Source organism: Lepus europaeus, chromosome 2 (assembly GCF_033115175.1).
Source record: "Lepus europaeus isolate LE1 chromosome 2, mLepTim1.pri, whole genome shotgun sequence".
Lineage (NCBI taxonomy): Eukaryota > Metazoa > Chordata > Mammalia > Lagomorpha > Leporidae > Lepus > Lepus europaeus.
In genome coordinates, this window is record NC_084828.1 from 84,767,564 (window position 1) to 84,893,683 (window position 126,120).

Below are 126,120 nucleotides of genomic sequence, written 5' to 3' on the forward strand. Positions count from 1 at the left end.
AGGGCCACAGCTTGGCACCATCCCGCGGGAACATCGCCCCGCTGGACTGGCTCCGTCAGAATGGCTGGAGCCGGGCCACGGCGAGGCGCGCGCAGCGGGTCCCCGGCCCTCCTCCGCTCCAGCCTGCGCGAGGCTGATTTCTCCCACACAGGTTCATGTGGGTGCTTTGCCCCTGCTGCACCTTCCGCCCCGCCTCAGCCCTCCTGAAGACGAGTTATCCGCTGGAAACTGCCGATTGCTGATGGGCGTCGTCCCCATCTGCGTGGCATAAAACGCCAACGATTTGGCCATTCCCCCAACGATTTGGCCATTCCCCCACTCAAGCTTCATCATAAATCTGATGTTTTTTCTTGCTTTAATTTTGGCCGAATTCATGTTGGTTTAATAGGGGTTCTCTTCAAACTGATGTGTTCTCCTTCTTCTTCTTCTTTTTTTTTTTTTTTTTTTTTTTTTACAGGCAGAGTGGACAGTGAGAGAGAGAGACAGAGAGAAAGGTCTTCCTTTGCCATTGGTTCACCCTCCAATGGCCGCTGCGGCCGGCGCATCGTGCTGATCCGAAGCCAGGAGCCAGGTGCTTCTCCTGGTCTCCCATGGGGTGCAGGGCCCAAGCACTTGGGCCATCCTCCACTGCACTCCCTGGCCACAGCAGAGAGCTGGCCTGGAAGAGGGGCAACCGGGACAGAATCTGGCGCCCCGACCGGGACTAGAACCCGGTGTGCTGGCGCCGCAAGGCGGAGGATTAGCCTGTTGAGCCACGGCGCCAGCCCATGTTCTCCTTCTTAAGATCCTGCTGAAACTCGTTATAACAGGTTAGACTGTGACATGATGGTGGTGCAAGAAAATTCAGAAATCAGCACATAGCTTTCTCATAGTGCGTGCTTCCCATGACTTTTTTGGAGACCCCCTTACTCATGCACACTCACAAACACACGCTTGCACACATGCACAAACTCAAGTACACGTGAGCACGCACACCCGTGTACACACACATGCGCTCCTCCATTCTATTCCTCCTCGGTTGCTGTGCCTATCTGCTGCTCCCCACGTCAACTCTGACCCTGCGTCAAACCGAAGCCCGTGTTTATTCACAGATGTCAGAAACAGACATCCCGAATTTGCCTCCTAAACTTCCTGTTTTACATAAAGAACACATTGTCCTAGGAATGAGACCTAATATTTGTCCCAAGAGCCATCACGTGACATGATTATCACGGATGCAGAGAGCCTGGAAGCGACTTCGCAGGCCCCCCAAGGATGTGACACCGCGGCCACTCCACCCCAGGTGGACGCATCCCAGCTGAGCTCAGGGGCTTCTCACTGACAGAGGAGCACACGCCAGCCCCGAGGGGCCGCATCTGCCCGAAAGGTCACACTGAAGGTGCACTCCTTTGCTGATGAGCCACGTGAGTGCCCTGTGGATCCCTCCCTGGGGGATGGACAGGCAGAAGGCAGTGCGTGCACTTCCTGTGGTACACGCAGCGTCTGGAGGTCATTGTCTAAATGCACACTTGGCATGAATCTCAAAGCCACAGTGCCGATTAAAAAGCAGAATGAGATACACAAAACCCCAAAGCACTTGTGTACGTTAAAACAACACACATCCTAGGCAGTGAAACACCAGTAACCCTCATACACAACGTGTACAGGGGCCGGCACTGCAGCGCAGCAGGTAAAGCCAGCGTCTGTGATATCAGCATCTCCATATGGGCGCTCCACTTCCTATCCAGCTCCCTGCTAATGCGCCTGGAAAAGCAGCAGAAGATGGCCCAAGTGCTCGGGCCCCTGCACCCAAGTGAGAGACTGGGTTGAGGCTTCTGGCTTCAGCTTGGCCCAGCCGTGGCTGTTGTAGCCATTTGAGGAGTGAACCAGAGGATGGAAAATCTCCATCATTCGCTCTCTGTGATGCTGCCTTTCAAATAAACAACATAAAATTTTTTTTAAAAGTATATGGGCAGAAAAACAGAAGTCTGGTGTATTATATTAAAAATGTGTTGCCTATAGATGGAGAAATGAGAATAAACAAACAAAGCAAGAGAGGGGATTTGCAGGCTTAATAATTGTTATGAGCATAATAAATTCGATCTTCTCCACTGGAATTCAAAAGAGGAGCAGGATAAGGACCCAGAAATCGCTGCTGGGGCCCAGGTTTAGATTGCCAGCCTGAGCTTGCACTCCCCGGAGCCACGTGTTCCCAAGCAAGCCAAACAGGGCTCACTGCCCCCCCGCACAGTGCCCAGGCTGCTGTACCTCTGATCAGGCAACCCTACCACAGCCAGGCCAGCCCTCAGGAGGCTTCTCCCACCTCTCCGAGCAGCCCAGCACTTCTGTGCCCCACGCTGCAGCTGCGGATCCCAGTGCCCGGCAGCATGCCCTCGTTTGTAGCATGCAGGGTCCCCGTGGAGCCCGGGGTACGGGGCTGCCCTCATCCCGGGAGCCGCAGGGCAATGACACCCCAGCCTCTGGCCGTCTGTGCTCCTGGACTGCGAGTCGTGCCTGCAAAGATCTCTTCAAAGGACGAACCCAAAAAGGAAGCGCTTCGTCATCTTCTTTGAGACAGACAAAGCTTTCCCAGGAAAACTCATTCCGAAGAAGAGGCCACAGATGTTTCGTGAACGGCCAAGGAAATGACTTCCAGAGCCTCTCTCTGGCTAAGCCTCGGGCATCCTCTCTCCTCCCATCCTGCAAGCCCAGGACTCCGCCAGGTTACCTCTGGCTTTTAAAGCTGCTCTGTCCACTCGGCGCTCTGGATCACCTCTAAAACTGAGCCTGCCTGTGGAAGCCACGTCACTGGTATTCCCAACAACTGCTTCTTACCCCCTCCCCGAGTCCTGAGCTGGAAATAATCTGAGAAAATAGTGAAAGACAGCTTCCCTGGCTTCAGCGTGGAGACAGTCCACAAGGGTTTCAGAGCACCTGTTAAAAGCTAGGTGCCAGTTTGGGTCCCGGGACCCCACTGTTAGTAAAAGCAGCTTGCACATGCCCCTGTGGGGCTGCTTGACAATCCACAACTTCCCACGGCACCACTCCCACCCTCTCTAACTCGAGACTGTGCCCTTTGCCAAGTTCCATCGCCATTCTCTTGAGGCCTGTGCTGTGCTGGCAGCAGAGGGGAGCATCTGGCTGGGGCCCAGCTGCCTAGCAGGGCCCTGCCAGGGCTGGCGCAGAGGGCTGCTGCTTCTATTCCTAGGGCCTGGCTGCCAACCAGGATGGCATCTGCTCAGGGGTTGGAGCCCAGTACACTCTAATTGTCCTGTGGCCTCCTAGTGCATTCAGCCTATCAATTGAGTTTTCTTAAAAAGCGACTCCCAGGTTGATTGGTTTTCTGTCCTGGATGTAGGTCACTAGAGTTTTCCTTAAGTATGGGAAAGCTCGGAGAACCAGATCTGGGTGTCTCCCTCACGCCAGGATCCGACAGGGAGGGCCCAGTGACAAATTCAGGAAAAGCCGCCCTGACACCCACACCTACCCCACTACTTCTCTGAACTGCACTGGCATTTTCTGGGCCCTTAAACAAGGGAGCTGGGGGCCCTTACCCTTTGCTGCATGGCCATGGAAAAATCCTTTCCCTCCCTGGGCTGAAATCCTAAGTGTATCTTGAAGAGATAAAAATCATGGAAGCTGGGGGCCGGCGCCATGGTGCACTAGGTTAATCCCCTGCCTGCAGCGCCGGCATCCCATATGGGCACCGGTTCTAGTCCCGGTTGCTCCTCTTCCAGTCCAGCTCTCTGCTGTGGCCTGTGAGTGCAGTGGAGGATGGCCCAAGTGCTTGGGCCCTGCACCCCATGGGAGACCAGGAAGAAGCACCTGGCTCCTAGCTTCAGATCGGCGTAGCTCTGGCCGTTGTGGCCATTTGGGGGTGAACCAACGGAAAGAAGACCTTTCTCTCTGTCTCTCACTGTCTGTAACTCTACCTGTCAAATAAATTAAAAAAAAAAAAAGTCATGGAGGCAAAAGGACTTTTCACAGTCTAAAAATGCAAGGTCCTGGGGCCGGCACTGTGGCACAGTAAGTTAATCCCTGCCTGCAGGTATCTCATATGAGCACCAGTTCTAGTCCTAGTTGCTCCTCTTCCCATCTAGCTCTCTGCTATGGCCTGGGAAAGCAGTGGAATATGGCCCACCAAATCCTTGGACCCCTGCACTCGCATGGGAGACAGGGAAGAAACACCTGGCTCCTGGCTTCGGATCGGCGCAGCTCTGGCTGTTGCAGCCAATTGGGGAGTGAACCAGCAGATGGAAGACCTCTCTCTCTGTCTCTACCTCTCACCATCTGCCTCTCAAATAAATAAATAAATAAAATCATTTTTTTAAAAAATGAGAGGTCCTATTGGGACCCTGTGCTTTCTGCCCAATTTGCTGTGACCCTGTAGCTGCTCTACAAACTGAAGTCTGATAAAAAAAAAATCACAAAAAGCAAAACCCCATGGAGAGCCCTGGGAGAGGGGCCCTAGGTTCTTGTAGAAGCCTTGTTGCTTTCTGAGTAGCTGAGAAAAATGGAAACTTTTCTGAGGCTCAGTTGCCTTGTTCTACTCACTGTGGCTTTTGCGAAAATTGAATAAAGTCGTACGTTTGGATAAAATACTGAATTAATTATGGTGCATAATCCCTCTGTGAGGCTTTCTTGCTATAATCTGCCACTTACTAAAAGGCTGTACTAAAAAGGTCTTCCTTTGCCGTTGGTTCACCCTCCAATGGCCGCAGCGCGCCAGCCGCGCACTGCGCTGATCCGATGGCAGGAGCCAGGTGCTTCTCCTGGTCTCCCATGGGGTGCAGGGCCCAAGGACTTGGGCCATCCTCCACTGCACTCCCTGGCCACAGCAGAGAGCTGGCCTGGAAGAGGGGCAACCGGGACAGAATCCGGCACCCTGACCAGGACTAGAACCCAGTGTGCCAGCGCCGCAAGGCGGAGGATTAGCCTAGTGAGCCACGGCGCCGGCCAGATTTTGCAGCTCTTGAAGAGCATAGGGAAGCCCCAGAGAAAGCACAAACAACACATGCCTCATAGCTGCCTTAAGCTCAGCTGGGCAGGAGAAGGAGGAAGATAAAAATGAGGAGGAGACTAGGACAGAAGAGGAGGAAGAGGAAGAACAAAGAAAATAGGAGAAGCAGTAAAAGCCAGGAGAGAAGGGTGGAGGAGGAGGAGGGGGAGGAAGTAGGGGGTAGGAAAGGAAGGAAGAGGAGGAAGAGTGCTCTGGTTTGGATATCAGTTTCAGTGGCCCCCAAAGGTGACCCCAGAGTGGTGCTTTTGGGAGATGGAAATTTAACTCAATTACAGTGATTGGGCGGTAGGCCTAGTGGGAAGTCCTGGGATCACTGGGGCGTGCCCTTGGAAGGTAGTTCTCATCTAAGAGCTGGTTATAAAAGCCGAGCTGGGGCTCACTGCTCTCTCTGCTTCCTAGCTGACCATGCAAACTTTCCTCTGCACGTGCTCCACCAAACATGAACTTCCCAAACCACGAGCCAAAATAAACCCCTTTCTTTCATAAGTAGCTTGTGCTGGGTATTCAGTTATAGAAGCAAAATGCTGACAATAGAAGGAGGGAGGGAGAAAATCGAAGCAGCAAGGGAAGCAGAAACTGCAGAAGAGGAAGAGGAAGAGGAGGAAGAAGCAGAGCGAAGTCGAAGTTCCAGGAAGATCAGAAGCAGACGCAGATGCTCACAAAGCAAAAGGAGAAGCCAGAAGCAGAAACGGCAGAAGAAAGACAAGCAGGCAAAAGGTAGAGGAGGAGGAGAAGGAGGAGGAGAGGCAGGGGAGAGAGGGAGAGGAGGGTGGGTTGGGGGAGAAGTGGTGGAAGGAGGAGACGCATCCCTAACAGAGAGAAGCAACAGGAACAGGAAGATAAACAGGAGCAGAAGCAGGAGCAGAAGCATCCACAGAGAGCAGCTGCAGAGAAAACAAGAGCAGAGGCAGAAGCCAAAGCCTAAAGGGAAGAGGCCAAAGTAGATGGAGCTGTACAGAGGCAGGAGCACATCCCCGGGCAGAGGCCGGGACCCTGAGGGTAAGGAAAAGAGGACGCAGGGCTGGTGGCCTGCCTGGGCCCTGTCTGCTCTCCCAACCCCAGTTTCCTCCTACAAAGAGCCAGGTGAACCACTGAGGGGTTACTGCAATTCTACTAACTTGTGCCAAAAAAACAAAAACAAAATAAGCAAAACAAACAAAAAACCCTGAGTTTGGGGGCCAAGCAGGAAAGCTTCCCAAGACAAATGAGGATGAAGGAATGAATTTTGACCAAGCGCCTCTGTGGTCCAGGCACAAAGGAAACTCTGTCTCTGCTCTCCGTGAGCTCTCTGGGGGCAGGGTGGTGCTAGTGGTCAGAAGACAGATGGACTTGGTAAGGCCCAGGACTTGGGAAATGAGACATTGGAGAGACAAGTATATCCAAACTAACCCTAGCTTGCAAACTGTTGAAATCTTTACTTAATATATACTAAACTGATCTTCTGTATATAAGAGAAATGAAAATGAATCTTGATGTGAATGGAAGGGGAGAGGGAGCAGGAAAGGGGAGGGTTGCAGGTGAGAGGGAAGTTATGGGGGGGGGGGGGGAGGAAGCCATTGTAATCCATAAGCTGTACTTTGGAAATTTATATTCATTAAATAAAAGTTAAAAAAAATTAACCCTAGCTACAAGAATTTGTTAATGTACAACATAAAAAGATATTCATTGTGACATCAAAACCATAAAATGGAAGATAATAAAAAGGGCATTCCATATGTGATAAAAATTAAATTATTATCCATTAAAATAGACTAGTGTAACTATCAGGTGTTTTATCTAAGCCTCGTAGTAATCACAATGCCAAAACCTAGAGTAAATCATGAAAGATAAAGAGATCGCCCTAAACAAAAATCAACTCAAAATGGATCAAGGATTTAGATGGAAGACCTGAAACTGTGAAATTACTAGAAGAAAATCTAGGGAATCACTTCAAGGCATCAGCAGAGGCCAGGATTTTTTGGACTACAAAGGCACAGATAACAGAAGCAAAAATAAACAAACAGGATGATCTCAAGCTAAAGAGCTTCTGTACAGCAAAAGAGCGATCAACAGAGTGATGAGACAACTAACAGAATGGAGAAAACATTTGCAAAGTGTGCTTCTGACAAAGAATTAAATCCAGTTTATATAAGGGATACAAAAAAAAAAAAAAACCCTCAAAATTGTCAGTTAAGAAATGGGCAAAAGACCTGAATAGGCATTTCTCAGAAGAAAAAAACACAACTGTCCAGCAAATACATTAAAAATGTTCACAATCACTAGCCACCTGGTAAATGCAAATCAAAACCATAATGGGGGCCTGCATTGTGATACAATAGGTTAAGCTACTGCTTGCAACACCCAGCAACCCATATGGGCATCAGTTTGAGCCCTGGCTACTCTTCCTCCCATCCAGCTCTCTCCCTGCTAATGCTCCTGGGAAAGCAGCGAAAGATGGCTCAAGTCCCTGGGCCCTTACCACCCACATGGGAGACCTGAAAGAAACTCCTGGCTCCTGACTTTGTCCTCACCAAAACTCTGTCTTTTAAATAAATAAATAAATCTTTTTTTAAAAAAATCATCCATTAACCAAAAATGGATTAATGATTTAAGCATCAGACCTGAAACACAAAACTACTACAAGAAAACATAACAGAAAAGTCCTTCACATTGACTTCAGCAATGATTTTTCTGATATAACAACAAAAACACAGATAACAAAACAAGTTGGGATCACATCAAACCAAAAAGCTCCTTCACTGCAAAGGAACCAATCAACAAAGTGGAAAAGTAACTACATAATGGGAGGAAATATTTGCAAGCAATATATATAAAGAAGGATTAATATCTAAAATGTAGGCCGGCGCCGCAGCTCACTAGGCTAATCCTCCGCCTAGCGGCGCTAACACACCAGGTTCTAGTCCCGGTTGGGGCACCGGATTCTGTCCCAGTTGCCCCTCTTCCAGGCCAGCTCTCTGCTGTGGCCCGGGAGTGCAGTGGAGGATGGCCCAAGTGCTTGGGCCCTGCACCCCATGGGAGACCAGGAGAAGCACCTGGCTCCTGGCTTCGGATCAGCACAGTACGCTGGCCGTAGCAGCCATTTGGAGGATGAACCAATGGAAGGAAGACCTTTCTCTCTGTCTCTCTCTCTCACTGTCTAACTCTGCCTGTCAAAAAAATAATAATAAAATAATAGAAAAATCCAAAATGTATAAGGAGCTCAATACTAGTAATAATCATAATAATCCAATAAAAACTGAGCAAAGGACCTGAGTAGCCTTCCTCAGAAGTCATACGAATGGCCACCAGGTACATGAAAGGGCGCTCAGATTCACCAATCATCTGGAAAATGCAAATCAAAACCACAATGAGATTGTGGCTCACCTATCTGGATGGCTATTATCAAAAAGTGGAAAGATCAGTGTTGGCAAGGATGAGAAGAAACAGGGACTCCTTGTACACTGTTGACAGGAATGTGAATTGGCACAATCCTTATGGAAAACAATATGGAACTGATTCCTCAAAAAATGAACACTATAACTACTGTATGATCTGGCATTTCCCTTCTGGGCATATATTCAAAGGAAATGAAATCAGTATGTTGAAGAGACATTCACACACCCATGTCTGTTGCAGCTGTATCCTCACTAGCAAAGATACAGAAATAACACAAGTGTCAGCTGATGGAAAAGGGGCAAAGAAAGTGGGATATGGACAGATGGACAGACAGATAGATGGATACACAATGAAATACGAGTTAGCTTTAAAAAAGGAAATCCTGCCATTGGCAGCAATGTGGATAAAACTGGAAGACATGAAGCAAAGTGAAATAGGCCAGCCCAGAAAGACAAATTCTGCATGATCTCACTGATAGGTGGAATCAAAAAAAGTCAAACTCAAAGAAGAGGGGGTGGACAGGTTCTCACTGGAGGCTGCGATTGGAGGAAATGTGGAGATGTTAGTGAAAGGGTACAAAGTCTCAGTTATAAGATGGGTAAGTTCTGGGGCTCTGATGTAGCATGGTAACTCTACTCAATGCATCCTGTACCAGAAGTTTACGGAGAGCAGATCTTAAAGGTACTCATCACATGTTTAAAAAGGAAACTATGGGAGGTGGAAGATGTGTTCGTTGGTTGGACTGTGGTCATCACTTGACGAGAAGTGGCAGACCCGGAAGAAGCTCTTGGCTTCAGATTGGCATAGCTCCGGCCATTGCAGGCATCTGGGGAGTGAATCAGTGGATGGAAGACCTCTCTCTGTCCCTCTCTGCCTTTCAAATAAATAAATAAATCTTAAAATAAATAAATAAATAAATAAATGGCAAACGTCCTGCTGTGGTGAGGCCAGCGGCTCCCTCCCTGGCCTCCTGCCGTGCCCTGCACTCCAGCCACACCAGGCTTTCCTGCAAGTTCTTCAGTTCACTCGGCCCCTCCCAGGCTCAGGGCCTTTGCTCAGTCAGTGCCTCTCTCTGCAACATTTCCCCTGCACCACTGCCCCGGTCCCCCTCTCCAGCCGTGCTGTCCTCCTCTCCCCACCACAGATCACAATCCCCTCTGCGGCAAGGTCTCCCCCAGCCTCCCGGACTAGGTCGGGTCTCCTGGTTCCAAGGGCTCATGCCAGCCTCTGTCTCCCTCTCTGTCACTTGGCACAGCTGAAGCGTATACGTTGGCTGGTATGATTCTCCATTTAGTATCTCTCTTGCCCCACGGGGCTGAAACGTCAGCAAGATAGGGGCTGCACCCATTGAGTCCACCACTGCACACCCCTACACCTCCCGGCTCCCTGCCGCCACAGGGGACTTCTGGCAGAAGCTTGGCAATAAGTAGCTATTGAATAAGGGCATGCATCTCTTTTTCTAGGGACCCAGAGGGTAAGAAAGCCCTGAGGCCTCATGAAGAGAGCCCGGGGTGGGTGTCCAGCCCCGCTCCTCTCCATGAGTACTGGGACTTGAAGTCCCTTCCCCTCTTGGGACTGCGATCCTGAGCCGAGTACCAGAGAGGGAGACATGTAGTCTCTCAGGGTCCCCGGTTTTCTGTCGCTGAGTGTACTCTGTCTTCCAAACAGATACTAGAACTAGCCATGAGATGCAGAATCGGAGGAGAGGATAACCATACCCACAGAAGCAAAGCCTCTTGCAGTCTTTGTTGTTGGAACATTTGTCCCTGATTGTCAGAACCATGGCCGAATGTACACTTTGCCTTCTGCAATTGAATTCTTAGTTTCATTACTGAAACCAGTGAGCCAAGCTTTCCCTTGCCTCTCAGACAGCAGGAAGTGCACATAAGCCACCACCGGGTGTCCCAAAGACAAGTTTAGAGTGCACATTAACAGTTTAACATAGACGAGGCTTTTAAAATAAATCTACAATTGCTGATGTTGCGTTGACAAATAAAGACAGACATGGTGGGCGCATAAACTGTTAGGATCTCCTTTTTGCCCTAGGATGCATTTCTTCCCCATTTGATTTTCTCTCCTCATTTCCATTCTTAGAGCTCTGGAATTAGAATGTCTAGCCTTCTTTTGCTCAGAATACACAGTAATAATTATCCCACTTTGCTTCCACAGTAGCAGCCTGTGTGTCTCCTATTTGCACACTTTATTTCCAAACAGCACTTAAATGCAACAGAGAGAAAAGAAAGTAACGCAGCAGCATCCGAGAGAAATCAGATTCCAGTTACCCCCTGAACAAGACCTCGCTCGACAGTTCAGAGGCTCTGGAAACTCGCTCTTTCCCAAGCTTCGTGTTTTACATGCTGGAGGAAGTCTCCTTATGGAATGGTAATTGAATGTGTGTCCACTCTTGTTGAAACTGATCTTCAAGAAGCCTGGAAGGCTGCCAGCAGCCCCAGGCTCCTGGGGACGACACTCAAGGGCAGGACTTCTTGGGAACTCAGAATCTGCCAGGCTGACATTTGCAGTCTGACAATTTCCTCCTGGAAAATTCTCTGTGCTGTGAGCACTCCATGGAGGTCACCAAGGGGCAGAGCAAAGTGTATGTGGATGTTCAAGGTCATCTTCTTTGCTTTTAACATACATTAAATAGAGGGGTGGCCATTTGGCACAGCTGTTAAGATGCCATGTGGGGCAGCGGCATCCCCTGTCGGAGAGCCTGGGTTCACGCCCTGGCTGCACTCCCGGTTACAACTCTTGCCAACCCAGACCCCGGGAGGCAGCAGGTGACTGCAGAGGTAGCTGAGTCCCTGCCCTCCATGTGGGAGACCTGGAATGAATCCAAGGTTCCTGGCTCAGCCCCAGCTGTTGTGGGCATTCGGGGATTGAACCAGCAGTTGGAAGATCTCTTTGTCTCTGTCTCTCTTGCTCCTTCTCTCTCTCTCTCTTATTCTGCCTTTCAAATAAATCTTTTAGAAAATTTCTGCAGGATCACTATGTGGATGACAATGAATCTCTGATCTTTGCAACACACACCAAACTCTTAACTATATCCATCCCTCACGTCTGAAGAGTTCCTGGTCCCCTACAAATATCTTTAGCATGTGTGGGTGCTGAGAGGCCGGAGCGATCCAGCACCACCTCCCGCACCACACCGTTCCTCTCCGCAGGGCCAGCGCTGCTGCTCCTGCGTGCCAGCTCTTAGCGGCCGCTCCGTGTTAGGAGGTAGCCACGTCCCTCCTGGCGAAGTGAGATTCGCAAAGGGAAAAGAAACACAAAACAAGGTTCTCAAAACGCTCAAGTGTCTGTTGCCAAGCTTGCTCTCTTTAAACGTGGCATTGGCACTAGTTCTCTGTTTTCCATTGTCATGGCCTCTACCATAGCATCTCAGGTGTTGGCAAGAATCAGAGGGAGTTGCATCAGGCTAGACCTTCTCAGCTGTGTGGGATAGCCCACCCTGAGACAAAAGGCGTCAGGTTCTCCGTCTCCTCCCCCACCCCCACCTCAAATGTTCTTCCCCTCTTCCTTCCCTCTGTCTGCCTGCACACACTTCTAAACATCAAGCCCTCCGTCCCAGAAGCTGCTGGGGAAAGCTTGAGGGGCAAGTGTTCATGACTTCTGTATCTGTGGAACAAAAACTAGTATCACCACGAAAGTCTCTTCTTTTTTTTTTTTTTTTTTTTTTTTTTTTTGGACAGGCAGATTTAGACAGTGAGAGAGAGAGAGAGAGAGACAGAAACGTCTTCCTTCCGTTGGTTCACCCCCCAAATGGCCACTACGCCCAGCACACTGCGCCGATCCGAAGCCAGGAGCCAGGTACATCCTCCTGGTCTCCCATGCAGGAGCAACCGGGACAGAATACAGCGCCCAAACCAGGACTAGAACCGAGGGTGCCGGCGCCACAGGCAGAGGATTAGCCAAGTGAGCCGCGGTGCCGGCCTCACGAAGGTCTCTTCCTACGAAAAGCAAATAAGACCAAACCTCTGCCCTCATGGAGCGTAAGGGCAGAGAATCCTGCAGGGTGTGGAGTGCATGCCAGGGTGAACTCCCCTTCTTTTCTGACATGGAAAACTGGGTCCCCTGAGTTTGGAAGGAGCCCTAGGGCTGGGGAGAGGGGCAAATGCTTACATGGTGCCAAGTAGGTGACCGATGGCTTCATAAGAAAGAGTTCACCCCTCCATCCCCTGTAGCTGCGCACAGAGTTCGGGTCCAAGCTCCGCCACTTCCTATGGAAACCACAAAACCTAAGGAAGTGTATTTGCTCCCTCTGAGTTTGTTTTTACACCTGAAAAAAGACCTAAAGTTTCTTGTCTTGAAGGGCTGCTGTCGGGATCGGAGACCACAGGTAATGTAAACAGATGACACATGTGGCGCAGTATGCCTGGCCAGGCTCATTGCAAGTACCTAATAAACAACAGTGTGGGTGCTCAGTCCTGGGTCGGAGAGCAGAGTTTCCTCATGAGAACTTTGGGAGGTGGTTGAGCAACGTTCTTCTGATCCATACAACCCAGAAATGAGGAGACTTGGAGAAGTCCCGGCTCCGCACCCACTGGCCACGTGACTTTGTGCAGGTCCCTATCTCAGCCTGAGTCTCAGAATCTCATCTGCAAAGGAAGGAACTGGACGAACAGCGCAGAGGCTCTTATCTGGATGATTTGGTGCCTAGGATTTTGCTCCCGGGCTTGTTGATGTACAACAACAAGGTCAAAATATATACAGCTCTTGAATCCATGAGTACAACCCAGCAGTTCCTCTCTCAGCTACATCCCCAGCAGAGAAGTGTAGACCTGTTCTACAGTGTAGGCAAGGGGGTACACTACATGCTGTCTGTGGAAGCCAGAAGCCAGAAATGACCCACAACCTCTGACCTGCAACAGAAGAGTGGGGAAGTGGGTGTGGGAGAGCCACGTGATGGAACCCGGCACGACAGTAAAAACACAGATAACTGGACGGCGGTCTTAGTCACACAAAGGACTACAACAAGGCAATGAGAAGGAACAAATGATGCCATCCCCTGCAGAATGGCTGAGTCACCAAAACATACTTTTGATGGAAAGAAGTCAGGTAGCAAAGAGTACACACTATTTGCTTCCGCATGTGTTGGGTCCAAAAGTCAGGATAGAAGCCACCTTTGAGTGATGACTGAAGGGAAGGCAAGGGGAACTTCTAGGATGTTTATGGATGTGGGAGTCAGCTACGCTCATGGATTTGCAAATACATGAAGCTGGGCCCAGCGCCATGGCTCACTTGGTTAATCCTCCGCCTGCGACGCCGGCATCCCATATGGGCACCGGGTTCTAGTCCCGGTTGCTCCTCTTCCAGTCCAGCTCTCTGCTGTGGCCTGGGAAGGCAGTGGAGGATGGCCCAAGTGCTTGGGCCCCTGCACCTGCATGGGAGACCAGGAGGAAGCACCTGGCTCCTGGCTTCAGATTGGTGCAGCATCGGACGTAGCAGCCATCTGGGGGTGAACCAACAGAAAAGGAAGACCTTTCTCTCTGTCTCTCTCTCACTGTCTATCTGTCAAATAATAAAAAAAAATTTTTTATTTGAAAGGCAAAGTGACACACAGGAGAGGGAGAGACAGAGACGTGATCAAGGAGACATGACCGGGGTGTGGTGTTTCTCTTTTGTGTCCCTGCATCCCAAGCTCAAGTTAGTGGTACACCAGAGCACCACGGGGAGCCACTGAAGGATCATTGCATGGCGGAGGTCTTCCAGAAGCACCTGCAGTCACAGCAGCCTACACACTCCCCTCCGCCCGCCAGCACCGGCTCCCCCAGGCCTCCCGGGCGCCATCCCTCCCCAGCTCACCCACAGGTCCCTCTCCCGCAGCAGCCTTCTCTCTCTCCAGCACCTTGTCTCCAGCATACAGACACACAATAGTCTCTCCTTTCTTCAAAAGAGAGCTCTCCGCTTCATTACCCACCCCCCGCCACCACTTCCGGTCTCTCTGTTAACAACAAAGCTCCTCAAAACATTATCAGCTCCTGTTGCTTCCAGTCTCCACCCTCCTGCTCTCTGTTAAGCCCACGACTGGGTTCCCAGAAGTCCGCGAGAACAACGACCTCCACGCCCTCCACGCGGCGCGACCCAGCGGTCGGTCCCCAGTCTTCACCTTGCTTGGCTAGGGAGCAGCACTTGGCCTGCTCCGTGGCTCTTCTCCTCCAAACACTTCAACTTGGTGACCAGGGCTCTCTGTGGCTTCCCCTTGCCATCCACCTGCTCTTTCCCAGGCTGTGCCAATCGCTCTGTCCCCAGACCTCCTTGTCTTGGAGTTACCCCAGAGCTCCGTCTTTGGGCTTCTCCGATGGCTAAGCTTGTCACCTCGGTGATCTCAGCTCCATGTACAAGCTATTGACTCCCAAACTTCGATGTCTAGCCCATATTTCCCCCCACCGAGTTCCACACCCATGCTTGTATATCCAACTGCCCACTTGACATCTGCCTTTGGTACCTAGTTTTGACATGGCCAAAAGTGAACTCATGAGCCCTCCCTAACACCTGCTCCTCCTGCCATCCAGCAACTCTACCCTTCCAGATTCTTTAGGCCAAGTGGTCACCCTTACTCATCTCTCCTGCTTCATGCAATTGAGCAACAAATCCTGCGAGCCCACCATCCAGTCATCAAGAACCTGACCACATGTTGACACCTCCCGGGCCATCACCCTGGTCCAACCCCCATCATCTCCCACCTGGGTTCCTGAGTGGCCTCTGAGAGGCCTCCGGGTTCCCACCTTGCCCCCTACTCCTGAGGCTGCAGCTAGAGTGACCTCAGGAAGAGGTAAGTCGGGCCAGAGCCACGCCACTCTCACAACCGCCAATAGGGTGGCCAGCTCAGCCTGCATGGCCTGGCCCTCACTGCCTCTCTGACCTCAGCTTCTCCTCTTCCGTCTTCTGGCCACACTAACTCCATGCTCTTCCTTAAGCCAACCAGAAATGTGCTGGCCTCAGGGGTACACAGTTGGGATCAATATTCCTCCCCTGCTAAAGCAGTAGGGGTCGCTCCCTTAGCTCCCCAGAGACTTCAATGAACTCTCTTCCCGACCTCCCTGCTTAAAGTTGCAGCCCCTCCCCGGAGCTTCCTAACCATCGTCCTGGCCGTATTCCCCTCCATAGCACCTTCCACCCTACGGACCTGCTCTGTATTCTACTGGCCCACCTCTTTTACTGTCTGTCTTCCTCTACCCCACAGCACGCAAGATCCCTCAGGCTGCTACCCTCAGGCCAAAACCATGGCTGGCACCGGGCACCTGGGGAGTGGACAGAAGTGGTGCAATGAGAACCGTCACACGGAAAAGCCATTGTGTGGCTATGGAGCTGGTGAGTTTGTGTGGGGAAGATTGGCAGCGGCTAGAAGACTGTTTCAGTGGTGCAGGTGAGTATAAGGGGGCTTGAACAAGAAGAGTGAGGGTGAGAGATGAGATTTAAGAAGTAGTCAGAGCCGGCGCCGTGGCTCAACAGGCTAATCCTCCACCTCGCGGCGCCGGCACACCGGGTTCTAGTCCCGGTCGGGGCACCGATCCTGTCCCGGTTGCCCCTCTTCCAGGCCAGCTCTCTGCTGTGGCCAGGGAGTGCAGTGGAGGATGGCCCAAGTGCTTGGGCTCTGCACCCCATGGGAGACCAGGATAAGCACCTGGTTCCTGCAATCGGAACAGCACGGTGCGCCGGCCGCAGCGCGCTACCGCGGCGGCCATTGGAGGGTGAACCAATGGCAAAAGGAAGACCTTTCTCTCTGTCTCTCTCTCTCTCACTGTCCACTCTGCCTGTCAAAAATTAAAAAAAATAAAATAAAAAAAAAAAAAAAGAAGTAGTCAGGAAGCAAGTGTTTCGGTTCTGACTCCCAACAGATGAAGTGAGAGAGGGGAAATATCTAGTGTTATTCCTGTCTGCCTTGGAGGACCGGGGAGCTAGGGGGCGGTTAACTGGGATCAGGGAGAGAGAAGGGAAGGCAGGTTAGCCTAGAGGGGATGCATGTAGGCTAGTTCTTCTCCTATGCCATCCGAGTCACACAAGCATGCATGTGCACACACACACACACACCCATAATAACACACGTTTTAAAAACGAGCAGTCTCAGAACTCCACCCCTACCAGCCCAAGGCTCCAAATTGTCCAAGCCATTCCCCAGATGTCTGCCTGCAGAACAGCCTCCTTCGAAACCTGCCTGTGCCCAGCGCAGCTTCATTTCACAGCAACTTCCACACTCTCCAGATGGCCAGATTCTCTGTCACTTTTCAATTAAGACAACAGCTCATCCAAACCTGACTCATTCAGTTCCCTTTTGCCAGGCCTTTGCATTCTGCATCGATAAAGGTTTACAATCTTTCCTTCCAATCCTCTGAATCACTCACTAGCCTGTCCAGCTCAGCAAACATTTGCTTCTGTTTCCATATGGACTTTGGGCCCGAAGACCATACGGGGTTCAGCCATGTCCCTGACGTACAATGAAAAGTTCATCTATTCGCCCTAACGATCTGAAGTCGGGGACTTGCACTCCTGGGTATTAATGTATTAAGTGGGTTATGATAACGAATGCATGTGATCGTGTTGCTTTGTAGAGATCCTTGAGAAAGCTATTGTCATGTATCTGGGGAGGATGATCGCTGTCCCGGATTGAGCCAGATCTCTGTGCACGAGGCCAGCTGGCTGATGTGGTTGTGCTGGTTGTGACATGTGCGCTGGCCCATGCTGTGGAGTGATTGGCCAGTGCAAGCCAAGGCTTTGCTCCCCAAGCTGTGTGCCCATGGGGCTATCAGCTCCCTTGTGGTCCTTACCAAGTGTTTGCATGGCCAGACATACATATGCAAAAACAAAAATGATACAATAGCAGTGATATTATATCACAAAAACAAGCCTCAAAACCTGCTCACCTCCTTCCTGGTGGGAGTGTTCCTGCCCACACTCTTTGCTCCCTGGATCTATGTCTACATGGTAACGGATAGCTCATGTGAGAATGGGTAATTCCCCACTTTCTTACCAATACTATCCACTGATTGCAACGTGGATAGTATTTTCTTATACTAACAACAGGATAACTGGAGATTTTGTTCCTTATTAGAAGAAACTGGACAGCAGGGGCTGACGCTGTGGCGTAGAGGGTACAGCCACCACCTATAGTGCCAGCATCCCATATGGGCGCCAGTTTGAGTCCCATTTGCTGCACTTCCGATCCTGCCCTCTGCTATGGCCTGGGAAAGCAGTGGAAGATGGCCCAAGTCCTTGGGCCCCTGTACCCGCGTGGACACCTGGAAGAAGCTCCTGGCTCCTGGCTTTGGATCAGCACAGCTCTGGCAGTTGCGGTCAACTGGGGAGTGAACCAGCAGATGGAAGACCACTCTCTCTCTCTCTCTCTCTCTCCCTGCCTCTCCTTCTCTCTGTGTATAACTCTGACTTTCAAATAAATAAATAATCTTAAAAAAAAAAAACAACTAGGCAGCAAAGAAATCACAGACTATCAACAACATGTCATGCAAGCAAAGTTATCAACTACAGCCTCCAATGATTAATTAAAGTGTGACACTTTAAAGTCCCTAAAATGGCCCTTAAGATGCTCTGTATATGGAGTCCTCAATGTTTATAAAGTGCTCACGGGGTAAAGCCACCTGCAGTGCCAGCATCCCCTGTGGGCGCAGATTGGAGTCCTGGCTGCTCCGTTTCCAATCCAACTCCCTGCTAATGCACCTGGGAAAGCAACAAAAAATGGCCCAAGTGCTTAGGCCCCTGCATCCATGTGGGAGACCCAGATGAATCTCCTGGCCCCTGGCTTCAGCTTGGCCCACCACTGGCCATTTTGGCCTTTGGAGGGATAAATCAGCAGATGGAAGATCTCCCTGTCTGTGTCTCTTCCCCCTCTCTCTGTAACTCTGCCTTTCAAATTAAAAAAAAAAAAAATTACTCATGGGCCACACAAGAGCACCCAACACTACTGAATCATCAGTATAAACCAATGAAACTAAGTGGAAACAGATACTTCAGTAAATGGCAATCAACTATTTCATTTAAAAGAGTTGGGTTTGCCTTCTTAGGAATGAAGGAGGCTTTGGGGGCTAATTTGGATGACCCAGACTTCTCTGGAGAAGAAAAGAAACTGCCAAGAAATAATTGAACCACCACTTTCCTGTTTCCTTAGAGAGCAGCATTAGGCAATATTTCTTGAAGCTGCTCCATACTGAGCAATGTGCTTCAGGCTCCAACAAATGAAAGCATCCAAACTCGTGGCATTGACCTCAGACCTGCACTTGTTGGTACCGCTCTTTCCAAAACAGACTTTTGTGTTTATCTTTTCCTCTGTCTCCAGCACATATGCATCAGTGTTTTCGGTTATTTGCCTGAGTTCGCTTTGATCACTGAAGTTTCAGCCCCAAGGCCAGGACTCTGCAGGTGCATCTCTCAGGACTTCTGTTCTGGGTCCCGACTGCACACCAGAGGCACCTGCAGGCACTAAGCAGCCCCGGTGCAGGCAGTGCAACTCATTGGTTAAATCTGAATCTCCAGGGTGGTACCCAGCCTTCAATACTTTTTAGAATTTTTTAAAGGTGTATTTATTTATTTATTTATTTATTTATTTGAAAGACACACAGAGGCAGAGGCAGAGAGATTTATTTAAAAGATTTATTTAGTTATTTGAAAGTCAGAGTTACACACAGAGAGGGAGAGGCAGAGAGAGAGAGAGGTCTTCCATTCACTGGTTCACTCCCCAACTGGTCGCAATGGCTAGAGCTGGGCCAATCCGAAGCCAGGAGCCAGGAGCTTCTTCTGGGTCTCCCACACGGGTGCAGGGGCCCAAGGACTTGGGCCATCTTCTACTGCTTTCCCAGGCCATAGCAGAGAGCTGGATCAGAAGTGGAGCAGCCGGGACTCAAACCAGCACCCATATGGAATGCCACCATGTAAGTTGCGGCTTTACCCACTAGGCCACAGCGCCAGCCCCGACGCAAGCACATTCAACCCAGTGTGCCTTATAAACTATGTGAATATCCTTGTTCCTTATCCCTGAGATGCAGTCCATGGAGATGAGATATCTGTCCTAGCCGATCAGCAAATCTATTTAGATAGCGAATCCCGTAGAGTATTAGAAAGCAAGTCATTTGCCTATGCTCAAAAGAAAACAACGTGGCTAATTAGATTGGCCTTTGAAATGTTCTTAAGACAGCGAGATGAAAAAGACAGACATTGTGTTCGTGTTTTATTAGATTTTATTCCACATTTTTAGCCATTAAGTCGGTTCCATGCCTGTTTATAAATAGCAAACGTGGAATATTTAACGTGTAATTAAATCATTTGTTCTCCTAATGAAGCCTGTCACACACATACACTCACGCACTCATGAACTGAACTGCAAGCTCCTTCTTTGATTTTTCCAATTGAAACTCGTAACTAGTCATGGAGATGGCCCCAGGAAACACAAGAGGGGGTCCAGGCGGAGGGCCACGTTCTGGAGAAGCTCCTAGGAGAGGATCACGTAACATCAGTCACTTCTGCTTCATCTGCAGCTCTCTTGTACAAAATACGAGGCAGCTTTTAGGCACATCTATTGTTTGTATTGCTCTTCAGCCCCAGGGCCCAGGTGCACTGGCAAAATTACGCCATGTTAGGCTTTGAGGGATGAGGAGAGGCAGTTCTAAAACCCCCGGAGTCCCCAGGGCGCCTGAGCTGACCTGGAGACATGGGTTTGGGAATTCTCTACTCCCACTTCCATTTCCTCCTGTCATTTGGGCTGTCACCTTGGAGATGTCACAGCCTGAATGCGCTTCCTTCTGTGAAATGAGGCCCTAGATCATTGGCTCTGGCCCATCAGGGGAGCTGGGGAGCACCCGGAGATGTTAACTTACCCTCACCCGCAAACCACACTGGCTCTGCACGCAGAAGAGCAGCGTGAGCGTGGGGCCGGGGGGGGGGGTGGAGGGGTGGACAGAAAACAAGGATGAAGCAAGGAAGCCGGCTCTGGAGTTGGATTGCCTGGGTTCAGATCTCAGGTCCACTTTTATGGGCCAAGATATTTGGCCCCGCTAAGGCTGCACGCTCGCTCACTAGAGGATAATGACAGCACTTGCTTTGTGGAGCTTTGCAGGAGGAAGAAGAGAGCGGTTGTAGCAAGTGCCTGGCACAGAGTGAATGCTAGCACCTGTGGTGGTGGGCACAGTGCATTAAGCTGCAACTTGGGACACCCACATCCCCTATAGGAGTGCCTAGGATCAAGTCCTGGCTCCTCTGCCTCCAGTTCAGCTTCCTCCTGCTGCTCCAGGGAGGCAGCAGGTGATGACCCCAGTGCTGTGGTCTTGCCACCCACCTGGAAGACCAAGATGGACTTCCTGGCTCCCGAGTTGGGCTCTGCCCAACTCAGACTGTGCAGGCACTGGGGGAGTGAACTAGTAGATGGAAGAACTCTTTCTGGCTCTCTGTACTGTTCAAAGAAGCCAGCGAGCAAATAAATGTTTAATAAAACGCTGTCCCTCATTACACTGAGTATAAGTTCTGCTCAATGCGTGTGACTGCGGGATCACCATCTTGAGAGGTGCTGTTCAGGCTGAAAGGAAAGAAATGGCCCGATTGAGTAGTGATGCCTCCCGTGGGTGTGCAAAGAGAGGGGCTCCACTGCAGCCCCATGGACCACTTGTCGTTCTCGAAGAAAGCATGCCAGATTCATCACTTTCTTCCTAAGGTCTATTTCCAACACCCTCCACGTGTGTTGCTAACTAATTCCCTGGTTAGTTCTTCTTGCTATAGTGACGTAAGGCAGGAGATGAGGGAATGGGAACTAAAAGCAGGTTCAAAGCCTGAGACAGGCCAGCGCCGAGGCTCAATAGGCTAATCCTCCGCCTGCAGCGCCGGCACCCCGGGTTCTAATCCCGGTCGGGGTGCCAGATTCTGTCTCGGTTGCTCCTCTTCCAGTCCAGCTCTCTGCTGTGGCCTGGGAAAGCAGTGGAGGATGGCCCAAGTCCTTGGGCTCTGCACCCGCATGGGAGACCAGGAGGAAGCACCTGGCTCCTGGCTTCCAATCGAGGTGCGTCTGCCGTAACAGCCATTTGGGGGGTGAACCAATGGAAGGAAGACCTTTCTCTCTGTCTCTCTCTCTCTCTCTCTCACTGTCTAACTCTGCCTGTAAAAAAAAAAAAAAAAAAAAAAAAAAAAAAAAAAAAAAAAAAAAAAAAAAAGCCTGAGACAAACTTTGTCTCCCAACACGGTTTGCTATTTCCCTTTTGCGAATCAGGCCGTGTTATTGGTCAGCTCTCCATCACTGTAACAAAACAGCTGAGACAAGCTACTCAGGAAGGAAGGCTGACACCAGTTCTCAGTCCAAGAATGAGAGGTCCTGTTGGTTGGGCATCTGGTGACAGAGTCCCAAGACGGCGCAGAGCAACCCATGATAAGAGGGAGTGCTAAGTGTGGGGGCAAAAGGACCACACAGCACCCCAGGAAGCAGAGAGAGAAAGGCGGGCCCAACTTGGGCCCTTATAACCTATCTTCTTATGAGAACGACCTCCCCGGGTCACAACCCAGGTGAACTAAAGACCCGCCTCCTAGACACCATCAGTTTCTACCCACGTAGCACCACCAGCTTACGATTTTGGAATTTAACCATCTGCATGAGGTCAGGAGCCATTTCCTTTTCAAATCACACCAGGCACAGGGTCCCCTCAGCAGGTTAATCCTGGCTTTGAAACCAGCTGGGCTGCTGTGCGGTAGTGACGCAAAACTTGGAAGTCTAGTGGGCCGCGGCTGAACAATCAGAGGAAAAATGCTATAGAGCAAAAAGCCCTGGCTATCCCAGCTTCACCAGCCACCAAGCTCGTGACGCCCAGCAGACCCCAGTCCCTCTCTGACCCTCTGTTCCCTTACCCTTAGAACAGAAGCGATCATCTCAACTATGGGCGTTGTGACCACAAATGGCAGAAAACAAAGCAAGGTACTAAACACAGCTGTTTTGCAGGAGTAGGGAAGCAAAGACTGAAACTCCGCCTCACCATCAGGAGTCTAACAAAACACCAAGAAGCATTTTGTAACTCAGTTATACTCAATTTGTAGGCATTTCCCCCAATGTTTAGCCAGCCCTCCTGGGTGCTTCTCTGTCTCTCCATCTGCATCCTGCCGTGAGTATTCAAGTGTAAACTAATCTCCACTTCACCTTTTGCAACCTGTTCTTAGCCAAGCCCTGTGGAAATTTCTAGAATGCCAACCCCTCAAGTAACCAAAAGTTAGATTTTAGCCATGCTGCCCACTGGAAGCTAAATGCTGCGGAGACAAGTGTACAGTTGCAGACCCAAGCCTCTCTGGACAAGTGGGAACCAAAGCCCAGAATTCCAAGTGCTGCTCCACCAACCACGCCATTTTCAGTTGCTGCGGCCACAGTTGCGTGACCTTGGGCAAGTCCCTTCCTCTCTCTGGGCTTCAGATCCCGGACTAGCCTGGAGCCTGCACTAACCTGGAGAAAACAGAGCCTCAGAGCACACTGAACTAGCAGCAGCCACAGAGGGACGGATGTGGGCTAATGTGGAAGATTCCAGAAGGATCCTCAAGCCCACATTGCCTGCAAGGGCAAAAACCAGTACTCAAAGTTTCAGTCACATCCCAGCATCGATGGCTTAGGAGCTGGTGAGCCCCAGATAAGTGGGAAATCTCCCTTAAATACGGATTCTTCACAGTCTAAGATGACAGCTTTGTGCAGCTGGGCTCGATGTGGGCAGTGTATTTCAGATCTGTAGCAAAGGAAATGCAGGCCCCAACGGCCAGAAGGTTGCTGGGTCCTGGGCAAGCAGAACAAAGTGCAGAGCAGCCTTGGCAGGAAAACCCAACGCGCCCTCTGGACTCCTGGAGTTTTTCTGATCTCCTTCCGAGTTGCCCAAGGCAGGCAGACATGGGAGAGGGACTTTGCGAAGCACTTGTAAATTACTAAGTGTTCTCCGAGCCACAGCTGGAGAGACACACACACAAATCAAAGGGAGACAGTTTCTCCCCATTGTTAGAGTGGCAGAGGAGCTCCCAAAAGGGAGGAGCCCAGGAGGAAGGGGTGGTGTTCGTCTCGGGGTGGACCTGAGTCTCACCTGCCCAGTGCGAGTGGGGAGGTCAGCGCCCTGCCTGGCAGTTAAGACGTCTGTCCAAACAGCTGGAGTCCCTGGCTTCAGAACCGGGCTCCACTCCTGGTCCCAGCTCCCAGCTACAGTGCACACCCTGGGAGGCAGCAGGTGACGGCTCAAATAATTGAGTCCCTGCCACCCACATGGGAGACCTGAATTGAAACTCTGGTCCCTGCTCCAATCCCAGTCCAGGGTTGTTGTGAACATTTAGGGGGTTGGCCAGCAGAACGGAGCTCTCTGTCTGTTTCTCTGAGTCTCACATAAATAAATAAGTAAGTAAAGAAATACAAACGCTGTGCGTGGAGCACCCCTTTGGGACTGAATCACACGCTCTTTGGGCTGGAAGGAGCAGTGCTGGCGGTGTTCGGGTATTTGGTTTCTTTAAGCCGCCCAGGAGATTCTTAGGTTCTGCAAGAGTGAGAGCCACCCTTGGAAAGTCTTAACCAGGGCTGGAGGCAGAGGCTCAGGCTGTTCTGTAGGGACCCTGAGAATCCGGAGTAGCCTGGGGGGAAGATGGGAGTGGAGAAACAAAGACAGGAGGTAACACGGTGAGAAGGAAGAATCCGAATGTAAACGACCTGCTAACCGACCCTAGGGAAAGGTAAATGAACAATGAACGTGGCTCGAGCTGTGGGGCAGACTGGGGGCTTGGCCCTTTGACAAACGATGTATTTGTGACGTCACAGCAACCTGGGGGCGGGGTGCCCTGCTGCTTAGAGGAAGGGAGGGAGGGAGCATGCCTTGCCTGAACTCACTGGCTGGGGTTCCAGAGCAGGTCCCCCGCTCGACTCTGAGCCACACGCAGAGCACTGTTGAGGAAACCTGGTTTGCATCTCATTGCAGTGTTACCATTGAATGCGATTTGGGCACATTTTGCTGAAGGAGAGAGAGAGAGAGAATTAATAAGGACATAAAACAAGGACAGTGGTGGTTCCCATAAACTGAGCCCTCGGGAACGCCCCGGAGAAAGATCCAATAAAAGCAGGATCTCAGGCCCGTTTCCCCTCTCCCACGGCAGGAGGTGGGCGTGAACTGGAGCTGTTCTTTAGCAAAGCCAGGAGCGCAAAGGCTGGAGCCACCCACAGCGGTGGACCTGGGGCCGGCAGCGCACCCGCACCAGGGAAACCCCAGCTCGAGCCTGGCCGGTGAGAACTTCCGATGCCAGTGGGCAGCAGGCCCAGAGAACAGGAAGAACCAGAGGCACCGGTGGCCTGGGTTGGCAGGGCTGGGCGTGTGCCCCACACAGGCCGCCCTGGGTTACCGCATCCAGCCCGCCCCTGCGTCGCCTCCGCCTGGCCCAGCACCCGGCTTCCTGAGCCGCTGCGTTGCTTTCCATTTTGTGCTTTGCTTAGTTTTTCTTATGAGCTTTTCTCAAGACACAGGAGAGTCCAGAGAAGAGCGTAACACTCACCCAGCACAGGCGTTACCAGACAGTCACCGTCTTGGCCAGATTGCCTTTGCATGCGAACATACAATTTTAAACAAAAACCTCACAAGACTGTAGAAGCCCCCCACCCCCGTTCCTCTCCTCTTCCTTTTCCGTCCTCACCCAAGGAAACCGCTCTCCAGAACGTGGTACTGTCACTCCCATCCTCCAGAACGTGGTACTGTCACTCCCATCACACCACGCGCCTGAGTATCTATGAATAGTCAGGAGTATTTAGCATATTTTAAGTTAATGGAATTACACTGTAAACAAGATGAACTATTATGTGAATAAATTATAAGATGTTCTATAATACAAATAGACAATATATCCAACATGATCATAAATAAATACGCCATTAACATCAATTGGATTAAACTGCTCCGTGCTTTGGTTTTGTTTTGTCCACCACTTTTAGCGTGGGATTCATCCGTGTGAATGCAGTTTGCTTGTGTATTTTGATACCATGACATACATGACTGTATGAAAATACTGGAATTTATGTATCCATTCTCTCTTTGATGGGCAGGTGATTTTTCCAATTTTTTCCCAATTTCTTAATGTTATAGACAGTTCCAGAAAGACTCTCCACACCCACGTGGGGGTTTGTCCGGATCTGTGTACACAGGGGTGGGGCATGCGCAGCCTCAGCCCTATGCCCCTACCCCAGTCAGCCCCTTTGTCCGTTCCTGGCTAGCACTGGCGTCTCCCCAGGTAGGACGTGGGATGTGGTCAGAAAACACTCTCCAGGGAAACAAGAACTGACAGCCTCAGGACTTCTGGCCCACGGCTCCTCAAGGAGCTGGGAAAACCCTGACTGCTGGGCCAGCACTGTGGCACCACCTCCCATGGCCTCATCCCACCTAGTCCAGCTGCTCTGTTCCTTATCCAGCTCTCTGCTATGGCCTGGGAAAGCAGCAGAAGATGGCCCAGGTGCTTGGGCCCCTGCACCCGCGTGGGAGACCTGGAGGAAGCTCCTGGCTCCTGGCTCTAGAGGGGCTCAGCTCCAGCCATTGCAGCCATCTGGGGAGTGAACCTTCGGATGGAAGACCTCTCTCTCTCTCTCTCTCGCTCTCGCTCTCTCTCACCCTTGCTCTCTCTCCCCCTGTATGTGTGTCTCTACCTCTATTTGTAACTCTTTCAAATAAATTTTTAAAAATCTTTTTTTTATCTTTAAAAAAAAAAGAATTTTTTTTTTAAATAGAAAAGAAAACCAAACTGCTGAACTTAGCACTAAGCCTGCTGACCACACCAGTTGCATTTTGGGGCTCAATGTGAAACAAGCGGCTACGCCCTATTTATTGTTTCTTAAATATTTGCCTTCAGAGCCTCCAACTGTCAAAGCAGTATGTGCTCTCAGTATAAATTTTGATGACCTTTCAGATGACTTAAGAGAGGATCTTAAAAATATCATTCTCAGAGCAGCAGAGAACATTTTGAGAGCTTGTGGTCCACATCCCACACCGCGCCCTAGCAAGAGGACCACGCTACAGGCCCTAATGGAGCAGCCGCTCACCTGCTGGCACCTCTCCGCCAGGGCGCAGCTGTGTGTGTGGAAAAGGAGAAGCTGGCGTGCGCAGCCGCAGAGCGTCGGGTTTGCTGGGGAGGAGCGCTTGGCACTCTCCCAAACAGTGCGCGCTGAGCTGCTGCCTTCCATGGGAACTAACACGACAGCAAAGTGGATGAATCACACCGTGGGAAAGTCAGTCTGCACAGCCAGGCCTCTTACAGTACAGACAGTACAGACAGGCCACTGGGGCAGTAGAACACGTGTCATTGAAGCTTCCTTAGGTCGAAAGCAACAACAAGAAGGGCTAGCTTAAGCGAAACCAAAAGCAATTCAGTGGAGGGATACTGGCGCTGAAGGGCTGTGTCCTGTTGGGCAGGTTGTACACTGCACAAGTCAGGCAGCAGGAGAATCACTCACTCCTTCTTCTACGTGACAGGCCCCTCCTAGACCTGGGCAGTGTACTGCCCACACAATCCTATCCAGTATCCTGCTGGAGTATGTCGGAGAAGCATGTGTCTCAAACTATCTGTTCTGAAAGACCAGGCTTTCAGGATAATTGGTACAATTCACCTCTGTCATAGATCAATACTTGGTAGATGAAATATGAATTTCCAGAAAAAGAAAATGTCACTTGATGACTCAGCCAGCTATAAAAGGTATGAAATGCCTCACTTTTTTTTAAGATTTTATTTATTTATTTGATAGGTAGAGTTACAGACAGTAAAAGGGAGAGACAGAGAAAGGTCTTCTATCCACTGGTTCATTCCCCAATTGGCTGCAACAGCTGGAGCTGTGCTGATCTGAAGCCAGGAGCCAGGAGCTTCTTCTGGGTCTCCCACGCAGGTGCAGGGGCCCAAGCACTTGGGCCATCTTCTGTTCTCCCAGGCCACAGCAGAGAGCTGGATCGGAAGTGAAGCAGCCGGGACTCAAACCGGCGCCCATATGGGATGCTGGCACTGCAGGTGGAGGATTAACCTACTCTGCCACATAGCCGTCCCAAAATGCCCCACTTCTGAATTTAGCTCACGGTGGATTAGCAACTTGTAGGTAAGCAACTCTGGTTCATGGACCACGCTCTGCACAGCCCGGCCACGCATCATCCAAGCGACACAGAAGTGGAATGGAATCAGGAGTCCAGGGCAGTCAAATACACGCCCACTCTATTCTTAACCCCCCTCCCCTTGCTGCATGGTGGTCTCTCAGGAGTAGGAAACAGGATGGCTTTGATCTCATGGCCTCAGCCACCGGAGAGACACAGATTGGTGCCCAATCTGAAAGCTCCTAAGAGGGGCCCTAGAGGCCCTGCCCAGGTCTGCCGCTCCTGTGGGGCGGGTCACTTCCGGCCGGGGGCGGGGGATGGGGGGATGCCTGCTCCCTCCGGTCCCCGGACGCTGGGTGCCCTGCCAAGGCCTGTCTCAGCTCTGCAACCCAGTGTTTCTCAAGCTCACTGGAGCACCACAACCTTTCTCCATTTAATACCCCACGGGTTTAGTGTTCCAAAAACACTTGTTGGAAAAGTCACTCGGATTCATGGATGCTCTCCAGAAAGACCAGAGCCAAAGCCTTGCGAAAAGAAAACAAAACAAAGCTTTTTGTTTAACAAATTGGAGACCCCTGGTGTTTACAGAAATTGGCGAATTACTTGCAAAGAGTCACTTGATAGCATCAAAGCTACTAGCCTCCAGGCCCAAGTTGTAATGCTCGCATTTAGGTATCTTATGGGGTGGGGGTGGGGGTCAGATATAAAACCTAGCAGTTAGGAGGCTGCTTAAGATACCCAGGTCCCACATCAGAGGCTGTGGATGGCGAGACTCTCTCCCTCTCTCTCTCTCTCTCTCTCTCTGTCTCCCCCCACCCCCCATGTGGCACATCTCTGCAGCCCACAGCTCCCCTGCCTGAAGCGTTCCTTCCCCTGGGCACTCTCACAGGTTGCCCAGAACCCTTTGCACTGATGTCTGCTACTCCGCTCCTGTCCCTTGGGGTAAGGTGTATCTTTGTGGCATTATGTAGCTTAGCCTCGGCAGTTTGCAAGACCAACTTAATAGCACAGAGACATCTGTTCTTCCCCGTGTGCCCGGGGAACAAAGGGCCCCAGTGGGGTGAGCCATGCACTTGACAGCGGCGTGAACAACGCCTGTTTTCTGGGGAAGTCGGGGGCTGGGCTGCCATGAATAAGCATAATGAAGGCTTCTCTGCGCTAATGAGAGATCAGAATTATCCCAGGTCAAGCAGCTCGGTTACCCATACGACTGAAGGCACAGAGAATTGCACGGGCTTTTGGGAACAGAGGAGGAACATCGGTTGGGAAATGCAGGCGAATCCATAACAAATGGCTGATCGGTGTTGTGTTGTAATGCGTGATCTATGCTGTCTGTGTCTCCAGCCTCTGGAGCGAAAGCCAGTGTCCATATCAAGCAGACACGAGGCATCAGGAGGTGGGACCCTAAATGCTTCCCCAGGCTTGGTGATTTCCTTCCTGAACAACCCGGAGAGGTGGCTCCTGTCTTCGTTCCCGTGGTAACGGGTCACAAACCTGAAGCACAGAAGGACTCAGTATCCGAGGTCTGCGCTTGGTAAGCGGCGGGCTGGGCTTTGGCCGGCCCGAAGTCTGCACTTGGTAAGCGGCGGGCTGGGCTTTGGCCGGCCCCAGGTCTGCACTTGGTAAGCGGCGGGCTGGGCTTTGGCAGAGAGCCTCTCTCTGGAGCCCACCCTCCCACCCACCACGTGCTGCCTCTTCCCTGTGCTTTGCTGAACAGCAACTCATGAGCAGGGATTTCGGGGCTCCCTCTCTTGCTATTTTCTTAAACCACAGGTGGCACAGGAGTCACCATTGTCACCAGCTTGGTCCTCATCACGATCCATTACAACAAGCCATCCGGGGACTGTGGTTCCCTTTTTCAGTCTTTAACAGAGCCCTTCCCTACCAAGTGCGAGAACCCTGACTTCAAGACTGTCGTGAATTTAGCTCACTACCTGTGTTGGGTTCTGTTGTGGCCAACATCCAAGATGGTACCCGGTGATTCCCGTCTCTTGTGTTGTTTGCTTCCACGCTGAATAGGACTCAGCGGCTCCACCAGTGTAACTGCTGTGCTGTTGTGGGAACGAGGGTGCGTGACCTCTGAAGCCAGGCCATCAAAGATGTTCCGGCGTCCGCCTCGACCCTCCCCCGCCCCCTGCCCCATCCCTCACTCCAGACGAAGCCAGCTGCCGTGTTGTAAGGACACCCAGCCCCACAGAGAGGCCCTCCTGATGAGGAATTCAACCTCCCGCCCATACCCTGATTTGCCAGTGAGCATGAGCCCCCGGAAGCTGATCCTCCACCCCTACCCAGTTGACCCCTTGATGGCAGTTTCATAAGTAACCCCAGGCCAAACCCATCTGAGTAAGTCACTCCTGAATTCCCGATCCACAGAAATTGTGAGATAATAATATTGTATTATCATAAGCCAGCTAAAACAGTCCGTGACTTCGTGCAGCAGTTAAAGCCACTGCTTAGGAGGTTCGCATCTCAGATCCAGTGCCCGGGTCTGGGTCCCAGCTCTACTCCTGACACCAGCTTCCTGCTAATGCACCCCCTGGAAGGCAGCAGGGGAGGCCTCAAGTACTTAGATCCCCACCATCCACCTGCGGTTCCCAGATAGGATTCCTAGCTCCTGGTTTCAACCTGGTCTAGCCCTGGCTGTTGTAGGCACTTGGAGAGGGAACCAGAGGATGGACGGTCTCTCCCTGTCTGAATCTCTGTCCCTCAGCCTTTCAAATAGATAAATAAATTAAAATTTATTTTTTCAAGAAGTGTGTAGAAAATTTGGTATGCGTGTCTACATCACCAGTACGAGGTCCCACTCCAAAAATTCTGGGCCTGATGAAGACCACTAATTGGCTGTGAACTTGAGAAGGCCCCTGATGCTCTCTCTGGGACTCACTTCCTCTCCTCCTAAGAGATGACCTGGGCCAATTTCCGAGTGTTCTTAAGGTGACTGTTGTATCACACCCAGGTCCAGGAATTCTTTCATAAGGATGAACTCCTGGTACACGCGGGCTAGCTCACGGCAGGCCTGCGCCATTTTGCACCTGCAAACATCCATGTATGCACCCAGTCCATCAACTCACAAAGGCCACATGTGACAGTGGCCCGCAGGTGATCCCTGCGCAGCACCCTGTCCCCTGCTCTGTGTCAAGATGCCCCCAAAGGAGTGAGTGCCGTGGCTTGGATGTTGTTTGGTCCCCAAAGGCTTGTGTGGTGGGAACTTGGTGCCATGTGGGAGCTGACGGGCCTTATAGGGCATTGGGCTCTTAGGTCACTGGGACCTTGTCCCTGAATGAGAATACTGCTGTCCTGGAGTGAGCTCTCACAAAAGAAACTTGTAATAGATGCCCCAGTCGGACCTCTGAGTCTCGGTCCAGCTCCCTCTTTTGAAACCTGGCTTCTCCACCTCACACCACGCACTCTCACACATGCCATCCACCACGAGCTTCTCACCAGAGACTGAACACGTGGCCCCGGCAATCTCGGACCCGAAGCCTCCACAGCACAACCGTGAGCTAAAGAAACCTCTTTTCTGGGGCCGGCGCCGTGGCTCACTTGGTTAATCCTCTGCCTGCGGCACCGGCATCCCATATGGGCACCGGGTTCTAGTCCCGGTTGCTCCTCTTCCAGTCCAGCTCTCTGCTGTGGCCTGGGAAGGCAGTGGAGGATGGCCCAAGTGCTTAGGCCCCTGCACCCACGTGGGAGACCAGGAAAAAGCACCTGGCTCCTGGCTTCAGATGGGCACAGTGCCGGCCGTAGCGGCCATTTGGGGGGGTGAACCAACGGAAGGAAGACCTTTCTCTCTGTCTCTCTCTCTCACTGTCTAACTCTGCCTGTCAAAACAAACAAACAAAAAACATAAAAAACCCTTTGTTCTTTGCAAAGGTAGCCTGCCTCCAGCGTTTTGTTATAGGAATGGGAAGCAGACTAACACAGCGAACTTTCCTTACACAGTTTGATTCACAAAAACGCCTTCCACTGCCTGCCACCTGCCACTCTACCCTCGCCCAAGGCCCATCTCACATGCCTTTGAAGCTTTCCCAGGAAGTTCATCTGGCTAGGCACCCTGTCCAGAGCAATGGGAAGAGCCTCAGGTGTAGGCGGAAGTGTGCTGTGAATGCTTAAGCATCTGCTCTGGCATGGGGGGTGGGGGGCTTCCTTAATTCCTTTCTTTTTTTCTTTTTTTTGGGGGGGATTTTTTTTAAATTTTTTTTAAACTTTTATTTAATGAATATAAATTTCCAGTGTACAGCTTATGGATTACAGTGGCTTCCCCCTCCCATAACTTCCCTCCCACCCGCAACCCTCCCCTCTCCCGCTCCCTCTCCCCTTCCATTTGCATCAAGATTCATTTTCAATTCTCTTTATATACAGAAGATCAATTTAGTATAAAGGTTTCAACAGTTTGCACTCACATAGACACACAAAGTGAAACATACTGTTTGAGTACTAGTTATAGCATCAAATCAAAATGTACAGCACATTAAGGACAGAGATCCCACATGAGGAGCAAGTGCACAGTGGCTCCTGTTGTTGACCCAACAAATTGACACTCTAGTTTATGGCGCCAGTAACCACCCTAGGCTGTCGTCATGAGTTGCCAAGGCTGTGGAAGCCTTCCAAGTTTGCCGACTCTGATGATATTTAGACAAGGTCATAAAAGACAGGGTGAGGATAGTAACCAATGATCCTAAGAGTGGCATTAACCAGGTTTGAACAATTATACAGCATTAAGTGGGGAAGAGGACCATCAGTACACACAGGTTGGGAGTAGAGCCATTGGTGGTAGAGTAGAGGTTATGATTACAAAGGAATGAGGCCCAAGTGCACTAGACAGGGCCTAGAACAAAGGACAGAGTCATTATTAGAGGAGCTAAGAAAGGTGCTGTCTAAGCTACAATTAAGTTTTCTGATTGAGAGGCAAATAGAACCTGATAGAAGGGGCTTGATAATAATCTGGTGGGCTTTAGGCCTTGTAAGTTAAGAGGCCCAGACCTATCTATCTCTTCACATGGGGTATATCCTAAGGGAGGTGTGAACCTCCTAGGGGAAGGCACTCTGTTGACTTTCATTACTTGGCTGGCCTGGGAGGAGAGCTGGCCAGGTAAAGGCAGGGGGCATCTCTAACAAGAAATTTACAGTTCTGCTTGTAATGTTGCTGACCCTACTTGACCATCCCCTCATCTGCAGTGGTCACTTTGGAAGTTGGGCTGAGTGAAGGGCTTTTCAGCTTGGAGCCAATAAGATCTGTGGCTCTGACCTGGGCATCCTTCGACTCCAGGGCAGGTCCATTTCCAGTGATCCAACTCTTGGCAGAGCTGCCAGGGCTCTTCACAAGCTGACTTCTGCTGAAGCCCAGGCTTACCACATTGAAAGCCACTGCAGTGGACTGGCCTGTTGGGTCTCCTTGAGGGCAGATCAATGTACAGATCAGCCATTAATAGGCCTGCCACCCATTGCTTCTGATGCCTAGCTTTCTTTTCCTCCTGGTTTGTGTTAAAGCAGACCAGAGGATACAAGTCAAGGGAGTGCCCGTGTCCCATCTCTAATCTTCGGTGGCCTGAACTACAAGTCTATAGTCACAGGCATGTTCTGTAGTAGTTTTTCTAAGGTAGACAATGCCCATGAGGAAAATTATATTCTCACTTTAAAACTTTCTTTCCCTTTGGTCTGAAAGGGAGGTTTTTTCTACTTACTGTATACTTTGCTGATGGCAAAGTGAATCTAGCTATGAGATTATTATTGAAGTTCTTATTTTGGCTATGCTATTACAGAAAAATGTTAGCCATCTCTTTTATAAGGTCTAAAGATTAAATTGTGCATCCTACAGATTCCTTCATAATAGAATTAGTTTCCTACCTTGAAGAGAATAGAGAAATGAAAGAACAAGTTGGGCTTAGAATAGAGAAATGAGGGAGCAAGTCCTAGATCGCTTGCTGACAATAGCAATATCACATGAATACTTAGCAAACAGTTTCAACCATTAGATAACAACTTAAGAAAACATTTACCAGAAGGTCCAATGCCTTCTATAAATTTTAAGAATCATGTATTTGAAAACACCTCTTAAATATCTAACATGGTGTGGTTTGTTTAACCAGTAAACTTAAGCACAACCATATAAAATGTTTTTAGTTTCTTTCTACCAACAAGTTTAAAACATATGATACACAGATTCAGGTCACACAAATTAAAATGTATCTTTGATTGATTTTAGCAGCTTAAATTTATGGACAATCTTATCTATAAGCCATTTAAAATAAAACTCTTAATAAAATTTCCCCATGTGGACATACAATATGTACACACATATAACATAGCATAATAGACCAATATAGCATTTTTAATAGTAGCTTTTAAAATCTTTAACTCTTTTTGTAGATTGCCAATTGATTTGAATTGCTTTTTTAGTAACCTCAGTTAACCATACTTTCTCTCAGTTGGTACTGTTAATACATTATTGGCTTCATCTGTTTACAGAGCCATCCCAAAGTACTGAATACAATGGAAGTGGCTGGAAAAAGTCCATAGGAACCTATAGGAGGACAGCTACACACAGAACCAACAACGCTTTAGTTTTATGAGCAGCAAATAATATATAACTGTGGATGACAAAAGACTTTAAGTCGCCATGTTTAAAATTATAAACTCATAGACCAAATTTGATCTTGTTACAAGGTGATTATTCAAATCTTTGAAAATAAGCACATATTTACATAACCCATAGCTCTTAATAAAAATTCAGCTGTTTTTGAACAATTAGAATTTAACAGACATCAAGAGAACATAATAGATTACTTTAACACATTGCTTTAACAGAGCATCAGAGTTTAATTATATGTCAAAGAGAAATTGAGCTTCCTGTGATCTTTTGCTGTGAGGTTTCCTTCCCTTACCTTCTTTCATATTGGTGACCATGTTTCTGTGTTTCTGTGTGTAACACATCTTTAAGCATCTTTTGCAGGGCAGGATGAGTGGCAACAAATTCCTTCTAATCCTTTCTCCCTCTCCATGCCTTCAGGAACTCCTAGAACCCGAATGTTGGGTTTTTTAATAGTATCCTGTAGATTCCCGACAATATTTTTTAGATTTCTAATTTCTTCTTCTTTTCTTTGGTTTGCCTGTTTCCTTTCCTGTTCTCTGTCTTCTAAGTCCGATATTCTCTCTTCTGCTTCGCCCATTCTGTTTTTAAGGCTCTCTAATGTATTTGTCATTTGATCTATTGAATTCTTCATTTCATTATGATTTCTCATCACTATCTCAGTTTCTTGTTCCACTAGTTGTTTCATTTCATTTTGATTCCTCCTTAATATTTCATTTTCACGGGAGAGATTTTCTATCTTGTCCATTAAGGATTTCTGTAGTTCAAGAATTTGTTTTTGAGAACTTCTTAATGTTCTTATCAATTTTTTGAGATCCACTTCTTGCATTTCTTCTATCTCATCATCTTCATAATCTTGCATTGGGGTGTCTTTTTCATTTGGGGGCATCAGAGTGTCTTCCTTGTTCTTGTTACCTCGATTTTTGCATTTGTTGTTTGGCATGTTGGAGATATTTGGTTTCTTCACTGTGGTGTTTTTTCTTGTTACACTATGGCTCTATATTAAGTGGACTGTCTGCTTTCGGTGGAGCCTTAGAGGCTTGAGATGAGTGTGGACTGAGAGCTGTGTTTGGTTCCTCAGGGCTTAGGGTGTGTCAAAGATGACACTCCCAGGTTAGGCGTGGTAAATCTCTCTTTCTGGTTTTTTTTTTTTTTTTTTTTTTTTTTTTGATTCAAAAGGGAAGTAATTCCACACAGCTGAACGTAATTGGAGGTAGTTAGCAGGCAAATGATATACCCACAGGAGCCAGAGATCGAAAGCTCTTTCCCAAGGACCACACAGGGAATCTGTGCTGCCCTCAGTGTGGGCTCCAATTCTCCTGCAGTCTCCCACTGGGTTGCCAAGTTAGATGCTAATCTCCTGTTATTTCACCCCTCCCCCCAGAGTCAGGTTTTTCTGCTAGGCTCAGGGCCGGTGCAGACCTGAGGTCGCCCTGCTTATGACGTATGTCCAAAATGGCGCCTGCTCTTTGTCTTGCTCGCCTTTGAGAGGTGAGCGGAGAGAGAGAAACTCGTGTCCGTATCGGTCACTTTTTTTTTTTCCTCTCTCTCTTCTAGTTAGCCTGGTGAACTTTTCCCCACGGAGTTTCAAGCCTTGTTCCCTCTAGTCTCCTCTTTCCACTTGCCCGCTGGTGTCTCGGGCTATGGAGGTTCGGCTCACCTCGCGTTCCAGCGCTGGTGCGTTGAGTCTGCCGCTGGTGTCCCGAACTTGGGCTCCCACGCTCTCCACGCAGGTCCACTGTGAATCACTAGTTCCGGAAGAGTTTCCTCTGCTGTTTCTTCCCCTACTCTTCCTTGACCCTGCAGTATCTCCACTTATATTAACGTGTGTCTTGACGAACTATCAATGTGCTCCCTTCCTATTCCGCCATCTTGCCACTCTCTCTATCTGGGGGGGAATTTTTAAAAATACATATTTGTTGACTTGAAAGGCAGAGCAACAGAGAGAATCGGCAACAGACAAGAGAGAGATCTTCCATCCACTGGTTCACTCTTCAAATGGCTATGCCACCTGGGGCTGGGTCAGGCAGAAGCCAGGAGTCATAAGCTCCATTTGAACCCCCAACATGGGTAGCAGGGGCCCAGGCACCTGAGCCGTCTTCTGCTACCTCCCAGGATGCATTAGCAGGGAGCTGGATGGGAAGCAAAGCAGCCAGGACTGGACTGACACTCCGATATGGGATGTGGGTGTCCCAAGCGGTGGCACAGCCTGCTGCGATGCACCACCAGGCCTGCCCCTTTCTTAATTTCTGTGCTGTTACTGTTTCAACCATTGCCCATTGAAAGCCACCAACGTCACATTCCTGAACGCAGAACTGGGAAGAGACGTGCCCAGTCAGCCTCCCCAGCCGGTAGCAGCTGCTCCAGCCCACCTCTGCTTCTCTGACCCCGCCCCTTCCTGACTGTCCTATGCATTCGTGTTAAACGACTCTGGGACCTGCCCCCATGCTGGCACCTCTCCCCCAGCCCAGGCCGTCACCACTCTTGCCTGGGCTGCTGCCGGAGACACTTCCTTGTTCTCTCTTCCTGCACAGCCTCCTCACCCCCTCTTCTGCAAGTCTCCACAGGATGAGCGCTCCTGCACCATGCCATCCATGCCTAGAAATCCTTCAGACCCATGGCTTTCAGAGGAAGGGTCAGAGGTGATGGGTACACGCGCTGTTAATGACCTGACCCCTGTCTACATGTCATCTTCACATGCACACACTCACACACGTGTGCACACATCTCACACACTTACACCCATGCACCCACTCACACACACGCACACACACTTAACCCCAAGAGACTTCTCCAGGGAAGCGTAGTGCTATTTTTGACCTCCTGAGAGTCCTACAGCCTAAAACCCCTTCTCCCAGTCGCCAGTCTGGCTCACTGGGGACATCCCGGAGTGCCAGCACCCCCCAGCCTTGTGTCTCTGTACTCCCACAGCGTTTCACGCAGAGCTCGGTTTTACTGAGTGCTCATTTACCCCGGGGAGCCAGGGCTGCTTCCCTGCACCTCGCTAGCCTGCTCTTCCCTCCCAAGGACACAGGCTCCTGGCAGACAGGGTCCTGTGATGAGCCTCCCATCATCTGTGCGGGTACTATGCCAGGCCATGTGGAAGCCGCTTTGTGTTTGGAGAAGGGAGTGGGGGTGAGGCGGCAGGAACAGCATAGCACCAGGCACCCCTCCTGCCTCAGAAGCTCCCAGAAGGGAGGGCTTCAGTTTGCTGAGGTGGGGGCAGGTGTGAATGGAGGAGGGTAAGGAACAGGAGCTCTTCTGGAAACTTCTGCAGTGGCTGAGGCCCCCGGGGCCGTCACTACCCCTCCATCGATTGTCTCTATCCCTCTCCCAGGACTGAATGTCCCACTCTCAATAGTTAAACCCCAGTTTGTAGGTTCTGTGTCTTTGACATGGCTTTTTTTTTTTTTAAATTTATTTGACAGATAGTTAGACAGTGAGAGAGGAAGAGAGAGAGAAAGTTCTTCCCTCTGTTGGTTCACCCCCCAAATGGCCGCTACGGCCGGCGCACTGCGCCCATCCGAAGCCAGGAGCCAGGTGCTTCCTCCTGGTCTCCCATGCGGGTGCAGGGCCCAAGCACTTGGGCCACCCTCCACTGCCTTCCCGGGCCACAGCAGAGAGCTGGACTGGAAGAGGAGCAACCGGGACTAGAACCCGGTGCCCATATGGGATGCCAGCGCCGCAGGCGGAGGATTAGCCAAGTGAGCCACAGCGCCGGTCCCTGACATGGCTTTAAGTTGGATAATTATGGATTCAAAACAACCCCTGGATCAGATGGTACAGATTCTGGGTCAGGGCCTAACCAAGGGCAGAGGGCAGTTGATCCTTTACCCAAGGAACAGATAAACTTAACTCACTGATCAAATGACCAGTGTCCTGAATTGCAGGTAACTTCCGTAAAATAACTCAAGAAAATGCCCTTGGCCTTGGCATGTTAGCTCTGCCCCAATTACTAAGAGACCTGGGCAATATATATATATATATATATATTTTTTTTTAACTTGTCTCAAAGGGAGAGCAGGGGAGAGAGAGATCTTCCATCTGCTGGTTCACTCTCCAAATGCCCACAACAGCCAAAGCTGGGACTGGCCCACGTCGGAAGCCAGGAACTCGATGTGGATCTCCCCTGTGGGTGGCAGGGACCCAAGTCCTTGAGTCATTTCCTGCTGCCTCCCAGGTGTGCATTAGCAGGAAGCTGGAATTGGAAAGGGAGCCAGGACTCAAACCCAGTTCTCCGAGTGAGATGTAGGTGCCCCAAATCACATCTTAACCACTGTACCAAACAAATGCCCCTGGACAAATGTCTTCATTTCATCTGGTTTTTCCATCTGAAAAAGAGATGTTGCAACCAGCTAATCAATCCTATCTCTGATGCTGTGATTCTAAGCCGATCCCCCTCTGTGCGCCTTCGTTTCCTCATTTATAGGAATAACAATCTCTACCTATCTCAGAGGACTCTTTAAGGTCAAATGAGATAATGGATATAAAAGTACCTTCAAAAGTTAACTCAGGGCAGTCACTGTGGCATAGCTGGTGAAGCCACCACCCGCAGTGCCAGCATCCCATATGGGCGCCAGTTCAAGTCCTGGCTGCTCCACTTCCAATTCAGCTCTCTGCTATGGCCTGGGAAAGCAGTAGAAGATGGCCCAAGTCCTTGGGCCCCTGCACCCGTGTAGGAGACCTGGAGGGAGCTCCTGGCTCCTGGCCTCAGATCAGCTGCGGCCATCTGGGGAGCGAACGAGCAAATGCAAGACATCTCTCTCTCTCGCTCTCGCTCTCGCTCTCGCTCTCTCTCTCGCTCTCACTGTCACTCTCACTCTCCCTCTGCCTCTCTGTAGCTCTGCCTTTCAAATAAATCTTAAAGAAAAAAAAGTAAACTGGGTTATTATTTGTGAAATCTAATTGGCGTGTTAAAAAAAAAAGACTAAACATTCCTGACTGGAGTGGACTTCACCATGATTTTGGACATCACAGGGAAGGTTAATTTAGGAGAAAAGCAAGAATACATAAAAGGCAGATCCCAAGGGAGGACCCTCCCCATGGCTGAGCAAACTCAGAAATCAGACAATCTCTACGGGGACAGCTGGAGACAGACCCTGCCAACCTGGCCCGTATCAACAGCTCCAGGGTCGCTCCTTCTGTTCCCAAGATCTACACAAAGGACTGGCCATTTAAATCCAGGCCTGTCTGTTTATCCTAAGGCTTGTCCTAAATGTCCCGTCAGCCTTTTAACAAATGTGCTAGAGAGAATCAGGGTAACTCATGCCTGCTCGCCTTTCCCAGGTAGAGCATAACTAGGCCACTACAGTATTTCAAAGCCTCTTCTTTCCATCTTTTTTATTATTATTATTCAGCTCTTCAAAAACAAGGTCAAGATTCAGAAGCAGGCCTGCTCTCACTTTGATCTTCAAGATCATGGCCACACTCTGCCCAGCAGCCTTCGTCCCTGTGTCTCCACGCACAATAAAGTCTAATGAGGAAATCTCTGCAGCGGCCTTGAGAGGCAGTGTACCTGGCGTGGCTGAAGTCAGGGCCAGCACACGGAGTCCGAGCCGGCTCTCAGCGTTCACCTGGAAAGGAGTGCGGACACTGCCCTGAGCTGCCAGCCCAAGCATGGCGCCTCCCTGAGCTCAGCTTCTCACATAGGCAGCGACAGAGGGAGGCCAGTTAGCAGAGACGCTTTTGCTATGGTATTGGAACTGCAGTTTCTGTTCTGGTTGTTCGATTTGTGGCTTAGAATTAAAGGTTTCTTCCTAAGCAACTTGCTTCTTAGCTAATTTACAGTTACGTGATCTACACGAGCAGACAGAAGCAGACGGCCTGTGCACAGGTGACTGTACTGCAGCACGGTGGCCGCCCCTGCTGGTGGGAGACACTGAGGAAGACAGAGCCACCTGCTCTCCCCACCTGCCCAGATGCAGGAGTTAGCCGAGGCTCCCGGTCCACAGACGAGCAACACAGAGACAGCCTCTTTGCATCTGGAAGGCAGCCCGTCAGGAGCCGGGCACGGAACCAGGCGTGGGGTGCAGTGGTTAAGACACCTCCTGGGATGCCCACCTCCCACATCAGAGTGCCTGGTTCGAGTCCCATCCCCGCTTCCAATTCCAGCTTCCTGCTAATGTACACCCTGGGAGCAGCAGGTGATGGCTCAAGTCACCTGAGTCCCTGCCACTCACGTGGGAGACCTGGATGGAGTTCCCAGCTCATGGGCTCATCCTGTTGCAGGTATTTGGGGAATGAAGCAGCAGATGGCCAATCTCTCTCTCTCTCTCTCTCTCTCTCTCTCTCTCTCTCGTATGTAAACATTCTCTCTGTTTCAAATAAATAAAAATATCAATTTAAAAAAAGACATAGGCATGAAGCCACAGCTCTTAGGTGCTTTCATGAAGAAACTAAATAGCTTTAACAGTAGTATTAATAATAATACGCTATGATATTATCATTCCAAAATCCATGACATTTCTACATTGACTTCACAGGTGAAAAGCACTTTTCTCCTAATGATATTCTTCTAGTACAGCCACACTAATTGGCAAAGCATCAAATTACTTCCCAGTCTGTTGGTCAGCAGCCCCTGACCCAAGCCTTCCTCCAGCACCCAATCACCATCACATATCTCCTCTGGGACCCTCCCACCCACACACCTGTCCCAGATCCAGCAGTCAGAGCTAGTGCCTGGCCGCCTGGCTAAGCAGGGGCCCCAGACCTGTGCCTGCCCCCACGCTGTGGCCAGTGCTGCTCCTTAGGTATTTTGCCACATGCCCCTCTGCACTGAGCTGCTCCAGGTAGCTCAGCTTGCAGGGTTTGTGCACCCTGCACCCCACACTCTGCTGACTCTGTGCTGGCCCCCATGTGGGAACACAAGGCAGGCGGCTCTGGACAGCCGCAGGGTGAGCGTCCAGTGCCCGGCCAGGCCCTTCTTTTAAGAGCAAGGGAGGAGTGGGAAATGTCCCCAGTGAGTAGCACTTAAACGTGGCCTCCTGCCCCTCGGCTGTGCCCCGAAGCCCCAGGTTAGGTGGCTCTTAAACCCCAGGAATAATAACACACAATAGCCATATGGCGAGTCCGTGACCTGTCGTCGGCATCAATTTCCCTCTGTTCAATCCAATGGAGAGAGATAATGACCGATCTCAGGTTTAATTAACATCTGGGCCCTGCTGCTGGGAGATTCCCAAACCCACGTCTCCCTGTAATTGCAAACCTTTATTTATTTGGGCACTTTGATGACAGCCACATAATGGGAGCTGTGGCCCCAACCCCGCCCACTGCCTCATACTCACAGGCTGCCAACTCCCCTCCCGCTCCACCAGCCCTCCCTGTTCCACTCCTGCCCGTCTGCCTGCGAGCACCAGTGTCCCTTTCCCATAATGCCCCTGCCCGGTGCCAATCTGTGCTTATGGAACGCTCAGGCCTGGGAGACCTGGACTCCAGCCCCAGCTCTGACTTCTTCCACCACCCCAGTGAGGCCTCAGCACTCTGCTTGCATACAGCAGGTGCTAATCACTTCCCAAGGACCTTCCTTGGCATTCCATTCCACTCCTTAGCACCCCCAGGGCTGTCTCCTGAAAGCAGCTCTGCCGCTCTAAGGCTGGTGATGAGCACCAGGACAGAACGTGTGTGACAGGGGTTGAAAGGCACCCTGTCCATGGAGGGGCAACTTGCTCATGAGAGAGGCTCTGAGGGCCAGGACCACCAGCCAGACACGGCCACCCTGGCCCAGGGTTCGTACTGAGTCTTCAAGATGGCTCCGGGGAAGCAGCAGGCTCAGCTGTGGCTCAGCTGTGGCTCGGTTGGGACACGACCTGAGTCTCTCGCTGACACGCCCCAACCCAAGCCTGACCTCCAGCCGCCTCCAGGAGGACGGCAAGGAGATGCCTCACGTCAGCCCCATACCTTTCCATAAAGAGTGGCTGGAGTGCAGGCTTCCTTGGAACTGCGCAAGGCCACAGGCAGCATCACAGACCTCAGGGAACTGCAGGTCCTCGCACGATGTCACCTGGGAGCCTGTGGACGGCTGCAAGGCCAGGCGTCTGCTCGGAGCCCCGTGCCTCTGCCCCAGCTGGAGCTGCCGCCGCAAAGGGTACCATTGGCTTTCTGAGCTTTCTCCACTCTCCCCTGCGTGGTTTCTTCTCCTTCCTCTCCTCCTCCTTCGCCTTCCTCTTCTCCCTTTTCCTCCTCCTTTTCTTCCTCTTCACCTTCATCTTCCTCATGACACCTTTGTCTCAACTCTCTGCAGCCGTACCACTACAGTCATCAAAGGATAATAACAACAAAGGGATGCATTCTCTACACCAGTACATTTCCCAGAAACCCCGGTGAGGTGCCACCTGCCATTCTGAGCGGTCGGCGCTGCGGTATAGCAGGTGAAGCCATCACTTGCAGCACTAGTATCCCTTGTGGTCCCTGGTTCCAGACCCAGCTGTTCCACTTCCGATCGAGCTCCCTAGTAGTGTACCTGGGAAAACAGTAGAAGATGGTCCAAGTCCTTGGGCCCCTGCACCCATGTAGGAGACCTGAATAAAGTTCCTGACTCTTGACTTTGGCTTGGCCCAGCCCTATTGCAGCCATGTGGGGAGTGAACCAGCAAATGGAAGATCTCTCTCTCTCTCTCTCTCTCCTCTCTCTCTGCCTCTCCTTCTCTGTAACTCTGATTTTAAATTTAAAATTTAAATATAAATTTAAAAATAAATAAAATTATTTAAAATAAATTAATAAATCTTTTTTAAAAATACCATTTCAAATCAAAATATTTCTAAGCTGCATTACATAGTTCTTCATTTTTAATTAGATTACTTGTAAATGTAACATGCTAATTAACTAAATAAAAATCCAACTAGCACAGGGTAGTATGTGCTAAAAATCCACCCCCACTCCCAGTCCAGCCTGGAGATTTCTTACTGGGGACAGTGACACTTGGGTCAAGCGTCCCAGTTGGGCTGTGGCAAGGGTGGAGTTCTCTTGAGATCTTACACACACACACACACACACACACAAACACACCCGTCTATCCAGGTCCTCCTGGCATCTGGGAAGCAGAGCCTCCCTTCCGCCAGGGGCCTGGGCTCTGTCCTGGAAGGTAGCTCAGGTCTCAGGGAAAGGGGAGGCCGCAGCACCTCCCTCAGTGGCTGCAGCTGCCCAAGGACGTAGAGCAGTCAGCAAGGCTCCGTGTGCCCTGTGCTCCGCAGCCTCCCGCAGTGCAGGGGGACCCTGTGACAGGTCCCAGAACCACAAATCTCAGCACTCTAAGAACCAGAGCTGGGGCCTGTGCTGTGGTGTAGCAGGTTAAGCATCCACCTGCGGCTCCGGAATCCCATATGGGTGCTAGTTTGAGTTCCGGCTGCTCCTCTTCTGATCCGGGTCTCTGCTATGGCCTGAGAAAGCAGTGGGAAATGGTCCAAGTGCTTGGGCCCCTGCACCCGCATGGGAGACCTGGTTGAAACTCCTGGCTCCTGCCTTCAGCCTGACCCAGCCCTAGATGTTGCAGTCATTCTGGGAGTGAACCAGTAGATGGAAGATCTCTCTCTCTCTCTCTCTCTCTCTCTCTAGCTCTGCCTTTCAAAGAAATAAAATAAGTCTTCAAAAACAAATAACACACCAGCCCTTCGCCACCTCGGCTGCAGCCAGGAGCGTGCTCAGGCTCCGGGAGAGGCTAGCCTCCAGTGTCCTCTGCTGTGGCGAGAAGGTCATGGCCAGTGCCAATTCCCCTGAGATGGGCTGACCATCTGCAAGCCTGTGGCTGTCCATCCCGGGCTCATTGCAGGAAAATCAGCTCAGCACACGGGAAGTGCAGGCACGTGGGCACAGCCCGTGTGAAAATGCGAGAAGGCAACCTGGAGGAGGAGAGTACGGACTCTGCGCCAGCTGCTCCACAGACACTGTGACTCCAGGAAGACTCACTGCCACATGGGTCACATGCTCACGGAACACATCCACAAGCTGGAGGCTGACCAGGCTGGGCCCGCAGGTGGAAGAGCAAAGAGACACACATGCGCCGTAAGGAGCGCCTTCAGGCCAAGGAGGAGGAGACCAAGAAATAAAGCTCCTCCCTCTCTTGTCTGTACATGGTGGCTCCGATTACCGAGGATCCATCATTAAAACAAAACAAGTCTTTATCTGAAAAAAGCAAAAAACCACAGCTGGCACAACCCATCTGGCCCATGATTCTTGCCCTAGGAGGTGGTGGCGCCACAACACAGAAACAACCTGGGTCCCTCAATGACAACCTGGTAACCAGGACTATTAGTGCATACTGCATGGGTAATAAAGCTTTATCAGGCCAAGCCTGTAGGGGAATGGGATTGGTTAAGGCAGCTAGCATTCTTTACCTTATTTAATTATACCTGCCACCTTGCATTCCTTCTTCTTCTTCTTCTTCCTCCTCCTCCTTCTTTTCTCCTTCTTCTTCTCCTTCTTCTTCTTCTTTTTAAAATTTATTTGAAAGAGAGAGTTGCAGCCAGGGAGGGAGGGAGGAGGGTCTTCCATCCACTGGTTCACTCCCCAAATGGCAGCAACAGCCAGAGCTGAGCCAGTCTGAAGCCAGGAGCCAGGAGTTTCTTCCAGGTCTCCCACATGAGTGGCAGAGGCCCAAGCCACTTGGGCCATCTTCTACTGCTTTCCTAGGACATTAGCAGGGAGCTGGATTGGAAGTAGAATAGCTGGGAATCAAACCAGCGCCCATATGAGATGATGGTACTGCAGATGGTGGTGTAACCCGGTACACCACAATGCAGAGCCATCTCTTTCTCTCTCTCTCTCTTTTTTAGATGTATTTATTTATATGAAAGGCAGAGTTACAGAGAGAGAGAGAAAGAGAGAGAGAGAGATTTTCCATCCACTAGTTCACTCCCCAAGATGGCCACTACAGCCGGAGCTGGGCCAGATCAAAGCCCTAGGCCCGGAACTTCTTGCAGGTTTCCCACTTGGGCCATCTTCTGCTGCTCTCCCAGGTACATTCTCAGAGAGCTGGATTAGAAATAGAGCAGCTGGGACTAAAACTGGTGCCCATATGCATGTGGAAAGGACTGGCCCCCTTGCATTCCTTCTGATGACCAAATCCATAAATCAAAAAAATGGGTCACAGGGCTGGTGCTGTGGCGCAGCGGGTAAAGCCACTGCCTGTATTGCTGGCATCCCGTATGGACACCGGTTTGAGTCCTGGCTGCTCCACTTCCCATCCAGCTCTCTGCTGTGGCCTGGGAAAGCAGTAGAAGATGGCCCAAGACCTTGGGCCCTGCACCCATGTGGGAGACCCGAAGAAGCTCCTGGTTTCAGATCGGCACAGCTCCGGCCGTTTCAGCCAATTGGGGAGTGAACCAGCGGATGGAAGACCCCCCCCCCCCTGCCTCTCCTTCTCTCTCTATGTAACTCTGATTTTCAAATAAATAAATAATCTCTTTTTTTAAAAAACGGGTCACTGAGGAAGAAAACTGGAATGTTCTTTTAAAATGGTTTTTTAAAGTACAGGACTGGAGAGAAGTGGCAGATAGGTTATTTTTAAAAACAGCGTAACCCCTAAAAATCTTGAGGAGTTAGATGGCCTATTAGGCAGTTAGGTCCAGCACCTGTTGGCGTGGGAAAAGGGGGAATTCCCTTGAGAGTGGACAAAATGTTTGCTTCTCCCCAGAAGTTCCCTTTAGCAAGACAAAAGTGTCAATCTCACCCCCTCTGCGTTTCTAGGTTTGCATGAGAATAGCAAGAGCGGTAGCAGGGACCAACCCTACTTCTGATGGCTTTTCAGTGTTTCATCTAGAGCAGGCTAGACAGGATTCCAGTTCCGGCCCTTGATGGGTGTAGTCCCCGCCCTCTGATTGATTGTTAGCTGTCACTCTGTTCCTCTCCAAGCTGTGCTTACAGGACCCCACCTTGACAAGCTTCCCAGGTCTCCCTCCCTGGCAGCCCCTGTCCTGACGCCACCACAGGAGGTTTCTGACTTAAATAAACCTTGCTTTGCTCACTGCCCTGGCCGTGTGGAAATTCTTCTACGTGAGACAAGAAACGAGGTCGCCTTGGCACATGTAGGTGTGTTGTAAGTACACCTTCAGTGAAAGAAAGAACAGAATGGATGAAGACATGGCACAAAGTCAAAACCGCCTGGGTTACAGGTAGGACAGCCAAGTCATTAGCATCTGAACCAGGGCACTTGTGTGCACGAAGGGTGGCACCAGGATCAGGATGCGAGGCCAACGCCAGGACTGTGCTGAGCAGACTGGAGTCTCTGGGCCTCCTAGTCACAGGGCTCTTTGGATCATGGGCTCTGGCGACACAGACCATTCCCCACGGGAATTGGTGGTTTCCATTCGTTCAAAGGCCTTTTAAGATCAAAAACAAATGAAGAGAAAGAGCACAATGGAAAAGAGAGGGTTGTGCGCTTGGGAGTTTTGCTTGGCAGAAGTCTGGGAGGATCAGCAGAGCTCTCTCACCACTCTGTAACTTAGCTCTGATCATTCCACGCGGGCGCCAACCATAACAGCCGGGGTGCACAGCCCTCCTACCGCTGCCCCCAGCAGTGTCCCAGCCGTACCCACAGGGACACACACAGCACTGTTCTGTCAGGCCAAGAGGGGCCAAAGTGTTCCTGTGTGTATTCTGTCTACCTACAAGTCTCCAGGGAAATCCTCAGAAACCCCACGTTTCCAGAAAACAGTCAGTCTGAAGGATTATGTTCAGAGGGCCTGTGTCCTTCCAGGGACATTGATTTGAAATGTAAATGAAATCACAAGTGCCAATATTTGTGGAGAGTTTCAGATGGGGGTGTGTGTGTGTGTGTGTGCGTGCACACACGTATAGAACATGAACGCACAGGCAATGCTGATCTGGGCTGACAAACAGCTGATGACATAATGAATCCCATTACGTGCAGCAGATAAAAGCCCAGCCAGGGAGCAAAGGGCAGCGCCATGCTCTTCTGTCACAGCTGATGGAAGAGATTGGACTGGAGCTGGCCACAGAGCACATGTGGCTGTGGGGGCCTCGGACAGGAAGTGAGCCCGGAATCTTTCCACATAAAGCATGCCATTTGAATACCCGCTGGCTGTTTCCTGCTCTTAACAGATCACTTCCTTGTTTTTGCATATTTTCTCTCCTTGGACCCTGGGATATGTTTCAGGGAAAATGTCCCTGCCCACAGACACGTTCGCCCTGTGGGGGAGCCCCGTGCAGGCTCACTCAGCCCGAGCCTTGCAGTCTGAATATTCCAGTAGCAACCACTCCTTTCCTGTTCCACACTTTGCAAAGCTGTTACTCACCCAATATGTAGATTTTGGGTCTCAAAACAAGCGAGGGGTTCCATTAGGTACCAGTACCTCTATTTCACAGAAGGAACTGGTCTCCCAGAGGACACTCACCCAAGACCAAAGAGCTACCAGGTGGGGAAACCAGGGCTAGAACCAAGTCTCAAGTCCACTTCTTCCTTTTTTTTTAAAGATTTATTTATTTGAAAGGCAGAATTAGAGAGAGAGAGATCTTTCATTCACTGGTTCACTCCCAAATGGCCACATCAGCCAGAACTGGGACGATCTGAAGCCAAGAGCCAGGAGCTTCTTCTGGGTCTCTCCCATGGGTGCAAGGGCCCAAGGACCTGGGCCATCTTCCTCTGCTTTCCCAGGTGCATTAGCAGAGAGCTGGATCGGAAGTGGAGTAGCCGGGACTTGAACCGGCACCCATTATGGGATGCTGGCACCGTAGGCAGAGGCTTAACCCACTATGCCACAGCACCGGCCCCCATTTCTTCTGCTGCTGCGCCGTACGACCTTCCCCAGGTGTACTGCCCCTTGCTCCAGTTCCCAACCTCACTCAGGTTGGTTAGTTAACATTGGACACCTGCTAGGTCCTGACCAGAAGAACAGAGCGGCAGATTTATAACACATCGCAGCACCGCCTTATGAGGCGATCACTGTCAATACCTGCCAAAGGTATTGATCAGTCAGGGAGTCTGAAAGCTCCCTTCGCTGCAACGCCTGTGACCTGAGAGAGGATGGCCCCACACACCTGCTGTGTCTGCACACCTCTTTCAGACCTGATTGCAAGTTGCTCTTTTAAACAGGTCCGGTGGTGAGCACCAGCGAACGATTCACCCTGGATGTCAGGGCCGCTGGTGTAGCCTGGCAGAGGAAGGCCAGGACAGGTCTCCCTGCAGGGGAGGCTTGGCGGGGGTGGGGGTAGCGGTGGAGGGTCCGGCAGCAGGGTAGGAGAGGAACTTCTGCAGACTTTGTGGGTCTGGGCAGGGTGGGGAGGAGGGAGTGGGAATCACTCCCAAGCCCCGATCCGGAGCACAGAACTGACAACGTGATGGGGCGGAAGCCCCAGCCCCACCCATGCTCTCTCTTGGAGCTCCTGTGGCCTGGGCACAGCTGTCAGAGTGGAACCCTCAGGAACGTGCCTGATGGTGCTAGGGCAGCATCCATGACATTTTGAGAAGTCTTTCCCACCCAGAAACATTCCTCCCTGCCTACTCCAGCCTCCTGCCTCCCTGGGCCGGAGACATCCTTCTTATCTGGCCCTTTGCGTTGCACAAGGCTTTCAATATCCATCAGTCCTCTATTAAAATGTCAATTCCCTGGAAAGGTCACTTAGGTAAGAGTCTGAGATATCTGCTGTTGGCGGGGAACAAACCGCAGAGGAGGCAAAAATGGGACTTGACCTGCTGCACACACTTTCCAGGGTCCTTCAGAAAGGCCATGGGATGGAAACTTATTTTCTTGCAAAAATTTTTTGAAACCCATGCATTGTTTTTTCACAATGCATGTTTTCCATGAGCACCAAAATAAACTTTTAATTCCATTTTCCACAAACTTTCAAAGTATCCTCATAAATTAGTCTATATTCCCAAGGCAGTGAGACTTGCTGGGAGTTTCTTATTTTTTTAAAAGATTTATTTTATTTTATTTGAAAGAGAGAGAGAGAGAGAGAAATATCTTCCATCTGCTGGTTCATTCTCTAAATGATTGCAATGGCCAGGGCCAGGCCAAAGGCAGGAACCCAGAACCCCATCCAGGTCTCCCACATGGGTGGCAGGGGTGCAAGTACTTGGGCCATCTTCTGTTTTCCCAGTCACATTAGCAGGGAGCTGGATCAGAAGCGAAGCAGCCAGGACTCCAACCGGCATTCCGACGTGGGATACCAGCTATACAAGCAGCAATTTAACCCCAGCCGCGGGTTACTCCATTGCGCCATGGGGCCAGCCCCTGCTGGGGGTTTCCGACAGAGGGCAGTGGGGCACCCTGAAGAGACTGGGGGAAATTCACATCTGAGTTCTAAGGCTGGCTCTGCCATAAGCTCCGGACCCACGTACAAGGACAAGGGCAAGGGTGGGGGCGCCTCACTTGCTCCATCTGCAAATGGAAGGAAGAGGACCGGAGCAGCACTACTGTTCTGGCTCTTGGATGCGAAGGGTCCAAGACCCTGGAGCGAGCAGTGACCCCTGACCCATGACGGCTAAGCTGGGAACAGAGGCGAGGGAGCAGCTAAGAACCAGTTCTCTTAGAGGAAGAGCCAGGATTTGAAGTGGGGGTGGGGGTCCTGGAGCTGCCAGTGCAGGGGGAGTGGGGAGACACTTCTCAGTTATAAGCTGCCTCTCATTCTCAGACCTGCTGCAGGTGGCCAAGGTTCCTTGCAGAGTATCTGGGTTGCCTCCAAACGAACGCATCCCTGGTCTGAAGGATGCTGAAGGGAAGAGAGCGCGCACTTGGGGCCAGGAGACTGGAGCTCTGAGTGGCCTCAGGCAAGTCATTTCACTTCTCCGGACCCTGAAGTGGCCCTCAGATCCAGTGACCGTCCCCATGCCAGGAGCCACCGTGGCCTCCGAGTTTTTGAGGTGCTGACAGCTCACTTAACAGGGGTATCCCCTGCTCTGGATTGGCCAAGGGGATGTCACCTCCAAACCAGACCTTGGTGAGGGTTCAGGCACAACAGAGCCTCAAGATGAGCTCTGTCTCCGAAGCTCTCATCAGTTTCTAGCCCCGGGCCATGGGGCTCTTCTGTTCTGACCCCCTGAAGGAGGAAGGCAGGCTCACAAGTGGCCTTCACCTTGACTTGTTTGAAGATCTTGCTATTATCTACACCGGCCCACACATTTTATCTCTGAGGATCTGAAGCCAGAGAGAGGAAGTGGCTTGACTGAGCCAGGTCACTCCAGGGCCTGGACCCACATCTCTCCTTTGCAGGCCTCCTACCACACTGCATTGTTTGGGTCTTCATTTGGTACAAATCCAAGGAGTTGGGAGTAACAAGCAGGATTCCAATTCTGTTCAAGCCAATTCCAAATGAACCAAGCTTCTCCAGACCAGAACCCCCCTTCCCAAGAAAGTCAGGCAAGCTCCAAGGAAAATCTTGGAAATGGAGTCTCCTTTGCGGCGAGTTGGGGAGATGAATGTCTCCCAAGCTCCCCTCCTCAGCAAACACAAGTACAGCTTCTACCCTTAGCTCCTCCACCTGGGCAGCGGCCTCAGGCTTTATCAGACCTGTTCTCCTGGCCTGGAATGGAATCACACCTCTCCTGCCTCTTTGGCATTGCTTGAGTGCCTGCTACGTGTGGTGAATCAGAGATGCTGAAAACATGGAAGCTAATCAAGAAGATGATTAATAATATGCAAGGGGAAGAGCTCTCCCACCCTTAGTCTACACCTGCTCTCCCAGAGCCGGGTCTCAGCAGACCAGCTCTCAAGGGTGGGTGCAAAAGGAAGACCATGTTTCTCAGAGGGCTCACCCTGCCCACCAGCAGTGTTGTCCCCAGGGAGACAGACTCTGCCCTCTCTCCCTCTTCCATTACACATTCACACTGGGTGGGGGATCGGGTCTTGGTGAAGAACATCACAAATATTTATCACTAAGCATCTACCGTGTGTGAAATCTATGGGCATAAATGGGAAAGCAAACAAAAATGCAAGTGCCAGTTCCTGCCAAAGCAAACCTAAAAACCAGGTTATAAGCCATAAAAGCCAGGGCATTGATTTAAGAGTTTGTACTCCTGGGTCTTTGTTCTTGTTGAACTTGGCAGGGCATCACCGCCCTGTGCCTCAATTTGCTCATTTCTAAGTAGGAGGCGGGGCCAGAGCATGGTTTAGGGTTGCAGGATTGGTGCTAGTTGATAGCTACATGTTTGATTTATCTTTTTTTTTAAGGATTTATTTATTTATTTGAAAGGCAGAGTTATACAGAGAGATCTTTCATCTGCTGGTTCACTCCCCAAATGGCCACAATGGCTGGGGCTGGGCCAGGCTGAAGCCAGGAGCTTCATCTGGGTCTCCCATGCGGATGCAGGGGCCCAAGCACTTGGGCCATCTTCCACCACCCTCCCAGGAACATTAGTGGAGAGCTGGATAGAGGTGGAGCAGCCAGGACTTGAACTGGTGCCCATATGAGATTCCGGTCTGTAGGCAACAACTTGACTCACAGTGCCACAGCTCTAGCCCCTATCTTTCTCTTAAAATATGGGCTTTCTTTGCTTTTAGATTTCAGGACCAACCTACATTTGTGGAGAGAAAAAGACATAAAGCCAAGGCCAGGTGCAGAGCTGGGCAATAGAAGGCAGAGGGGAGAACTTGTTACGGGGAAGGAGTAGGGTGGGAGAGGGGTCGGGGGCGGGCAGGAAAGGAGGCTGTCAGGACATTGTCCGTGGAGGGCTAGAAATCGGGACCTTGGCGGTGCCAGTGGACACGGAGAGAGAGGGAGCAGGACAGGAATGGTGCGGTGTTCCAGTGCCCACTAAATACTCAAACCAACAAAATGATGCTTGATCAAGGTGAGTGACTTCCCAGGCGGCAGCGGGAGTTGGGTCCAGGAACACTTGAGTGTTAAGACCAGGGTGAATCCACAAGAACAGAAAAAGCCCCGGCTAACAGGGAGCCAGGTCCACATGTGGCCACATGCAGGAGGCCGGGTGCAGAGCGAGACTGGCCTGGAGCCCAGGACTCCAAGTGTGGGGCGGGGCTCCGGCCCGCAGGCCACGCCCATTTCTGGCTTTGTCGGGCATCACTTAGGGGCAGACGCCAGGGCTGGGCTACGGGTGCCCACCGCACGGAGGAAAGGGGTCTGCTTGCTCGATGAGCGGATCCCATTAGAAAAGCGGGCAGCCAGCTTCTAAAGGAATTTTTCTGTTTCTCATGATCCTTGGTGACCGCCAGGAGATCCCCAGCGCGGGGCCGGGGGTTGAGTCCAGCAGCCAGTTCTCTCCTTGGCCCGGCAGAACTCGCAGAGGCAGCTCTGTCCCCTGGGAGGAAACTGTGCCGCTTTCTCTGTGTGACCCACTCTTGCCGGGGGGCCTGCCGGGCCGGGAGGGGGAGCTTCTCCGCAGGGGCCAGGTGTGTGTGCAGGGGGTGCGGTTGAGAGGGTCTGTAACCCCACTGTTGTTTCGCCATCCTGCTCCTCTCCCGGCCCCCTCAACCTACACGACCGGCTGTGGGCTGGAACGTGGGATGTCTGTGCAGAGGGCGGCGAACCCCGGCTCGGTGCTCTCCTGCCGCCGGAAGCGGCTCCGCCTGCCTGCAGCGAAGCCTGCACGGTCAGACGGCGGCGGCGGCGGCGGCGGCGGCGGATTGCTCAGGCAGGAATGTGGCAGGTGTCTCGCTGCATTTCAAGTCCGGTGACGAAAAGGAGAAACACGAGCCTCGCCTGGCAGAAGGCGAAGTTCCGTGGGACTTCTCGCGCGGAAGCTTTCTCAACGTGTGCTTCAGCTAATTAGTGAGCTGGCTTTTCTCACACCCCTCTGGTCCCTCTGCGAGCTAGGAGCAAATTGATTTTGAGGGAACTCTTGTTTCCATTCACAACATCTCTTCTTACGCGGGTGATATCACCCCTGGAAGACTGGGCTGTGAGAAGAGGTGAGTCACGGATCACCTTTGCATCTCCTAGAGTTACATCAGTCAGAGCCTCAGGTGCTGTGGGGACGGAAGCCAGAAAGAGGGGGGAGGGCCCGCTGGGAGGGAAGAAGGAAGGGAGCCTGGTTGCTCTCTAGTCTGCCTATTTTCTTCTTCCTCCTCCTCCTCAACCCCCAAGCCTCTCCTATTTATAAACTGGATGAGAGACAAGTGCCACGTATTTATTGGTGGCGTCAGTTTAAATGCCATTTGTCTGCACTCTCTGACTAACCGCCATCCCTCCTGGGCCACAGATGAAGACCAACCTTGGCGTTCTCACCAGCCACATAAACTGGGTAAGATACTGAAGACACGCAGAGCCTGCTCCGCCCCCGCATCTTAGCTCTATTATCTTCCTTCGGTTTTATGTCCTCATCAGTTGTGGACAACAGAAGCCCTTGGCATTGTGTGGGAACCCCTGGAAACGTGAGACCGAGTCACCCAGGAGAGCACCTGCCTGCCAATGGGTGTGGAAGGTGGCCCCAGGCAGCAGGCTGGGATCAGTCCCTGACCTCTCTCCACCTGGGAGCCTTCAAATCTCACTCCATCATGTGCATCTGAAGGATGTGGAGAGGGATGGGGCCTCTTATTCCAACAAGAACATAATAGGTCCAAAGCTTGGACATGGGCCCTTGGAACAGACTGAATGTTTTTAAACTATTTCCCACCTACCCCCTCGGCCTTACGCCTGTCCGCGCCACTCCCATTAATTAGAAGGACAACCTCTCCCCCTCCCATCTCCTCTGGTCCCAGTGAATTCCAGACTCTGCAGGATCTCTGGGCCTGGCTGCTGCAGGTTGTTTATGAAGAAAACAAAGCGGCCTCAGAACACCAGCAAAGGCCAAAGGCCGCGAGGGAGATCCATTTCAGCAACACAGGAAAAGAGGCCCGAGGGGGCAAAAGGAAAAAAGGCTTTGCAGAAGGCACAGTTCTGGTAGCCTCTCATTACAACTTGCAGCTGATCGGGTGTAGCCCAACCAGAGACATCTGTTTGGAGTTTACAACAGAAACAAACACGAAGAATGCAGGAAAACTCCAAAATACACACACCCAGCCCAAGCTCCACCAGCTCCCTCCGTCCTGACCTCCACACCGTTCCCCAGCAGCCCAGCCTGGGCTGCGGAGGGGACCCGCTCTGCAACCTGCCCAGCTGCCTGCCCACCCCACCGGCACCTGCCTCATGTACAGGCACCTGCCTCATGTACACTAAGGCTTTGCATTCTGGGGGGCTTTCTTTAGGTCTCTAGTTCATCCTTAAAGCTCCTTGGGCTGTTTGGAAAGGAAACGACTGTGTCTTCGCATCCTCGGATTTGATCAGTGGGACCCACAGAAGGAGGTGGGAAAACCTCAGTGACTTCAAAAGTCACTCCTGCATAAACAACCTCACAGGCCAAGATGGAAAATGGTATTCACCCCAGCCCCTCCAAAGGTTAACTCAGAACAACAACAGAAGTCCACACTCATGTAGCCCTGGAGAAGACTGGCCCCCATACACAGGCCCCAGGCCCAGTCTGACCCCAGAAAGAAGGGTCCCTTCTCAAATCCTCTCCCAACACACACACACACACACACACACAGCCCCTCCCACGCCCACACCAGGCACCTGCAGCAGCACTTCGGACGCTTACCTGTTCTGTCCAATTTTCCTCTTTATTCTCTCCCCACTGGCAGGCAAACAGAACCAGAACAGTGCCACTCTTAAAAAATAACAAATTGCTTTATCCACATTTCTGTATATACAACCGCACAACATGTTATATGTTTCTTTTGCACAGCAAAAGGTATAAAACATCCAGCTCTGAGAACACGGTTACGTACAAAAAAAAGTCAAAAATACTTCACAACAGTGCAAAAATATTTTACACAGCGGCACGGAGTGAGATCTTCTGAACAGGAGGAAGGTGCGTGTGTTTCTAAAGGAGAGCTCCTTTTTTTTAGATATTAGATGTCTTTAACTGTAAACAACTTGCAGCTTGCTTTCACTCCCCCCCCCCCCAAATAAAACAGTTATTTGAGGAATTTGGCAGGTTTTCAAGGGTCTCAGTCTGAGGTAAACAGCACAAGCTCTGGAACCAAACAGAACGGGAGGTGCGGAGGCCTCCCGAAAGGCTCGAACGTTTTTAATGACACGGCAATGACAGCGCAAGGCCCTCCCCTCAGGGGGGTCGGGGAGGAAGTTAACCCCTCCTCGTCCGGCCCAGCTGTCCGCAAACAGGAAGCCGGGGCCAGGCACCTCGCGCCCCTGCAGCCCCGGGGGCCCCCTCACCCCCATCTCTCCGTTGTGGGATTTCCCGGGGTCACACAGCACCCCCCACTAACCCTTGCGCAACCCGAGCCGCCTCCAACAGAGCCAAGTACTGGGGCGTCGCGGACGGGTGGAGGGTGGCGGCCGGAGAGAACTCAGGAGTGCCCCATTTCCCTGTCCCGGGACGAGGGGCCAGGGACGGGGACCAGGTCGGAACCGCGGTTAGGGAGCCCCCGTGGGCGCGGCTCTCAGCCCGAGCGCGGCTCCTCGGGGCTGGCGCTGCCGGTGTTGCCGGACGGGTCCCCGGCGGGGACGGAGGCGGCGTCCGGGCCCCCGCCCTCGATGGAGCTCTCGCTGCCGGTGCTCTCGCCCGACAGCAGGCGCGTCACCCGCAAGTCGGCCTGCAGGGTGCGCACGTCGTTGCCGAAGCTGAGCTCGCCCAGGTCGCTAATAAGCTGCGACAGCTCGGCCTTCATGTCCGAGGCGCTGCCCAACAGCAGGGGCGGCGGCCCGGCGCCGGGGCCCACCGAGACCCCGCCGCCCCCCGGAGCCTCCTCGCGGTCGTTCTCCAGCGTGTCCAGCAAGTCCCCGCATTCCAAGTGCATGGCCACCACCAGCGCCCCTTGCGTCTCGGCCTCCCCCGCCTCCTCCTCCTCTTCCAAGCAGGCCTCGGGCTGCTCCTCCTCCCCCTCCTCCTGCAGCTCCTGCTCCTGCTGCTCGCCGAGCAGGTCCTCGGTGATGGAGCCGAGCTTGGGCGCGCTGCGGCTGCGCTCCACCGGCGGCTTGTAGCAGCAGGGCCCGTGCAGGAGCAGCTTGCGCAGCGGCACTAGCGGGATGGTGTGCGCGCCCACCAGCTCCTGCTGCTGGTGGCGCGCGTCGTCCCGCCGTTTGAGGCGTTTAAATTCCGCCAGAGCGTTGGCCGACGTCTGGTAGAGCAGCAGGGCCATGGCTTGCGCCTTCTCGGGCTTGGACACCAGCACGGCGTGGCAGCGCAACATGACTGCCTTGTGCTTCAGCTCGTGCCGGTACACCCAGGCGAAGACCTTGGGGAGTCGCGCGTCCGCCACGCAGTAGGTGACGCGGTGCAGCAGGTAGAGGTGGCCCGGGCGGCGCAGCGCGCGCTCTTCGGCGTGCACCATGCGGATCCCCTGCGCACTCACGGTCAGCTTCATCTTGGTGCCCTGACGGCCCGCCTCGCTTTTGCTCCAGATCTTGCCCACAGCTAAGTCGGTGCAGCCGTCGCCGCGCGCCTGGATGGTGGTGGCATTGCCCAGGTAGAGCACGGTGTAGGTGGGGTCCTCGCTGGTGATGTGCAGCTTCTTGCGCTTGGAGCGGAACATGCTGCCCACCCGGCTGAGCGCGCCTTCGGGGCACGCCCGCGCGAGCGAGCTGAGCGCCGAGTAGTGCAGGCTCACGGCGTAGCCCTTGGGCTTGGACGCCTGCCGCGGCGGCGCCTCGGCCAGCAGCTCGAACTTGTGCTTCTTCCACGGCAGCATCTCCGGAGGGCGCCCCGGCGCTGCTGGGCGGCGGCGGCGGAGCGCCGGGTGCGGGCCCCGCTGAGCCACCAGCTCCGGCCGGGCTCGGCCCGGGCAAGACCGAAAAATAAAACTCTGCGAGTAGGGAGTTGGAGGGGGGAGGGGACGAGAGGACAAATAGTGCTAGGGAACCCCGCGGGGGGCAGGGGAGGGAATATTGTTTCGAGTGTGGAAAAATAAAGGGGGAACGGGGGCGCGCGCGCACCGAATTAGCCCAGCCTGGGCAAAGGAGGACCGCGGAGTCTCAGGCAGGCAACAAAAAGAGAAAGAGGATAGGAGCGGAGCGGAAAATGTCTGAGAAACAAGCTAGATGCGCGCGAGCAAATACAACGGAGGGTGCCCCCGGCCAAAGCGCCCGGGATGGTGCGAGGCTGTCCGCGCACTCCTCCGCAAACGTAAAAAGGCACCCCCTGCCCCCAGCCCCGGGGACTGGGGCCAGAAGCCGCCGAAACTCTCCCGTGAGAGTGCCAGGGGCCAGTGCTCCCCACCCCCACGGGGCGCCCCCGGCGGGGCTGGTCCCAGGTCCGCGGCGTGCCCGGAGAGCGGTCGGGCGGTGGGTCCGGTGGCGGCGGGGGCCCAGCGCAGCAGTCCTGCTGGGGCTCACCGCATCCTCGCTCCGGCCGCTCACTGTCCGGGCTGGCCCGGCCGGGGCAGCGCTGGGCTCCGAGGGCGGGGCGCGCGCATGGCCGGCTCCGGGGCCCGCCGCTACCTCATTCCTTCCCTCCCCGGCTGTCCTCGGTCGGCTGCTCGCCTCTGCAGCTCGCCCTCTCCGGTGCCGCGAGCCGTAGCTGGCTCGCCCGCCTCACATCCTTGCCGTCCGGGAGGAAGATCTCGGGTAAATATAGGCCGGCGCGAACCATTCGCCGCGCGGGGACAGGGGAGGAGCAGGCCAGAGGAGAGGATCCGTTTCGGACTCCGACGCCCGACGGATTCCTGGTCTCTTAAAGGGACCCGGTTGCGCCATTGGCCAAGGGAGGGGGGAGACCGGTCCAATCCCGCGATTACATTCCAAATTAACCAGCCTCTCTTTTAAGTATGGAAAGCACCGAGACCTGGCTGGACCCAACTGCAAAGGGAACTGGAACTCTAGCACTCCACCCCCAGGCTGAATTGCAACTCACGGAATAAATGTAGGACTAGATCGAAACTTCTGGGGGAGGTAGTGGAGGATGAGGTTGTACGGTCTAATTTCCGGTGCGAAAAGGTTGGGGAAATAGTGTCTTTTCCTCCTTGTATGACAGCTCTCTGAGAATCGCTGGGTACTGTTTAGTATTACTGTTTTCAGAATTTCATTCTATTACAAGGGAAAGGGACAAAGACACTCACTTCCCACTATCTTGAAGCTTGGAATCCATAGGGAGACAGCAAAAAGCCACGGTGAATGCCAAGGTGTCTGCAGTGAACTGGATGGGGATAACATACACTCAATAGATGCTTCCAGCTCCTGACCCCAGCCTGTTGACAGGCCTCAGTGGAGAGCAGTTTTCTGAGAGGCACACAACATCTTAGTAATACTTGTGTGTGGTTGGAGTCCAGTTTACTTGGGCAGGCCAGTCATTCAGTTTTATTATGTCATTGACACATTTTGGATGCGAATTCCTAATAAAACTTCAAATGACAGTGTTTTATTTGGGTGTCATATACTGCCTGACCCCCTCCGCGGGGAGTCACAATGGCGTTAATCATGCTTTTTTTGTTTTGTTTTTTCCTGTGCCAAGTGGACAATGTTTTAATCATCTGGCTTGACCCTTGGCCAGGAACTCACTGCTGAGCCCTTGAAATCACCTGCTTGCCTCTCCAGTCTGTGCGGCGAGAGCAGAAAGACTGGGAGCTGGACTATGTGAGCCACGGTGGGACCACGCCGCAGCAGATCCCCGGGCTGGTCCTTCCCACCGGCCCCGTCCACTGAGGGTTTTGAATGTATTGTGCTTCCATTCCAGATCCTCATTTCGGAGCCATGGCGGCTACTCCTGGCCACTTTTAACCTTCCTTTGAACTCTAAAGCAATTTTTCTTGGGGTCATAGGTGCTGAGTTTCAATTTAACTAATTTTTCTGAGTACCTTTTGGCGCTAGTAACAGACCCCACCCCTGGCTCCAAGAAGCTCCCAGTCCAGTGAAGGATGTAAACTCCACCCGACTCTGGGCTTCGTCGGGAATGTTGGATTCCGGGTCCCCAGTGTGGGGTACAAATAAGCACCCAACAAATGCTGAATTGACGAATGAGAGATGTGTGTGAAAAGAAGACAGGGTGAGCTAAGTGCTGTGAGAAAGACACAAATACCAGAAGCTGGAAGAAGAAAAGGTTCATTGAAAATCAGAACAGCCTTCATGGAGGTGGCGATGTTGTAGGGGAAAACAAGATTTTTCCAAACAGGAAAGGACTGAAGGCTTTCCAGGTAGAGAGGACAGCAAAATGACAGAAGCATGAGAATGCATTCCCACGTACAGATTACGATGGAACTGAATGATTGTAACAATGAGAGGAGAAAGTTTCCTGATCTTGCTTTTAGGGCCTCTGCAGCTCCATTTTCAGTTGCTATAACAAAATATCTGAGGTCAGGTAACGTATAAAAATGGAGTTTGTCTTCAGCCTGTATTTGGGGGAGGCTGGAAATCCAAGATCGGGTGGCTCCACCTTTTCAGGGTCTGGTGCAGGCTTCTTGGGGGATGGCATCACAGTGCTGGGACTGTGTGTGGCAAGGATGACTCGGGGAGACAGGAAACCAAGGGATCCAGGGGTCAGACTCACCTTTTATAGCCACCCATTCTTGTGGGAGGAACTACATCAATCCCTGTGGGGGCAGAGTGCCCATGACCTAATTACCTTGCACTAGGCCCCGCCTCTTCAAGGTTCTGCCCCACTGTGAACCTTTGGGCAGCTCTCAGATCATAGCCAGACCACAGCAGGGCCCTCCTGGTCTGCCTTTTCACCACAGACCGGTCCTCTGGGTCCTTCAAGTAGAGCCCTAACGCCCTCCTCTCCTGCTTCATGGAAGGGTGTCAGACACCCTATGACAAGAGCTGGTTAGGACTTCAATAAGCCTTGGAAGCCAGCGTGAATTCTCTTCTGCTCACATTTCTGAAACAGCTTGCAGTGGCAATGAAGTAGACCCAATGTGCTCCAAAGGCTGAAAATGCTGATGAAAACTACCGAATTCACCTGTGCTAACTGGCTTTTACCGGTCCATGATCTCAAAGTCTAAACCCTACAGAAGAAAACATCGTGCTCAAGGAGTTAACCGTTTCTGAGTGGCTCAGAGGTGCAAGGGTCAAAAGGCTTGGAAAGGAGGAAGAGGGAGCGATGGTGGGAACAGAGTGAGGCCTGCTCTCAGCCTCTGCAGGAGGCACCACCTCGCACCTCACACATGGCGGAGCAACCAGGGCACCAGGGTGGTGGGAAGGAGTCCACTGGCCACCCCGTCTCTGACGCACATGTCCTCAGAGCTGCTCATGCTACCTGGTCCCTGTCATGTCTTGACTGCCTTCTTAGCAAGCTTGTTTTCAACTTCAGGACAGCAGAGATTCTGGGCAAATTGGACCCTCTGGTGTGCGAGTCCTGCTCGGCAACCCAGGAGGAAAACCCGCAGTCTCCCAGCGGCCTGCACCAGCCTCTGGGCCCACTTCACCTTGTGGGGAGAAATCGGCCACCCCCGCTGAGAGCACACACGTCACAACTGAAACTGCCTGGTCCAGCTGGGAAAGCTGGCCTCGCCCTTCATGAGCCCACAGCACAGGCCCGGGACCCAGGACAGAACATCCGCGGAGTGGGGCTCAGAAATGTCTGTACTTTTAAGGACACTGCCCCATCTACTGGTAGCCAGCAGAAGTGCCACTTGGTGGGATGGTTCCCACCAAGCTAAGCCTGTGGTTAAATCAATATGCTGCCAATCACATCTGGAAGAAAATGCTGTGGCCAAGGGTTCTGGCCCCCGGCATGATGTCTCAGAATCAGCTTTTCTTCCTCACTCAAGGTCCTTGGGCTCACTTTCTCCCTCTTTATGTCTTGTATAATTCCCTCCCCACCCCCTCCTCCAACAACCCATTGAGTGGACATTGACTTCAGAGATGACAAATGATGAATCTGGAATCTTCTAAGCCATTCAACAAATATTTGTTGAGCGTCTATGTGATGTGGTTGCTGGGGGTAGAGCATAAAGAAGACAGATAGGTGTTTGCCTTCATGGGATTTAGAGCTAATGGGGAGGCAGATAATTACAAGTAATTAATACAATATCAGGCAGTGGGGCCGGCAACGTGGCTCACTTGGCTAATCCTCCGCCTTCGGCGCCAGCACCCCGGTTTCTAGTCCTGGTCAGGGCTCCAGGTTCTAGTCCCGGTTGCTCCTCTTCCAGTCCAGCTCTCTGCTGTGGCCCGGGAAGGCAGTGGAGGATGGCCCAAGTGCTTGGGCACCTGCACCCGCGTGGGAGACCAGGAGGAAGCACCTGGCTCCTGGCTTTGGATCAGCACAGCACCGGCCGTAGTGGCCATTTGGGGGGTGAACCAATGGAAGGAAGACCTTTCTCTCTGTCTCTCCCTCTCACTGTCTACCTGTCAAATAAATAATAAAAAATCTTTAAAAACAAACAAACAAAGAAAACAATATCAGGCAGTGATAAGTCTCTGAAGAAAAGGAAGCAGTGTTAGTAGTAGAGGATGCTGGCTGGTTTAGACAGCACGGTCAAGAAATGTGTTGCCCTGGGCCGAGGCCTGAATGAGATGGAGGCAGCCGTGCAAAGATAAGGGGAGCAGTCTAGCCCGTGCTGGCCAGTATGGCAGTCCCTGGCCACATGTGGGTACTGAGCATCTGAAATACAGCTGACCGGATGGAGACGTGCTACAATGTGAAAAACACTCTGGATTCTGAAAACAAAGAAAGAATATATGATGTTTCAATAATTTTACATGAACTGGAAAATGATAATATTTTAACTATGCTGAATTCAATAAAATATAGTATTAAAAGTAGGGGCCAGGGCTGGCGCTGTGGCAAAGCAGGTAAAGCTGCTGGCTGCAGTGCTGGCATGCTGTATGGGTGCCAGTTCAAGTCCCAGCTGCTCTATTTCCCATCCAGCTCTCTGCTATGGCCTGGGAAAGCAGTAGAAGATGGCTCAAGTCCTTGGGGCCCTGCACCCACATGGGAGACCAGGAGAAAGCTCCTAGCTCCTGGCTTCAGATTGGCCTAGCTCTGGCCATTGCAGCCATTTGGAGAGTGAACGAGTAGATGGAAGACTTCTCTCTCTCTCTCTCTCTTTCTCTGCCTCTGCCTCTCTGTAACTATGCCTTTCAAATAAATAAATATTTAAAGGAGAAAAAAAAAAGTAGGGGCCAGCATTCGGCCTAGCAGCTAAGATGCCTGTGTCCTATACCAGGACATCTAGATCTGACCCCTGGCCTTGGCTCCTGATTCCAGCTTCCTGCTAATGCAGACCCTGGGAGGCAGCAGTGGTGGCTCAAGTGATCGAGCTCCTGCCACCCACATGGAGACCTGCATTGAGTTCTGGGCTCCTGGCTCCAGCTCCAGCCAAGGTACGTTGTAGGCAGTTGGGGAGTGAACCTGTAGAAGGGGGTGCTTTCTTGGTCTCTGTCTCTGTGCCTGTCAAATAAATAAATCAATACTTTAAAAGAATAAAATTAATTTTGCCTGCTTCTTTCATGTGGCTACTAGAAATTTTTTAAATCACATATATGAACAACATTGTCCTAGGCAAAGGGCACAGCTGAAGAGGAGAGCTCAAAAGGTTCAAGAGAATGAGTTCAAAAGGTTCAAGGACTCTCAAGGTTCAAAATCCCGCTCCATGATCCCAGCCGTTGTCATTCCTGACCCCATCACACCAGCTTCTTAACCTGGGTAAGCCCTCTGGGAGCCGCACGGCACTGCTCGCGGAGTGGACTCACTTGCATCACAATTCCCTGGACTGATGCCTGATCCCCCTCTATATCCACATCTCTGGAGCGGGGCCCGGGAGTGTGCATGCCCAGGCTCCCCTGGGGTCACACACTAATGTTCGCAGAGCTCCAGCCTAGCCTCTTCTGGTTCTTCCACTACCAGCTCCTTGAGCTGTTTTCATTCCTCCTCCCACCCGAAACATACATGAGCCACTCCCCATAGCCTGTGTGCTCTGCCTGGAGCTGGCCTGATGGGTGGAATCCCTCAGTCAGTGACGCATTGCACACTGTGACCTCGTCTATAAAGGCAGAATGATGTGCCCCTCCCCCCAAAACATGTCAAGCTCCCAATCCCTGAAACCTGGGAATCTGTTCCAGGGCCCAGGGGAACTGAGACTGCAGATGGAATTGAGGCTGCCAACCAGCTGCACTTAAAATAGGGAGATTAGCCCGGATTATCCAGTCGGGGCCAGTGTCATCACACAGGTCCCTAAACATGGAAGAGGGAGCCTGAAAAGTGGTATGTGCAGTCAAAGAAGCCAGACACAAAGGCTCACAGATTGCAGGGCTCCATTTGTATGAAATATCCAGGATAGGTGACTCCACAGATCGCAGGCTGATGGCTGCCAGCCGTGGGAGGAGGAGGACGCGGGGAGCAAGTGCGCAGTATATACAGGTTTCTTACTGGGCTGATGAAAATGTTTGGAACTAGACAGAGGTGGTGATTGTACAACATTGGGAGTGTACTAAATGCCATGTATTTATTTATGTAAGGCAGACAGAGAGAGAACGAGAGCTTCCATCTACTGGTTTCACTCACCAAATGCCCACAACAGCCACAGCTGAAATTGCAAACCAGGAATTCCATCTGGGTCTCCCACGTGAACCCAATTACTTGAGTCATCACTGCTGCTTCCCAGGGCGTGCAATAGCAGAAAGCACCAATCAGGAGCCAGAGCCAGGACTTGAACCCAGGTACTCCAATGTGGCATATAGATATGCTAACACATTGCTTAACTGCTAGGCCAAACTTGTGCCCCTCAAATGCCATTTTATTTTTCACCTTAAAATGGTTAATTTTGCAGCTGGCAGTGTGGTGTAATAGGTAAAGCAGCTGCCTGCCACACTTCTATCCCATATGCGCGTCAGTTCAAGTCCAGGCTGCTCCACTTCCAATCTAGCTCCCTGCTAATGGCCTGAGAAAAGCAGCGGAATATGGCGCAGGTGTTTGGGCCCTTGTCACCCAAAGTGGGAGACTGGATGAAGCTCCTGGCTCCTGGCTTCAGCCTGGCCCAGCCCTGGCCATTGGGACTATCTAGAGAATGACTCAGCAGATAGAAGATATTTCTCTCTCCCTTTCAAATAAATAAATCTTTTTTAAAAAAAAAATGGTTAATTTGGGGGCCAGCACTGTGGCGTAGCGGGTACATTCGCCACCTGCAGTGCTGGTATTCCATATGGGTGCCAGTTTGAGTCCTGGCTGCTCCACTTCCAATTCAGCTCTCTGCCATGGCTTGGAAAAGCAGTAGAAGATGGCCCAAGTCCTTGGGGCCCTGAACCCGTGTGGGTGACCCTAAAGAAGCTTCTGGCTCCTGGCTTTAGATCGGCTCAGCTCTGGCCATTGCAGCCAATTAGGGAGTGAACCAGTGGTTGGAAGACCTCTCTCTCTCTCTCTCTCTCTCTCTTTTCTCTCTCTGTAACTCTGACTTTCAAATAAATAAATATTTTTAAAATGGTTAATGTTATAAGAATCTCAATCTTTAAAAAAGATTTATTTATTTATTTGAAAGTCAGAGTTGGGGCTGGAGCTGTGGTGTAGTAGGATAAGCCTCTGCCTTATACAGTACCAGTATCCCACATGGGTGCCAGTTCATGTCCCAGGTGCTCATCTTCCAATCCAGCTCTCTGCTGTGGCCTGGGAAAGCAGTGGAGGATGTACTTGGGCCACTGCACCAACATGGGAGACCTGGAAGAAGCTCCTGGCTCCCAGCTTCAGATGAGCTCAGCTCCGGCCCTTGAAGCAGATGGAAAATCTTTGTCTCTCCTTCTCTACATCTGAAACTCTACTTCTCAAACAAATTTTTGAAAATATTTTTTAAAAAGTGAAAAGAAAAGAAAGAGTTATATATATATATATATAGAGAGAGAGAGAGAGAGAGAGATCTTCCATCTACTGGTTCACTTCTCAAATGACTGCAATGAAGCCGGGAGCCTGCAGCTTCATTCCAGTAGCCTACATGAGTAGCAGGGGCCCATATACTTGGGCCACCTTCTGCTTCTTTTCCCAGGCCATTAGCTAGGAGCTGGATCAGAAGTGGAGCAGCCAGGACACAAACCTGTGTCCATACAAGATGCCAGCATCACAGGTGGTGGCTTTACCTGCTATGCCACAATGCCAACCCTTTAGCTCATTTTTTAAAAGATTTTATTTATTTTAAAGGCAGAATGACACACAGAGAGAAGGAGAAACAGAAATCTTCCATCTGCTGGTTCACTCCCCAAATGGTCACAATTGCCAGGCTAAAGCCAGCAGCCTGGAACGCTATCAGGATCTCCCAAGTGGATGGTGGCATCTTTTGCTGCTTTCCCAGGCATGTTATCCAGGAGCTGGATTGGAAACAGAGCAGCCAGGACTTGAACTGGTGCTATGACCATGGTGCTGCAGGGAGTGATTTAACCTGCTATGCCACAATGCTGGCCCCTCATCTCAAGTTTTTTAAAAAAAAAATAGGAGCCACAGGGGAAGGTCAGAATGAAGCAATATGAGAACTCAACCCACCCTTGCTGGCTTTGAAGACAGAGTAGGAGCTGAGGTTAAAGGATGCAGGCATCCTGTAGGAGCTAGCAAAGATAAGGCCTGAATCTTCCCCCCGGAGCTTCCAGAAAGGAACACAGCCCTCCTCACACCTTGATATTGGCCCAGTAAGATGCACCCCAAATTCTAACCTGCAAAATGTAAGTATGTGTTGATTTCAGCCAAGTCTGGAGCTATCTGTGACACATCTCCATCCATTCGTCTTGTCCCTGACTCCCCCCTCTCTCCCATCGAGTACTCTTGTCATTGAATACTCAACTCCCCTCCAGTTTCCTGAGGGTGCTGCTTCCCTCAGAGCTAGGCAGAGCTGACCTGGTGCTGCCCCAGCAAAAGCGAGACAGCTAGAGGAATCGTCACTTGTGGCCTGGTTCCCCCTGAGCTGCTCACACAGCACATGGCCCTCTCCTCCAGGCCCAGAGTCTCTCTCCTGAGCCTGTTTCCTCAAAGCCATCCTCCACGCTGTTGCCAAACACAAAGCTGACATTGTACCTCTTTCATCCGACCCACGATGGCTTCCCACCAACCACAGGGTACAAACCCAGTTCCTCACTATAGCACACAAGAATTCTCAGGTAGCCACCTGCCTACCTCTCACCTCTCATTCTTCCCCTAAACTGGCCTCGAAATTTATGCTCAACAACAGCAGATAGCCAAGCCTTCTTATGCTCATGAACTGGGTTTTACTCTTCCTGCCATGGGTCCTGTGGTTTAGCTAACTGGAATGACCTCCTACTACCACTTCCCCTCCACGACTCCTGAGCTTTTCTTTTTTTAGATTATTTATTTATTTATTTATTTGAAAGTCAGAGTTACAGAGAGAGAAAGGGAGAGAGAGAGATTTTTCTATCCACTGGTTCATCCCCAGATGGCTGCAATGGCCAGGACTGGGCCAGGCCAAAGCCAGGAGCTAGGGGCTTCATCTGGGTCTCTCAGGTAGGCGGCAGGAGCCCAAGCACTTGGGCCATCTTCCACTGCTTTTCCCAGGCCATTAGCAGAGAGCTGCATCACTGATGGAGCAGCCGGGATAGGAACCACTTCCCATATGGGATGTCGGTGCTGCAGATGGCAGCTTTACCTGCTACGCCACAGTGGCAGTCCCTCCGGCTGACTTTTAAGAGCTCTCCGAGGTAGAGTCTTCTCCAGGAAAATGTCCTGGGCCTATCCAGCTCCTTCCCTCTGCTCCCTTGTGTGGGACTCTGCACTTGCCTTGTTAATAACAGTATCATTTTCAACTCTTTGCCTCCCCCACCAGCTTATGAGCTCCCTGAGGGTGGGACTGTACGTTATTCATTGTCTGTGCTCCCCACTCCCAGTGCAATGCCTGTGGCCAAGTCACTGCATGGTGAATGTGGAATGAACGAACACTGACCGTCTACTCATTTTCACAATAGTGGGGCTGTCCTAAGCACAGACTGGTAGCATTGGAAGCACCCTTCAAATACCCTGGCAAACCCCTCACCCCTGTTTTACAGATGAGGAGCTGTGGCCCTGCAAGGGCACATGCATGGTCACGTGGTGATTTAGTGCCCACACCAAGGTTGGACTCAGGTAGCCTGAATCTCAATTCAGGGCTCTTTCCTTCTGCTAAACAGAAGCCAAAGACCTGGGATCACATCAGCACACAGAATCCGCATCCTGCACCTGCTCTCCCACCAAGAGGGCAGGGTTTCGGGGACTTAGGGACTCATTTGGGGGAACTTAGCAGGAGCAGCCCTCATCAAACAATTTTCTCCCTGTGCTCTGACTGAGCACCCACTGGGCCCCCAAATGAAAACTCTACTTGTTGACGGCTTGCACCGCTCCCAAAGAGGTTGGAGTCACGCGTGACTGTCATGGCAGCCACCAGTGAGACTTTGGTCTCCGTAGAGGTCAAGATCATGTTCAGGTTCATTGTGTTCCTCTGCTCTGCCTGGTAACCTTTTCGCTTGCCCAAGACCCCCAACTGTAAGCTTGCAGAACAGGCAGTTTGTCCAGTGCCCATCATTGTGAGGTTTGTGCTAGTTTCTTCATTTGCCAGAGGGGAAGGACTGAGGCCTGGTGATATTAAGAAACTTGCCCAAGATCCCCGAAGTCAGCATTATTTGTGTTTGAGTCAGGCTGGGGGCCTTGGATGGCAGGTGGAGGCATCGTCCAAGCTGTGGTGAATCACCAGGGGCACCAGAGCAGAGATGTGCCATCAGATACCCAGAGGAGGAAGGGAAGCAGCCCAGACACCCGGCCCTGGCCTGACACTGAGGGTCCCAGAGCGAGCTGCTGCCCCTCTCTGGGCCTCTGCCTCCCAGGTGATGAGTCGAGCACGCTCCCGTCCAGTTCTGAGACTGCAGGGAGCCATGTTCGTGTCCTGGGGCTGCCATAACAAATGCCTGCAAACAGCAGGACTCTATTCTCTCACAGCTCTGCATGCCAGAAGGATGCCTCATCCTTGCTTCTTCCTAGCTTCTGGTGGTCGCCTGCAATTCTTGGCTCCTGGGTTAGAGACACATTGCTTCCATCCCCAACACTGATGTCACATGGCCTTGTCCCTCTGTCTCCTGTGTAGGTGTCCAAACGGGTCTCTGCTTTTTCTTTTTTCTAAAGATTTATTTATTTTGAAAATCAGAGTTACAGAGAGGGAGAGAGAGAGACAGAGAATGGGACCCTCCATCCATTGGTTCACTCCCCAGCTGGGCCAGGCTGATGCCAGGATCCAGGAGCCTGGAGCTTCATCTGGATCTCTCACATGGGCGGCAGGGGTCCAAACACTTGGGCATCTTCTGCTGCTTTTCCCAGATCATTAGCAGGGAGCTGGATGGGAAGTGGAGCAGCCAGGACTCGAACTGGCGCCGATATAGGATGCAGGCACAGTAGGCGGCCACCACAACACCAGCCGCTAAATGTGTCTGTTCTTATAAGGACTGCAGTCATTGCATGAGGGCCCACCCAAATCCAGCATAATCTTCACTTTCCAAATAAGGTCATGTTCATGTTCACAGGTGCTGCGGGTTCCTTTTGAGGAACCTCAGTCAATTCAAAATAGAGGCCATGGAAGGAGATCGAGGAGCGAGAGAGGAACCGTTGACAAAACCAGAAGGCTACAAACTTGGGAGGTTACCTTGTGGCCCAAGCTCCTGAAATGTCCTCACTGGACCCCTTGCCACAGAGCCTCTCCCGCCGTGGGCTGTTTGCGTGGAATGTTGGCCACGTGGACGAGGCCCCCTGCAGAAAAGCAAATGCGTGGGAAGGGAGCCAAGAGAAGGGAAACCATTCACCTTTCAAGTGAGCCTTCTCATCAGTGCCACCAACCGCAGGGGCCATGCTGCAGCCAGGACCCAAATCTAGTCCCAGAAAAGAAACATCTGAGGGGAAGTGGGGTGTTGGAGGTAGGGACAGGACCCATGAGGAAGGGTCAGGCGGGCTTGTCCCCTGTGATGTGAAGGGAGAAGTCCGACCCCTGCGTGGCTAGCTTTAGAACAGAAACCCTGAATCAGAAAGAAAGAGTAGAAAACCAGAAGCAAAGGGAAGTGGTTATTTTTAGCATCTCCATCTGTAACAATACTCATAACTGATGGCTGAATTTGCTAGATGCTCCCTCACTTCCATCATCTCAGCCATCTCCTGACACAGACGGCAAGGTGTGACACTCTCCTCAAGTTCACAGCCCCCTCCCCACCCCAGACACCCTTGCTGCAACCATCCTTGCTCCCCTTTCTTTCAGGTCCTGGGGTGACCCAGGTGGCACTCTGTGGTCAGGCATGTGCTGAGCACCTTAGTGGTCACCCGTTCCAACACCCACTGTGAGGCACAAACCCGATTTAGGACATCTGGATTCTTGGTTATGTAGCCTTTGCTTAAACACCCCCAGTGGCTGGTAGCTCACTACCTTACAAAGCTATGCTTTCCATCTTTGAACCACTGCAGCTGTGAGCAGGTTCAGACACATTAAACCTAAAGCTGCAACTCTGTGGTTTCTGCTCTTGTGCTCTGGTTCTGCTTCCCTTGTCTACTCAGAACAACTTTCTCCCCTTCCCCGAGACAGCGCTACATGTATACTCCTAGTGTCCCTCCTCCTCCGGCCGGCGACACTTCCTTCACCTTGGCCTCTTCCAACATCACTCCAGCCTCCTTCGCCACCCAGGGTTACATGCTAACACACACTAGTGTGTTTAGTACTGACTTAAGGAAAAGGGTCACATGTAGAGGCAAAACATTAAGATCCCAGGATTCAGACAACCCTCCCAATGGAGTAGGACCTACCAGGCGGTGAAGTCCATGGCTCCACTTCTGACTTGAGCCACGTGACCCAGAGGAGTCCCCATCAGGCTGACCACTGCCAAAATTGTAATCTCTCCTAGGCAAGGAGTTTGTCCAGTGCTGGCTCCTCAGAGCCTAGTAACAAATGAATGGGATCAGCCCTGCACTGCCTACCTGTGCACTGTAGAGTTGCTGAGCGTGAATTCCACTTCTGGCCCCCTCTACTTGGTTTTACTTTGCTTGACTTTATTGAATCTCTATTTATTTTTTTAATATTTCTTTTTTTCTTTTATTTATTTATTTATTTTTTTGACAGGCAGAATGGGCAGTAAGAGAGAGAGAGAGAGAGACAGAGAGAAAGGTCTTCCTTTACCGTTGGTTCACTCTCCAATGGCCGCTGTGGCCAACACGCTGCGCTGATCTGAAGCCAGGAGCCAGGTGCTTCTCCTGGTCTCCCATGGGGTGCAGGGCCCAAGGACTTGGGCCATCCTCCACTGCACTCCCTGGCCACAGCAGAGAGCTGGCCTGGAAGAGGGGCAGCCGGGACAGAATCTGGCACCCCAACCGGGACTAGAACCCGGTGTGCTGGCGCCGCAGGCAGAGGATTAGCCTATTGAGCTGCGGCGCCGGCCTTGAATCTCTATTTCTACAATTAAAAGTAGAGAAAGAACAATACCCTCCCACTTCATTATCGAGTAGGAAAAGATTGAAATGTCACCCATGAATAAAAGACTTAAGATATTCCATACATGTGTACCTACAAGAACTGTGAATAAACTCACGGGTCAGATATGGTGTATACATAGTCTGTCACCAAGCAAGAGGTCTGTTACACACTTTCCCACAAGCCCAATAACGTGCACAAGCAGGTGATCAAGGTTTTGTTGCAGTGGCCCCAATTAGTCATCTCTAACAATCACCAGTAAGTGTCTTGAACTATTGCAACTCACTCATGTGTGAGAATCCACCCACTTTGAACAGGGATAAACCGAGACCAGCATATAATCAAGGGGAGTTTCCCTACTAAATCAATGATGCCCTGCGGAGACCGCCAGACTTCCATTTTCGCCACTGTCAACCTTACGCAAACTACTGCGATGTCCTTGTAGAAGGGGTTGGTGCAGAAAACAGAAGAGGAGAGACGGGGCTGCAAGCTTGCCGTGGGACAATTCTTCAGCCTCTGACACATTTCTGGCCAAGAGGTGGAGGGAAAAACGAAACAGAAACCCGTCCACAGTCTGTCTCAGACAGGTGTGGAGCCGGATGGCTGAAAGCTACGGCCTGGCCTGTGTGTCTCAGAACCTGTAACCACATTTGTGCAGACTCAGGAAAGCGAGCATTAGGCAATGCCCTAAAGGAAGAACATGCCCTGTGTCGCTGTTTGGAAGCTGGATACTAGGGTTCCAATCCCCAAACCAACCTCCTCCCCGGTCCGACTGTTCAGAGAATCTTGGCTTCAACACGAGGGCTCAGCCTTGTGGGGAATGAGGATCTGAGCACTCTCCTGCACACAGCCTGGCGGGTGAGCATTTCCTCTGGCCTGACAAAGTGAGGAGGGATTTGGCCGGATTGGTGCTGTTCCCTGAGGTGTGTGGGCAGGACAGCTCCCGCAGCCCAGGGCAGGGACCTGGGCTGATTCATCTTCGCAACCCCCTCACTCGGGCTGCAGCCAGCGGCTTACTCAGTTCTCCACCCCGGGAGCCTCACTCTCCCCTCAATCTTGCTTCATGCCTCTGAATCTTGGTGTCACAGTCCTGTCTTTTAAACACCTTCAATTCCCTTCCTCCTTGTCCTCTTCTCTGGACAACTAGCCAGCCAGGCTTTTACTTGCAAGGCTCAGCTGTTGGGAAAATAAATGCGTCCATCTGAGCCAAAGTGGTATCCCCCGTCCCCAAACTCCTATGCAATGTTCCTGCAGTTCTATCTTGTCTGCTCCATTCACCAAACAGCAGTTAGTATTATTTATTATTAAGCCAATTAGCCAAGTAAGACAACCAGGACACAAACAGAGAATCTGTCATTGGTAAATCTGAGTAACATCTTGGGGGAAATGTTGGAATCATCTATGCTATGTACGCTGGGACTAGTTGCTGCTAATTAACCCCACCAAGTCAACGTCCTTTGGACACCCTGCCCCAGCCCTGATTAAGTGATCACTTCAGTTTGTCAAGATTTCTTGGAGCCCTTCAAAAAATGGCAATAGAAACATTAAGTGGTTGCTTTCTCAAAATCCCTGGAGGAGGGTGACAAAATTTGGAAAAGGGAACCAGAGTGACACTCCGGGTTCCTGGTTGGATTTCTATGAATGACACGGTGGGTTTCTTTATACCATCTCCTACTACTATTATTAAAATATAAAATCCATGTCCTTGGGGCTGGCGCTGTGGCACAGTGGATTAAAGCCACAGCCTGCAATGCTGGCGGGTTCATGTCCTGGCTGCTCCACTTCCGATCCAGCTCTCTGCTGTGGCCTGGGAAAGCAGCGGAAGATGGCCCAAGTCCTTGGGCCCCTGCATCCACATGGGAGACCCAGAGGAAGCTCTTGATTCCTGGCTTTGGCCTGGCCCAGCTCCCGCTATTGTGGCCATTTGGGGAGTGAACCAATGGGTGGGAGACCTCTGTCTCCCATTCTCTAACTCTGCCTTTCAAAATAAATAAATAAATCTTAAAAAGGAAAGGACAACACCAAGATTATAATACCAAGAGGTTAATTTATAAAATAATAAAGTCCATGTACTCTTTACTTTCATGAATTGGCTTTCTCTTTAACCACTCAACTGCAGAGCAGTAGCCAGGACCTGTGCTGACTTTGTCCCACGGGTCTTCTCCTTGTCCTGCTTCTGCAGATTCTGTCTGGGGACCTTAGAGACACACTGTTCTGACGTTGGGAAATGGGACAAATCACACCCTGGTCCATTCCTCGGCTGGTCTGTGCGCACCACCTTCCAAAACCTTTGTCAACTCCTATGCTTGGGTGAGTCCCAAAGTTCACTCCCCTTGCGTGCAGAGGGCATGGGAGGGAACCCAGAAACGGGTGAGTGGTGTGGTCCCAGCTTTGCTCGCCCCTAACTTGGTGTGAACGACCCTCAGCCACTTCAGTGCCTTCATCGCTAGCCAAGGGGACTCGTGCTACTCACAGTGTGGCCCACACGCCAGTAGCACAGGGATCTCCCGGAGGCGTGTTAGACCCGGAGACCCAGGCCTCACCCCTGCCCTTGAACCAGTCTTCCTGTTGACAAGAAGCCCAGGGACACCAGATGCACATTCGGGTGAGACTGGACCAGATCGCGTTTGGGTCCTGTGACTTGGCTTTTTAAAAAATCTTATTTTTTTTTTTTTAAACGACAAGGCTGCTTATACGTATGATGCGTAGCATCATGTTTTCACACATTACACGCTCGATGTAGCTGGCACAGGCACCACCCGGACCCTGAGCTTTCCTCGAGACACGCAGAGCGCCGCACGGCACCTCTCCCCGGGACGGCCGGGCGCAGGACGCGGGGACACGCACGTCCGGCGCCCGGCGCCGCACCACCTCCGGTTGCCTCCGTGCTTCTCAGCCTCAGAGCGGCCGACGGCTTCGCCCACCTCACGGGGTGTCCTGACCACTACGCGAGGAACAAACGCCCCGGCCGCCGGGTGCAGTCGGCTCTCTGTTTTCACCGGGATGCCATTTCGTCTAGAACTTTTATTAAACATCGTTTGTTAGAAATTAGGCAGAGTCAGACTCTCGCCTTTCCGGACAAGCTTGCCAAGCTCTGGAAATACGATTCGAGCTCCCGTTCCAACTCCCATCCAGGCCAAGCCTTTCCTCCCCGAGCGGCGGCTAAGGAGGGCTAGGTAAACAAAACAAAAAAACACTTAGTCACGGGGCCGGACCGTGGCGACGCCACACCTTGGGACGCCGGCTGGAAACCAGCGCCAGGAAACTGTCCCCGTCGCGCCACAGAAACACCCTGCTGCCGCCGAATCTCCGCCTGCTCCTGACGCCAGCCGCGGAGGCGGGGTCAGTCGCATGAATATGAACGGGCATATTTTCCAATTGTCCTAGTTTCTCGCCGGACCCTAAAGACAGACGCACACATAGGGAATGTACCATTCCTTTAACTCAATCATTCTGTCCCAGTTTGGGACATTCGTGGAAACAACTAAGGAAAAATTCATAGAACAGCCATATTATAGGGCGCCGGATAGGCCAAGGTAAACAAAAAGCATTCATTCTATTCTCCCCTCTCCATTTTGGGTCTGCACAACTTGGGCTCGCTCATACGTCACTTCCGGGGGTCGAGCTCGGCATGGCGGAAGCCGCACGCGAAGGCCCGAGAAGCTCGGTGTGGAAGCTGTGTTGTGATGGGTCGGAGGAGAGCGCCGGGCAGTGGGTCGCTGGGCCGGACCCTCGTCCGCCATCAGACTCAGCGGAGCCGTAGCCACCGTCACGCTGACTCCTGGGTGAGACAGACGACGCCATCTGTTCCTTTCTGTTTAGGTTCGAGAGTATGCTTTGGAAGGGTGAGAGGAAGTTTGAGAAGCAGATTCTCGGGACAAGGCCCAGGGTCCAGAGGAAGAGGTTTGAAAGGAGGGCTAGTGTAGCGACGAGGCTGCTCAGTCTGCAGCTTCTTGGCTGCCAGCATGTCTTAAAGGCGTCAGACCTTGGCTCCGGCGGCCCTTGGACGTTTCTGAGCAGGAAAGAGCAGAATTTGTTTTTGATTGATCTCGTGCTTGAGTGTCCCCGGGATAGAAGATAACTCAGATCCCTGTTTCATCCTTGTTGTCGTCCCTGGTGGCTCCGCTGTGGAAGAGGAACCGTTCTTTTCCAAGCCGCTCTAGTAATTCCGTGGCCCAGGGGAGATCAGAGTAGAATCCTTTTAGAAAAGTGAGTGAAGTGGTGTGATTGTGTCCATCGTTCTGGCCATCAGCTCTCAAATCCTGTGCGTGGGGTGAGCTCTAATGCTCCCTGGGCCACTGTCGCACCCCCTGACCGCATCATGTGAAGTGTGCAGAGTGAAAGACTTACCTTATTCGTCAGAACTCACCAGGTCACAAGTGCTCTGGACAGTAGGCACTGGTAATTTGAACTGCTTTTGAAGAAACTTGTCAACGTGGCCTTTAGTTAACGGAGGAGTTGAATATGCAGCTAAAGATGTCTCCTCTTTATTCTAATTTTTGCAGATTCTGTGGTCCAGGGCAAACTGTATAAACTCTAACTTTTTTCCATTTCTTTTACCTCTACAGAGCATATAGCTTAGGATGATGTTTAGAAAATTTTGGGGCTGGCGCCGCAGCTCACTAGGCTAATCCTCTGCCTGCGGTGCTGGCACCCTGGGTTCTAGTCCCGGTCGGGGCACCGGTTCTGTCCCGGTTGCTCCTCTTCCAGTCCAGCTCTCTGCTGTGGCCCGGGAAGGCAGTGGAGGATGGCCCAAGTCCTTGGGCCCTGCACCTGCATGGGAGACCAGGAGGAGGGACCTGGCTCCTGGCGTCTGATCGGTGCAGCGCGCCGGCTGTAGTGGCCATTAGGGGAGTGAACCAACGGAAGGAGGACCTTCCTCTCTGTCTCTCTCACTGTCCAACTCTGCCTGTCAAAAAAAAAAAAATAATAATAATAATAAAATTTTGGGTTATGTCTGGAAATCAATTTAGCTGTTTGCACTAGCATTTTATTAAACCTCAGTAAGGGATGGGTGTTGTGGCTTAGCAGGTGAGGCTGCCACCTGTGGTGCTGGCATCCCATATGGGCACTAGTTTGAGTTCCAGCTCTTCCACTTTCGATCCAGCTCCCTACTTATTTGCCTGGGAAAGCAGTGGAGGATGGCCCAGGTCCTTGAGCCCCTGCAGCACATGGAAGACCCGGATGAAGTTCCTGGCTGCGGCTTGGCCAAGCACCAGCCGTGTGGCCATCTGGGAAGTGAACCAACAGATGGACGATATCTCTCTTTCTCTGTGTCTCTCCCCTCTCTCTGTAACTCTGCCTTTCAGATAAATAAAATCTTTTTTTTAAAAAAAAGTTATTAAAATGTTAGTATGGGTTCTGAAGAGGGTACAGTCATACAATAAGTGTACATGGCACAGCAGTCAAGTCACATCTTGGGATCCTTGCATACCATGCGGGGTTCTGGTTTGAGTCCTGGCTGCTGTTCACCTTCTGCTAATGCACAACCTGGTAGGCAGCAGATAAGACCTCAAGTACTTGGGTCCATGTCACCCATGTGGGAGACCTGGATTGGGCTCTGGGCTCCAGACAGCCCTGGCTAATGCAAACATTTGACTTTCAAATAAAACAAAAAGAAAAATAAAAACCTAAAAAACGTAGAATAGTTGCAAGGAAGTTTAGAACGTTTGGTTGTCAGTAGCAGGAGAGAGCAGATGTATTTATTACCTTGTATTTTATTCGTAGTTGCACACAAGTGAACTCAATGATGGCTATGATTGGGGTCGTCTTAATCTTCAGTCGGTGACAGAACAGAGCTCCCTTGATGACTTCCTGGCAACTGCAGAACTTGCAGGAACAGAGTTCATAGCTGGTAGGTCATCGCTGGGTGCCCTTGACACTGTTCCCTTCCGTCATGCTGACCAGATGCCAATGAGCCTCCTTGGAAGTGTGTGACACTCTTGCTAAACTCACAAATGGGGCTGTCTAACTCAAAGGCACATATCCCAGAAGCAGTCTGGGGAGGTCCAGTTGAACCCAAGCTGTGAGACACAGAGTGGGTTGCATTCCTTTCAAATTCAGCTCTCCACAACACTTGGGATTCAACTTCATTGTGTCTAGTTCAGGAAACTCAGCCTTGTCAACATTGTGATGGGCAGTGCTGGCATCTTCCAGAAAATTTTTTCTGATATTATTAGAAGACAAACTCAGGCCTTGTGCTGTTGGGCAGTTTCATGTGTGTTGTAAAGCACCACTCTTCACATTATGGGGAGTTTTGTGTGCACAGGCTTTGTTTTAGTCTTCTCTCTTGTCTTTTTGTGTGTGTTCTGAGCACTTGAAAAAGTGCCTGGCATATTGCAAAATTGTAGTATAAACTAATATTTCTGCTCATTAATATTACAGATACTCGTTAATCACATTGTTTAGCAGTTGTTCACGCTGGCGTTGCGCTGGCTACTCAGGGTACAGGGTTGAATAGGATAAATTGTATTTCTGTAACACTTTGTTATGGAAGAAGTCTGTAGGAGACAGTGGGCTTCTAAGAGCGGTGGCTCATATCCGAAGGAAGGCTAAAGCCAGTCAGGGCAAGCTTGATCCCAGAGCGGAAACTTGAACACTGAGAGATGTGACAGTGAAATGATGCAGGGCCCTGTGTGGTGGCATGCAGTGTGCGCATGCCCAAATATGAAGCCGCAGCCTCCTTTGTTCAAAACTGGTTAGAGGTTTGGCTGTGATGGTGCGGGGGCATAGGAGGTGATGTGCAGAGACACCAAGGAGGCGGGCAGGGGCCAGATTCCAGAGAGCATAAAGCGTGGAGGGAGCCTTTACAGGGATTTAACAGGTGTACCGTGTGATTTCAAATTTCATCTTCTGTTTGTCTTCCTGGCTTTAATGAGGTCTAATTGATAATTTAAGACTGTATGTAGTTATGGTATACAACTTTATGGTTTGCTTTATGTATGCATTGTGAAATGATTACCACTGACCAGCTGACGTATCCATCACCTCAATTATGTATGTATGTGGTCGGAGCTGCGGTTGGGGGTGAGAAACACGTAAGATTTATTTTTGTACCAAATTTTAGGCATACTGTACACTATTAATTGTATTCCATACCATGCATTGAATCTCCAGAACATACTTTATCTTGCCTAAGGGAAATCCTGTGCCCTTTGACCTACAGTGTCCCGCCAGCCCCTGGTGACCACTCTTCTCTGCTTCTGTGAGCTCAGCTCTTTCAGATTTCATGCAGAATGTGCATGGAGCATGGTATCGTTGGCATTACAAAATTCCATGTGCATATATGAACAGTAAAAAAAAGACTTGAAAGACTACACATTTAATTGATAACCTGAAGGGAGTGAACTAGAATTGCAGGGAAATTGCAGAGAAAGAGGTTAGAGGTTGGACAAAAGAGAATGTTTACCTTCATATATTATCAGGAAGGGTTGATGTGGTATGTAATTATATAATTAAAAACTAATTTTTTGAAGCTAGTATGTGGCATAGATAGTTAAGCCCTTGCCTGCAATGCCTGCACCCATATGATTCCCAGTTTGAGTCCCAGTAGCACCACTTCCAGTCCAGCTCCCTGCCAATATGCCTGGGAAGGCAGTGGAAGATAACTTGAGTATTTGGGTCCCCTGCCATCCGTGTGGGAGACCTGGATGTAGTTCCACGCTTCTGGCTTTGGCCCTGCCATTCTGGCCATTTGGAGAGTGAGCCAGTGGATGGAAGATCTCTCTTGGTCTCTCTGTGTCTCTGTAACTCTGCCTTACAAACAAATAAGTAAATCCTTAAAAAAAAAATTTTTTTTTAAAGGAAGGTGAACAGACTTGGTTTAAAAAAAGTTAATTTTTCAGGCCCAGCACTGTGTAATAGTGGGTAAAGCGCCACCTGCAGTGCCGGCATCCCATGTGGCCACCAGTTCAAGTCCTGGCTGCTCCACTTCTGATCCAGCTCTTTGCTATGGCCTGGGGAAACAGTAGAAAATGGCCCAAGTGGTTGGGCCCCTGCACACATATGGGAGACCCAAAGGAAGCTCTTGGATTTGGATTGGTGGCGTTGCGGCCAATTGGGGTGTGAACCAGCGTATGGAAGACCTCTCTCTCTCTGCCTCTCCTTTTCTCTCTCTGTAACTCTGACTTTCAAATCCATCAATAAACCTTTTTTAAAAAGTTAATTTTTCAGAGCATAAAACAAAAATGGAGATTAATGAAGAGATGGAACAAAGTTTGTGTCTATAAGGAGATGGGAATAGAATAGGATTGAAAGCAGAGTTGGGAAGATGAACTTGTGCAAGAGGAGGACCTCAGCTTCCTCAGAGGCCAGAAGAGGGATGACTGCAAACCTAAGAGCTCTGGTTTCTCTCTTCACAAGCTCGGTGAGAGTAGGGGTGGGCAGAGGATGAGTAAGGGGGCTTAAAGAAGGTGGCTACCATTTAGGGAATAGGAGAAATAAATCAAGACCATAAAAGCATTTCGTCCTTCCGGGAACTCTTCAGGGCGTAGCTGATGTTGGAGCCTGTATGTGTGCAGTGACGGGTTGCCTTCATTATTGTGTGGATTCCTGCACCAGTGAACTAAGAAAGAGAGTAGGTAGTTGGATATTTGGAGGGTGAGTTCAGTGGGGTAAGGAATTTGAGCACTTGATTGAAGGGAAGTACCATGTAGTTTCAACTAACTATAGAAGTCAAGTTACACGGTAGATGACTGGGAGAAAAGGCGAGAATCCAGGGGCTCACCAATTTGCAGAAGTTGGACAAGGCAAAGTGGCAGTGATGAGTGGGAGATCACTGGAAGGAATCAGTGTGAAATGTCAGCTGTTGGGCAGGAGGAGAGTGTGTTTTGACTGTTGGTTGAGGATGACATGGATGAGAATCGTGGTGGGGTTGAGTTTATTATGCCAGATTATTGGATTATGCAGACCAATGTCCCTGTGATGTGGTGGTTGTCTGATGAGAGTAGCAGACTGCAGTCTTTGCTTATAGTTGAGAAGTTGCTGACGATGTCTCCATGTCTTTGAAACAGAACCTTTCCTTGGCATTGCTGTGGGAAGGCTTTGCTGGCTTCTCAAGTGATCTCCAGTGGAGTCCCCACTGCCTGGAGAGTTTGTGGAGGTTGTGTGCAGTGAATAGGGGAGGCCCAGAGCTGCCTGAGGGGTGGAGGCCGGGTCAGCGGTCTGGTGCGTAGGCTTGGCTTTGTAAACATTTTTTGACATAGCACTCATAGTGGGTATTCCTCCTAAACACCCTACACAAAGGTCACCGGTTCTTAGTGGAGCTGTTTCTTCACTAAGTCTGCATTTCACCAACTTGCATTGACTTAAAATTATTCTCCATCTAACAAGAGCACATTGATAGTCTGGATCTGGACAGTTTCTTCCCCACTTTGCGTTTCTGCTTCCAGCAATGTGTTCAGCCTGTGAGTTCTATAAAACCTGTACTTAAAAAACAGTTGACCTTTTGAAAGCTTTAAGAGATCTTCTTTGATAGAAATTGTTATTTGGGAATTATAGTTTATTCCAGGCTAGAAGATTAAGAAAGTTCAAAATCTGTTTTAGACTTTCATGTTTGTGGTTTCTCAAGTTTATCAAAATGACCAACCCTTGGTGTCAGTGTTGCCTCTATAATAACAGTACTTTTCTTTCCCATGAACAGAGAAGCTTAATATCAAGTTTGTGCCCCCTGAGGCTAGAACTGGACTCCTGTCATTTGAAGAGAGCCAGAGAATTAAGAAACTCCACGAGGAAAACAGACAGTTCTTGTGTATACCAAGAAGGTGAGTTGAATAAGAACTTAGAACATCGCCAGGCCACTGAGTGTGAACTTTTTAAGCTGGTGTTCACATTTTTCCTGTTTCCCTTTCCCAGCTGCCATTATTAGATCCAAATTCCCTGCTGTATTTTGACAAACTGTGTTTGGAATTTTTTCCCCTTTCTGATTGTTTCAGACCAAACTGGGACAAAGACACTAGCCCAGAAGAACTCAAACAGGCAGAGAAAGACAACTTCCTAAAATGGAGGCGTCAGCTTGTCCGGTGAGTGTCTGCCTCAAAACCTTGAGCTTCCACATTGCACTGTGCTCGCCGGGCCAAATGCCTCGGAAGTCTCGAGTCCTCGCAAGTGCGTCCTGCACAGGATGAGCGCTGGCTCTGATCGGCTCCTGGCCTTGCTCCTTCCAGCCTCTTCTTCAGCCACTGAGCACCGCAGCTGGCCACCGCCCAGCAGCGCATTCTGTCAGGAAGCACTGTGAGAGACCTGACTCTGTGTGACACAGGAAGCTTCCAGGGCTCCACTGACTTCAGGGGTAAAACTGGAATTTGGTGGAGTGTGATGCCCATAAATTTTGCTTTTGGATTGTCTCAGTTTTTAAGGGGTATATAAAATTTGAAGTTTTTGTGTACTGATTTTTTTATTGTAATGAGTTGGGGCACTTATGCTCCTTGAAAGTATTACCTGGCAAAGATATAAACTTCTCATTCTAAAGCCAGGCTAGAAGAGGAACAAAAGCTGATACTCACTCCATTTGAGCGAAATTTGGACTTTTGGCGCCAGCTCTGGAGGGTCATTGAGAGAAGGTGAGTGACTGTTTTCTTCTGTGTAATGAAGACGTTGTAGTACAGTTAGATTCGATTTGTGCTCACGGGCTTAGCATCTGGTTGGGGTTGGGGAGGTCAGGCTATGCAAAGGGTTATTGGGAATTAGAAACACTGAAAGTCTAGTGCTATATTTTAAAATGGACTGTGTCTTGTTATTAGATGAGGGCATTGATAAGTGTGTAAAGATGAATTCTAAAGCACCTGTAGTTACCCCACAAATGTATATTGAGTTCCTGCTGGTAATATGAAAAATATGGGCGTGAGAAAGGATAGATTCTTGCTGACAAAGAACATACATGCTATGGGGGAAGCAAATGTGAAAGTTCATCTCAGACTTTTATGGAGTTCAGCTGGGCCAGGCACCAGGGGCACAGGCAGATGAAATGCAACAGAACGCTGGTGTTTCTGATCCAGCTACCTGCTAATGTCCCTGGGAAGACAGTGTATGATGGCCCAAATACTTGGAAGACCTAGATGGAGTTAGTTCCTGGCTCTTGGCTTCTGCCTGACCCAGCCCTGGCCATTGCAGCCATTTGGGGACCAGTGGGTGGAAGATCTTCTGTCATTCTGCCTTTCAAATAATTTAAAAAAAAAAAAATGCAGTCCGAGAACTCAGAGAACTCAGTATCTAGTGAAATACAAGGAGAATGTGCTTCTGTGTATTATAGGTAGAAAGGCAGTAAGGCCTATCATTAACATATTCATAAGAACTGGAGGAAATTGAGGCGTGAATTTTGTTTTTAAGATTTATTTGAAAGGCAGAAAGAGAGTGAGAGCAAGTGAACAGAGGAGGGGTAACACACACAGAGAGAGAAATGTTTCATCCACTGGTTCACTCCCTAAATGACCACAATAGCTGGAACTGGGCCAGCCAGGAACCAGGAATTTAATCTGGGTCTCCCAAGTGGGTGGCAGGGACAAAGTAAGTACTTGGGCCATCTTCTGCTTTCCCAGGCACATTAGCAGGGAGCTGGATCAGAAGTGGAGCAGCCAAGACTTGAACTGGCATCCATATGGGATGCCAGCACTGCAGTTTGTGGATTTTACCCTCTATGCCATATCACCGGGCCCTAAATAATTTTTTTTAAAGAAGGAGTCAAACTGAATTTCTTTTTTAAAATCTATAAAATGTACCTTGTAAGAACACTAACTAGAAACCCTGGATGCTGTAATTGAAATTCTTGGGAAAGAGTATTACCACATTTAACATTGTTACTAAGAAAACAGGATTTGAATTAAACTTGTAAAAATCACATTTCTTTTAAGGGTGATAAAAATGTTCTGGAATGGGATAGTGGTGATAGTGGCACAACTTTGTGAATATACTAAAAACTACTGAACTGTACAATCTAAAAAGGGTAAATTTTAATATGTGAGTTGTATGTCAGTTGTTTTCCAGAGTCACTTAGCCTGCTCTCCAGGGGCAGAGAGGGCTGTTGGCTGGTGCAGGCAGATCAGAGTAGCTCTGACCCAGCCTGATCTCAGGCTCCCTCTTATTGTGCTGGGCTTGAGGGAAGCTGGGGGAGACCCAGTGTCGTTGTCCTGGGGAACTTGTGTGGAGCAGATGGCCTCTTCTCCCTCAGTACCTCCGCAGCAGTGCCGGGACTGTGCTGCTGGGAGAGCCTGTGGTCTTACTTCCAGAGAGAAATGGTAACAAGCTCTGAAACACTGCCACACTGACCTGGAGCCGGGCCCCCGCGCCATGTACTGACAGTTTTTTGTTAGATATTCTTTGTTCTGTGTTCTTTTGTATATTTATTCTGGTTTCTGACTCAAGTGAGAGACCTTCCTCAGCTGTCTAGTGATGTTTGTCTTCTATTCATTTTTAAGAAAGCTTTACAAAGTGGATTGACACGCCTACCTATTTAGGTGGAGTTTGCCAACTGGTGAGCCTCTCCGCTAGGTGCCTGGGCTGGGAGCAGTTTTCCTTGGAATGCCCCAAGATGTTAATATCAGTAGGTCTTTGTTTTAGGGCCAGTTTCTTCAGAATTATTTTGCTGGAAATAGGGTTAAACGGGGATATGACGAGCAAGGAGGCTGGGCATCTTCCCAGTTCAGGATGTAGGCTTGGGTTTAATCTTGCTTTTCTCAGTACCCCACCTCCTCCTGTGCCGGAGATGCAGGTTCTGGAGCATCTCGAGTTCCTTTTCTGTTGTTGCTGTGGGTAGGGGGGCTGAGAGGTGCCTTGCAGTTAGGCAGCTGAATGGGATGAGGCCACCCTAAGAGCCCTGGGCCTCTCCCTTGCCTTGAGAAGGAGAGAAGATACTTCTAACCCTAAGCCTTCTTGGGGCTCTGTGGCTGCAGAAACAGGCTGGTTTCTTACTGGTTTCACATTCTCAGTTGCTACTGTTCTTTTTTGTTGTTGTTGTTCTAATGGATGGCAGCTTTTACATTGGTTTTTGTAGTTTTAAGAGGGAACCATAAGTATTTAGGCTTCCGTGTTGAACAGGAAGGTTCGTTACACACTTTTTTATGCCCCTAAATTAACAGCTGCTTCCCCCAGAGAGAGCTTCACTTGGATTACAATATTATGTATTGTTTCTTGTTATTTTTTTAGAGTGAGAATATGTTTCTCACTCAAGGACATAGTTTGTATTACATGAAAATAGATCTGAGTTACACAGAAATATTATTAATAAAGCGACTACTACCACATCTTTGAGCGGAAATATTTATTGATGTCTTGCCTACAGCAGATGTCTCCTGTTTGGTAACAGGCTGGCTAAGCCATCTGCCTCTTTGATTTCAGTGGGAGTTATCAGAAGAGGTTTGCTGTCTAACATATCATTGAAACACAGCAAACTGCTGAGGCCGTGTGGGCAGGAAATGCCTGTTCTTTTTGGTGTGTCTGAGGTGTCTGTTTCAGTTTATTAGGTCTTGTCCAAGTTTTACAGTCATTCAGCTTGATTCAGTCTGAAAGAGAGATTACAAGGAAATGTTAGGACCAGCTTAACTAGAGAACTTAAAATGATTTATCAAAAATTAGCAAGTTTTTGTGTTCCTTTGAATCACAAAATTATGCTGAGATTTTAACTATTCTGAAAGAAAATGCACTTTTAATTGTCAAAACTGCTGCCCTAAATGGTAACCTTGATTCCTTCTTATTCAGGATGGTTGCAGGTGAGCTTAGAAAAGGCTGGCTGACCAGACAAGGGTTTGCTGCCCGGTGGCTTAGCCGCCTCCCATGGCAGTCCCAGCTGGCCATTCCATGTGTCCCTACTCCCGGAGGAAGGAGAAAGCTGTGGGCTGCTGGGCTGGGCTGGGCTGCTGTAGTCCCCGGCACATTTGTGAGGGATCTGAGGGGCTTGCTCTCTGCTGTAGAAGGTCTTCTTCCACATGAGAGAAGAAGCTGGACTCCACATTCCTGCTTCAGAGTGACAGCTCAAGTTGATATTTTGCTGTTTTGGATTTTTGCCATTTAAACACATTCTTAGAATCAGTGGATGATGGTTTGCTAGGTATAAGCTTTCTTCTTTGTCGTTTTCAATTTAAATAAAATACTGGCTTCTAGTGACAGCTGTCAGCAAATGATTCATTAGTTTTTTTGTTTTGTTTTGTTTTTTTGTTTTTTTTTTTAAGCCTTAGCATGAATGCAGATTAGGAAGTACATATTTGGTAGACTTCACTTTGGCCTGAAGTTTTTGGAAAACTCTGATCTGACCAGGGGAGCTTAATAGAGTTAGAGTGGCAGTTTCAGCAGTGACACGTCATCTGAGCCCCTCCAGGCGAAATCAGAGCTGGCTTGACCTGCTGCCTGGCTCCCTGTTCCTGTTCCATTACTGACTAGCTCGTGACCTTGCTTAACTGATCTAAGCCTCAGTTTTCCTATGTATAAGCTAGAGATCATTGTGCCTTGAAACATGAATGTCTGTCAAGTGCTTCATGTATGGAAAGTGCTTGCTGCTGCTGTTATTACATGGTCAGTGATCCCTTTTACTTCCCAGCAATTGGAATATCTGACATTTGTGTTTCAGTGATATCGTGGTGCAGATAGTAGATGCCCGAAACCCCCTCCTGTTTCGATGTGAGGATCTGGTGAGTAACGTTTGACAGCATTCAGGCTCTGGTACCCTGCACAGGACAGCACAACATCAGTCAGAACAGGGACTGTCGGCAGGCTGTCTGTACTCGCCAGCTTTGTTAAATTAGGCCTCCTTTTCCTCCCAGGGTCAGGAGCTTGCATAATGCCACTGTTTAGACAGATGTTTTAGCACACAATAGCTTCCTTCTGCAGGAAGATGCAAACAGTTCCATGGGCTTTCTAGCTTTTAGTTCAAAAGCCTCTTTGTGACTAGATATTTGCCATTTTTGCTTTTTTCAAAAGCATCTGTTGATTTTAGCGTTTTCCTGGTCACTCCACTTTTTAATCCACACCATTAAGTTCTCTCACGCCGTAGTTACTGCTTCCTGTGGTATCTTATAAGCAAACAAAGTTTATACAGCACCACTGGAGGGTAGTAAGTAGGGTGTGAGGATCGCATGAAACAATGCATGCAGCCTTGGATTAATACAGCACTGGGCTCATGTGAGGTATGCCTGTTCCTCCGTGAGGACCCTAGTAGGAAGAGAACAGATTATTCTTAAATCCACTGGTGAATAACAAAAATCTTACTTGTCAAACTTTTCGTAACTTGCTGAGGAGATTAGTAGGATGTGCTGTAATTAAAGAGTCTTCAAATTCAGGAATGATTTGGAACTGGAGGCAGAAAACGCGTATTGTATCTTCGGGGCGATTAGCCTCGTTTTGTGTTTGTTTGAAGAGGCCGTTCTAACATCCTTGTCTTGCTTAGGAGTGCTACGTGAAAGAAGTAGATGCCAGTAAGGAGAACGTCATCCTCATAAACAAGGCAGACCTGTTGACTGCTGAGCAGCGCAGTGCCTGGGCCTCATACTTTGAAAAGGAAGATGTGCAGGTTATCTTCTGGTCGGCTTTGGCTGAAACCACTCAGCTGAACGGTGACTCTAAGGTGACCTGGGGCATATTCTGGGGATGAGTTTTGGGGAGGAGAATTTTGATTTCTGAGTTGTGCTTTATTGTGCTTCAGTTTTTCTTATTGGGGATTTTGTGGGAATTAGTTTTGTTCTGTTTTCCCCTAGATGCTATGATGGAAAGATGACCTATAGAAAACCTGAATCACAGGTTGTTTTCTCCATGGTTGTCAAATAGTCTGGCATATCATCGGTGTTCATCTTTTTTTTTTTTTTTTTTTTTTAAGATTTATTCCATTTATTTGAAAGAGCTACAGAGAGAGGTAGAGACAGAGAGAGAGGTCTTCCATCCCCTGGTTCACTCCCCAGATGGCTACAACGGCGGAGCTGCGCCAATCCAAAGCCAGGAACCAGGAGCTTCTTCTGGCTCTCCCACGTGGGTGCAGGGGCCCAAGGACTTGGGCCATCTTCCATTGCTTTCCCAGGCCATAGTAGAGAGCTGGATCGGAGAAGGAGCAGCCAGGACCAGAATTGGCGCCCACATGGGATGCCGGCCCCTCAGGCCAGGGCTTTAACCCACTGTGCTGCAGCGCCAGCCCCCTCTTTTCTTTTTTTTTTTTAACTTTAGGAAGGAAGATGTGTCGGAAGTTTCATAATGACCTTGTAATTACCTTAGGAGAAGTCAGAACGAAAGGGTACAACTGAAGGATAGAGGAACATCTCAGGACTAGATCAGAATCTGTTTTGACTTTGTTTTGAAAACGAAGAAACGAGTAACCCTAAATTAAGATACTGTGTCATTTCTTTTATCTTTTAATCTAGACTTTACAAAAACAGTTTTAGCTTTATTTTATTCTCTATTTAAATAATATCTAAGTATGAAAAGAAATTAGTAATAGAATCTTAGACCTGGAAGAGATTTAGATAAAGGACCTTTTTCCCTTTTTCCTTTTCTCTTATCTCTATCAAAAATCTGTTGACTGTTTAGTGTGTGTTGAGCTAGGTTTCTTGAGTATAACACCCTTTGCCTAGTGATCTCTAACCTCTAACTCTGGAATTCCTTCCTCTAATTCCCTGTCAGGCAGTCGACCCTTGGTCACTACTTTAAATGGCAGGGCTCTGGAGAGCAGGTAACTTATTTTGTGTCACTAGTACAGCTAAAACTGGCAGCACCTAATGGAATCTGTTGTTCCAGGTGTTGGTTGCCTGGGACATACTGAAGGGAACTCATATTTCTTGTGATCAGGATACTCCTGTTAATTTAGAGTTTTTGTTAACATGTCCCCTTTTTAGGAGTTGTGTTATATTGTCCAGTCGTTGATCCTCTGAACAACAAAATCCTTCAAAAATATTTTTTAAAGACTTATTAGCAGACCTCATTCCATTTTAATATATATTATTTGAAAGACAAAATGCCAGAGAGATCTTCCATCTGCTGGTTCACTCCCCAAATCCCCACAAGAGCTAGGGCTGGGCCAGGCCAAAGCCAGGAGCCAGCAACTCCATCCAGGTCTCCCACATGGGTGGCAAGAACCCAAGAACATGGGCCATCATCTCCTGCCTTCACAGGTGCATGAACAGGGAGCTGGATGGGAAGCAAAGTAGCTGAGACAGTAACTGGCACTCTGGTATGCGATGCATTTGTCTCAAGAGGTAGTTTAATCCGCTGCACCACTGTACCCACCTCACTGTTGCTGTTAACTATTATGTTAATGGCGTACAACCAAGGTAGAATTCATGTTTTTAAAATATTTTTATTCAATGATTGATTTGAAAGGCACAGAGACAGACATATGGCTCTTCCATCAGCTGGTTCAGTTCCCAAATGCATACAACTCTCAGGACTGGGCTATACTGAAGCCATGAACCAGAAACTCAATCCAGGTCTCCCAGTTGAGTAACTGGGGCCCAACTACTTGAGCCATCACCTGTTGCTTCTCAGGGTATTGCATTATTAGGATGCTGGAATCAGAGTGGAACTGGGACTTGAACCCAGGCACTCCAGGAGGCTGAGTAGGCATCCCAACTGGTGTCAACCACGCAGTGAACACCTGCCCCTAAAGTTCACTTCTGAGTTTTCAGTTTGCTTTTCTCTCCCTGTAGCTTTGAATTAACTACAGATTTTGTGTTTGCCCTTCTACACATTCTTTCCAGTTTTTATAGTATGGTTGAACTAGGTGGGACCAAAGATAGCACTCTGTCACCTTTTGTGGGCTTACTAAGTACTATATACCAAGAATATTAATGTAGTGAATATCAATAGTCACAAGAATATAGCAATACTGTTCATAAAAATTAACACAAAATTAATTAGTTAAGGGGCTGACTTTGTGGTACAACAGGTTAAGCTGCCACCTGTAATGCCAGTATCCCATATTGGAGTACAGGTTCGAGTCCCGGCAGCCCTGCCTGGAAAGGCAACAAAAGAAGGCCTGAGTACTTGGGCCTCTGCTTTCCCCATGGGAGGCCTGGATAGAGTTTCTGGCTGCTGGTTTCAGCCTGACCCAGCTCCAGCCATTGCAGCCATGGAACCAGCAGATGGAAGATATCTGTACTATTCTGCCTTTCAATTAAGTAAAACAAATTTTTAAAGGATTAATTAGTTAATTTATTTTCTGTCAGCACCACTATTCTGAACACCTTACATATTTTATTCCTTTAATCTCCCCAGCAGATAATTGGTCTTCATAGTTTGCTGTCTTAACTGTTATTGCTGTTTGAAACATGAGAAATCTATCCTAAGTCAGTGTCTTACTGAAGTGTTTACAAAAAAAGATTTATTTATTTATTAGAAAGTCAGAGGCGCACAGAGAAAGAAGGAGAGGCAGAGGCAGAGAGAGAGAGAGAGAGAAGTCTTCCATCCACTTGTTCACTCCCCAAATGGCCACAACGCCTAGAGCTGGGCTGATCCAGAGCCAGGAGCCAGGAGCTTCTTCCGGGTCTTCCACGTGGGTGCAGGGGCTCGAGGACTTGAGCCATCTTCTACTACTTTCCCAGGCCATAGCAGAGAGCTGGATCTGAAGAGGAGCAGCCAGGACTTGAACCAGTGCCCATATGGAATGCCAGCCCTGCAGGTGGTGGCTTTACCCACTGCGCCACAGCCCCAGCCCTGAGAGCTGGATCAGAAGTGGAGCAGCTCAGACTTGAACCAGCACCCATATGGGATGCCTGCACTGCAGGCAACGGCTTTACCTGCTACACCATAATGCTGGCCCCTGAAGTGTTTAAATAGATATTTATCACTATGTGGTTCTGTACCAAACCAGTAACCCTGTCATAAATGGAATAAGGATTGTTTTCTGCACTTTGGAATTCCAAAGGGAAATAGAATTGTGCACATGGATCCCTGGTTGCTTCCTGTTGATGACTGCCTTATTTTTAGGTCTCACCTGCTAATTTGCAGAGTTGTTTCCTGATCTCGTTGGGTTAATAGTGCTTGGCTTATTCTTTATTCCTTCCTGAAAGTTGGACACCTTTTGGAATCTCTGCCGTTCACCATGTTTTCTCAGATTATGATTTCCTATCTATAAAATTATTCAGAAAAGCTCACAGTGGCAACACACCAACTTCTTTACATTTATTGCTTATCTATCAGAATTGCTTACACTTTTATGGTTCTTCTGTAATCTGGATATCTTTCTGAATTGCTAGATATGGTATTCTTTTTCTTGACATTTTGTTTTTATTGTTCCTTTCCTAAAATATCAGATGCATGTCTGAGTACATTATGTCCTCTTGCTGTGACTTTGAATCATTCTAACACTAAATTATTTGGAGGTGATACAAAGTTTGTATCACTTTGAAATCCCAGGTAATTCATCCTTGTTGACAAGAATTAGTAATACTATGAATTGCCTTATTTCTGCTCAGTTGTCTATAGGGATTCAGAAGAACTAATACATTAGTGAGCAGTAAATGATTTTACCTTTTTAAGTCCAAAAGAAACCTCTCTTTGGTAAATGATTTCCACATAGGGAGTTGAGTTCATTCACAAGAGTTGTGCTCTGGGGCCGGCACTGTGGCATAGCAGATAAAGCTGCCACCTGCAGTGCTGGCATCCCACATGGGCACAGGTTCGAGTCCTGGCTACTCCACTTCCGATCTAGCTTTCTGCTAAAGCCTGGGAAAGCAGTAGAAGATGGCCCAAGTCCTTGGGCCCCTGCACCCACGTGGGAGACCCGGATGAAGCTCCTGGCTTCAGATTGACGCAGCTCCGGCCATAGCGGCCAATTGGAAAGTGAACCAGTGGATGGAAGACCTTTTTCTCTCTGTCTCTTCTTCTTTCTCTGTGTAACTCTGACTTTCAAATAAATAAATAAATCTTTTTTTTTTTTTAAATTATGCTCTGACTTGTTAAAGGCAATTAGAAGGAATAGCAGTTTCCTAAAATAGGAAAACCACACTCTTTAAAAATGTAAAATAAAATTACAAAGGATTTCTTTGTGTAAAGAGAATGCTAAATAGTTTATTACTAATGAGAAATGCTATGTTTTATTCTACAGCCCATTGAAAAATAATGTACTGCCAAAGAGTTCTGTTTAACAGATTTCCCCTTACTTTCCTTGAAGATTTATGTTAAATTACAAAAATAGCATAGGTTACTTGCTCAGGTCTCAAGTACTAGAGGAATGTATAAGCAGTGCAGCTCCTCCCCGCTTCCCCTCCCCAGAGGGCACCGCTGTTGGTGGTTTGGCTGTGTCCTTGCTTTGAAAGGTTCACCTCATCTCTGCAGTTGCACTTCCCAGTGTCTGCCCTACCTTTTCCTGTCCTCTGTTCATCTCACATAACCTGCTCATTGGCTGTTTTCACGAGAGTGCAAGATGCAGCTGTTAGACACTTTTCAGCTTGTGTGACTTGTGTTATTTCATCAGGAACAAGTACACAGAGATCCTGGAGAGCCCAACACAACCGAGTCTGAAAACTCTAGTTCGGATGAGACTGAGCATCTCCAGGTCAGGGGTCCTCACCCTCCCGGTGGAGAGTCCAGCAGTGATGAAGATGACAGTGAGTATGAGGACTGCCAGGAGGAGGAGGAGGAGGATTGGCGGACGTGTTCAGAAGAAGACAGCGGCCCTGAGGAGGAGGTCTGTGAGCGGGCCCAGAAGGAGAGCTGCGCTGTGGGTCCTGAGGCTCAGGACGGGAAAGCCCTGGGGAAGAGGCAGATACACAACCTCAGCCACCTGGTGTCAAAGCAGGAATTACTGGACCTCTTCAAGCAGCTGCACACTGGAAGGAAGGTGAAGGATGGACAGCTCACTGTTGGATTGGTAAGATGAACTATGTCCTGCAGTTACTACACCGGAGGGTCCTGACACAGGCTCAGGAGACCAGGGAGGCTTCTGGCATTGCCCTCGTGTTGCTACTGGTGTCGGGTTGAGGCAGTGTGACAGCCAGAGCCAGCTGAAAGGAATGCACACTCTCAAGGCTCGTGTTGATTACACACCTGTTAGGTAAGATGTTCGAGATTAGCCTATGTGTGTGAGGGGGACCTAAGGAAAACAAAGCACCTGTGGGAAAGAAAGTATCCTCCAGCAGCCTCAAAGCACTCCTTGGCAAGCAGCCCAGTATTTGACGTGACACAGTCCTGCCCAAACCCAGCGTCCCCCAAGGAAGGTGCCCCAGGGCAGTCCTCTCTGCCTGGGGCCAAGTGAGCTACCCAGTCTGAAAACATTGGGCAGTAAAACCTTGGGAGGAATTTTACCCATTTCACACCCAGCAAACCCTGTGTCCAAGAGGAGAGGTGGCAAGAAGGAGAAATGGAGGGAAGAATTGGACCTCATTCCCTTATAAGCCCCAGTCTGTGTACAGACTGCACGCTCAGCTCCTTCCTGGTCCATCAGGTATATTTCAGCTTTCAGCTCTCAGCCTCTCCTGAGACACCCACCTGATCTCTCGGGTGTATTTCTCTCAGCTCAGCTCAGCTCACCTCTCTCAGTTCTTTGCCAAGATATCTGCCTGACTGCCTGACTTGGCAGGTATGTTTGTTTTTGGTTTTTTTGTTTTGTTTTGTTTTAAGATTTATTTATTTATTTGAAAGGTAGAGATACAAAGAGAAGAGATCTTCCATCTGCTGGTTCACTCCTCAAATGGCCACCACATCCAGGGCTGAGCCAGGCCAAAGCCAGGAGACCAGAGCTTCTTCCGGGTCTCCTATGTGGATGCGGGGGCCAAAGGATTTGGGCCATCTTATGCTGCTTTCCCCGGCTCATTATCTGGGAGCTAGATTGGAAGTAGAGCAGCCAGGACTTGAACTGGCACCATATGGGATTCTGGCACCACAGACGGCCGCTTTACCCGCTATGCCACAGCCCTGGCCACCCCCCACCCCGACCTCCCACCCCCCCCCCCCCCCCCCAGTTTAGTCTCTTGATAAGCCTATGTAACCTTGCTTTCCCCTGCCTGGATGGCTGGACACTCTCAGATTTGGTTTGAAGAGGTACCCATCCATTCTGATGGTTGCCCTACCCCATTAAACCTTGCTACCTTGCTTACCACTACTCTCTGTCTCATGTCTGAATTCTTTCTTCTTTTCTTTAAAGATTTATTTATGTATTTGAAAGGCAGAGTTACAGAGAGGCACAGAGAGAGAGAGGTCTTCCATCTGCTGGTTCTTCCTCAGATGGCTGCAATGCCAGAACTGGGCATGTCCAAAGCCAAGAGCCAGGAGCTTCTTCCAGGTCTTCCATATGGGTGCTGGGGCCCATGACTTGTGCCGTCTTCTGCTTTCCCAGGCCACAGCAGAGATCGGAAGTGGAGCAGCTGGGACTCAAACCAGTGCCCATATGAGATGCTGGCACTGCAGGTGGCAGCTTTACCCACTATGCCACAGCACTACCCCCCTGAATTCTTTCTTAAGAATCTCTATTCCACTCAGCTCCACCAACACACCTATTTATGTTAAATAAGGGTACATCAAATGTTCATGGGGGGGACCTGTGTTGTGGCACAAAAAGTTAAGCTACTGCCTGTGATGCTGGCTTCCCATATGGGCACTGGCTGCTCAACTTCCAGTCAAGCTCCCTGCTAATGTGCCTGGGAAAGCAGCTGATGATGTTCCAAGTGCTCTGGGCCTGCTATCCACGTGGGATACACAAGTAGAGTTCTAGACTCCCAGCTTCAGCATGACCCAGCCCTGGCTGTGCAGCCTTTTGGGGAGTGAACCAGTGGTTAGAAGATTTCTCTGTGTCTCTCCCTCACTGTGTGTAACTCTGCCTCGCAAATAAATCTTTTTTAAAGGTTCATGGAAAAATGGATTCAAGGGTAGGTTTATTTTAATGAAAAAAATTTGAGATCCATGATAGTGTTTTTATAATTTACATTTTCATGAACTTTTTGAATACCCCTTGTACGCATGATTTCAGAACTTTTTGTACCAATATAACATCTTTAAATCTGTTTCCCACAAACTTACAAACTTTTGGAAGTACTTTCATATACTCTCCCATTTCCTTTGAGTTCAGCTCCTCCTATCAGGTGAATTACTGAGAGAGAATGGAATTAGAGACTTTTCTTTTTCCTTAAGTTTTTAAGCGTTTTATTCAGTGAGAGAAATATACAGGAAAATGAAGAAGTCTAGAAACTAAGTTGGGTCCATACCAGGCAGAGAGCATGTCGGGAGCCACATGGAGCATGCATGCAGGCAGGAAGGCAGAGGCAGGGTGGAAGCCATAAGGCCTCGAACCCCCGGAGTCACTGGGCAACAAGGGGAGGGCCCACAGTGCTCCAGGCCTTTTACTTACTCCCAAAGGGGAGTGGTTATGTAGTCCGATTGGCTTGTGGGCGTACAGGTGTGGTCAGGTAGGGGCATGAGATCACACAGAGGGCGTGGTCTTCCAGCTCACAGTCTAATCGATTTTATCCCATCTGCTTGCCTATATCATTCCCCCCCCTCAGAGAGATTCCAAACTTTAATCTTTTTTTAAGCTAACTTTTTTATTTTAGATTTATTTTATTTATTTATTTGAAAGAGTTACAGAGAAAGGTAGAGAGAGAGGTCTTCCATCCACTGATTCACTCCCCAGATGGCTGCAATGGCCAGAGCTGCACCGATCCAGAGCCAGGGGCTTCTTCCAGATCTCCAGCATGGGTGCAGGGGTCCAAGGACTTATACTGCTATCCCAGGCCATAGCAGAGAGCTGGATCAGAAGAGGAGCGGCCAGGACTCAAACTGGCGCCCATATGGGATGCTGGTGCTTCAGGCCAGGGCTTTAACCCGCTGAGCCACAATGCCGGCCCCAACAGACCTTAATCTTAAGGGATGTTGAAGGGCATAGAATCATCATATCTTGTATAACTTATTAGGGGGTAGGCCCTGCCTGTCCTGGGTCTGTAAGTCTCCACCTATCTCATCTAATGAATTTGTTTTATGAGCTGTGGTCACCAATGGCTGTGTCCCCTGCATGGTCAGTTATTCTGGAAGTCACTGAGTCCTGAAAGATACAAGTTTATCAGTCAGCATAAGCAAAACTGGAACAAAACCAATTGCAAGTGGTGTGCCCCTTAAGATGGAAAGAATGTATCTTACAGACTCCCAGGTAGTGGGGTGGTGATAGGTTACCCTTATGTAGATTATAAAACCATTTAGCCTAAACAGAGAATTATAATAGAAGAACCCTTTAAGAAGTTTTCTTGTCAATAACTGCTCACGGAGAGAATCAAAAGAGGCAGGTACAGCATGTGTGCCTTAAGGTGCGGCAGTTGTGATGTGACAAAGGCAAAAGCTTTACTTACCTTTTTGCTTTTTGAAGACGTACTTAAGGTCTCTGATTGGCTTGCAGGAATAATCAGGCATGGGTTTTGGGTGCACCTGTGAAGAGTTAAGAGGTAGAAGTTTAACCCTAATTTTGTTGAGGTAGTTATGCCCAGTAGCACCTGGTAAGGTATCTTCCATTTAAGCTGTAACTGTTCTGAAGAGGATCCTTCTATGAATGGCCTTCTCATGAATTCCTAATTTTGGAGCTTTTGGTAAAGGCTCTTTAATTCCTTGGAACACCTTTTGTAGCTACCCTGTCCAGCACAGTGTTTCTGTGTCAGAGACTTTTCTTTTTTTTTTTTTCAATAGAGAATTTCTTAATGTTGTCTTCAGGCTTCCAGTCCAGTTTTCTGTTGGCATCTTGTGGCCTTTCCAACTTACTCTGTAAATGTTCCAGGTACATGTTAGGGAGAATCTCAACATCTTGGCCAGCACACAAGCTGCACAGGCCCCACTTAGCAAACAGGGGAAAGGAAAATACATCCCCAACATAAATATACACCCTAATTAAAGAAGTGGCTATGGAAGTATCCAAACCCCTGGGGCATACAGCCTGGCTCTGGGTGACCTCATTCTTAGCCATGGAAATGTAAGATGCTAGAGAAGGCATCTAGAAGGTATTCCATCTAGAATTCTATCTAGAATAAACCAGAGTGAAGGAAAGGTTTACTGTAGCGTCTGCAGTTAACAGAAAAATCTATAGAAGTTAAATTTGTGTTACGTATTCATTTATTTATTTGAGAGATCGAGAGAGACAGAGCTTCCATCTGCTGCTTCACTCCCCAGATGGCCACAATGGCTGGGACTGTGCCTGGCTGAAGCAGGAACAGGGAACACAATAAAAGTCTTTTGGTTGGGTGGCAGGAACTCAGTCACTTAGGACATCACTGCTGTCTCCCAGGGTCCACATTATAGAAAGCTGGAGTCGGCCGGCGCCGTGGCTTAACAGGCTAATCCTCCGCCTTGCGGCGCCGGCACACCAGGTTCTAGTCCCGGTTGGGGCACCGGATTCTATCCCGGTTGCCCCTATTCCAGGCCAGCTCTCTGCTATGGCCTGGGAAGGCAGTGGAGGATGGCCCAAGTGCTTGGGCCCTGCACCCGCATGGGAGCCAGGAGAGGCGCCTGGCTCCTGGCTTCGGATCAGCATGATGCACCGGCAGCAGCGGCCATTGGAGGGTGAACCAAAGGCAAAAGGAAGACCTTTCTCTCTGTCTCTCTCTCTCACTATCCACTCTGCCTGTCAAAAAAAAAAAAAAAAAAAAAAGAAAGCTGGAGTCAGCAGTTGAAGCTGGGTATCAAACCTGAGCAATTCCACTATGGGATGTGGGAATCTTAAATGGCATCTTAACTGCAAAAAGATAAATATAAAAAAAAATGCAGTGTACAATGCTTGACCATTTGTCACTGAAGACATAGCTAAATAAAAATACCCACACCATAAGAGAAAAAAGTGTCAACAAATACAGAATATCTGTTTCGAATCATCTTCTCAAGTAAGTAGACGCTTTTAGTGGTGTTGCCAACATCTACGTAATACCTTTGGGTATTTGATGGATGTAATGTTTGGTAAACTTCTGAGTCTCTTACAGGTGGGCTACCCGAATGTTGGTAAAAGTTCAACCATTAACACCATTATGGGCAACAAGAAAGTGTCCGTGTCTGCCACCCCTGGCCACACCAAGCATTTTCAGGTATTTCCACAGTTCTTTGTCACTCGTGCTATTCTTTCCCTTCATCTGCTGTACGCTCAACATCAACTTCTTGTCTTTCAGACTCTCTATGTGGAGCCCGGCCTCTGCTTATGTGACTGCCCAGGCCTGGTGATGCCGTCCTTTGTGTCTACGAAGGCGGAGATGACTTGCAGTGGAATCCTCCCAATTGACCAGATGAGAGACCATGTCCCACCGATATCACTGATATCCTTCCTGCTCTGAACCACTGTGGCTGTGAGCTGGAATTAGGGCTTCCTGTGTGCTTTGGAGGTTACCTTCCAACAGTATTTGAAGGAGTCAGGTCTGATGTCTTAAGAATGGACAGTCCACAGTACTTACTTGTGACCTGCAGTTTGTACAGTGAGATAGCATCAGGACTTCAGCATTAGAACCCCATGGCCTGGTTCCGTCAGTGTGAACTGGTGTGAATGGAAGCAAACCTGCTAAAAAGTGCCATTGGCTGTCTGAGTGACGTTGGAGAACTTGCTTAACCTTACAAATACCTTTTTCTATTCCATAAAATGGGGATGTATCCCCAAGCATTTATAACATAGCTGATTGTATTTAATCTTAATAACTCATGTTATTTGAATGCTTGCTATGTGCTTTTCTAAACCAAGTAATAACTTACTTGATCTTCCAAAAACAAGCTGTTAGGCTGTTATTACTGTTATTACTGTTTCCTCATATGTGCGAGTGCAGAAACTGAGGCACAGAGAAGTGAAGTGACTTGGCTGAGCTCTCTTGGCAGCTAAGTTCAAAATGAGGAACTCAGCTGCTGCCCAGCAGCCTGAGGCAGCTTCTTGGAAGCGTGTAAGGAGTGCCTGGCTGTCCTGTTTGGAAGAAGCACTCAAAGGTAGATCTGGTAAGAACTGTACAGCGGTGAGGTGCTGCCCTACTTACAAGTTAATAGGCAAGTCTATTCCTGCTTTGTGGCTGGTGGTAGAAGACAGGAGACTGCATGAAGCTGGCATTCTAATCTGTGAGCTTGTAAGCAGGGTAGAATTCTAGACGCTGCACAGTTCTGACAAGATTCCTAATGACTTCTGAGGCCACAGCCTTTCTTTCTATAAGAAATAGTGCATTAAAATTAAGTTATCCAGGATAAATTAAAAAATGGTATACAAGGGGACTTCAAAGAGTTCTCGGAAAAATAGAATATAAAGTATGAGTTTAACTGTACATAGTAAAATTGCATTTACAGAACAACAGATCATCCATTCAGCCTTTGATCCTTATTTTTCATTTATATTATTTGAAGAGAAAGAGATTGTTGTAATTTATGTACTTGTATGTTGCTTTTTTAAGTTCAATATATTTATAGTACTTTTTTTCTTTTTTTTTTTTTTAATATTTCTTTATTTGAAAGAGGGAGAGACAGAAAAGAGAGAGATCTTCCATCCACTGGTTCACTCCCCAAAAGGCCACAATGGCCAGGGCTGGACCAGGCTGAAGCCAGGAGCCAGGAGCTTCATCTGTGTCTCCCTGGTCACACCAACCAGGGCTGGGCCAGGCCAAAGCCAGAAGCTTCATCCAGATCTCCCATGTGGGCGCAGGGACCTACCCTCTGCTTCCGTTGCAGGCACATTAGCAGGGAGCTGGGTCGGAAGTAGAGCAGCCAGGACTTAAAGCAGTTCCCATAAAGGATGCCAATCCAGCTCTCTGCTATGGCCTGGGGAAGCAGTAGAAGATGGTCCAGATTCTTGGGCCCCTGCACTCATGTGGGAAACCCAGAAGAAGCTCCTGGCTTGGAATCAATACAGCTTTGGCTGTTGCAGCATCTGGGGAAGTGAACCAGCAGATGGAAGACCTCTCTCTGTCTCTCTCACTCTCTGCCTCTGCTTCTCTGTAATTCTGCCTTCAAATAAATAAATAAATCTTAAAAAAAAAAAATAGAAAATCTGTAAAGCACTAATTGTCTGCTACTCATGAAATATATTGTGAAAATTTTATTAGGTTAGCATAAAAAGAAATTGTTCAAGTCCCATAATAGAATAAAGCAGTTCTATATGTTCCATTGGTCTAAAAATTTATTTGTAAACCATTTTCATGGGTTTTAACTCTAAAATGATGTTTCTAGATTTTAAATTGTTTTTAAGGAGTTTTTTGTGTGTGTGTGAAAGAGATCATGTTTTCAGTGAAATTGTAAAGAGTGGCCACTTTGTTCATTTTATTAAGGGTATATGCAGTTTATAATATGGGATGGATCCACTGTACTAAAGGGTTAAAATGGAGGCATTAATGATTTTAAACATTTCTTTTTGTTTGTTTGCTTTATTTTTTTTTTATTATTTCATAGTGTACAGAAATTCAGTTGATATTTATGTATTAGTGTTAACCAGCAGCCTTTTCAAAATCATTCATTTACTCCAGAAGTTCTTGTGTAGATAGCTTAGGGTTTTCTATACAAAAAATCTTGTTATGTTGTTATCTGCAGATAGAGATGCTCTTATTACTTTCCGATTTTAAACATTTCCTTACCATTTGTTATAATTATTTTTTAAGTCAACACGAAAAGATATAAGTATATACCCATGGTTGAATAGTCCACAAGAGAATAAACAAAATTGGAGCAGGTGATGTGGTTGTTGCATTTCCAAAGATGGCCGCAACACTGTGTCCCAGCTCACTATGCTCCTCTGCAGTGTGACATTATCACTAGGTTGTCAGAAGCCAGAGTCTTCATTTTCCTCATTTTGGGTGAGTCCTTTGTTTGACCAGGGGAATGTGGTAGAAGTGATGTGCCAGTTCTGGGTGTTGCTCTTTGCTAGCTGGACAGATTCGGCTTCCTGCCTCTTAGAAGCAAAGCATTATGTAAGAAATGCCATTATACTGAATTGTTGTGAGAAACCCAGTGTTATGTGAGAAAGCCCTAGAAGATGAGCTGTAAAGTGAGAGACCAAGGAAGCAGACTTGTAAGTGAAGAAGCCATTTTGAAAATGTATTCTCCAGCCCAGAGTACCCTCATTGTTGCTAAGTACATAAGATTAACCCTCTAGTGGAGCCCTTCAAAATTTCTGACCCATAAAATCCTGAGCAGAATACTATGGCTTACTGAAAAAAAAAATACATTTTGGTGCACAAAGGATTTTGAGAGCAGAGGCATTTTAGCCTAGCGATTAAGATACCCACTCTTCACATCCATTTCCAGCTCTAGCTCCTGACTCCAGCTTCCTGGGAAGCACAGTGGTGGCTTAAATAATTGGGTTCCTGCCACCCTCATGGGAGACCTGGCTCCTGGTTTCAGCCCGGCCCAGCCTTGGCCCTTGTGGGCTACTGGGAAGTAAGCCAGCAGATGGGTACTCTGTCTCCCTGCCTCTCAAATTTAGAAACTAAATAAATAAAAGCAAAATGAACTTTGAAATCCATGCATTGTGTTTTCATTACATACATTTTCTGTGGCTTAAAAAAATGTTTTTTGCATCAAAATAAGCTCACATTTTTAAATCCAATTTTCCATACTTTTTTTAATACCCTTGTGTCATTAAAATGGAATATATACAACTGTTAAAAAGAATGCACTAAATGTATGTTTAAATAACCTGGGAAAATCTCAAAATATTCCATGATTATATGGTTTGACATCATTTTTGTAGAAATTTGCATCTCAGAATACATAGTGTGTTGTAAGTCATAAAGTGTATGTATGTATAAATATAAAAACTAGCCAGACACCTGATACACCACAGCCATTGCTTGCTTCTGGAAGAAGCTGATACAATGTTTTAAAAGATTAAATTTATAATAGCAATTTTTTAAAGGATTTATTCATTTATTTTAAAGGCAGAGAGAGAGAGATCTTCCATCCTCTCGTTTACACTCCCCAAGTGGCCACTGCATCATGGTCTCCCACAAGGGTGGCAAGACCCCAAACACTCGGACCATCTTCTACTGCTCTCCTAGGCGCATTAGTAGGGAGCTGAATCAGAAGCAGAGCAGCTGAGAATCGAACAGCAGCATGGTGTGTGATGCTGATATTGTAGGCAGTGGCTTAACCTGCTGCACCACAACACCAGTCCCTCTAATAGCGTTAAGATTTTTTTTTTTTTAAAGATGTATTTATTTATTTCAAAGGCAGAGTTACAGTCAGGCAGAGAGAGAGAGAGAAAGAGAGAGAAAGGTCTTCCACCTGCTGGTTCACTCCCCAAGTGGCTGTGTTGGCCCCAGCTGGACCAGGCCAAAGCCCCGATTCAGGAGCTTCATCCAGGTCTGCCATGTGAGTGATAGGGGCCCAAGTACTTCAGCCATCTTCCACTGCCTTCCCAGGAGTGTTAGGGAATAGCTGGATTAGAAGTGGAGCAGCCAGGACCTGAACCAGCACCCACATGGAATGCCAGCCTTGCAGGTAGCTGCTTAACTCACTGAGCTATGATGCTGACCCCACTAGTAGCATTTTTAAGTATTATTCCTAGTAGTAGGGAATCCAGGTATTTGCTTTTCTGTATTTTTTAAGTTTCTCTATCAATCATCAGACTTATTGAGCAATTACTGCAGGTCACATTCAGTTAGATACTGTGGAAGATCCAGGCATAAAGCAGAGGTGGATCCTGCCCTTTAGGGAGCACTGGCTTATGGGAGTAGGAGGCAAGTACATCAGTGGTACAGAGAAAACACTCTAACTGACTGAAGGAAAGTGCAGGTACACTGGGAGATGAGGCTTCTGAGCAAAAGTAACCTTGCATAGTTGTAGGCAGTGGAAATCCAGGGCCCCTGCACTCTATCTCTGAGTTGTGGTCAGCCCACAGATACAATTTATGTGGAATCTTGGCTTTTTAAGGTAAAATGTCATCTTTAAGGTCTGTTTTAGAAATAACATTTTAATATAACAAGCATAAGTTAGGTTTAACATAACATAAGCAGTCTTTTTAAATTAACATGTAACTGTACTCTTTGGGGAAGAGAAAGGGTGTTTGTCACATGGGTGAGAATGGATTCCTTGACAAGTTGACGTCTGCCAGAATATCCCCAGGCACGTTTTGGAAGCTACCTATGGCATTACTATCATAAAGCCGAGAGAGGATGAGGATCCCCATCGACCTCCAACGTCAGAAGAGCTGTTGACGGCTTATGGACGTGAGTGCGGTCAATCTTAAAACACGAACAAAATGTATAACTGTTAGAAGCAGAAGTGGTTAACAGAAAGGAATGTAATCCTGCAGAGATGCAAACTCAGAATCTTTCTTGAGCACTTTTCAAGTCATCTACCAGGGTTCATGTTCTTGATGTCTTTGCTGGTCTTAGCTACAGTTTAACCTAACGGAAAAGCCCTTAGCATGTTTGCTGCTTTGACACTGCCTAAGCGCAGACACAGGTGTTGTGATCTAAGGCTGTGTCTGCGTTATCTGGGATCCTCTCCCAGAAGGAAGAAAAAGGATGTTTGGGAAACAATTACACGTAGCAGAGCAGAACAGATTGATAAGGGGCCCATCAGAAGGGGAAGCCCTGAGTTCGGGGTAGAGCAGAGCTTGCCTTGGATAGAGACATAAGACTTACCTGTGCCCCTCCTACCAGTCCCTTATAAAGTTATTTTGACATTAAAATGAGTCCACAGCTCTCCCACCTCCATGTTTCTCCCCAGTTCCAAATGGGAGCCTGTCATTTCTCCATCTGAACGTGACTTACGTAATGTGGACGGTAAGGTGGTCTGAAAGAACCTGAGTATACCTAAAGAAGCAGCATTAGAAACATTTGTGTGGCTTGATCCTTTAAAGGGACGGTCCCTGACTGGGAAGGAGTTCAGGTTATTCATTTCGTGGGAAGGAAAGGTAATTTGATATGAGCCAGGCAGACTTTGAACTTGTACCTTAGAGAGGAAAGGACAAGTGCTAATTAGGAAAGACCTTCAAGATGACCTTACCTCCTACCCTGCCTTCTTAAGGCCGTTAATCTGTAGTCAGAGCGTGGGATAACTTGCCCAGGGTGATGGGCCTGGTGAGTTGAGCAACCTGAAAGACCTGGCCCCAGTGTGCTACTCTGAAAGCTGAGGAGAGCGGGGCCGCCACGTAAAACTGAAAATAATGTGCGTCTTTTTAAGATCTTTGATCTAATGCAACCTGATAGAGTAAAGGCAAAACCAATTTATAAAAACAGATGACTACACTCATACACTTTCAAAGATCATTGTCTGCAGGCCCATGCAGAATTAAGTTACCAGTGGTAAACTTTGAAATGCATTGCCAATTACTGTAGTTTTACTTTGTTTTTTAAATACTAATGAAATTCCCATGTTTGCTGGCTACATTTCTTCTGGAAGTTACCTTCTTTGGTGTGTTGTTTGTTAGGGATCACTTATTTACTTGAGAGGGAGAGACAGAAAGAGATCTTCCTTTTGGTGGTTGCTTCCCAAATGGCCACAGTGGCCAGGGCTGGGCCAGGCCAGAGCCAGGAGCCTGAAACTCCATCCGAGTCTTCCACATGGGTGGCAGAGGCCCATGCACCTGGGCCATCCTCTCCTGTCTTCTCAGGTGTATTAGCAAGAAGTGGGTTTGGAAGCAGAACATCTGGAACTTAAACCAGCAATCCAGTATAGGATGCCAGTGTCACAAGTGGTGGCTTAACCCACTGTGCCACAACACTGGTCCCTTGTTTGTTTTTGTCGTAATGATTTGTAGTTCTTTGTTATGCGCTGCACGTTTTTCCCAATGTTTATGGTTTCTTCAGTCCTGTAGATATTGGCACTTTGAAAAGACTACCTTTTTCCTTTTTGGCTTCATTGGGTTTGGTGTTTTACAGGGAAGGCCATTCCTACCCCAAAAGGATAAAGTTGTCTTCCTGTAATATTTATCTTTTCTTAACATCTACATTTTGTGCCTGCCTAAATTTATTTTGGGGTGTGGTGTGAATTGAGATTCTAAATATTGTCTTCAGAACTGAAAAACCAGCACATAGCTAGTACATGAGGGAGCTGAGTTTTGAACTTAACATGTGACGTTATTAGCTACTATATTCTCCTACTCTATGCTAATGGAATAAATATTAAGGAATTCATTATGATTTTTGGAGGAAAATTTAGGTATATCATTAAACAAGAAAGCTTGGCTAATTACATATAATTTTGCTAATAATATTGATGATGTAGCATTATTTTACAGGTAGCCTTCATGAGTGTTTTAAGTCAAGGGATAGAAGACATAGCCAGAATAGAGAGAAATTGAAAGTCTTATGTATCTTGTTAGAATATCAGCAGATTGAACCGCAGTCTGTTGATAAACGTTAGTTTTTCAAAAGATAGGAAGGAGTCAGAATGCCTAGTGCAGTAATGGAAAGGACTGACTGCACGTCATCTCAGCTGTCTTTGTTGTGATGTTTTGTCTTCTAACTGAGGTTCTGCAAAATTCATTTCACCTCACAGACATGCGAGGCTTCATGACAGCACACGGGCAGCCGGACCAGCCTCGATCCGCACGCTATATCCTGAAGGACTACGTCAGTGTAAGCAATCCTGCTTTTTAAATAAGCCAGGCTTCTTTTTCCACATGTGTTGGCAGCCTGTTAAGTTATAAGATGTTTTTCCACTGAGATTGTTTATAATTAAGGTTGTGTTTTCTTTTTATATAAAGATTTATTTATTTATTTATTTAAAAGTCAGGGTTATAGAGAGGCAGAGAGAGAGGTCTCTGTCTGCTGGTTCACTCCTCAAATGGCCACAGTGGCGAAGCTGGGCTGATCTGAAGCCAGGAGCCTCTTCCGGGTCTCCCACGTGGGTGCAGGGGCCCAAGGACTTGGGCCATCTTCTACTGCTTTCCTAGGCCATAGCAGAGAGCTGGATCAGAAGTGGAGCAGCCAGACCTGAACCACTGCCCATATGGGATGCCGGCACTTCAGGCAGTGGCTTTACCCGCTATGCCACAGCTGAGCTAGGGTAGTTAGCATTATATAAATATAGATGTGACTGAAAACATAAAATATGATCTCCTTCTTTTTAAAAGATTTATTTGAGAGAGGGAGAGACAAAAAAACAGATGTTCTTGGGCTGTGCTCCCCGCGCCGTGCCCCGCCCCGCCCCGCCCTCCGCCGCAGCTGCCGGGGTGGGGGCCACCGCGCGCCAAAAAAAAAAACAGATGTTCCATCCACTGAATCATTTCGCAAATTGCCACTATAATCAGGGCTGGCCCAGGCCAAATCTAGGAACCAAAACTCTATCTTGGTCTCCCACATGAGTGGCAGGGGCCCAAGTATTTGGGCCATCATCCATTGTCTTCCCAGGCACACCAGCAAGAAGCTGGAATGGAAGTGGAACAGCTGGGATTGAACCAGCACTCCAGTGTGGGATGCCAGAGTTGCAAGTGGTGGCTCTCAGTTGATGCATCTGGGTTTTCTAACTCCTAAAGCCCTCTGCTTGTTTCCATTGCAGTTGTTAGCCTCATCTTTCCTGATTTAGCTGTTTACATTTCTGTCTTCCTATACTACTAGTCACAGAAATGATAATAGCTAATATTTATATTCAAAGCTAACTCTCTGGGCCAGCTTTGTGGCAGTGGCATCCCATATGGATGCCAATTTTGAGTCTTGGCTGCTCCACTTTCAGTACAGCTCCCTGCTGATTCACCTGGGAAAGCAGCAGAAGATGGCCCAGCACCTACATTGGAGATCTGGATGGAGTTCCAGCCCCAGCCGTTGCAGCCATTTGGGGAGTGAACCAACAGGTTGAGGATCTCTGTCTTACCCTCTCTTTATAACTCTGTCTTTCAAGTAAATAAATCTTTAAAATAAAATTTTAAAAAGCTAACCCTCTTAGGATTAGTTCTGTTTTATCTCACTAAAAATACATAACAAGTCTGTGATACTCTTGCTGCTTAAAAATGAGGACATGCTATTCTCTTCTTCAGTAAAATGGAGACTAACAGTACCTTATCTCATGAGATTATTTGGGAAATAAATGAGAATATGCACTCACAAGGGTACTTCATATATTTAGTGGGGAATGGAATTAAGAGGTTAAATTTATTTTGGTGCAAAGAAGTTGAAATACAGGCATAATAGGAGTTTTCAGAATATAGAAATGCATATTACAGGCCGACGCCATGGCTCAGTTGGTTAATCCTCCGCCTGTGGCGCCAGCATCCCATATGGGCGCCAGGTTCTAGTCCCAGTTACCCCTCTTCCAGTCCAGCTCTCTGCTGTGGCCCGGGAGGGCAGTGGAGGATGGCCCAAGTGCGTGGGCCCCTGCACCCGCATGGGAGACCAGGAGAAGCACCTGGCTCCCAGCTTCGGATCGGCACAGCTCTGGCTGTAGTGGCCATTTGGGAGGTGAGCCAATGGAAGGAAGACCTTTCTCTCTGTCTCTCTCTCTCTCTCTCTCTGTCTATAACTCTACCTGTCAAATAACTTAAAAAAAAAAAAAAGAAATGCATATTATGAAAAAATATGCATGGATTTTAGAAATTCTTGTACCAAAATAAACCTTAAATTCTTTTTTCCTTTTTTTTTTTTTTTTTTTTTAGATTTATTTATCTGAAGTGCTGCAGAGTGAGGGAGGGAGAAGAGATCTTCTATCCATTGGTTCACTCCTGAGATGGTCTCAGTTGCTGGGGTGGGCCAGGCTGAAGCTAGGAGCAGCTTCCAGGTCTTCTACATGGGTACCAGAGCTCCAAGCACTTGGGTCATCTTCCACTGCCTTTCCTAGGCCATTAGCAAGGAGCTGGATCGGATGTGGAGCAGCTGGGACATGAACAACATCCATATGGGATGCTGGCATTTCAGATGGTGGCTTTATCTACTACACCAACTCCAGCCCCTCCGTGAACTTTTGAAGTTCCTTATGTATCACTAAGTACAGTGCCTTGCACAAAATAAAGCCACAAGAATTGTTCTGTATTAAGCTGCATTCTTCCCAGGGCATCACAGGGCCCTTGTGATAATTAGTTGTGAGGAACTGGGATTATTCCCTCTTCTCAAGAACATATCTGTGCTCTTAGAGCATAGAAATAATGGATAGCCATGATGTGTTGACTTCAATTAGAAAAGAAGTAGTTAATACTGTTTGTGTGGAAACTTACTCATTTACCATTTATTTATTTAACTTAACTGTGGAGGGAACAAAGATGAATTTAAAACAGTCAAAGCATTTATAGTGGAATGAAGCAAATTTGCACTCAGCAACCACGACTAACTCCACATAAAAGAATAATCTGAGAACTATGTGGATTTTGGGAAATACTCACTATAACGTAAAGAACACTTTAGTAGAGACACAACCAGGATAAAAAGCACAGAGAAGAAAGATACTGTTCTGACCTGGGAGGCCATGGGAAGAGCTAGGTCTAAGGAAGCCTGTATGGGTCCTTATTTGTATTTTAGAGGCAGGACTCTCCTGATGAAGTAGACCACAGCTCATTGCAGCCAGCTTAATCAAACACAGAATGCTCTGTCAGGACTGGCTAGTTGGAGATGTCTCCTCCAGGACTGGTTCTTTCTTCTGGGGTAACACAGAGGGCTTTAACGACGTGCTGATGTCTTTGTAGGGGAAGCTGCTGTACTGTCATCCTCCCCCGGGAAGAGACCCTGTGATGTTTCAGCATCAACATAAGCGGCTCCTGGAGGACAGAACAAATGGCGATGAAGTTAAAATGCAGCCAGGTGGAAATAAGAAGGCAAAACAGATTGAGAATGTAGTTGACAAAACGTTTTTCCATCAAGTAAGTCTTTCCTTTTTAAGTTTTCCTTTTTAAGGTGTACAGTTCAGTGGTTGATGGTGTATTCAGAGTTGTGCGTCCATTACTTTTAGAATAGTTTTATAGCCAACCCCTCAAACCCATACTCTGAGCAGTCACTCCCCATTCCCCTACTGGTACCCTTGCATTCTCGGCACTTACATAAATGGACTTAGACGTGGGTCTTTGTGATGGCTCCTTTCACTTAACATAAGGTCTTCAGGATCCATCCATGTTGGAGCCTGTGTTGGTACTTCATTCTGTTTGTTGCCAAGAAGTTCACTGTATAAATACATCTTTTTGTTGTTGTTGTGCATCTATCTTTTTTTTTTTTTTTTTTTTTTTTTTTTTGACAGGCAGAGTGGATAGTGAAAGAGAGAGACAGAGAGAAAGGTCTTCCTTTGCCGTTGGTTCACCCTCCAATGGCCGCTGCGGACGGCGCATCTCGCTGATCTGAAGCCAGGAGCCAGGTGCTTCTCCTGGTCTCCCATGCGGGTGCAGGGCCCAAGGACTTGGGCCATCCTCCTCTGCCTTCCCAGGCCATAGCAGAGAGCTGGCCTGGAAGAGGGGCAACCGGGATAGAATCCGGCGCCCCAACCGGGACTAGAACCCAGTGTGACGGCGCCACAAGGCGGAGGATTAGCCTGTTAAGCCACGGCGCCGGCCTGCATCTATCTATTTTCCAGTTAATGGAAATTTAGGGTTGTTTCCACTTTTTGGTTATTTATGAATAATGTTGCTGTGAACATTTGTTTACAAATTTCTGCATGTATGTTCAGTTCTTTTGGGTATACTGAGGAGTGATATTGCTGGGTTATATGGTAACTCCATGTTTGACATTTGAGGTAAGTTAGACTTCCCAAAAGTGACTGTACTATTTTACATTCCTACCAGCAATGTATAAGGCTTCTCACTTCTCTACATACCCATGAGTGGGATTGCTAGATCACAGGATTATTTATTTTTAACTTTTAAAAAAAATGTTCATTTTTTTAAAACATTTATTTATTTGAAAGAGTTACAGAGAAGGAGTTAAAGATGGAGAGAGAGAGAGAGAGAGAGACCTTCCATCTGCTGGTTTACTCTCCAAATGGCCACAACAGGCAGGGCTGGGCCGACCTGAAGCCAGGAGCCAGGAGCTTCTTCTGGGTCTCCCATACGGGTGCAGGGGCCCAAGCACTTAGACCATCTTCTGCTACTTTCCCAGGCACATTAGCAGAAAGCTGGACTGGAAGTAGAGCAGCTGGGACTTGAACCAGCACCCATATGGGATACAGGCACTGTAGGCGGTGGCTTTAGCTGCTACACCACAGCACCGGCCCCTGTTATTATTTATTTATTGAGTTCTTTTTTGTTGTAATTTTATTTATTCACTATATTAATTGAAAGGCAGGCAGCTAGAGGTCCCCCATCCATTGGGTCACTCCCTGAATGCCTACAATAGCCAAGACTGGGCTAGGCCGAAGCCAGAGACTAGAACTCAATCTTCATCCTCCACATGGGTGGCAGGACCCGTGCACTCAAGCCATCACCTGCTGCCCTACATAGTTCTCTTTAGAAGGAAATTGGGATGGAGAGTGGAGCCAGGATTCAAATCCAGTGCCTCCAACACAGGATGCGGGTGTCTTAACCACCGCACCAAGTGCCTGACCCTCATTTACTGAGTATAGCACCAAGATTTCTGATTGGCTCTATTTTATGATCTCTCTCTGAATTTCTTGCTCATCTTATGAATTATCTGAATCCTCTTACATCTCATTAGGTTTCCTGAAAATCATTATTTTGAATTCTTTATCAGATAATTTGTTGACTTCCATTTTTTTAAAGTCCGTTCTAGAGTTACTGTATTCCTTTGAAAGCATCATCCTACCTTGTTTTTGGTTTTTATTGTTTGTTTACCTAGCAGGTCTTCAAATTTTATAGGGTAGCTTTCATAGGAAAAGACTTTGTTCTGCTGATGTGTCCTAGGGTGTTGCTTGGACAAGCTGTGTTGGCTCTGGTTCCAGGTGAGTGCATTAGTGCAGTGTCTGTAGCTTCTGTAGCTGTAAAAAATGCCAGCAGTGTCTGTGGGTGTCTCAGTGGCTTAGACTGCGAGAGTGCTGGGATTCACTGCCAGCTGAGATGCCATCCTCTTATGCAGGTCATGTACCCTGGCATCTCTGGGTGAGGTCCACCTGGCTGTGAGTGTGGGGTGCCTGCCAGTTTCTATGGGTCATGTGAGGGCAGTGCCCTCCTCGAGGGCCAAGCTGAATGTGCCCAGTAGCAGAGCGGGAAAAGGTGTCTGAGGGCTGCGTGTTAGCCAGGCCACACCAGTGCAGCTGGATGGGACAGATCATTGTCCAGGGACTGCCTGGGCAAACTCCGGGGCCAGTTTTCTCAGAGAGGTCTGCCTCGCTGCTTCCTGGGACCCAGGGTGGATAGGCAGGGCTGAGCACCTGCTTCTCAGGGCTTCTGTAAGCCGAACCTCAGTTGTGCTGCTCAGCTTCTTGGAGCCACAGAGAGTAAACTCACAGAGGTGAGTGAGGCTACCCAGTTTCTTTCTGGAGTCATCGGTGTCTGGATGACAGTTTGTCAGCTTCCCTGAGCCTTTTTGGGCTGAGCTACTCAAGGCTGGTTGCTCTGTTGCTTCCTGGGGCCTAGGATGTATAGGTGAGGCCATTGGCTGCTTCCAGGGCAGTCGCAGTGTAGTTGAGGCCATCTGTTTTCTGGGGCTTCTGTAGGCCTAGCTGTCCAGGTGTGCCACCTGGTTCTTCCTGGGTCTTGGCAGCATTGACAGGGCCTCCTGGCTTCTTACAGGACTGTATTGCTGGAGCTTCTTTCATAGGACCCCAGATAGACAGGGTCTCAAGATGGCTCCATGTTGTAAGATTGGGGGGAGGGGGGACACAATGTGGGCTGGGCTCTTTCTCCAGAACAGTGCTCAGTGTGGTATCCCAGTAGGCTCCCCAAGCTGGGCTCAGAGCCTGTGAGGGCTGCAGGGTTCTCTGGGGACAAATGCCTCCAGTGTCTGGTGTGAGTGGGGACTGCTGGGGGCATGCTGCTTACCCTGCCCGCACAGTGATGTCCCTTTTGGTTCAGGGTTATCTGTAGAGATGGAGAGGCAGGGGCTGCTCACTGCTGGTAAGGTCATCGTGCCCCTCTGCCCTGCATGGTCTAGTTACTCACCCTCCTGTCCCCTCCGCTGCAGCTGGAGTCCTGCTCTGCACTTTGCTGCCCCAGCCTGGGTAGGGGGGGAGGCAGGCCCTTGGCCCCTGGTTAACATGGTTGTGGAGGCTCAGTTCACAGGTACTGGCCTAGGGACAGGGAACAGGGAGCTCTGCCTGGTACTGAGGCCCAGACTTAATTCTCCCTCCCTCCCCCAAGTGGGGGGTGTTTTTCCACCCCACGTGGCTTGGAGTTGAGGGAGGAGTGATACAGGCAAATTTTTTTCCTGCTGTCTTTAATGCATCTCTTACTGTACTAAAACCAGGCACTGTGGTCTCTGAGCTAGCTTCCCCAGCTCCTGTAAATGTGGACTAGTACCTGAATAGAAGTTCAAATTGGAATCTGGGAGATAGGATCAACTGGTGGGGGACCTCACTTGGCTACCATTGCTCTGACCCTTCACTAAGGAAAGTTTCTAACGGCCATGTGCAGCCGGTGTTGTGTTGCAGCGGGTTAAGCCACTGCTTGCAACACTGACATCCCATATCAGAGTGCCATTTCAAGTCCCGGCTGTTCTGCTTCCAATTCAACTTCCTGTTAATGAGCCTGGGAAGGCAGTGGATGATGGCCCAAGTAGTTGGGTCTCAGCCATCCATTTGGGAGACCTGGATGTAGTTCCTGGCATCTAGCTTCAGCCTGGCCCAGTTGGGGAGCGAACCAGCAGATGGAGGATATCTCTGACTCTCCCTGTCACTCTGCCTTTTAAATAAAAAAGTATTTTTTAAAAAGTTTGTCGTGTCGAGTCAGTTTCTAGTTTTGGTTAAGGCAGGTTGAATTCTGATATCAAGATAGAGAATTCCAGAAAACAGCTAATATCATGAGTCTAATTAACAAAGGATCTTCAAAAAGTTCATGATGGGACCGGCACTGTGTCATAGCGGTAAAACCACCACCTGCAGTTCCAGCATATCATATGGGTGCCCGTTTGAGTCCCAGCTGCTCCATTTCCAACCCAGCTCCCTGCTATGGCCTGGAAAGCAGTGGAGGATGGCTCGAGTCCTTGGGCCTCTGTGGCCATGTGGGAGGTCTGGAAAAGCTGCTGGCTCCTCGCTTCAGATCAGCCCAGATCCAGCCGTTGCAGCCATTTGGGGAGTGAACTAGCAGATGGAATACCTCTCTCTCTCTCTCTTTGCCTCTGCCTCTCTGTTGAAATAAATAAAGAAATCTTAAAAAAAAAAAAAAAGTTCATGAATATTTTGAAAGATCTATGCATGGAAGTGCCTTCATAGATGGTTTAGATGGCATTTGAAGTTATGGAGCTAAACTAAGTTGACAAAGGAGAAGAAGAAGGAAAGAGATGAACTGAAGACAGAATGTTGGGAGACTTACGAATGAGATGGGAAAGAAGGCCAGGAAAGAGGTGGGACTCCACTGGGTGGTCTCCTGCTGGTCCAGCGCACTGCTGTGCACAGCGCATCAAGGGGCCGGCCTGCCGCCATCTCCAGTAATGTCTTCTCTTCTTCCCCAGGAGAATGTGAGAGCCTTGACCAAGGGAGTCCAGGCCGTGATGGGTTACAAGCCTGGGAGTGGCATGGTGACTGCAGCTACTGTGAGCTCTGAGAATGGGGCTGGGAAGCCCTGGAAAAAACACGGCAACAGAAATAAGAAAGAGAAAAGTCGTAGACTCTACAAGCACCTGGATATGTGAACCTGGGCTGCAACTGAAATGGATCTGCGTGGTGCAGGGGAGAACAGAGGCTGGTGCCTCCTGTGGAGCTCTTCCAGGACCCTGGCTCCACAGGATGGACCCTGCCCTTGGGGCGCACAACCACATCCAGTGATGTCAAGATGGAGAGGCACCTGGAAACACCACGTCCACCTGTGGTCATCCGGAGCCCCAGAAACCCGCTCCCTAGGATGAGTGAATGAATGATGAATGGTGTATGCCTGTGTGCATGTACACACATGCTTACTAATTTGTAATTTGAATTTTTTGAAAAGATAATTAAATTAGCAGTTTTGAATGTTTTTGTTGCTTTAAGTGAATGGCCATTTGGATATACCACATTCTTTTAACAGTCTTAATCTGCTGAAACATGACAGGTTTTTTTTCTTAAGATTTATTATTTGAAAGAGTTATAGAGGCAGAGAGATCTTCCATACCCTGGCTCACTCCCCAAATAGCTGCCAATCACCAGGACTGGGCCAGGCTGAAGCCAGGGGCCAGGAGCTTCTTTTGGGTCTCCCTCATGGGTGCAGGGGCCCAAACGCCTGGGCCACCTTCTGCTCTTTTCCCAGGCCATTGGCAGGGAGCTGGACTGGAAGTGGAGCAGCCAGGACTGGAACTGGCGTCATAGGCGGCCCAGGTGGAAGCTTTAGCCACTATGCCACGATGCCGGCCCTGCAAAGGGATTCTTAATGCCTTCTGAAAAGCAGGGGCTAAGCCAGCGAGTTTTATACAAGTCAGCGATTCTTCACTCAAGGATTTGGTTGTCAGAGTGCATTCCTGATCAGGGCTGAAGCAGGCGGGAAAGCTGCCAGGATTGTCGGCACTGTGCAGCTCCCTCTGTAGCACCTGCCGCCAGTCATTCCCGGAGCATAGGAACGCGGGCAGAGGAGGATCGAGCGCCTGCCTCTGACAGCAGGCTCTGATCCGTCCGCAGCAGCCTTTCGTGCCACAGGGACACGGCATGGACTTGCAGTCTAAACCTTGCTTTCTGTGACAGTCTGAACTGAGCTGTCCTTCACATTCCATATACTTCACCAATGTAAGATTAACAAGTCAGTGGTTCTTAGCATGTTCCTGGAATTGCACAGCCATCACTGTGGTTTTAGGACATTTTTCTCACCCCATACCCTGTAGCCATCAGTGCTCAACCTTCCCAACCCCCTCAGCCCTTCCGACCACCTGCTAGTTCCTCCATGGATAGATTTGCAAAGCTGGACGTTCCCTAGTGATGGACTAGTAGAAACACCCTGCTTGCCCACCCACAATGGGTACATTCTGCATGTGCCTCAAGACATCCTGGTGGAGGGGAGCCCCCATTGCCCACTGCTAGGACCACCTCATTGCCTCCCTCTCATCACACTCCCCTTTCTCCCGCCATTCCCTCCCTCCGCTTCCTGGAATTGCCTCCCATTAAACGGAAGTCTTCTGCTCAGAATCAGGAACCCACACTGGAACACCCTGAATGGGGACTTTTTTTTTTTTAAGATTTATTTATTTGAAAGAGTTACAGAGAGAGGTAGAGACAGGGAGAGGTCTTCCATTCTCTGATTCACTCCCCAAAAACTGGAGCTGAGCCAATGCAAAGCTGGGAGCCAGGAGCTTCTGCCAGATCTCCCTCATGGGTACAGGGGCCCAAGGACTTGGGCCATCTTCCACTGCTTTCCAAGTCGCACTAGCATGGAGTTGGATTGGACTGGAAGTCGTGCCCATATGCAAAGCCAGCGCTGTAGGCCAAAGTTTTAACCCACTGCGCCACAGAGCCGGCCCCTGAATGGGGACTTTGTATTTTCACCTTCGCTTCTGCCCCAGAAGTGTCTCATTAAGCATTCCTTGCAGTTCTATAAAAAGTATTTCCACCTTTCCTGTGAAGGTTAGCACTCTAGACTTATAGATGGCAGTTGCTGTCATCATTGCTATTGTTTTGAATTTTTTTCTCAGCATTTGATTACAAGGCACATACCACCCCTTTAAATAGAACCTGCTGTACATCTGGCATCTGTCCACTTTCAGGAAATCAGAAGGAAGTTGAGGTTTTTGTCCAAGAAGCCCAGAGCCACGTGCATGTTTTGATGGGTGAACAGGACAATCTGACAGCCAGAAAACTACCTACTGCCCTGTGTTTTAATAGCCCTCTCCCCTCTGCAGTCTATGGAGAAGCCAGGGATATCATTCAAACCTTGCACCCTCAGTAACCATTTATTGTATGTTGTGTTCAGTGCACTGTGTGCACTTGAGGGTGAAGTGGAGGACATACAAGGAGGAAAGAGCCTTTGTCCAGAGACTCTCCTGTGAAGGGGAAACAACAGTTTTGTGCATTCTCAAAGCAAAGGGATGGGGTGGACATTTAGTAATAAAGAGTAGGCTGTTCACTCTCACTGCTGTGTAGTAGTCTAGAGTGGCTATATTACAAGCTACCTGTTCTAAGAATGGTGCTGCCATAGGCGTTCTAATACAGGGCTGTCTGATAGAACTGTGTTACGATGGAACTGTCCAGTAAGTGACTACAGCCATATGTGGCTATTAAGCACTTGAAATGTAGCCAGTGTGAGTGAGGAAGTGAATTTTTATTTGTATTTAAGTATTTTTTTAAAAGATTTATTTATTTGAAAGAGTTACACAGAGAGGGAGAGGGAGAGGGAGGTCTTCCATCAGCTGGTTCACTCCCCAATTGGCCATAACAGCCGGAGCTGCACCGATCCAAAGCCAGGAGCCAGGAATTTCTTCTGGGTCTTCCCATGCGGGTGCAGGGGCCCAAGGACTTGGGCCATCTTGTACTACTTTCCCAGGCCATAGCAGAGAGCTGGATTGGAAGTGGAGCAGCCGGGTCTCGAACTGGCGCCCATATGAAATGCCAGCACTGCAGGTGGCAGCTTTACCTGCTATGCCACAGTGCTGGCCCCTAAGTATTTTTAAATACAAACACCCACAAGTGACTAGTGGCTACCTGTTGGCCAGCAGAGTTATTTATAATACATACCTTTAAGTGAACCCTGTGTGCATTTCTGTGGAGTGTGCTCTATGTAGTAGAATGTTCCGTGATAGGACCCGCAGATTTCAGCATTAGAAGACCTCAATGAACCTTTCTTTTGTTCCTCCCTCTTGCATATGGATCTCTATAGGAAACACGAAGAAGAAATATATCCCCTTCAGTCTCATCACTTTGATTTCACAGGGGCTGAAACTGAATTATGTTTATAGAGATGAGCCTAAGATTCTGGTCTTGTGACCCTCATGGGAGGTCGAGGTGAGGTGGAGGAGACTGTCCCCGCTCATTTGTGAACCAGTCTCTCCCACGTCTTTCTGAGCAGTGGGAACTCCCCCTGATGCCAGGGGCCCTGAACCAGCACGTGGCTCACAGTTAACAAGCTCTCATTTGTGTAACTGTGGGAGAGAGGGGTGTGAAGGTACTGGCATCAAACCGGAAGTATCTGCACATCCACTTACATCTGCATCTTCTCAGTAGAGGTAAGTGAGATCCTCCATTCTGCTGCTGACTCCAGGTCCGGGGCCTCCCGGGGTGTCCATGAGTCTGGGTCTGAATACATTCTCCCTCCTCCAAGTGCATCCAGTGCCTGGCAAACAGATTCCGGGAGGTGCTCCTTGTTACTTAGGGGAAAGGCTGGTGAGGTCTCCTCCTGAGCCCCCAGGGAGCACTTGCCAGGACGAGTGCTCCCAGCATGCAGGAACACAGCTGGACAGACTGATGTCAACGTGTCCTTTGCTGTTTTTCTATCCCTAATCTCGGCCTCTTATCTGCATTGTGCCCTTCTCTATTCTTTTATCTAAATTACGAAGTGTACCAAGTGGCTGCCACAGTATTTTTATAGTATGTGGCTAACTGTTGAGTCCCTCTCAGGACAGAATAAAAAGCAAACTGTTTGGCTTGCATATTCTAGATAATGCAGTTGGAGTTGCCATGGCTGTTGTTGCAATGATTGGAAAACAGCAGCAACCGAAGGAAGATTATTTTAGAGAGTCATTTTGGGAAATGCATTTCAAAAAAACCCAGTGTTTCTAACTCTGGTTTTAGGCACTTGCTATCATTTCTCTGACTGAAATGGGGTTTTAAGTTTTATTTTCTTAGTTTCTCGGCTACCAGAGAATACAGAAGTAGAACAACTATTTTAGGAAATAGAATAGGATTTGTTACCTGCAGGCAAGACATGTGCTATGTCTGCTGCCACGCAGTCTTCCCTAATCCGTGGCTGTTGTTTGTACGCACTCTACAGACTTGAGCCCAGCACTCTCAGAACACTGTCTAGAGCAGTGCTTGTCAGACTCTGTGCACAGATGACCCATGTGTCTCGTGAACACGCAGATTCCGATTCCTTAGGCCTGGGTGGGCCCGAGCCTCTGCATTTCTCACAAGCCCACGGGTCGTGCTGATCCTGCTCGTCCAGGGACCACTTGAAGTCGCAAGCTTGGGGACATCCTCAGAAGGTAACTGCTAAAGGTAACGACCGCCAACTGCCACTTGACCCAGCAGCCAGAGGACAGAATGGTGAGAGGTGGATGGGGACCGGAGGGGTGGAATTCACATTTATAATGCGTATATCTCTTCCACTTCTGAAATACGTAACTGACAGTACTGAAACACATAGAGTGTCTTATGTGAATTAGTAAAACCTGGAGTGTTTAAGGGATTCTTGAGTCCATGTAATATTCAGAAAAAAACAAAAACCAGAAAGACGAGGGCTTTTATGCAAAGGAACCCTGGTCAGTAAATGTAGCAGGGGCAGAATTTCCATTTGGTGACCACCAGCGAAGTCACCGCCTCGGGAGGTCACCGTGGGAGCTGGAACCACTCCCCCACGTGAAAGGCTCTTGGGGAACTGGAGGGCCAGGCAGTTGTGCAGCCTCACTCACCACTCAGGACAAACGGAAGGAGACAGGCTTTTCGTAATGGAGAGATCTGGCAGACATCACCTTAAACAACTGACCGCAATCTGGCGTCACCCACAGTGTCACAGCCTGACACCCTGTGCTGCCTGAGGTGGTGTGACAGGTGCACATGTGTCACCTTTGACTACCTTCGCAAAAACATGCCGACCCCTCCTCAGCCTAATCGTGAGAGAACAGTTAGACTGTGGGGAAATTAGTTACACGAAGCAATTCAAAGATGGTGCCCAAACGAAGTAAGGTGGGCGGAATCCAAAGTTGTTTACCACCAAAACTAACTGGCTACGCAACATCAAGGGAGGTAACAAAACTAGTAACAAGTGTATAGACATATGGTTGGTCCTATAAGAAATCGCCCCGAAAAATGACCGTTTAAGTGATTGGTTGGTCTTTAAGCCCTGCCCCAATGCTTTAAAAGGCTCTGTTACGCGCGAAATAAACGAGTTCTTGCTAGACGTGGCTCCCCGCTGCGTCTGATTGTCTCTGGGATCAGGAGGCTGGGGAATAGGCGAGTGGCGCACTTACCTTTCCTCGGACCCAGTCCATCCTGTACAGGTGGACTAAGACCCTGCATTAGACAATTCCAGACCTGGGCTCAATGATCAAATGCTGGACTGGGGGAAGCCCCACTGTGTTGGTATCATTAGAACAGCTGAGTATGTTTTAATATGGGTGACAGATTAGATCTTATAGTGTCGGTACAGCAGACATGTGATTGCGTCACTCTCCTTGGAGACACACTGATGCATTAGGAGTTAAGTGGCAGGAACCTGTTGTACTATCAAATGATTAAGAGCACGAGAGAAAACTAATGTGGCAAAATGTTAACAATTGCAGGACCTTATCTAATGTTTGGAAAGAAAGGTAGGCATTTTCTGTAGATCTGAAATTTTTCCAAAACACTTTGGTGGGGGGGGGGGGGCGGGTAAGGGGTCACTAAGTATTCAGTAAAATACCAGCAGGGCTCTGGAGTCATGTAGTGCAGTAGAGAGAACTGGGCCAGGAGAGAGAAGCAAATGGTTGTCATGGTAAGCAGAAATGCGCTCCTGTCTCCGCGGGCGCTTTGCCAGCCACTGCCCTTCGGGAAGCAGGGTTCTCCAGCCCCCATGGTGGCATGCATAAACTCGGCAGGACGCCGGGCTCTTTCTGCAGCAAGAGCTGATACTGCCTCTGAACAATTACTCAGATGCAAATATTCAAGTACGGTATTCTATGTAATCGACTCTTAGAAGGTACGTGGTCTCTCGAGGCTGCTGTTGCGGTGCAGTGGGTTAAGCCGCTGCTTGCAATGCCAGCATCTCACATTGGATTCCATATTGGATTCTGCATCCAATCCAGCTTCCTGCTAATGCTCCTGGTAAAGCAGCAGGTGATGGCTCACGTACCTGGGCCCCTGCCACCCAAGTGGGAGACCTGATAGGGTTCTAGAGTCCCAGCTCCAGCCTGCCTAGCCCAGGCTGTTGTGGCTATTCGGGAAGTGAACCAGTGGATGGAAGAGCTCTCTCTCTCCCATTCAAATAAGTAACTTTTAAAAAAATTATGTAGGGGGAAGGTGTTGCAGTGCCACATCCCATGGTCAGAGTGCCAGTTCAAGTCCAGCCTGCTCTGCTTCTGATCCAGTTCCCTACTAATGCATCCCAGGAGGCAGCAGATGATGGCTCAAGTGCTTGGCTTCCTGCCACCCACATGGGAGACTCAGATTGAGTTCCAGGCTCCTGGCTTTGGGCTGGTGTAGTCCTGGTTGTGGTAGGCTTTTGGGGAGTGAATTAGTGGATGGACAGTCTCTCTCTTTTCTCTCCCTCTTTCTCTTGTCTCTCTCTCTCTTGTTTCTCTCTGCCTTTCAAGTAGATGAAAATAAAGATTTTTTAAAGATTTATTTATTTATTTATTTGAGAGGTAGAGTTACAGACAGTGAGAGACAGAGAGAAAGGTCTTCCTTCCGTTGGTTCACTCCCCAAATGGCCGCAACAGCCAGAGCTGCGCCGATCCAAAGCCAGGAACCAGGTGCTTCTTCCAGGTCTCCCATGTGGGTGCAGGGGCCTAAGCACTTGGGACATCTACTGCTTTCCCAGGCCACAGCAGAGAGCTGGACTGGAAGAGGAGCAGCCAGGACTAGAACAAGCGCCCATATGGGATGCCAGCACTGCAGGCGGAGGATTAACCTACTGCGCCACAGCACCGGCCCCAGCAAAAATATTTTTTAATGTGGGGCTTTCCTTGTAGTCACGTTTCAACGTCTGTCAATTGCATTGCCCTCTCGCAGTTTCTAAGCATCATGAAGTGTGTGAATTGTGGCAATCAGATGTTACAAATGAGGAACATGGTGAGGGAACAAAGTAAAGACACCTTCACGGGGTCACACAAGGAGTTGCTGAGAGTCCGAGGTACAGCCGAAGACCCCAACAGTCCTGCCACCTGTTCCAGTCCCGGCACCCCAGCGTGTCCACCACGGGGTTGGTTAGGACTGGAAAAAGCCATGACTTCAAGATGCGTTCTGGAATCTACTCCCTAGGGCGAGTCGACCAGTCCAGGCGCACACTTGTTTTGACCATTGCTCTGTGAGTAGCAGCCACAAGCCGCTCCTCCAAGTAATACATTTTACACTGGAAACAGAGTGCACTTGCAGAGAAAGCCGGGGAGTTGCTGGCCGGTGCGCCCCCAGGCGCCTGGGATTTCTGGCCGCCACTCCTGAGGGCTGCCTGCCCGCTGGCTGCGGCCCTTGCTCCTCCGCAGGACAATGCACTAGTCGCACTGCCTCTGCCAACAGGAAATGCCTGTGAGCAGTGACGTGACGCACAAGTGCTACGGTCCCCATGTTAGTTTTTCTTTTTGGCCAACTCTGAACCATGGCCAAAGCGTTATCTTTGACCAACTCTGGGCAGCTGCCAGACCTCCAAGGACTCTGGAAAAGGAACTGATTCACTTCCTGAGGCCTGGCCACGCACAGAGCCCCTGTGGGGGGTACTGGGAGGTGTTGGTGAGAAGATACAACACTAAGAGTCCCCTACGGATGAGGTCCTGCTGCCCTCATGACTGGGCTGCAGGCTGTCTCTCACCTCCTCGCCCACCTGAGCCGCAGGCCCTCTGCTATTTGCCTTTCTCCACAAGTCTTTCTCTTCTCACCTCTAAGAGAGCCTTCGCAGGGCTATCCCTTTCTTGATAAAATTCTGAATAGTGTTGGTACAGAAGGGACATTCCTCAACATGACAGAGGTCATTTATGGCAAAACCCACAGCCAGCATCAGAATTCACGGGCAGAAACCGAAAGCTTTTCCTGTAAGAGCCAGTACAAGGCGAGGACACCCAATCTCGCTGCTGCCGCTCAGCACAGCACCAGGAGTGCCGGCAGGGCAATTAGACAAGAAACAGAAATGCAAGGTTCCAAGAAGGAAAAATGTCTCTATTGAAGATAACGTATCCTATATGTAGGAAACCCAGAAGACTCCACCAAAAAACTGAGCCAAGAAATTAATTCAATAAAGTTGCAGGATATAAAGTCAACCTACAAAAATCTGTGGCATTTCTACACATAATGACCAAGTCAAAAAAGAAATGAAGAAAACAATCCCATTTACAGCAGAGTAAAAAAAAAAAAAAAAAAGAGTGATTTAACCAAGGAGACAGAAGGCCTGTCTACCGAAACCTGCCTACTGAGAAGGCTGACGAAAGAAACTGAAGAGGGCACAAGTCGACGGAAAGATAATCTGTGTCCATGGATGGAAGGGTGCTGTTAAAATGCCCCTAACGACGGAACGCAATACGTAGATTCAGCACAATCTCCATCAAAATCCCAAAGGCATTCTTCACAGAACTAGGGGGAAAAAATCCTAAAATTCGTATGGCCCTACAAAAGACCCTGACTAGACAGAGCAGTGTGAGAAAAACAAAAGTTGCAGGTATCACACACTTCCCTATTTAAAGTGATATTGAAGTAGCACCTTGACAGTAGGGACTCCATTTTGGAGAATCTGAGACTCCATTCTGGGAAGGTGCCTCCCCCACACCGTGAGACTCTGGTCTGAAACCAGGATCTAAGACAGTTAAACAAAGCAGTCCACTACATCACACTTGGCAGAGCATAGAAACCCCCAGCATGATCGCTCAAGCTTGGAAGTGGGTAGGCTACACCTGGGTTAGTGATAAAAATGTAATTTGTCTATGTCCTACATATGATTAAAACCAATACCTGGATTAATGTCAAGATTATCATTGGAATTGTTAAGATTGTAACTGGTATTGTCAAGATTATAATTGATACTAGTTTCACATAGGTTTTATGCATAGTTTTATGCATAGTTTTCGCATAGCTTGACCCCAGTAACCATGTAATTCCCCCCGATCCTAGCAACCATGTATTCCCCTCCCGATTTTGCCTTTATAAACCCTGTTGCTTTGGTCTTCAGGGTCGAGAGTTCTTTAGGGCATGAGCCCACTCTCCACCGCGGGCAATAAAGGACCATCAAATTTTATCAATGTGTGGAGCTCCTTTGTTTGCACTCGCTCAGATACAACAATATTACATTGATTATTGGTTAGAGCCCTTGTCTACACCAGCAGAAAAGTGGTCTTTCTACTTTTAACTTGTTGAACTCAGGTCGGCACTGTGGCGTAGTGTGTAAAGCTGCTGCCTGCTGTGTCGGCATCCCATGTGGGTGTTGGTTTGAGTTCCAGCTGCTCCACTTCCCATCTAGCTCCCTGCTAATGGCCTGGGAAGTCAGCCGAGAATGGCCCACTGTGGCTATTTGGGGAGTGAACCAGCAGATAGAAGCGCTCTCGCTCGCTCGCTCTCTCTCGCTCTCTCTCCCCCCATCCCGACTCTGTAACTCTACCTTTCAAATAAATAAATCTTTAAAAAAAAGTGTTGAACTCTTCATTTAATGGAGGATTACGCCTGTGATTATAAAGTAAATTAAAAATGTTATCGTTGGGCCCGGCACTGTGGAGTAGTAGGTTAACACCCTGGCCTGAAGCGCCAGATTCCCATATGGGCACCGCTGCTCCACTTCCTATCCAGCTCTCTGCTGTGGCCTGGGAAAGCAGTAGAAGATGGCCCAAGTCTTTGGGCCCCTGCATCCATGTGGGAGACCCAAAAGAAGCTCCTGGCTTCTGGCTTCAGATCAGTACAGCTCTGGCTGTTGTGGCCAATTGGGGAGTGAACCAATGTATGGAAGACCTCTCTCCCCCACCCCCCCGCCTCTCCTCCCTCTCTGCCTCTCCTCTCTCTCTGCCTCTCCTCTCTCTATGTAACTCTTTTGAATAAATAAATACATACATAAATAAAAGTGTTATTGCAAAAATTAAAAGGAAGGATGAGAAAGCAAAGTGTTATATTGTCTTAGAATTGCATCTATTGTGCCAGCCCTGGTGAACTCATTTTCAACAAAAGTACTCAAAGACACAACAAGGAAAGGATAGTCTCTTCAATAAATGGTGCTAGGGAAGCTGTATTTCCACTTTTTTTTTTTTTAAGAAAGAATTTATTTATTTGAAAGGCAGAGTTAGAGAGAGAGAGAGGGAGAGAGACAGGTTTTCCATCTGCTGGTTCATTTCCCAAAGCCAGGAACTTTATTCAGGTCTCCCACATGGGTGGCAGGGACCCAGGCACTTGTCATCTTCTGCTTTCCCAGGCGCAGAAGCAGGGAGCTGGATCAGAAATGGAGCGGCTGGGACTCGAACCAGTGCTCAAATGGGATGCCGGTGTCATAGGCAGCAGCCTAATCTGTTGCGCCACAAAATCAGCCCCTGAATTTCCACTTTCAAAGAAATAATGCTGGACCCTTATCTCACACTATGTACAAAAACCAACTCAAAATGGAGAAGAGCCCTAAATGGGACCTGAAACCATCAAACTCGTGGAAGAAAATGAAGGGGAGAAACCCTTGCCATTGGCTTTGGCACTGAAATCTTGACTATCACAACAAAACCTCAGGCTGTAAAAGCAAAAATAAATAAATGAGACTACCTCCACCTCAAACACTTCCATACAGCAAAGGAAACCATCAACAAAATGAAAAGGCAATCCACACACTGGGGAAAGTATCTGCAAGCTGTGCATCAGATGAGGTGTTCATATTTAAGATAGATAGAGAACTCCTACAACTCAGGAGCAAGAGAATGCATAACCTGATTTAAAATGAGGCAGAGGATTTGAATAGATATTTCTCTGAAGACAACAGAAGCACGCCACCGAGCATATAAAATGGTGCTCAACGTCACTGACCATCAGGGGAATGTAAAACCAGACCACTGTGAGACACCACCTCAGGGCCATCAGGAGAGCTGCTATCGCAAAGACAAGAAGAGCTGGCGTGGACGTGCAAGGGAAAGCCTGCACACTCGCGGTGGGACACCACATGACGCGGCCATTGTGGGAAACAGTACGGAAGGTCCCCAAGAAATTAAAGAAACTTCCACGTGACCTGGCAGCTCTTCTTCTGGACACACCCAAAAGACAGGCAACCACCACCCCGTAGAGACACCTGTACTCCCTCATTCCCTGCGGCGTTCTTCACAATCGAGGAGATTATGGGTTATCTGAGTAGGTCATAAATGGAATCGTAGGGGTCCTTGCAAGAGGGAGAGACGGGCAGAGATGTGACCCAGGCAGAAGAGAAGGCAAAGTGACCATGAAGGCAGAGACTGCTGGCAGCCACTGGCAGCTGCAAGAGGCAGGACAAGGAGCAGCCTCTGCCCCCCACCCCCAGCAAGAGTGCAGCTCTGCTCACACCTGTGTCTTGGTCCAGTGAAACTCATCTCAGACTTTGGGCTTGCAAAACTGTTGCGGAGGGGAGGCCTGGTGCTGGGGCACCACGGGTTAAAGCCCCAGCCTGCAGCGCCGGCATCCCATATGGGCACTGGTTCGAGTCCCAGCTGCTCCGCTTCTGATCCCAGCTTCCTGCTGAGAAAGCCGTAGAAGACGGCCCAAGTGCTTGGGCCCCTGCACCCATGTGGGAGACCTGGAAGAAGCTTCTGGCTCCTGACTTCAGATCGGCTCAGCTCTGGCCATTGTAGCCATTTGGGGAGTGAACCAGCGGATGGAAGATCTCTCTACCTCTCTAAGTCTTTGAAATAAATGAAATAAATCTTTTCTAAAAGTAATTGTGAGGGACTCACTTCTGCTGTTTTAAGCCACTGCAGTGCGTGGTGATTTGAGACAGCAGCCACAGCAAACCAAGGACTCCTGTGCAGAACACCGGCTCTGGTCGTTCTGCCTTTCGACAGGCAAGCGGACTGGTTCCGACTAGACCTATGGGCCGCACTGCCCAGCTGCTCAGGCAGGGGGCTCCTGGGAAAGGACTTACTCTCTTCTACTAACAGCTTTCAGTTCGGGTTCCAGTCCTCCAAGGGATCCGTAACTGAATTTCCAGAAGACTATCAGACTTTTGTGTTGGGTGGGTGCACATGTTCAGATTTTTCAAGGGTGAAGGTTTTTGTTTTTGTTTCAGATTTTTTAAAGACGTCACAGAAATTTTTTTTTTTTAAAGATTTATTTGAAAGAGTTTCACAGAGAGAGGAAAGACAGAGAGAGGAGAGAGAGAGGTCTTCCATCCACTGGTTCACTCCCCAGATGGCCACAACGGCTGGAGCTGCACTGATACGAAGCCAGGAGCCAGGAGCTTCTTCCAGGTCTCCCACTCAAGCGCAAGGGCCCAAGGACATGGGCCATCTTCCACTGCTTTTCCAGGCCATAGCAGAGAGCAGGATCAGAAGAAGAGCAGCTGGGACTCAAACCAGCAGCCATATGGGATGCCGGCACTGGAGGTGGTGGCTTTATCTACTATGCCACAGTGCTGGCCCCATAGAAAATTTTAAGAACCATTTTTCTGGGGCCAGCACTGTGGCACAGCAGGTTAAAGCCCCGGCCTGCAGCACTGGCATCCTATACGGGTGCCAGATCAAGTCCTGGCTGCTCCTCTTCCAATCCAGCTTCCTGCTAATGTACTGGGGAAAGCAGTAGAAGATGGCCCAAGTGCTTGGGCCCCTGCACCTGCGTGGGAGACACAGAAGAAGCTCCTGGCTCCTGGCTTTGGATCAACTCAGCTATGGTCATTGCGGCCATTTGGGGAGTGAACCAGCAGATGGAAGACCTTTCTCTCTTTGTCTTCACCTCTCTCTGTAACTCTTTCAAATAAATAAAATAGATCTTTTTAAAAAATAAGAACCATTATTCTAAGAAAAAACAGTTGAGGTACATAAACTTGGTCCAGGGTACGTGAGGAGGAACAAATTGATTTTAAAAAAATATTTTTTAAATGTATTTGAGAGACCAAGAAAGAGAAATGGAAAGGGCTCCCCAGCTGTCCACAGCTGGGAGCCGGGAACTCGATCCAGGACTCCCCATGGGTGGAGGAAGCCGACTACTTTGGCCATCAGTCTTGTCTCTGAGGGTCTGTGTTGGCAGGAAGCTGGAAGCAGGAGCCAGGGGCGGGCATCAAAACTGAGGCACAGCAACAGGAGACATGCGTGATGTCTTCGCTGCAGGCCAGATGCCACCATGGAGCAAGTTTGAGGTGCGGGCCCGGTCTCTGGGGGCTCACGCTAACCTGAGAAAGGGGAGACGCCCTAGACAGCGGCTCAGATTAACTGTGGTTCGGTCATGTCAGGGGAACAGACCGCACAAGCGTGGTCGCCCTGCTCCAGGGCAAGAGGTGGGAGGAAAGGGGTGCTCCCCGCTGTGGGGAGAGAGCTAGTGAAGAGACCGTCTTTCGGTAGGGCGACAGCATCACTAGGGTGATCACTGGAGCCCAGGACCCAGGCACTCCCGGGCCGGCGTTGAAGGGAAGCAGAGGCCTCCAGACGGACAGACAGGCATTTCCGCCCTGTGCTCCTTCAGTGGGGCAGGCACTGGCTCAGCTACCTGAACTCTGCACCACCTGTTTAACCCTCTAACCATGCTCTCACCGGTTCCCATTCCTGTCACTCCATCCCTGTCATCTGAGTAGTTCAAGTTCGCCTCTTTGCCGTTTCTTGTTCCCTTGCTATGGAATGTGAGCTCCAGGAGGGCAGGCGCCCTGTCTGTTCCTCTCCACCACGTGTCCCCGCTCCCAGCCCAGGGCCCGCTCCTGGTCCATGCAGGCTGCTGTGGCAACGCAGCTCCGGCTGGTGGCTCCCAAGCAGTAGAGCTTACCTGCTCGTGCTGTGCAGGCTGCCCGTCCGAGACCAAGGCACTGGCAGGCCTGGTGTCTGGGTCCGGTTTCCAGAGACTTCCTGCTGTGTCTCCTGCCCTCCTGATGTAGTCAGTCACCCCTCAAGTCACCCTCCTGATACTGACAAGCTGGCGATTAGGCCTCTGGGGTTTGAGGGGACAAAACATTCAGACTGCAGCAAAGCCCGACATACCATAGCGCACTCCTTTCTCCCATGAGTGGTCGTAACTTTTAAAAATATAGGATTTGGGGCTGGCCACTTGGCACAGCGGCGTAAGTTGCCTTTGGGGATGCCTGCATCCCACATCAGAGTGCCAGGCTCCTCCCCTTTCACTCCTGCT

General features: G+C 49.3%; 2 protein-coding genes across 2 annotated transcripts; one reads left to right on the plus strand and one right to left on the minus strand.

The window, feature by feature from the left end:
* Positions 1-54,558: 54,558 nt before the first annotated feature.
* FAM43A (family with sequence similarity 43 member A) lies at positions 54,559-57,581 on the minus strand. Its single transcript, XM_062209918.1, has one exon. The coding sequence runs from the start codon at positions 56,599-56,601 to the stop codon at positions 55,354-55,356; it is 1,248 nt and encodes a 415-aa protein (XP_062065902.1). The 5' UTR covers positions 56,602-57,581; the 3' UTR covers positions 54,559-55,353.
* A 16,285-nt stretch (positions 57,582-73,866) lies between these two features.
* On the plus strand, positions 73,867-112,036 carry LSG1 (large 60S subunit nuclear export GTPase 1). Its single transcript, XM_062209931.1, has 14 exons — positions 73,867-74,021; positions 75,964-76,090; positions 79,877-79,997; positions 80,169-80,255; positions 80,709-80,795; positions 84,791-84,851; positions 85,607-85,783; positions 90,617-91,012; positions 96,087-96,188; positions 96,270-96,413; positions 101,159-101,282; positions 103,561-103,640; positions 106,673-106,846; positions 111,534-112,036. Exons 1-14 carry the CDS (start codon positions 73,923-73,925, stop codon positions 111,711-111,713), a joined length of 1,959 nt encoding a protein of 652 aa, XP_062065915.1. The 5' UTR covers positions 73,867-73,922; the 3' UTR covers positions 111,714-112,036.
* Positions 112,037-126,120: the final 14,084 nt, after the last annotated feature.

Excerpts from the sequence above, each read along its gene's own strand:
- FAM43A (XM_062209918.1), bottom strand. The coding sequence starts at position 56,601 with ATGCTGCCGTGGAAGAAGCACAAGTTCGAGCTGCTGGCCGAGGCGCCG.
- LSG1 (XM_062209931.1), top strand. The coding sequence starts at position 73,923 with ATGGGTCGGAGGAGAGCGCCGGGCAGTGGGTCGCTGGGCCGGACCCTC. Across the intron at positions 80,256-80,708 it reads TGGAGGCGTCAGCTTGTCCG|GCTAGAAGAGGAACAAAAGC; the intron begins GTGAGTGTCTGC and ends TTCTAAAGCCAG. Across the intron at positions 101,283-103,560 it reads GCTGTTGACGGCTTATGGAC|ACATGCGAGGCTTCATGACA; the intron begins GTGAGTGCGGTC and ends TTCACCTCACAG.